This window comes from Rhipicephalus microplus, chromosome 7, assembly GCF_043290135.1.
Source record: "Rhipicephalus microplus isolate Deutch F79 chromosome 7, USDA_Rmic, whole genome shotgun sequence".
Classification (NCBI taxonomy): domain Eukaryota; kingdom Metazoa; phylum Arthropoda; class Arachnida; order Ixodida; family Ixodidae; genus Rhipicephalus; species Rhipicephalus microplus.
In genome coordinates, this window is record NC_134706.1 from 8,310,022 (window position 1) to 8,444,944 (window position 134,923).

A 134,923-nucleotide genomic window follows, 5' to 3' on the forward strand; every position below is an offset into this window, starting at 1 on the left:
TCATTCAACAAGCAACCTTTTAATAATGCAAGGCATCCTCTGAAGTTAGTAGCAAACGCCAAAGTTGCCGATCTCAAAGGTCAAGTACAAAGACTTTTACTCCTACGTAGGCAGCGCTGCTATAGATGACCGGCGTTTCGCGCTCATCCGGCAGGCACGAGAAATCTAGGAGGCGTTGACTCTATGCTGGCTGCGAGCCATGCGACCCCTCCGATCATGGTCCGATAAAGACATAGAGGCGACTGGCAACGCTGTAATAGCCCGTCCCCCTTCCCAGGGTTCTGCTGTAGAACGGCCGATGTATGTGTAGCGCAGGGAAGTTTACTTCGTGGCGACACTTGTGCCCTAATGTAGGTCCGTGGTTTTGTTGATTCTCCTGCCTTTGGGCATCCCTTCACCTTTTAAGACCAACACTATCGTTTCTGAGCAGTGCTGTGTTGACCGCAAAGGTGATTTCGCGTCGAGTTTGGCTAATCGCATCAGCTGTGTTGGTAGTCGTGTTTATATGTCTTATGACCGCTGTTTTCATGTTGTTGCGCTTGATTTTACGTTCTCTGATGCCGCTAGAAAGGTGCTCTGCAAGCTATTCCATCACTGGTAATAGCGCGATCGCTGCTATGCCCTGTAAAGTGCGTTAAACAAGGTTTCGTCACCGATGGTGTGCATTTTCGTGTGCAGCCTTACGTAAACATGGTTTTACAGCGTTATATTATGGGTGTTTTCGATTTGGCTGTCTCTACGTGCTGATCTCACGTACGTACTTATATGCAAGTAGTTTAATTTGCCATTAGGAAACGTCGCTGTGCCTCGGGAAAATACCAGGCCAGCACACTGTCTGTGAGATCATGGCAGCGGAAGTTGACTGCTTCGCGTTGTTCTTGATTCCTTGCGACGTGAAACCGACACGATTACTAAAATATGCGCCGATTTCTTTAGTGCTGCGTTCATTTTTGGCGGTGGTCGTGTCTTGTGGGGATATGCGAGTTAGCCACGACTGTCGACGAATTGCGTTTCCATATTAGTGCGGAAAGTGTTCGTGAATTGCAAACGCAAACAACCTTCGTCGTGCGTGATCGACGCGTTTCCTCTTTATTTCTGTTTCATTGAATGTTTCAAAGGAGAATTGCCAATCTCACTAGCCCATCACGCCGTATGAGATTTGTAACTACTGGTTCGGAAGGACTTCGCTAGAATGTTACCGGAGTGTGCTTTGCTATTGTCTGACTGTTTTATTGCTAATTCAAGAATACGGCATTGTGCACGGGCTCGAGGTTGTTGTATCCATAGGTGTGCGCAATGGGGGGGGGGGGGGGGAGTTAGCCTTATATAATGTCTTTTATGGAGGGGGGCGCTGCGATGGCCCTTAATCTTCCCCCTCCTATGGGAAACCCTACACATACCTATGGTGTTACCTTATTTTCACTGTGGTCAATACATTGGTTATCATCAAGTTTTCATTTCCAAGAACCTTAGCAAGTGTTATTTGGTGAGAAGGTATTGCTCTTAAAATAGATTATGGATTACGTTTACATGCACGTAGGGTTGTCATCTGTGCCATGATGGAAATCGGACAATATGGTGTGTTTGGCGGAGGCTGAATGAGTGCAGCAACCAGATGGACTTGTTCAAAATGCTCTTTTTCATCCTAACACAACACGATTACAATATGCAGCAAACTTCGTGAATTCTAGTGGCTCTGGACAGTTAGACACTAGGTAGTCAAGATGTAACATTACTTAGAAAACTAGAGAATTTTACTTTTTCTGCACATTTCTTAGTGTTTACGTTTTTACGGGTTACTGGAGAAATGTATGTCATGGGTAATACTGGTAGCAATTTTGCGACTTCTTTTCCCCCTTTCTGGCAGAACGGCACAGACAACGGGATGGAGAACATACAGAACACTTGTTCGTCCCATTGTTTATGCTGTTTTGCCAGAAATTCAGATGTTCATGAGTCAACTAGCCCATCTAAAAACTCTTGACCGACTTTCCTTTGCAAAGATATTCGACTGCATCAATGTTCATGTCAAAACAATAAAATGTCCCGCCGCGGTGGTCTAGTGACTAAGGTACTCGGCTGCTGGCTCGCAGGTTGCGGGATCGAATCCCGGCTGCGGCGGCTGGATTTTCGATGGAGGGGGAAATGTTGTAGGCCCATGTGCTCAGATTTGGGTGCACGTTAAAGAACCCCAGGTGGTCGAAATTTCCCGAGCCCTCCACTGCGGCATCTCTCATAACCATATGGTAGTTTTAAAACGTTAAACCCCACATATCAACCATCAATCAAAACAATATAATGTAAGTACTGTAAGTTAATGATTTCCTGACTGGCGATCCTTTACATCAGTATGCAATTAAGTAAAACCTGTTAGAGATTGCAATATTGTGTGCATCTGGTTAGGTTCTGCATCATCAGGTGCTGCTACCCATTGATTTTCTTAAAGTTGATTAGAGGGGACTCTGGCACTGCAATCGTTCAGGGACTATGGGAATGATGGGGTAGTGCTTGCGGGCGGTGAACACACTTGTGGCTTCATTTATTGCAGTGTTTTGGTTTTGTTTCGAATGAAAGAACAAATCGTTCTGAAATTCGTGACCTGGTTTGTACTGGTGAGCCTAAAAAGTTAATCTGGTGAAGTGAAACTGCTGAACAAATTGTTGTTTCGTGACGAAGCAGCTTCAAGCTAGGCAAAACGAAACCGAGCCAAAAGTACGAAAATTAGGCAAATCCATGTGCTAGCTATCATTCCCATGCTCACTAAAGCGCCATGCATTGTAGCTCCCATAGACACTAGCACCAGAGTTTCCTCTAGTGTATTTATAGGAAACTCTATGCTGCTACCAGCATTGCCCATCACAGGTACTTCTCCAGTGACCCGCAAAAACATTAGTGGTGTCAAGTCTATGGGCGAACTATACTTCTTTGCTGTATGAAGCATGCTTTGCAGGAAGTGGTTATTCTGCCTTTGCAGGAACCAGTGGAAGAATCCAAATTTCTGCACGTACTCGGTGGATAAAGTAATGCCAAGTTGTTGACACTACTGTTGCAGTGTTCCCATGAGTTGGTTCGACACGGTGGGTATAGCCAACCTTGCCAAGTCTGCCCTCAACTCGGCCCAGAAGCGGATTGACCGGGCACTTGACATCCAGCCCGATGAGGCATCTGGCTTCAGCCTTCCTAATGGTACGTTTTCCAGGTGCACGCTAACTCATCTAGTACAGACATCTTAGTCAAAATAGATGAGCAGGACATGTAGTGAAAAAGCCAGAAAAATTCTGCTTAGCAAAAGTTGGGTTAAAAATAGAGTAGAAAAATTGAGAATAGCTGGGCCGTGTGAGGTGTCTAGAAGGAAAAATTTACAGCCATTGTATTTTTCCAGTTCTAACATATGGGGCAAAAACCTTAATAGTTACAAGGACACTTGAGAAGAAGCCAAAGACCACTCGGTGTGGGATGGAAGCAAGGGTGATAGACAAAATGTTTTCAGAAAGGAAGGTAGGGGACTGTGTCGGAGAAGAAACAGGAGTAGCCTACATCTGTACTAGATAAGGTCATGTCGCGAAAAGGACAAATAATAGATTGTCAATGAAAACATTATTAACAGTATCAAAGGTCTTTCATACCAATTTGTCATCGGCACTGTCTTTGTGAAGCTATTTACTTGAAATTAGGTTTAAAAGTACTGAAATTTAGGGGAGTTCGTGCTTGAACGTAGTGCTAATAAAAGCATGCAAGCTGACAAGAAATGAGAGACAGAGTTACACAGATGAGCACTCACTTTAAACTGTGTAACTCTGTCTGTTGTTTCTTGCCTGTTTATGCACTCTTATTACCAATATTTACTGGGCTGGCTGCGTAAGAATTGGAATGAGGCTTAAGATGGCTTAATAAGGCCCTGTTCACTGAGCCGTCTATTTAGCTATTCATGGCCAGTTTTGGAGCACACTCATAATGGTATTCGCTTGTAAAAATGTAAGTACTGAAACACTGCATATTCTATGCCTCTGCAGACACGGACTCCTTCTTCCTGTCATTTGGTCTGGCCGATGACCACTCGAAGCCCAAGCAGCCGACATCCAAACAGCCAACACCGTCTCGACCCGAGCCTAGGCCCAAAAGTCGGCGAGATGACACTGAGTCGAAGCTGGTGTCGGGCTGGGAGTCCTTCCTGGAAGCCACCTCATCAGCTGTGGCCAAGCCATTCGCAGATGCTTCAGCTGTCCTGTTGCAGCCAACCAGATCTGTGTCAGCGGGTGACATAGGTGAATGAATCATTTATATATTGAAAATTACCTTACAGTCCTCTAGAGGAACTGTGTTAAAGATGAGGGGGGAGAGGTCTATGCAATAAAAGAAATGTTTAGAACTGAAACGTGAAAGCGAAGAGAAGAAATGTGAACAGGGAGCATCAATGGCCATGTGTGAACAGGGAGCATCAATGTGTGCACACACACACACTCACTCGAACACACACTCACTCACACACACACGCATGCACACACACACACTCAGAGAGAGAGAGAGAAAAAAGATAATACTGTAATATGTAGGTGTGGGAATGTATATTAACATTACATTAGATCATATACAACAAAAAGAGGCAAGAGCAGATACACCTTAGATAGTGATAGCACATTATGCAATAAAATGTAATAGTACAACAAGATATGAAAAATATAAGTACAAAACAAAGGTGATATAACTTGGCTATTGCAAAAAATTATGTTACGTAAAATTGCACCTATTAACAATAAAGGCAAAAATAACGTTATAATATGTAGCGTGCGTAGAAATATTTTAACATTTGCGTTGTAATATTATTGGTCACTCTTGAAAGTTGTGATGTTGGAAAGGCCGTCTAATATGTACTAGTGTAGTGTTCGTGTAGGCTACTAGTATAGTGTGCAGGTGTGCCATGGACACCTTAGTCAAAACTGAGAGGGAGAACGGGAACGAAGTGAGAAGGCAAGATAATCGCTTGTAATTTAGTGTAACAAACTGTGTGCTAAGAGCAGGTAAGGATGCAAGGGCGAGACAGGAAGTTAGTTGGGCAGATGAGATTAAGATGTTTGCAGTACGTTGTTTCTAATTGTATATCCATAAATTCCACAGATATCTTTCCATAAAGAAGTCTACTCAGTGGTGTACTGAATTTACTAAAGTATTAATTACTTGTTAGACATACTAAATGTGTGCAGTTTGTGTGCATTGTGTTAAAGAACATGTGTCGGTTCATTTCTTGCAGCAATATCTCCAAGCACATCGTCCGAGACAGTGGCGGCTGTTTCTAGTGGAGGGAGCGAAAGCCCGCTCAACATCGACCTGCCAACATACCCATCCTTGGAACAGTCTGCAGAGTCCGACGGGTCAACCGAAACGCTTCTGGGGTCGTCGTCGCTTCCCGAAAGCTCATCGCCACTGAGTCAGAGCAGAGAGTCGTTCTCGGACTGGCAAAGTACCAACAAAGAGCCGAAGGAGGGTGGTGGTGTTATTGTTCGCGAGCCGGAACATGTAGCCAGCTCCGGCTACCCTGCCGTATCGCCTGCTGTCGGTATCAGCGCTGCACCCACAGAGGGCAACTTGACATCTACTTCGGAAACGAATACATCAGCAGCTGCCAGCGAACCATCATCGAAAGATGATTTGTCTTTAAGTCCAAAGGGCGATTCCAAAGTGCCAGATTTGCCAAAGGTCGATCTGTCGGATAGCTTTGTTGGGCAACAGTGTGACTCTCAACAGCATTCGACTGAAGCCACACAATTGTGTGAATCGGTTTCAGGGCTGGATGGCTTTTCGTCCCAGGACTTGTGGGTGGCCATTGATGCTCCTGAAAGCGGTGCTGAGAAAAAGGAAGAGAAGGTTGAAACGCACGGTGCCTGCGGCGATGTCGCGGTTGCAGCTGCGATTGTTGAAGCGTCTAGCGATGTCGCCCACCCTCCCGAAGAAAAAGAGAAGTCGGGAGACCGGGCGGACGGCGACGCTGGTGATGCGACAGCAGTGAAAGCGGATGCTTCCGTAGCTGTGAAGGAAGAGTGCGAAACCCAGTCAGTGGCTGGGAGCGCACACTCCGCGGAGACGAGCTCGTCCGCTTCGTTTGTGAGGATTTCGACGGAAGAGACGGAAGACTCGCGGAAGTCTAGCAGTCCATCCGGTGACGAAGAAGGGGAAACAGTCTCCTCGTCAGATATCGAGATAATCTCGTCCGTTAACGGTGGCTCAAGCATTGACCAATTCAGTGCGGTGTCACCAGCAAGGCACCTTTGGACCATACAGTCAGACAGTCACGATGAGAAACCCTTTGAAGCGGCTGAAGCAGCTGGGACGTCTGAGGACCCGCTGGGGCTTCCTCTAGGTAAGACTGGTGGCATGGTTTTAACTTTTATGTTACAATATGCTTTCAGTGCTGTGCATGCACTCTGAAGGGGCCCTGCAATACATACCATTGTAACTGTTGTATGGCCTCTCTATTGGAATTAAGTGCGCTGCAAATCAATTGCGGCAAAAGTTAGTGATTTGTCACGCTCTCTAAGCACTGTCTCTCTTCTTTCTAATGAGCATGCTGAAAGATATGTAGAGGTAAGGGGAGATTGGGAAGCTAGACTTGTAGCAATACTTGCAGAGGGAACTTGGCTGGTTTCCATGTCAGCTTCTGTGAAGTAGCATTAGACTTCCTTTATTGTCTCATACATAAATGGGATTAATTAAACATGCCGCATTCCAGTGATGACTGGTGGTAGTTCAAGAGATTTTGGTGACAAGTAACTGGAAGTTTGTGCAAGAATATGTATGCCCAGGTTAATTGCAAACAGCAGAGCCTAGCTGTGAGAAGATAATTCATTGAAGAATAACAATGGGCTGGAGCACAAACAGCAGGCACTTGTGATTACAGATGAAGCAGCGCACGACGACAGGCACAAAAGGAACGATGGGGGGACACCGCTGCACTCTGGCCTAGTTTATTTCACAGAAAAACATAGTTATTATACAACAAGACCTTGTGCCACATGCTACAATGGCGTTCAGGCTACAGCATATTTTCTAAAAAGCACACTTGGCAATCGCTCAGTTATCGATGCTTGGCTTGGCTAAGAAATTATGAAACGTCATTGTAGAAACGTCATTGTAGCATGTGGTACAAGGTCGTGTTGTGTAATAACCATGTTTTTTTTTTTTTGCGAAATAAACTAGTTGAGAGTGCAATAGTGTCCCTATCGTTCCTTTTGTGCCTGTCGTCGTGCGCTGTTTCATATGTAATCATGAACTGCGACCAAACATTATTGAGCAGGCACTTGTAAATAATGACAGTCAATTCGCTTCTGTCCCTAAAGGAAAAAGTGTACACCTACTGTATGTTGTCAGTTGTAACTTATGGGGCTTAAACTGGGAGGATAATTAAAAAAAAAAAACAGAAAACCTAAGGACCACACAGGGTAAAATGGGATGGAAAATAGTGAGTGATACATTAATAGACTGGAAGACAGCAGAATGTGTCAGGGAACAAATAGGGGTAGCGAATATTCCAGTTGCAATTAAGAAAAAGAAATGGATTTGACCTAGCAATATAGTGCGCAGGACAGACAGTGAGTGATTAGTTAAAACAATGAAATGGTTACTAAGGAATTGGAAATGCAGTCAAGGAAGCCAGAATATTGTATGGAGGGACGAAATTAAGGAAGTTTGCAGGCGTAAAATGGTACCAACTTCCACAGGGTATGGTAAATTGAGAGAAACTTTGTTGAGCAGTGGGCATAAAATAGGCTGATAATCAGTATGATGATGATAGTTATGAAAAATATTCTATGAAATATCCTGATGCACAGCTTAACACACATTCCTTCACTTAACAATGTCTTCTGACACTCTCTATAAAGGCAGAAAAACTACGGAGTAAAAATGAATGAAAAAAAAAAAAGTGTAGTAAGTGTGTGCCATACGAAAAATAATGTAGGCAGACCATTTCAGGTGAAGTTGTCATATCATTAGGTTGTGGGAAAAATCAAGGAGCTAGAATGTGGCAGAAAAGTATTGCTTGCTATCATTAGTGTTGTTTTAAGTGTATGCACTGGTGATGGCTTTTATTTGTATATCATGGTTGCTCTTTACCACTGGAAAAGCACATGTAAGCAGCACATAAGTAAGCAACAAATGTGCACCTTTGCTTCCCTTGGCAGGATGTGGATTAACATTGGCCTCGATGAATTGGTGGTGCCTGTTTGTACTGCTGTGCATGAAAGTACACCACTGCTTCACTATCAGTCGAGGGCATGATCTAACTACTCACACCTGATTATCTAGCTTTGACGTGTTGCTGTCAAATGCTTGCATTGTTTTGTTTGTATTGTTTATATGGTATTGCTTGTTTTGGCAAATGCATGTATTGTTTAAAAACATTGCTTGAAACTAATTATATTGTAGCGCCCTCGTTCGGGCGGCGCGCAAACCGGAGAGCGCGCGATGGCGCCAGAAGAAAATAAAGAAGGCGCTAGGCCGTGGCACATGAAGCCACGGCTCGCGTTCCTGGCTGGCATCGGTTATCGTTCAGGCGTGTCTTTCTTTCGCTCCTGTGGCATAAGCCTACAAGTGGTGACCTCGGACGAAGACAATGACTGACTCGAATGCACCCTCAACCGAACAAGCCTCACGTCCGCAGGACGTCTCGGCCGTGCAACTGCGTCTCCCATCTTTCTGGCCACAGGACCCGCAAGTTTGGTTTCATCAGGTCGAGGCGCAATTCTCCCTGTACCGCATCGCCTCGGAAACGACACGCTACTACCACGTAGCCTCCGTCCTTCCTCCTGACGTTGCCAGCGAGCTCTCCGACGTCCTCTCCAACCCCCCGGACACTACGCCATATCAGCACCTTAAAACCAAGGTGCTGGAACGATTTATGCCTTCGGAACGCGTCCGCCTACAGCAGCTCCTTGCAGAGGGGGACCTTGGCGACAGGCGCCCCTCCCAACTACTGCGCCGAATGCGACAGCTTCTTGGGAAACACGACGTCTCTGCCCACTCAACGTTGCTTCGCGAGCTCTTCCTCCAACGCCTTTCTCAGCCAATCCGCCTCGTCCTCGCGGCGGCCGGCGACGTCAATCTCGACCGCCTGGCGGAGCTCGCCGATCAGGTTCATGAAGCGACCTCCCCATCTGTCAACGCTGTCTTACCACCAGCAGACACAGCGATTTCGCGCCTTGAGGCCCGCATCGACGAACTCGCCGCCTCCATTGCCGCACTCCGGAGCCCCCTGCAGGAGACTCGTTCGCCTCGTTCCGGTCGTCGAGCTCTTCCACGCACACGAGATGCTCGGAGTCCCAGCCCTCCACCCCTCTGCTGGTACCATCGGCGTTTCCGACACCGAGCCACGAAGTGTACACCCCCATGTTCGTGGCAGGGAAACGCCTGCCGGGATCACTGACGGCGGCGTGTGATCTCCCTTCTCGTTCCAGCCGCCTTTTCATGGTCACGGACCAGCTATCGGGCGCCAGGTTCCTTATAGATACGGGCGCGGAAATTAGCGTTGTGCCCCCGACTAAGGCTGATCGTTCAAAGTCACAGGGGCAAGTGCTTCGTGCTGCCAACGCCTCGTCTATAGCAACGTATGGGCTCCGATCTCTCACCCTCGACTTCGGCCTTCGCTGCATTTTCCGGTGGGTTTTCGTCATCGCAGACGTGGTTCAACCGATCATCGGCTCGGACTTCCTCTCATACTTCGATTTGGACGTCAGCGTGCGGCGGCGCCGCCTCATAGATGGTAAGACTCGTCTATCCATCTCGGGAGTCCTGTCCGACATCGCTCCAATGGCCATCCGCATGCTGATACCTTCCTCACCGTTCAAAAAAATCTTGGCGAGTTTCCCGGAGTTAACTAAACCGTGCAACCTCACTCAGCCGCCTAAACATACGGTGACACACCACATCGTCACCCGGGGTCCACCGGCAGCCGCTCGACCGCGCCGCCTGTGCGGAGACCGCCTAGCTATTGCTAAACGGGAGTTTGACCACATGCTGCAGCTCGGCATTATTCGCCCGTCGTCAAGCGCTTGGGCTTCCCCGCTGCATTTGGTGCCAAAGCGTGATCCTGGTGACTGGCGTCCTTGTGGGGACTATCGAGCGTTGAACGCCAAGACTGTCCACGACAGCTATCCTCTACCTCACATCCAGGATTTTACATCGCGCCTCGACGGCTGCATAATTTTCAGCAAAGTGGACCTTGTTAAGGCGTACCACCAGATTCCTGTCGAGCCCGCCGACATACCTAAGACCGCCATCACGACGCCCTTTGGGTTGTTTGAATACGTGCGGATGCCTTTTGGACTCCGCAATTCGGCTCAAACTTTCCAGCGGTTCATTTCTGAGGTCACACGGGGTCTTCCTACTGTGTTTGCGTACCTTGACGATGTCCTCATCGCCAGCCGCACACCTGAAGATCATGAGCACCATCTACGCGCTCTGTTCCAACGTCTTCAGCAGTACGGCCTCGTTGTGAACGCCTCTAAGTGTACTTTCGGCGCATCTGAGCTCGAGTTCTTGGGCCATCGCATATCATCCAAAGGAATACGCCCTCTCCGGTCCCACGTTAAAGCAATTCAGGATTATCCTCAGCCTACAACACTGCGCCAATTACGCCAATTCCTGGGGCTTGTGAATTTTTCCAGGCGCTTCATACCACACTGTGCCGAACTGCTACGACCGCTCACCGACCTCCTTCGGTCGAGCGCCGGCCCGTCCTCCGCCATTCCTTGGTCGTCAGAGGCCCAGGCCGCCTTTGCTGCTGCTAAGCAAGCGGTCGCTAACGCCGTGCTTCTCATTCATCCACGCAGCAACGCCCCTACTCGGTTGATCGTGGACGCATCCAGCGTGGCTGTCGGAGCCGTCTTACAGCAGTGCATTAACTCCGAGTGGAGACCCTTGTCGTTTTACTCTCGGAAGCTACTTCCTGCTGAGACCAGCTACAGCGTCTTTGGCCGGGAATTACTAGCCATCTACGCTGCAATACAGCACTTTCAGCATTTCCTGGAAGGATGCTCGTTTTACGTGCTGACTGACCATAAGCCACTGGCGTATGTTTTCCGCACTAACTCATCCAAATACGTGCCCCGTGAACTCCGCCATCTGGCTTATATATCGGAGTTCACGACTGACATCCGCCACGTGAAAGGAGCTGACAACACCGCCGCAGATGCCCTTTCTCGTATAGCCGCGGTTGTCTCTCCACCGCCAACCATCGACTGGGCCTCATTCTCCTCGGCACAGCAGGATGATAGAGAGCTTGCCGCTTTTCGGGAGAACACCCGTTCTCTCCGACTACGCCTGGTGCCTCATCCATTATCATCTGAGCGCTTGTGGTGCGATGTCTCAGCTGACCTTCCCCGCCCTTTCGTTCCCGCTTCATTACGACGCACCATTTTCCACTCCTTACACGACATCTGTCACCCTGGCATTCGGGCTACTCAGCGTCTTTTCACCCAGCGCTATGTCTGGCCCGGAATCAACGGTGATGTGCGCGCTTGGACGCGCATGTGCCTGCCCTGCCAGATGACAAAGGTTTCCCGTCATACTAAGACGCCGCCCTAACCTTTCCTTCCACCCGGCCGTCGTTTCGACCATGTTCATCTAGACATTGTGGGCCCTCTACCAGTGTCTCAGGGGTACCGTTATATATTGACCATGGTCGATCGCTTCACACGCTGGCCAGAGGCTGTTCCAATTCAAGATATCACAGCCGAGACAGTTGCCCGCGTTTTCATATCTACGTGGGTATCCCGTTTTGGCTGTCCTGGCACCGTGACAACAGACCGTGGACGTCAGTTTGAGTCCTCGCTGTTTACTTGCCTTAATCGCATCCTCGGAGCCAGACATTGCCGTACCACGGCTTATCATCCCTGCGCCAACGGCATGGTGGAACGCCTTCACCGACAACTGAAGACCGCCTTGACTACCCGCCTCAATAGAGCCACCTGGGTTGATGCCTTGCCACTGGTGCTCTTAGGTTTACGAGCTGTCATCCGGGCAGACCTGCAGTGCTCAACAGCAGAGCTGGTGTATGGCACTTCTCTACGGCTTCCGGGAGACTTCTTCACGTCAACGAAGCTACCAGACCAGCCACAGCAATTCCTACAACGCCTCCTCGACTGCGTTCAAGACCTCCAACCCACTCCACCCAGACCTTCCGAACACAAGACCATATTCGTCCACCCTGATCTGGCTACTGCAACACATGTTTTCGTGCGCCACGACGCGGTCAGACCACCTTTGACACCAGCCTACGACGGACCATTCCGCGTACTTCACCGCACCCCCAAAACTGCCACTCTACTTCAGAACGGCCGTGAAGAGACAGTCAGCTTGGACCGACTCAAGCCGGCGTACCTGGAGACCACCCTAGAAAGCCTCTCATCTACGACTGATCTTCCGTTGGAACACCACAAACCGCATGTCACATTCCGACTTCCAGTCTACACGGGGGGCCCTGTAGCGCCCTCGTTCGGGTGGCGCGCAAACCGGAGAGCGCGCGATGGCGCCAGAAGAAAATAAAGAAGGCGCTAGGCCGTGGCACGTGAAGCCACGGCTCGCGTTCCTGGCTGGCATCGGTTATCGTTCAGGCGTGTCTTTCTTTCGCTCCTGTGGCATAAGCCTACAATATAATAGACCTAGTATGTAAGTTTGCTGAACTTGTGCTGACACTTGCTGTGGTAGCCTAGCAGGTATACGCAGTGATGGAAGTGCTACTCCAATTGCTCCAAACTGCTCCAAAAGAGAAATGCTGCTCCATGCTGCTCCAAAGTGCAATATTTGCTAGTAACTGCTCCAAACCTGCTCTGAAAGGATGTTGGAAAACTAAAAAAGAATGAAGTTAAACCATGGGACCATACCGTGAGCCTAAGCGAAACCAAAAGAAAGCTGTGTACACTAACATTCTAGTATGCTACTCAGAAGCGTTAATTGAGAAAAATCTCAAGGGGTAACACATATTAGGTCATTGTGTGCAATTCATATTTTTAATATGGGTTGCATTTTTATTCGTATAGAAATTAAATCATGCTTTCAAATAGAATGTACAAAAACAAGCATGAGGCCCGAGCTCGAATAATTGCATTGTCCTATTCAGTTTCTTTTTTTTTTTACCTTTTTGCGTTTTCCATAGTTCACACAGCTGAGGGGAATTTAGCATAGATATGCAGCAACAGATAAAAAGCATTCAAAAAGTTTGTTGCATTATACTTAACTGTTAACTCAATTACATCACATGCTAAAGCTAAATCTCAAGAGCTGCCATTCGCTGCCTGAACACAAGAAAAGTTTGGACTCCCTGACCCTCCCCCCTCCAAATATTTACGTCAATGATACTACTATACGGTTCGTTATACTAGCTGCATACTGGAATACGGAGTGTTTAGTAATAAATATAAATATATATTAGATACGTAAGTGATGTTTTAGACTTCAAGGGTCGTTAGAAACGTGCATCTGCTCCGAAAACACCAATAGCAGCCCTAAGCTATAGCATTTCTTTCTGCTCTGAAGACACTTAAGCCTGCTCAAAAGCACCATTTTTCCTGCTCCAAAATCTACTCCAAAAAAGCGAAATGTTACTTCCATCACTGGGTATACGTGTCATACTGCTAAGTTTGAGGACGATTCCCAGCCAGTTTTTTTTTTTTAAATTTTAATACAGGCAAAATGCAACTATATCTGTGTACTATGTTTGCGGTGCACCTTGAAGAACCCCAGAGAATTGAAGATAGTATAGAGTGCCCCACTTTTTCGTGCCTGACAGCCGTATCGCAGTTCTCAAAGCGTTACCCAGGAACTTTTTTTCGGGGGGGTGTTCATGTGCAGAATGGCTAAATTTTCAACTGGGAGTCCATCTGAAGGCATATAAATACTTTAGTATCTCCTTAAAAGCTAAAGCATGGAAAACTTCTGGGGTGTGTCAGAAGCCTCTAGACTCCCCCGCTAGTTATTGCCTCGATAGTTTTACCACATAAAATCCCAGCAATTATTATATTTATTATTATTTATTTAAGACATACTGCAGTCCGAAGACCAAGCAGGTGGGCAGGGATTAGAAAGCACAATTCTGAAAACAGTCCAACAAGTGTGAAGAAATAAAAAAAGAAAAAAAGATAGCAGTACACAAAAAAACATAGCGGTACAGTAAACGTTTAAAATATTGCAGAAAGTACACGCTTTTCAAAATCCGACACATCACGCGCCGAAAACACATCAACCGGCAATCTATTCCACTGCTCGATTGTGCGGGGAAGGAAGGAGTGCTTAAAAAGATTAGTGCGTGCAAAAATTAGAGTTAGATTGTGCTCATGGGTGCTTCGAGTTGAACGAGATAAGCGGGGCTGAATATAAAGTCCTGGATTAATATTGAATTGTTGGGAATTAAGCAAAAACAGAAATCTTAGACGCGCAACCTGCCTCCTGTGTTCCAGGGTCATTATATTGTTGTTTTCCATGAGAAGCGATGGAGAAGCTCGGCTATGATAGCTGTTAAAGATGAACCGGACTGCCTTCCTTTGCACCATTTCTAATTTGTGAATGTCTTTTTTAAGGAATGGGTCCCATGCTGCGCTTGCGTACTCGAGTTGCGGCCTAACAATGGAATTATAAGCTAGCAATTTAACACGTGGAGGAGCGGCTTTTAGTTTGTGTCTGAGGAATCCGAGTTTTCTGGAGGCCGATGTGCAAATTTTGTTAATGTGACTGGACCAAGTTAGTTGGCTTGTTATAGTAACTCCTAAATATTTATATTCGTCTACTTGTTTCAGCGTGTGGTTATTGAGCCTGTAGGAGGACGTGAATGCATTTTTTTTGTTAGTTACCTGGAGCAATACAGATTTGTCACAGTTCAGTTCCATGGACCATTTTTCACACCATTCAGAGACAGCATCAAGGTTACATTGCAGGTTACTTTGGTCACTTGAGGATGAAATTCGTTTAAAGAGTACACAGTCGTCCGCAAACAACTTTAAACCAATCGACGATGCGTCGATAACGTCAGACATATCATTGATATAAATTAAAAAGAGTACGGGTCCCAGCACGCTGCCCTGAGGAACACCAGAAGTTACAGGGAGAGTATCGGAAAAACAGCTACTGATTTTAACAAACTGCTTGCGGTTAGACAGATAGCACTGGATCCATTTTATGAGTGTTATTGGTAAGCCAATTTTTTGAAGCTTTAGGATTAGTTTACTGTGAGGAACGTGGTCGAATGCTTTGCTGAAATCTAAAAAAATGACGTCGATTTGTTCAGCCTTATCGAGTGAAGACGCAAGTTCATGAATAGTGGTTACTAACTGGGTAAGCGTAGATAAGCGTCTTCTGAACCCGTGCTGACAAGGCGTTAGAATATTGTTGGCATCTAAAAACGAGACAATAAAATCTGATACTACATGTTCGAAGAGTTTACAGATGCTAGAAGTCAGGGAGATAGGGCGGTAATTGTTTGCAAAGAGGCGGTCCCCTTTTTTGAAGATTGGTACGACACAGGCCATGCGCCAGTCGTCAGGAATTTCGGTACAGTCAAATGATAACCTAAAAAGGTGAGTAAGAATATGCCCTAGCGGCTCAGCGTATCGGTGCAAGAAGGCATTGGGTATGTTGTCGGGGCCAACGGAAGATCTAATTTTTAGGTTGAGTAACATGTTAATAACACCCTCAATGATTATAAATTCTGAGGACAGATTTGGGAGAGGCATGTTGTACGGTGTACTATCTTGGATTGGAGAGAAAACGGAGTGAAAATATTGGTTAAAATGGTTAGCGATAGCAACCGAGTCACCGGTAACAGAACCGCTAATTGATATCTGTTGGACGTCTTTAGGACGATCACCTAAGTAACGCCAGAACTTTTCTGGACAGCTTTTTATAAAACTTGGAAGGGTTTGCGAGAAATATTTAGCCTTTGCATCAGAAAGCTTGGAGGCAAGAAGAGTTTTCAATGCGGTTAACTTGCTGGGAGGGGAGTGGCGCCGTTTGGCACGCTTAAGCCTGCGATGAAGGTGAATGATTTCTCTTGATATCCATGGGTTTTTTTGGTTAGTACGGACACTCCTGGTAGGAATATATCTGTCAATGCAAAAGTGAACGGTAGACTTCAGGGTATTCCACAATGTTTCAACGGAACTAAGCAGGCTGTCACAAAGATTCCAAAGTGTGTCTGAGATTGATTGATCATCGGCATTAGAATAATTTTTCACTACCTTATTGACTTGTTTTCGGTGTTTCTTAACGCCCCCTAAACAAAAAGACAACAAGACACTCATGTGGTCAGAGATACCACTATTGATAGAGACACTATATTCAGGTGTGCTTGAATTAACAAAAACAAGGTCTAATATTGAACGGGCATTTCCGGCAACTCTTGTGTACTCGAGAACTGTCTGAACTAAGTCACACATGAGCATAACATCAAGAAGAGGGTTAGTAACAGCATCAAACACTGATTTCGTGTTAAGCCAATTAATTTGGGGAAGATTAAAGTCACCGGATAGAATGAGCCGGTTGTCTTTATACATACATAATTCATCGTGAAGTACTTGCAAATAGCTGGACGGAGCATTTGGAGGCCTATACACCGCACATATTGTGAATTTATGACCCCAACAGTTTACATTCAAAAATAGGCTCTCGTGGTCTGGTATCTCCGGTAAGATAACATGCGGAATGGAATTTTTTAAGACAATAGCTACACCGCCCCCACGAGAAGGGCGGTCGCGGCGTATGATTTGATAGGATGCAGGAACTACAATAGAATCGGGGATGTCATTATGCAACCATGTTTCTGTTATAACTGTTATGTGTGGGTTATGTTCTAAAAGCAAATATTCAAGTTTATCAGTTTTGTTGACAAGGCTTTGAGCGTTGAGGTTTAATATTCTTAGTTCTTTGTCGGCGCTCCTTAATTCCCGTCAATCTGCCGTGGTGCTGTTTGACGCATTTTGTGCCGCTGCTGCAGTTTCTGGTGAACGCTGGCTTTTCTGTGCTGATGAGGCAGGCTGTGAGGGCAGCAGAACTCTACGATTCCTTTCGTTGTCCCAGATGTACACTTCTCCATCGATTTTAAGCTTATCGTGAACTAGCAGGACGCGTTTTTTACTATCACGCTCGGGTTTAAGCTGTAACAGTGCCGTTCTTTGTTTCTTACGCTGTTTGCAGGTGGGGCTACTACAGAAAGTCTAGAAGATATGTCTGAAGTGGAAGGCCTTAGAGCGGTGTGTGAATATATTTTATTTATTTTTTTCGTTCATATTATCGCCTACCATGTATTAATGAGTACTTCAGCAAGTAAAGGATAGCCAACGTACCTTAGTTTTACATATTGGTGGAAGCCATTAATCAATATATTGCCACACAAAAGATTTTCTTTGCTTACTCTTGGCCAGTGATTGCTTCCAGTGAACTTAATTGAACTTACTGCTGTTATGCTCTTGGAAATATGCTCCTGGCAATATCGACTTGTAGTACCGGGACGTTGAGTGCTGTGCTATTATCATGTAGAATGTGAGGCAACCTAACCATGTTGCATGTACTGCTGAAAGCAGAAGTCTATAGACCATGGCCACCTACCATAAATTGTATTTGTAATTTTTTTTCTATTGACCACACTGGAATTTTCTTTGGGTTGTCAGTACACTCAAACCTCGATTTAACGAACCTGAATATAACTAACTATCAGTTTTAATGAAGTAAATAAAAATAGCACTGTTCTTGATGTAAGGCTACAACTATGTGTTCGTGATGAATTTTTGGTGATAACGAAGTAGTTACGGGGCAGGTGTGACATTGTTATAATGAGGATTGAGTGTTTATGTAGTAGGCAGGCTGAAGCTTTGCAGTTCAAAGTGTTCGACTTACGATTGTTATTGCAGCAGCACTATGGTCACTTAAAACTTGATTCCTTCTTGGTGATTCCTTCATAAATATGTGCATTCATATTTTGCATAATATCAAGTTTTCCGTGTACTACAAAAAGTCACAAGTGCCTCCTGATCTTGGAGGCCTTGTCTAGGAGCCCACTTTGAATAAGTTGTGCTACTTTCAGTGAGCGGTGATTATTACCTTTAATTCTTTTCAATTTCAAGAATCCCTGTTCTTGCAAGCTTTTACTGACAGTCTTATTCATATTCTGAAACCTTATACATTTTTACAGAAAAGTATCGATCGATTGATTAGTATGTGGGGTTTAAAGTCCTAAAACCACCATATGATTATGGGAGAAGCCGTAATGGAGGGCTCCGGAAATTTCAACCACCTGGGGTGCTTTAATGCGCGCCCAAATCTGAGCACACGGGCATACAGCATTTTCACCTCCATTGAAAATGCAGCCGAGTACTTAGCCACTAGACCTTCATGGCGGGTCAGAAAAGTATCGGGTAAAGCTTGCTTTTGAGCAAGTCTGTTCGTACCAAATACATCACAGCACATACACACGCATGTGTAGACCTATAAGCATATGTAAAATGAGTGCATTACTGATAAAGTACTTTGTTGCGGTTTTCATTCTTTTATGTGAGCTTATAGGGTGGCATTTGCAAGTTTTCACGCCTCATTTGATACATTCGGCTCCTGTATATATGCACTTTTGTAATGTTGGCTTTTAAGGGGACATCACAATAAACCACTTACTTAATCAGTTGAGATTAAGGAGTTTATATTGCTTTCACAACATGGTTGTGATCAATATTTCCTTCATACGCTCATTACTAGAATTGAAGATGAGTTGTAGTTTCATTTTTTAATTCTGTGTGAGAATTCGAACGCAATATGTCATTGTGACAGCGTGCATTTTAAAGCATGTTTTCATATGTCGGTCCCATTGACTCAATAAAATGTTCTGTAACTTGCTATATTATGGCTTTTGTTTTAATAGCACACAGTTTGCCTTGTTTTTAATTGATTAAATATTCTGCGGGCTGTAGCAGAGATTCTCAAAGTCTACGACATCACAGTGCATTTGTGTGGGATCTTGATATCAAGGCAGTATTCCCATCTGTTTTGAACTGTCAATTAGTTGACTGAACGATGAGCTAAGGCAGTGAACTAGCAACTACCGAACGAACCACCAACTTGCCTGCGAGTTATTTTAGTGTAGGTGTACCATTTATGCACTTGACTAATTTTATACTAAGATATCCACCTGTATTGTCTTTTCGCACATCTGGCCTCTCTTGTCAAGTGTGTTTTTATGGCAAGGACTTGGCTGGGGCCATTCGAGGAGAACTTGCCACTGCATGCTTGACAGCTCAGTAATCCGAGCCATATTCTCTGCCCTTTCCAACGATTATGCCTTGTCTTTTTCTCCCTAGTTGCTGCAGTAGCGTGCTCTTTTCTGTATTTCAGCGAGTGAACAAGTTGCAAAGTGTCCTGGATGCCCGAGAGCGCAAAGTGTTTTTGCTCAGCAAGGAGATGGCTGAAATGGCAGACAGCAACGCTGCGCTACAGAGGTATGCATTGTCATCTGCCATGTCAAGTCTGTCGAACATGGCATGGCGTTCAAAATTCTAAAGGGGCTCTTTAAAGGCCAGTCTAGCAAGATAAAAATGTAGTCAGGAAACGGGAAATGTAGGCATGCACTTTTGCAGGTATGTTGGGGTGAACAACTGGGCCTCTTGGTAATGCATGATCTGAGGTAAAAAGCGCAAGATTGCGACAGACACAGGGACGCACGCACACACACGTGCACATACATGTATTGCCTACATGTATTTACATGTAGGCAATACATGTATGGTAAAAGGTAAAAACAGTCCAAACCACAAGAGACGAACGAAGAAGTAACAGACAGGATGAGCCCAATAAAACACAATTCTGGATTACATGCATTGCCCATATGTGACAGATAGAAAGGCACTAAAAGTGTTGGAGGAATCTGTCTACCCTAGGGGAGGTGCTACTTGAAGACACTTTATTTAATATTCATCCTAGAGCAATGAAACTTGAGCTGTTTATGGAACTTTTTATGCTGATTTCAAATATGCAACTAGTTTTCTTGCAAGTTGCTTACTTATAGCTCTGCAAAATGACAAAGTGAATACCTTAACCCTCCCCCCCCCCCCCCTCTTTTCATCCCTGAACTTCCGTAATTTTTTACTATTCCTAGTTCATGATGTTTGAAATAAAGTGTAGAATGCAAAAAACTTATTAGGAAGCACATACAAAATATAAAAGAGGTGTGGAGGATAATAGACGTAAAAAGTCCATATTTCACCTACCCTAGTAAAGGTTTACATAAAAAATTTTTATTATACAATAAAATATTGAAATTTAAACTAGATAATTGCATTCGCCATACTTTGGAAAAAAATTGTGGGCAAAATTTTATGCAGATTCGAGCACTAGAAGTGCCCGAAAAAGGAGGGGCACACTGAAAAAAAAAAGTAAAATTTGTGTTTTGAGAAAAACGAGTTTTTAAGTTGAAATTGAGTTTTTATTTATGAAAGATATCATTACATCTGACAAAATTTGTACACCAAAAAGAACAACCTTTCTTGTAGTGGCCACTGTGACTAAAATACGCCAGCCCCATGAGTCTGTCCCTCTCGGCTTTTTCAAGTCGACTCCTCACAGACATTTCGCTCACAGACAGGGCGATGAAACGCTTGCCAAACTTCCGCTCCATCTGGCAGAGCCTTGTGCCAACTGCAAGCTAGGAAGAAGTTCGACAGGACCGCGAAATTCAAACTAAGTCCTCTGTCATGCCATTTTGCAGCCATTTTGTGCCACACACCGTCGTACATAATGGCGATGTCGTCCCTGCTAAGTTCTCTCACCGCGAGCTCTTTCGACCTCTAAAGGTTGGCACTGACATCATCCATTGCCGCATCACGAACTTTCCCGCTGACGGGTGTGAATGACTTTTGATGCATTAGGTTTCGCAAGCCAACAACTGCCGCAAATCGGACCAGCTGCTCCTAGCCTATTCCTACAGAGCGCGCCGCACAACGGCTTTCACTTGCGAGCAATGCTTTTTTCATTCATAACGGAGATAATTACATGAGAAAAGCATTGTTCAGCTGCGCTGCTCGACAAGACATGGACCCTGCAAATAGGCTTCACAGCACATACAGGCGCGCAGCGGCCAATAGCGGTCCTCAATCCGTACCACGTGATAAGCCAGTCGCGGCGCTCGAGAAACGCGCAGAAGCGTGCTTCTTTTTATTATTTCTTGTACCGCATCAGCAAGAGAAACTGTTGTTGCTTGAAGAGTGAGGCTCGACTCTTCGGCTAATGCGATCAACAATGGCGAGCGGTGACGCATTATCGGTGGCAAGGTGCTCGAAGACTGCACACTTTCGACCTTTTAACAGGCACCTTGTGTTCTTTAGATGCAATTTTAAAGCATTTCCAGTTAAGTCTCGACCTTTATATTATTTTATAACAGTAGAGGTACTAATCTTATCAAAACAGGCAAAAGTAAAAAAATCGGTAATTTTGAAAAACTCGCATTTTTTTTACCCGCATCTTCCCTTAAAACAGGTTGCAACAGTGGAGCTGAGCCATGAGACTGTAGCAACTCGAAGAATAAAAATGGGGTTGAGCACCTTTTGCCAACCTTTGTAAAACATGAATGGTAGTTTACCAATGTCTCCCAAGAGAAAGGTATCTGTATTTTAGTGGTACTTACCTAAATATTGGAAAGCTGTAGGCTTACAAAGGGGGTTCAATCTAAATTGATGACACAGTCTGCTAGGAAAAGAAAAATTATAGGTGTAACCTTAAAAGCAGGAAAAGAGCAGAGTCGGTCGTGGAACAAACTGTTGTTTAGGACAGTTTAGTCGAATCATTGAAGAAGAAAGGGCCAGGGCAAGGCATGTAGTGGGTAGAAGGACTGAAAGCTGGGCTAGTTGGTGACGGTACTTGAACATATTTTAACACAGCGCACGGTTACGCAGACACAAGAGAAGAAAGGGGGACAAGCCATAGTGCTTTTAAAATATATGCTAAAATATGTAGTGCTAGGCAAGATAACTGCTAGTCATTGAGGGTAACTGACCGCTGGATTCAAAGACAAAACAAATGCACGACGGGGACTTGAAAAGTTAGGTGGGCAGATGAGACTAAGAAGTTTGCAAGTACTACGTGGCAGCAGCTAGCACAAAGCCAGCCCTGCACATTAACATCAAAGGAAGGGAAAAGGCGAGAGGGGGGTCGCAAAGTGAGCACCATACTGTGATTGCATGGTAGGGGGTGGGGGGCTGTGATGAACCTTCACCCCTCCCCTGAAGGTGAATCCTACTCACACTTATGAGGATAGTGCAACAGCTTTATTGTGAATTTTCTTTTTCTGCACTTGTGTCACTCCACGGGAGTTGCAGTGTGCCATCTAAACCACCAGAACTGTTCAATACGCAGTGCATTGCAGAAATCCGAGCAGCAGCGGATAAAGGACAATCAGGACACATCACGACTGACGCAGGAATTCACCCACCGCCTCGCTCGCCTGGAAACTAAGCTTCTCGACACATGCAAGGTAAGACGCCTTTGACTTGTTACTCATACGGGAGGTAGTACAAATTCCAGTCCTGGAATATGTTCAAATTTCAGGAGGAATGGAAGTTTGTTCCAATGACACAGAGTTTGAACTGATGAGAGTCCCGGCGAATGAAGTGCTCAGTGACTTGAGTGACACCCTGTGCTAGTGTAGGCCTTACCGTGTGAAAAGAGGGGGCCCCTCACACTTATCCCCCCCCCCCCTTAGTAAGCACCTGTGAAAATAACTATTGGTTAACATTGCAAGACAGTAGCAGCGTTGGGGTCGCGCCCATGTTTATTAGGCTGAATCGCCTGATCAATGCTTCGAACGAAGACGACGTTCTTCGTGATGATGATTATATACAGATGAAGAAGATGAAGGTCAAATACTGTGAATATTGTGCTTACACTGATTTCTCCCTCGTGCCGAAGCGGCCAACCTGGCCGCTGTTTATGACCACGATGTACGTCGCACGAATGGTTTTAAGCGCGACACATAAACAACCTTCGTACCACAAAAACAGCCGTCGAAAGGCATGACAACAGGGGTTACTCGGTAGTTAACAGGAGACGTCTGCTCGGACTATAGCGTAGGGGCCGATGAAGCTTGAGTGAAACTTATCATACAGGCCAGGAACCGGCATTGGGGTCCACAGCAGTACTTGGTCTCCAATTTTGAAGTGAATTACGCGGTGGGCGTCATCGTAGTGAGCATTTCGCTCTTGTTGGCTTGCCTCTGTATTGAGGCAGGCGCGTCGGCGACAATTGGCCAGGCGAGAGATTAAGTGCTCACTCGATAAAGACGACGAGTTCACAGGGATGTTAAAAAAGGAGACGTTCAGCAGAGATGTCGGTCGACGACTTCAGATGATAAAGAATGGAGAATAGCCCGTGGTGCGCTGCGTAGCGGTATTGTACGCAAAAGTCGTTCATGGCAGGATGGTATCCCAGTTGGTGTGGTAGGCGTTGATATACATGATATCATATCCGTCAAAGTTCAATGGAAGCACTCTGTGAGGCTGTTAGTCTGGGGATGGTAGCTGGAAGTCCTCTTATGAATTGTATTACATGCGTGGAGAATGTGTTCAAGTAGATGCATGTCGCACCATGTCCCAAAAAGATTGCCTCCTGGAAAAATGTGGCAATGTCCTCGGCTGATTTTGAAAGAAATGCAGCTGTTTCGGCATACATTGTCAAGTGGTCAACTGCCTTGACAATCCAGCGCTTGCCCCTTGCTGATATTGGTAGTTGTCGGTAGAGGTCTATCCCGGTGACTTCGAAGAGAGCGTCAGGGCACGGGAGAGGTTGTAAGAAACCGGCCGGGGAGGAAGTGGGTTGCGTGCGGCGTTGGCAGAACGAGCATGACGCAACATACCGCGCTACGCAGGTGGAAAGCCGAGGCCAGGCAAGACAACTGCGGATGCGTTCATAGGTTTTCTGAGAACCGAGATGACCAGCCTAGGGGTCGTCATGAAACGCCTCCCAAATTTGCGCCCTTATGGAACGAGAAGCAACAGGACCCCGCGCTGTCCTTCGGGGTGGAAAACAAAGCGGTAAAGGATTGAGTTTTCAGTCCTGAAGTTCCGCAGCTGTCGATAGGAACGGCCGTTGGGAGGACGTGACGAGCCTTGAAGACGCCGCATTATAGAGCGACAGTAAGTGTCGCTGCAGTGGTGGGATGCAAACGTCTCAATGCCAAAGGCAGAAAGAAAATCGACAGCGGTGAGTGAATGAACTGACGGTGACGCTTTGATGGGTTCACTCACAGTAGGCGACAGGCCAGGAGTGTCTGATGAGGATGGTAAAGGACAGTGGCTAAGGGCATCGGCATTGTTGTGTTTCTTGCCGAATTTGTAGCTAACGTCGAACTCATATTCTTGGAGACGAAGTATCCAGCGACCTAGACGTACAGGCTTCTTCAACGTCGACAACCAGCACAAAGCGTGGTGATCAGTGATGACGGTAAAGTGGCGGCCGTGAAGATAAGGTCGATACTTCTGCATGGCCCAGACAATTGCGAGACACTCCTGCTCTGTGATGGTGTAATTTTTCTCTGCTGCTGTGAGGGTGCGACTAGCGTATGCGATCACATGTTTGCCATAACACCCTGTTCGTTGCAAAAGCACAGCACCGAGTCCGTGTCCGCTGGCATCAGTGTGGAGGAGAGTGGGTGCGGCGTTATCAAAATGAGAAAGCACTGGCTCAGACATGAGGGCATGTTTCAAGATGCCAAAAGTCATTTGGCATTCGTCCGACCATACGTGTGACGTCTCGAAGAAAGGAGTTGGTGCAGTGGTGCAGCAATGGTGGCGAAGTCTCGTATAAAGCGCCGGAAGTACGACGCAAGGCCAAGAAAGCTTCGGGGCTTTTTGGCGTGTTGGGGCACCAGGAAGTGAAGAACGACGGTAATCTTGTCGGGATCAGGCCGGATGCCATCCTTGCTGACGAGATGTCCGAGTACTGTAATACTTTAATACTTTGCTTGCAAAGTGGCGCTTTTTGATGTTGAGCTGAAGACCAGCAGCTGTGAGACACGTCAGAACTTTATCTAGGCGCTGCAAGTGTTGTTTGAATGTTAAAGGTAATATGGTGATGTCGTCAAGGTAACATGAGCAAGTTTTCCACTTAAGGCCCTGCAATACAGTGTCTATCATTTGTTCAAACGTTGCTGGCACATTGCAGAGGCCAAAAGGCTTGACGTTAAATTCATAAAGTCCGTCAGGTGAGGCATAGACAGCTTTTTCTTTGTCATCCTTGTGCATTAGAGTTTGACAATAACCGGAACGCAGGTGAAGACTTGAAAAATATTCCACTCCTTGTAGGCAATCTAAAGCATCACAATGCGAGGCAAGGGATATACGTCTTTCCTGGTTACTTTGTTCAATGCGCGGTAGTCAACACAGCATCGCACCAAGCCGTCTTTTTTTCGCATGAGAATGACTTGTGATGACCGAGGGCTTGCGGAGGGGCGGATGATATTTTGCCCGAGCATATCAGCAACGTGTTTGTCGATGATCTCCTGTTTGCTGGAAGAAACACGGTATGGTGGACGACGGACAATAGAAGTTCGATCGCTGTGTATGGGATGAGCCACCGCAGAAGTCTGGCTTAGAGCAGTGGAATGTACGTCAAAAGAAGATTTATGCTTGGACAACATCGCTAGTAGTTCATCTGCTTGCGGTGGAGTGAGATCCGTGCCAATGGTATTGACGAGAGCCCTAGTAGGTGGAGCACCTGTTGGTACGGAGCGTGATTCCACCAGACTGGTATCTCAAGCCACTACAGAAATAGGTTGTGTGTCCATGCTGGAAACTACAAAAGTGCCCTTGGTAAGCAGAATCGGCTCATTCGTGCTATTTAGTACAGCGAGAAAGGTGGTGCCGTTGAAAAAGAGGACAAGACTCGATGAAAGTGCTATCCCTCTGGATAGACAACGGGTTGATGGAGTGACTAGGACGTCACCGTGGTCAATGGAGTCGGACATAACAGTGATAACGTGCTCGTCGTTAGGTGGCACAAGGAAGTCGTTGGCTGATTGTAGCCGGTTACGTGATGATTTCGGGGAGATATCATCCGTCTCTCGCATATGTATGAGTCGTTGTCGACAAGAGATAGAAGCAGCAGCATCAGAAAGAAAGTACCATTCTAAATTAAGCTTAAAAGCACAAGAAGTGAACAGGGCGAACTGAATATGGTGCCGAATCCCATCAAAAAAACTCTTAACGGTGCACTGTGCTGATGGCCGTATCTGCGAGCCATTTGCGTTACGTAAGAGTGTGCCAGTATAAGGTGTAGTAACCTTACGTAGACAACAACACAAATTCGCATGAACAACAGAAATAGCAGCCCTCGTGTCCACCAATGCTTGAACTGGCACTCTTTCAGCATACACTAATAACAAATTGGCTGGGCCCTCTGGAGGTCTTGGTGCGGCGACCCGAACCAAGCTCCAGGTGAACGTGACGTCAGAGAGGACTTGGGGATCGAAGCAGCCTCCACCACTCTGCAAGACAGTAGCAGCGTTGGGGTCACGACCGCATTTATTAGGCTGAATCGCCTGATCAATGCTTCGAACGAAGACGACGTTTCTCATGATGATGAATATATACAGATGAAAAAGATGAAAGTTAAAAACTGTGAATATTGTGTTTACAACATTAGAAAATAATCATAGTTGTGCTCAACAGTTAACAGCAACTGCCTCTGACACAAGAGCTCCCTTTTGTAAAGCATCGAACTTTCGATTGAACCATTATCGTCATTTAACTATTTATGATTAACATGTTTTGAGCACGAATGCGTCAAACTTGCTCAGTTATCAATATTGAGGCACCTACAGCACTGCTAAGTTCATGTGTAAACCTTATGCTTTTGAGACACTGTCTCTTTCTTTAAAAGAATGGTGTGCTTTTTATGTCTTTCGATTGGGGCTGACTGCTGGACTATTTGGTATGGGTGAATACAGCAAAACATTTTACTAGTTAACAAAGACGTGGGCACCATATGGGGACACACAGCGCCAGACAGACACAGTTTATTAAAGCTTTTCGTGATAGCCTCATCCGCTTTCTTATGGTTGCCCGCGTTTCGCGATACAACGAAACCACTCTCTTTGTCTTCAACTAACTTTTTTAAATTGTCGGAGTGTGGTGTGTCTCCCTCTCCTGTCCCTATCATTGTTAGCCACAAGAATGTTGCACAGTATCGATGTATTTTCTTATTTTTTTTTCATCCTTTAGGAAAGAGATTCTCTAAAAGCCAAACTCGAGGCTGTCCAACAGGAGGCTGTGTCCAAGTGAGTTCGTTTGGTCATAGTGCCGTTTTTCTACAAAGCATGATGAACATGTAAAAGATAACCTTTGTGGAACGGTGGAAGTTTTTCAAGATATTCTTGTAGTGCAAGGAAATACTATAAGAGGATGCTGAACTGGGCTGATCAGGCAGCATTCACCTTGAAATTGCTTCCAGGTTCAGTACACTTACTTGATCATAAAATCAAAGCTCATTAATTCAAACTGGGTTAATTTGAAATTAACAGCTAGATGAACTGATGCCCTGGCACAACCCTGCATATTTCTATAAGAAAAACTTCCAATAATTCGAACGCGTTAATATCCAGTAGTTAATTTGAACCAGGGACGTGTCGTTCTTATCGACCCTCGCAGAAGTTGGTCCATAGTGGTCACAATTTGTTACAAAAGCCAAACAAATTTACTAGAGATGCAAAACACTGAAAGAGCAGTATTTTTTACAAGATGAGAATTGAGACACGCTGGAGCTCTTGGGCAAGCTGCACATGATGTTCGTGGAGTGATTACAAAAGGAGTGCGAGCATGTGCAAGTTACTCATTACCCTTGATTTTGATTGCATTAACTCTTGTGATGTAAATAAACCTGTACAAGAGCATGGCATATATTTCACATTAAAGCTAGTTGTTCACATGAATGCATGTCAGTGCTTGCTTCTGGCGTATCACTGACTAACAGATTAATGCGGTTCGTGATTAGAGCTCTCTGAACCTAATTTACAAAATCGCCTGCCACAAATGTTTAGTAGTGTCTTGTTCGCTTCAACGAGTCCAGAGCTGCCACTTCTTTGAATTGTGCCCGTGCAGTGTGGCATGCTGCCCATTAATTGTTGTGCCTGCCTGCTAATTCAAACTCCGCTACCGAAAAACTTAATAGTCCTTTTGAGTTCAAATTAGCAAGCTTTTATTGTATGTACTATGCTTGTCATTATGAACGTCATTACAATACTGTGCGTGAGGTTCTCAGCTGCAGGTTGGAAAACGAGCTGGCAGCCAAGAATATTGAATTTAAAAGTTTAGTTTATACGTAAACTATGACATTTTCTGAAGCAGCGTGTGTTAGTCACTCATTGTTAGCATTGGTAGAAAGCAATCGATCGATAGTGCTACAGAACACTCGAACGATGCTGCTTGACGCTCGGCTATCTTATCACACTGCCGCCGACGATCATTCGTTTCCGCACTCAGCTGGCAGCAACGAATCTTTGCGTTGGAGCTTGCTGTTGCAAATATTTTCTGTTGAGAAACTCGTAGGTTGGTTTCATCTGTGCACACTTTTCTCATTTATCCTGATAATGGTTTTGCTCCAACACTTCGCCACATCCAACGAGAAACGCAGGGGCATAGTACACAAACACACCTGCCGCTCACAGTAGATATCAGGCTTTGGCAAACTCTCTTGGTCGTAAATTCACTCAGGTGCAAAGACAACACCACGAAACAAACACGCACGATGTTTGTTTGCATCGGTATGTCGCCGCGGGATCCTGTTTCCAGACGAAGCGCAGCACAGCGTCCTCGATGTTCGCTGCAATCTCTTTTCGCCGGCTCACGGCTCAACAAACACACATGACACAAATTGTGTATCGTAAGCTCACAATAACATTTCTGGCATGACAGACCATCACACATAATTCGAATTCACCCTGACGAAGGGAGACGCACACAGCCAACGGGTCCCAGCCCAGTTCGAAGCGAGGGCGGCCATGTTAGGCATGTTCTCCGTCGGCTGTGTCGACGATAGAGTGTAGTCCGGCACATGACGTCACCTGAAGTGCGCATCTATTGGTGGAGGCTCGTGTACATCCGCTTTTGAGGGGAAAATGCCGCTGCCTTCTAAAGTTGTACCCGACTATAGTTACCATTCGCAGTTTACCGGTTCGCTGGAGTTGTGGATGGCAGAAACAATGTTGGTAATGACATCTTGTGACATCTTGTGGCAGTTTGTCGCTCCGTAGCGTACTTAAAAAATAATCGTGTTGTGTCAGTGCTGTGATTGATGGAAAGCCATGTAAGTACACAGACCTCGTGATTATATAATCACGATTATACAATTAATATTAACACTTTATTTTATTAGATAGAACATGTACATTGCTCATGATAAACATGCATGCTCCTACTTAGACTCTGTTGCCGCTTTGTACCTCTCTGATAATCTAAATAAACCGCAACTGGTAAGAAAATTGCAAGCAAACCAGAGCTGTCTATTGTATCTGTATGATGCATAGAAAAGACCCTCTTTTTTCGACCTTGTATTTTTTTATCTCTTATCATTATTATTTTTCAGAGTGAGCATCTCCCAGATGGATGTTCTGCTCAAGGAGAAGGATGAACAGATTGCAGAGCTCATGTCAGAAGGTGAGTGGCATTTTTCTTTTTTCCCTCTCGTTTCGAACGCGATCTCTTGCCTTAACTGTTGATGAGCTGGTCGGAAGTTGCATTGCTTGTGGGCTTGCTAGGATGATCCCATGCATCCCTCTGACGCACGAGCACTTCTTGGCATTCCCAGGAGAGAAGTTGTCCAAGCAGCACCTGCAACAATCGACAATCATCAAGAAACTGCGCACCAAGGAAAAGGATATGGAGAACCTGATCAAGACTCACAAGTGGGTGGCATTGTCATTATTATTCTACAACGATGTGAAAGTGACATAGTGTCCCTGCATCACATTGTGATTGTTAGTCTTGCTAAACGAAGTACAAGTTTATTGCCAAAGTAACATCTACAAGTATGGCTGTTTCTAATAGAAAAAAAAAAGCACAGAGATACTGATGTGCACGACTTCATTTCTCTTACCTTCTTGTCTTTATCTGTTATTGGAAATGCATTGATAAGAAAGGTGTGTCATGAAAACTCACAAATGCCTTGTTGCAGCGAAAGCTGTTGCGAGATCACAACAACAGTGCCGTAGTTCTCGGCAGCCGCCATTGTGCAAAATAAGAAAAAGTGAAAAGAGAAAAAAATGACCTAAGATAAGATTTTTTTGGCCCTCTACATGGCAGTCGAGTATTCACACAGCCACACTCGTGCATCAAACTCTTTTCCAAAAAGACTCCATACAGTCGTCATGCCAAGCAAGGAAACACATTATCTTATGTAAAATATAGCATGGACGAGGAGTAAAATAACAATGAGGCACCACACAATGCTAATTGCACAATGCCTGTGTGGTTTAATGCTACATGCTCACTGCTAACTGCTAAGCCATAATTTTTCGCCGTCAGCCACATACAGCAGGGAAGAGTGCACATAATATCTTAGAGATGTGTGGCAGTTACCTCGTTTATCCACAAAGAGACGGTTAATGGCATAATGAACACTTCCCTAGTTCACAATGATTATGACTTATGGCATAGGGGGTGCCATGCAAGTTGTGGGGTCTCGGCGAGGCGAACGCGCGCACCGCCACGCCACGCTCTCGGAGTGAACGGACACAGTTGACACGATCGGTACCAAGCACACCACATACATACATTTATTAACTAATTTAGACGACGATATCGTCCGCCGAATGTTACATCAATTTTAATCAACACGCTACCATACAAACAACATAACGCAGGGACACACTAAACACACAATAACATGATTAAGACACACTAACACACCCAACACACTAGCACATACCCAAGGCGGCGTCGCCAACGCCTGACCTTCCACGTGGGACCCCGGCGCGAAGCCCGCGGTGCCGAGCACCGGGGACCCACGCTACAGACAACCGTTCGCGGCAGCCGCCACCCGCAGAAGAGGCTCGCTCCACTCTCGCCCACCACCATGGCCTGCCTTCCGCCAGGGGCCACCACCGGCGCTACCACTCTACCAACAATGGTACTCAAAGCGAACACAACGCCATCTATCGCCCGGCGGTGGTCACCACCGAAATGAAGCCTTGGGGCGAGGCACGTGCGCCACGCGGCGCAGACAACTTTACAGGGGGGGGGGGGGGGGGTCAGCACCCTCACAAAGTGTACCTGTATTTGTTGCCCCAAGACGGTTTTAGAACGGGCGCTACAAAGGCCACCACTTCGTCTTTGCAGTGACTGTGTTGCCAGTTCTGCGCAGCCTGGTGGTTTTTATTGGCCATTTTTTTTCATTCTGTTTTGTTTTTTGCCGCGCTGTATTGTCCGATTTAACGCCCATGCAGGAAAGAGGAAGCTTGTAGTCTATGGTTAAAAATTTGGAATGAAACATTTTCTTTGGAATTCTCTTGAAAAAAGGGAGAGAGCTTGAAATGCCGTGGTTGGTGATTGTGTTCCCTTTATGTGCCTGCCCCAGGGAACGCCTGGAAGAGCAGAGCAAGGAGCTAGACCGGCTACGGAGATCTCTGAGTGCAAAAGACGAACAGGAGAAGAAGCATATTGGTAAGCGCTCTCTTTTTTTGGGAAAGTGGGGCAAGTTTGGGAAAGTGGGGCAATTTCTGCTTAGATTGATTAACAATTTCAACTCCCTCGCCTTTTTTGCTTGTCACTTGCCAGACACAATACGGCACCTCACCTCATCGACACAAAAGCTGGAACGAGAAGCAACAGCCCTTCAGGTGAGACAATGTAATGTTTGAGTGCGGCAGAAGCCCACAAATTAAAGGCGCACACAAACACTCGCAACGCCTCTCAGATGAGTTGTGAAACTCCCTCTGTGTTTCATGTATCGAAATTTTGATGCACCATTGGCCAGAATTGCATAGGTTCGCCTATTGTGGCTCCACCTGTAGGCAGAAAAACAAGGTAACTAATGGCATTTTTACGTGGCAGTGTGTTTGCATCTGGGGCTTACAATTTTGTAATTGATTCTGCAGCCATAGCACTCCTTGATTTTATTTTTAGTGTAGTTATAATTCGCACTTTTGCTACTTGTGCAATGATTGTGATGAGTACTGCAATGTAGCGTTTTCCGTTATCATTCCCAAGTCATGCATAAATTCGCTATTCTTCACAAATTTTTCCATGGGCATAGGTAGGTTTCGGAATAGTGCTTCCCAACTGGCTACAGTTTAAAAACTTTGAACACCACTTTTAATAGATTGTGAAGACATATACAGCTTCCAATTTTTTGGCCTTTTAACATTGTTTCTGACAGTTTGATCTTCTACAGCAGAAGCTCGTTAATTTTATCCCCATTAATTTGAAAAATGACATTATTTCAATGCACTAACTTGTGTCGGCAAGCACATGTATTGTTTGGTGGCATCAAAGTCTCATTAATTTGGGCCTTTTTGGTTTCAACCTGGTTAATATGGATTATATTGATGGATATAACGTGGATCAATGCACGTGTGCAACTCAAAAGAGCAGAAACAGTGTTCACAGAAAAACGAACCAAGGTGGCACCGTCTGCAACATTGTCATCAGCGTCAACTTCATCATAACGATGGTAACAATATCCCAAGTTAGCATGTTTTAGGTTAGCCAAGATACAAAGGTGTGGAGGTGTGGTCACATTGTACGAAAATAACTGGTGGTAAGAATTGCGGCTTTTACAACGCTCTTAGGCAAAGTAAGCACGGGAATTATGTATTTATCAAGAAAATGATAGCCGAGTTTTTTTGTTTTTTTAAACATTTTTATTTGTTTGACAATACACAACTGTCGTGGTGTGGGAGATGAAAGGTGACATTGAGTCACCTGACTAGGCCTCTGTACTGTTCATTTTAATGAAACCCAAACATTGGCAACACTTTGCAATTGTATAGCACGTGCCATCCACTAATCACCATGGCTGCTGGGCAGGATGCGCACGCCGGTCAGTGGCAATAGCTGGACGGTGCGCATTACACCATTGCAAAGGCTTGCCGCTGTTCGGGTTTAATTTGACGCGGATAGTACATTCTTCACACTGAGCATTGACGTAACAGACATTTGTTTATGATTTTCTTGTTACTTGCGGCAATGCAGAATTCAATTTGATAATTTTATTGGCCCCATGACATCTAAATTAGTGAGCTTCCCTGTTGTACTGATGCTGTCACTCCCATGCTTGGAACACTAACTACAGCTTTACCCTTTTTCTATGAAATGCATTTTTGTATTTGTTCCTTAAGACAATTGCAAATTATAAAACTCAGTCTATCTCGATTGTTTACCTAACTACTGATTATTGTGTTTTGAATATGTTTGCTTACTACAGCTGTTACCATTGTGTTTTGACTAGGTATGTTAGAGGACTTTTGGGATATGAATGAGGTCAGAATCGGCACATTGGGGTTTCTGTTTGTGAAAACTGGCATGAACACAGAGGGTATACACTTTATGTGCTGCTAACAACAGTGCTTTTTAGAGAATCATCGATTTCAGGTGGAATGCCGAGTTTTCATAAAGTGTTAAAGCCATTGTTGCTTGGTTTATTTTGATGATGACAGCCAGTCCTTGTGAGGAAAACAAATCTTATCTCAGCACTTCGGGTGCCCAACTTCATTGTGCTTAAAAGATTGGGGTGTAGTGTTGATCTTGTCTTTTCTTTGCTGTTGTTGCATCTTCGAGGCTTAACATTCGCTTTTCAAATTAGGAATCCCTGAACGAATCAACAAGCAACTTGGAAGAAGCCACGAGTAAGCTTGACATTGCATACAGGTGAGCAGTGCAAACTTAGATACTGCATGCATAGACACATTCTTGTGGCAGGAAAAGGTTTTTTTTGTGCTTTTCAAGCAAATTTAGTTTGGCCACTCCTACGAGGTTTACTGATGGCATCATATTTTTACCATAATAGTTTCTAGCATGTTTGATTGGCCCACATGAGTTGCATTTGGCCCAATTGATTTGCCAGCTGATGTCATGTGCAACGCGACGTTACCTAGTTTTATCACTTGGCATAGTTGAAGGAGCTATGCTAGGAGAACGGCTGGCACATTATTCCGATCGTGACATTCTGCTGATGGGAGCAATCTGTGCTGGGAACTTTTTAATTTTCTGTAGTTTGGAAACAGTGCTAAAATCAGACAAAAGAGTTCCAGGCTGACGTGCAGCTGCTTTGTGATAAGCACAACTTGTGTTTGAAGCCATAAATTCTGATAATCAGTGCAGCAATTGAGCAAGCAGGTCAACTAGGTTGCAATGACGTGCATGTTTGCCATGAGACTCTTGGCCACAGGCATTGGGCTGTCAGATAGTCTGCAAACTTACACTGGCATAAGCTCGCGTGGTCTGCGATTGCAATGCGCATTGTCGGTAATGGCATGGTCTTTTAGAAAGAGTTGAAAGTGTAACAGCCTGTTTGAAACCAATGAGATAAAAACAAATAGTTCATGCTACTTAGCTATTTGTTTGGCTCATAGATGATAGTTGCTAATTTTCATTGTATTACATTGATATCTCTTTTCTTGTAGTAAAAGTACATTTTAGCTTTGTCTTCAAACTTTCGTTTCAGTGTAATACTGACCTTTACTGATGTATCACACCATGTTCATCAGTCATATGTTCACTGCCCATTTCATTTGTCCTAAGTTCAGCTCATTCGTGGGGCATTGTTTGGTAGAGATTGTCCACTTACAGTTCTGTCACCCATTTTTCAATCTTGCAGTCAGATAGCAGAGTTGCAGCATGCCAACACTGAGTTTGAGAGGCAAGCAGAGGAGGCATCTTTGAGTGCCAAAATGGCAGCTGGTGAAGAGATTCGCAGGTAGGCTATGTTTGTTGCTATTTTGAACAAAGTATGTAACTGAGTTAATTAATTGATAATTAGTTAACTAAAGTTTTATTTATTATTGGGCAGTGAAGGAGGATGAAGAATGGAATAAAAGATATGGAATAAAAAAAGTCACAGCTTTGCCACAAACATGAAGCAATGGACACAATAGCAACCAAATGGCAAGCAAATCGAAACGTACCCGCGTTTCTCACGGACAAATAGTGCATGAAACGTACTCACAGGTACAAATGAACACAAATAAGCGTCTCTGTTGTTACTTCGCTGTGTCTGAAAAGCGCGCCCTTTTCACAAACGGAGACTGTGCAACGATTGCAGTGACGTTTGTGCGCCTGCTAAATACAACAGAACCGTTCCAGTCAAAGCCCAAGGCCAGGCAAAACATACGGTCCTCCCAACCGCGAGATAAGGGCGCGCGAGTGAGCATCCACCCCCTTCCTCTCCACGGGGCAAATTCCGGAGCCCTCCACTACGGCGTCTCTCATAATCATATAGTGGTTTTGGGACGTTAAACCCCACATATCAATCAATCTCCACGGGGCAAAGTATATGTGGGAGATGAAAGCGCGTGCCACCGCATCGTGACTATGTGGTGACGCGTGCTCATTGCACCATCTTGCTGGTAATGCTGAAAACACGATAGTTCCCTCCGAAATACCCGTCACCAGCGGTAAGTGGTAGATATAAATAGCTTGCCGTTGGAACGTTGAAGGGCGTGCTCCTTTGTGGCTCAGTGGTTAACACCTCGCACTCATGTTTCAGAGCTCCCACGTTAGATTCCGTGCACCAGAGTCTTTTTCTGGATTATTTTTTCTTTCTTGCAATTTCATATATATAAGTATGTATATGGTGAGTGACGGCAACTTCGATGCCGGCGGCAAAATCCACCCGAGAGTGTCCATATCATTTCTGTCGCAATAATAATAACAAAGGGCTATTAGTGAAAATAGCAGGCAATAAAGGCTTAAATCTGATGCATCGTGTAAGCACATATAGTAAAAACCACTGACATATTTACTTTGACGTGTGCGTGACGTGTGGTACAAAATTTGTCAGCAAGAAACAAGCAGAAAAGAGTATGTCAAAACAGAAATACCTTAACAAAAGCATTTAAAACATTTTGCATAAGAAACGACAAGGAACATGATGACTATTGCAGATAAATCATAATATTTAAATTGTGAAATATCTCTGCCCAATGTGCAAACTTATGTTTAGTAACCATGGCAAATTGTTTAATTATTGCTCACTGATCTCACTAAATATTAGGCTGGGCAGGCAGCTGTGTGTGTGTTCAGTATTCACCACATGTGGCTGTATAGACAGCCATTGGGACAGTGACCATTTTTAGAGTCATTCCATTTCTGTAGCCCACAAACTAGACAGCTTTGCAAGGACAATACAAAAGACAGAAAACTGCACGATCTTTAATGCATTTATCTGAGACGACTGGAAGGTGAAAGCCACATTCTTCTTTGTCATCTGAGTCTTCTGTACTGATCTTATCACAATTTTAGCTTGGAAAAGGTTATCTTTTGTTTTGTTTACCTGAAAATTGGCTGAAAAACTGTGTCCAAAACACTGGTGTACTTTGTACTGAAGACTCCACATTAAAAAAGTTTACTGGAACAAACGTCCAGGGCCATGGACCAGGCACGTTCCGAAGCATTGGCCGAGAAGACGTCACTGCTACAGCGCATCGAAGAACTGCAGCTTGCACTCGCCATGGCAGACCAACGTAGCGAGCGAAGGGAAGAACATCTGCACGCCAGCATTCGAGAGTTGCAGCAGGTACTCATGTCGGCTGGTTGGGTCATTCTTGTGTCTGCTTCAATCCACCAATCAATTTTATGATTACACAACATGATAATTATAATGCATAAAGTGTATGTTTGTGGGTCCCAAAGTACTAGAATTCTACAGTACCTGTACTTTGGTTCTTCTTTGTACTGCAATACACTCAAACCTCGATGTAACGAACCCAGATATAACAAAGTATTATCTGTAACGAAGTAAATCAAAAATAGCCTTGCAATAGATACACTGTTAGAAATAAACCTTTATAACGAATTTTCGCATACAACAAACTTACCTTCATGTAAAATGCAACTTTGTTATAACGAGGTTTGTGGGTAGCACAATGAAACTCTTCTGGTGGTATTCACACTGATATGATTTTGATAGACACAATACAGATTGTCACACCATTTTTTTTGTTAAGAAGAGGCAAGTGTGTTGTCATTGTAACAATATAACTTAAAAGTAAGATTCCTGTTGTAATGTCTATGTTTTTGTTATCCTTGGATAAGCCACCACAGCAACTTGTGCCACAGACACAAGACCTTATTTGACATATAAACTATACGAGTATCAGTGTATTGTAAATGGGAACTGTTGCATCTTTGGTTCACCCATGTCCTCCTTAGCACAAGTTTGCTATTTATAAAAGCATACAGTACAGAAGGAAATGCAATGTTCTGTTCGTGTGATTTCTGCTTTCTTCATTGTTTTAATTATACACCATGAATCAATTACAACTTCACCACTCTTTTATTTTGCTTTTGAAGTTGTAGTTGAAATTTATTTGCATCATCATAATGTGGGAATGCTCAGGCAGAAAGTTAAAATCACTTCATTCGAGAAGCGCTCGAGCCCCCATCTACAAGGCATACAAAAAAGGCTACAGTATACACTAGTATACTTGAAATGTACTTGAAACCTAATTTGCTTATTTTTCTGGCATATTTTTATCAGCCACAAATATTCTAATCTTGTGTTCTCTACCCTAGCAACTCCAAGAGGCTGAAGCACGGAATCAGGAAATAACACAAAACCTGTCATCTGGTAAGGCGATACAATTGTGTTGTTCTGTTTATCCTTCCTATTTTGAAATGTCATACAACCATCGCACATAGCATGCAAACAGATCAGGATGGCTGGACACTCTGAACTCATTTCGCAAGAATATTACCGCGGCCTTCTTTTAGTGGGATGAAAAACTGCGCCAGTTAGTACAAATGCATGTTTAATGGCCACTGCAAAAAAAAAAGAGAAAGAATAGAAAAGAAGAATGCGGTGCAGCACTCCACTCTCATTTTTTTTGTTGTCCTTTTTTTTTTTTCATGCTGTTCATGAAGTATGTGTTCTCTCCTTAATGTTTTACTTCTTTTACGTGCTGCTTGCCGTAAAGCTGTACCAGACTTTTTTTCTGGGCTTTGGCACCAAACAGAATGTAATGAAAGCTGACATGCTTTGGCCGCAAATAACACACACAAACAGCGGCCAAAGCATGTCAGTAAGCAAGTACCAACTAGGCCAACAATTAGTATTGTAATGAAGAGTTGACTAGTTAGTTCTACATTGTGTTGATGCTTTGGTGTTACTGTTAGGCTTTGCATTAGTAACAACTTGATGAGGGCTAATTGATTCATAATCGGAGCAAAGAAAGAAACAGTATGAAAAAGACGAGGGTGACAAAGACCAAGGGAGAAGCACTGACTGTGAGGTTAATGTCTATACAAGGAAACCATCCTTTTATACTTTCTCTTAAAGAAACATGTGCATTTATTTCAAGAAGTCTATTTCTGCAACAGTAGAAGAGAGGGTAAACTAACACAGTTGTCGCATGCGATATCGATCGGGACGAAACTTATAGGAAAAGGAGAATCTAAGATGAATAGCAGAGGTATTTTGGACCCGATACGAAACTGACAGTTCTGTTAGCTCGTGATCTCTTCTACTATCACTGAAAGAAATGGGCTTCTTGAAAAAAGAAAGTGTTATTTCTGAATGTCTGACATACACATGTTTATCTTGAGAATGCATAAAAGGCTGGTTTTCTCGTTATAAACTATTCATTTTGAAGTCATCGTTTGACCTGTGGTCTTCGTTTTTTTTTGTCCTTGTCTCTTTTATGCTGTTATTTTCTTTACCGTTGGGCTAGTTGGTTGTATATGATCTTGAGCACAGTAGCACGAAATAATTCAATTAATGTAGGGCTGGCTGTTTGTGCATTGAGTATATATAATGAGATATTTTTATCCTTCTGTTAATAAACCACAGATGTGACTGTCAGAGTAGGCACCCCTGCTAGATGCATTCTATTCTGTACTGCAGCCACAAGGCCCCTTCTTCGTCAGATCGAGAATCTCCAGTCAACATTCAGCGTGCAATCTGCTTCCTGGGAAAGGGTCGAGCGAAGTCTCACAGACCGCCTGAGTGAGTTTAATTTTTCATTTTCTTTTTCTGGTCTTTCGCTGTCGAGAATCAATGGCACAGAAGGTGGTGCGAACTGCAGCATGGTATTCACAGCTCTGTCAACATGCCGACATTTCACTAACCACCGCCTTTATTATGTCAAACATATGTACTGTTTTTTTAACAACTGTGTTTTCCCAGTGGTATGTGTACTTGTGTCACTGATTGTGATTGACTAATTAGTGGCTGTGATTGAATTGTTGTGTGGCTGGCACTGCGTCGTTTTTCTTGTCTCTCCTTCATTGGATAATCAAATCGGTTAGCTCACATAATTAATGTTTTGTCTAACAAACAAAAATAATCCCTTCAGATTCCCCTTTTTTGTTTATTTCAACAATTACCACATGATCTTCCTTTGTGTTATGTAATTTTTTTTGGTTGTGAAAAAACACATATAAACATGTAAGTATCTACTATTATTTTCTGCTGCTTGTTTTGTTTTCAAAGGTGATGGGGCTTGTCAGGTTGCCTATATGCAGCTTTTTTTTTTTCTTCAGCATTCAGCATTCCCTACTACAAATGGGCATTCTAGTTGTACTTTGTTGTTACATGAACCCAGCTCAACTCATCAACCTCACGTTGTCACGAATGCTGGGTTCAAGCACTTGCACTTTGATTCGGTCGTCCTCGTGTCTTGCCTGTAGATGAGTGTCGGACGCACGCGACGCTGTTGGCGGAGAGAGAGCGCACCCTGAGTGACAAGTATGCCGACCTCCAGCTACGACAGACAACACTCGAGGTACAGAACGCAGCTTTGCAGCGGGAGAAACAGGAACTGGCTTCGGAGTGCGACAAGCTGAGGGAACGGCAGAGCAGTATGGAGGAGTACGAGCACAGGTGAGGAGAATTTAAACTCTCCAAGACACTTTACTTTGCTCACTTTGGTTTTCTTTTGGCATGCTGAAACTGGCTTCTCTTGCAACGCTTATCTCTTAAAACAAAGTGAAAAAAAAAAAAGAAAAAGGATTGAGTTTGATGAAGTTTGAGGAGTTTGTGTATATTTGTGTGCAGATTTATGCGATGGTATCACTTTTCTAGTGCATAATGTGGTTTTTAGTATATCAAACATTTTGAGAGCTTTATGGGAGGAGAATTTTCTCCTAGAGGAAAAAACGTGCAAAGCGTATTGGCATATTAGAATAATATGAAATCAGATATTTATGGAGTAGAATGAAGCAGATGTTGTTAGCGCATTTGAACAAAAGTTGTAATAACACAAGCATCGGCGAGTGAGCTGACGTCCAGCTAGAATTCCAGTCAGTCATGAATGTTTATTGTGCCTTAAATTTTTTTGAAATGGGCTTAAAATGTCCATTCATATTTTATTGCATTCAGTTCTTGTACCAGTTTATTATGATATGCTGCTGTACTTTGAGACTCTCTCCGTTTCGGAAATAATCTTGGTCTCCAAAACCATATGAAATGTTTGATATCATAATTTACACTGGAAAATAATTGCATATTGAAATCAGTTCATAAACAATTAAAATCTCAGCAAGTTTCACCAAGAGTACTAAAAATTTTTAAGAAATTTTAATGGGTTGTGCTCCTCTCAGATGTGCTTTATCTCGTAGCCAACTTTGCTTTTTACATGAAAGTGCTGAGGCTATGAAGGGAGGACTCTTTTTTAGAAGCATTATGTACTTCAGCGAACTTTTATGAAAATTTCACGGCTTATATATATTTATGTGCTGATTTCAAGTAAGCAATCATTTTTCTGGCACTGCGTGATGTTTTTAAAATATTGATAATTTCATGTACCTTGTTTTAATAGTAAAAAAACACAGCATAATAGCAATAAGAAAGAAAACAAGGAGACAAGTCCACTCTTTCTTCTGTCTCCTCCGTTTCTTTCTTGTAGTTTTTGCTCTCTGTTTTTTTACAATGTATGTATATATGTATGTATGTATATATATATCACCGTTATCTAAATTGTAAGCTGTATTTAGAAAAATAAGAACGGGTGTTCTAATGCCACTTCGACAAAAGATGGGATATGTTGAGCGTAATCCAAGCTTGACATTGACTTGACTCGCCAACGGTTGTTTTTGTCACTTCTTCTGATACTGCGAAATGCAGCAACATTGTAGCGCAGGTAGAAATGCTAAATACATTGTACACTAACACCTCAATGTAACGAATTCAGATATAACGAATTGTTATAATGAAGTAATAGACCAGTAGCTTTACCATAGATCATCATCATCATCAGCCTGACTACGTCCACTGCAGGACAAAGACTCTCCCATGTTCCACCAGTTAACCCGGTCCTGTGCTTGCTACTGCCAATTTATACCCGCAAACGTCTTAATCTCATCTGCCCATCTAACCTTCTGTCTCCCCCTAACCCGCTTGCCTTCTCTGGGAATCCAGTTAGTTACCCTTAATGACCAGCGGTTATCCTGTCTACGCGCTACATGCCCGGCCCATGTCTATTTCCTCTTCTTGATTTCAACTATGATATCCTTAACCCCCGTTTGTTTTCTAGTCCACTCTGCTATCTTCTTGTCTCTTAAGGTTACACCTACCATTTTCCTTTCCATTGCTCGCTGCGTCGTCCTCAATTTAAGCTGAACCCTCTTTGTAAGTCTCCAGGTTTCTGCTCCGTAGCTAAGTACCGGCAAGATGCAGCTGTTATATACCTTCCTCTTGAGGGATGGTGGCAATCTACTCGTCATAATTTGAGAGTGCTTGCCAAATGTGCTGCACACCATTCTTATTCTTCTAGTTACTTCAATCTCGTGGTTAGGCTCTGCGGTTATTACCTGCCATAAGTAGACATAGTCTTTTACAACTTCAAGTGCACTATTACCTGTCTCGAAGCGCTGCTCCTTTCCGAGGTTGTTGTACATTACTTTCGTTTTCTGCAGATTAATTTTAAGACCCACCTTTCTGCTCTCCTTGTCTAACTCCGTAATCATGAGTTGCAATTCGTCCCCTGAGTTACTCAGCAATGCAATGTCATCGGCGAAGCGCAGGTTACTATGGTACTCTTCATTAACTCTTATCCCTAACTGTTCCCATTCTAGGCTTCTGAAAACCTCCTGTAAGCAAGCGGTAAATAGCATTGGGGAGATTGTGTCCCCCTGCCGTACACCCTTCTTGATTGGTATTCTGTTGGTTTCTTTGTGAAGCACTATGGTGGCAGTTGATCCCCTGTAGATTTCTTTCAGGATGTTTATATATACTTCATCGACGCCCTGATTACAAAGTGTCTGCATGACGGCTGATATTAATACTAAATCAAACGCCTTCTCGTAATCTATGATGGCTATGTATAGTGGTTGGTTATATTCGGAGCATTTCTCTATTACCTGATTGATAGTATGAATGTGGTTTTACCATAGATCCAGTGTCACAAATAATTGTTTATAACGAATTTTCAGATATAACGAAGTAAGCTCATGGCATATGTGACTTTGGGAGAGTGTAGTTATAATTTTGTTTGAACAGAAAGTTGACCTGCGTTTACTGAAGGGATACACAACGGTGATTTTTGGCATCAGATGTGATGTTTGGTCACGTGACAGTGATGCTAGTTGCATTGCATTGTGATTGGCTTGATAGGCCAATTAGCAGGTAAAGTGTGCACGGTCGCAGATAAGCCCCACTAGTATGCACTAAAGGAGGTGAAAACGTTGGTTGTACATTACCCGATGCAGAAGGCCTTTTTTTTTAAATACCATATATAGAAAACATTTGCAGCATAGCGTTGACCTGCTGAATATTGGTCACCATAAAGTGATACTTGCTGTACATGTCTGTGAGGACTGAGGTGACTTGAAGCAGCCAGTGACGTCATACACAGATTATAATGAGAAGCAATACTTTTTTGCAGACTAGTTGGTTCATACTTTAAAAATTGAATTTCTGCACAAACTTGAAAAAAAAACAAGGGAGACAGGAAAGAGCGCAGACTACCAACTGTTTATTGTCGTTTTTTGAAGCCAATATATACGCATGCTATGCTGCGCTTCCACGATGCGCACAAAACCAAAGACGCCGCAAACAAAGCCGACCGAAAACAAATCAAAATCAAAATTGAGAAACATTTTGATCTTATTGTATATTTTTCGAACTTTTGAAGAATGGTACCTTCAGTTCTTGTGCGTAAATTTTTATGTATGGCTGCGTTTTTCTTTGTGTTCAACACCACGTGCACTCCAGTACTCCACTGCTTCACCACACGCAGTCCAGTGCCAACGAACATTGCACAGCCCCTTCAAGGGTGTTTGAAGCATTGTTCAAGTCAACTTGAGGGCTTTCTTGACATCATGTTGTTCATTGTTGGGGAGCATGCTTTCTCATGCGCCTGTGCTGTAATGCATTCGCTTGGTGGTATGATTTTAACAGTGGTGCTGGGTTAGCACATTCAGCTCTGTCAAGCTAGTATATTCTTGTTGTTTGCAGGGAAAGCAACCTCAGGGCAACGAAGGCAAGGCTAGAGCAATCACTGAAGACCCTCAGGGCAGAGAAGGTGAGCTTATGCACATTCGTGTGCACATTCACATTTACCAATCTATAGTGTTTGTCATACTGAGACATGTAGCATGGGGTCCATATTAGTAAAATAAAAAATCTAAATGGTCGTATGATGTGGAATATATACATAGTCTTAAAGTGACGATGAAATATAGTATAAGAGGAGAGTACGAAAGGGTTATGAGATTGAGAAGATATTTCTGGCTGTTCCATAACACTGCACATTTTTGTGCACATTGCGCATGCATTCATGCACTCTGTAATGACGATTACTAGTAGGATTGATGCCTTCTGAAAATGTTGCTATCATTTTGAGCCGTCGATTGCGTCTCTGTGGCCCGAGTGAATGGTAATAAATACTAAAAAATGTAAAAACATACGCCAGCTTTTTTTGTCACCCTCCCACCTCTTAATGAATCTTCCAAGCTCTGAGGTCCCCAGGTTGGCAGGTATGTGCATGGAACCACTACATTTGCCATTGGAAGGATATTTGCGTCATACAAGAAACAACTGACGTGCCATAGCAAGTAAGCCATAGTCAGCATGTTAATCACAATACGTTGCTTCCAGCACTTCTCTTCCTGAAACATTTCCTCTGCGGTAATAAGCGCTGTCTGTGCACAATTATATAAAATTTGGCAAGCAATTGCCTCATTCAGTAAATATAATTGGGTCTGAGGTTGGGAGTTCGATTCCGGCTGTAGCATTCGCATGGTACAGGCTCATGTGATGTGCATAATAAAGAACACCGGGTTGTCAAAATTTCCGATGCCCCTCATTACGACATTCCTCATAAGCATAGCGTGGGCTGGCCTCGTGAAACCCATTATATTATTTAAATATGATTAGATTAGGTGACCTCAGCCGTGAAAAATCAAGACACCGGAAGTATTGCACAGTCGAATGGACTCAATCCTTGTTGTACGTTTAAGCTTGTGGACACGAGGTTTCACTTCCCTAAATGCAAGTCGTCAGGACGGCAGTAAGGGGAAACTCAGAATGGTTAACTTGCAGTATGTACACAATAGTTTCGAAATTTGAAGACCGTTGATCGTCCCTGGATGCATTGTAATGCCATAAGCACATCAGGTAGGAGCTGTCAGCAACCCCTACACTTGATTTTTATCCAAATTGCCACTTCCTTGCACTTTGTGGAGCAGCCTAAAGTTCCTAGTTGTATTTTTATTTTTGTTTTGGACACCTCATGTACCAAAGTTCTTCAGGATTAAAATCCTTGTATTCCTGGACATTTTCTCTCTATTCCTCGATATTGATATGATCATACCTGGCTTGTTGATCCAGGACGCCTTGTCAGCGCAGCTGAGTGCCTTGCAAGAGGAACTCTCCAGCGAACACAACAAGAATGCCTTGCTTCAGGAACAACTCCGAGCTGAGGTCAGGAGTCGCTAGTCTCGGAACTTCCATGCGCAATTCATGCCTGTCTCATGATGTTTAATGTTCATTTACGTGGGGCCCTGCTCTGCGAGCTGTTCGTACTATTCTAATTGCTATGCGATGATATTCTCGGCTGTCGCCTGCCGATTTTGGTGAGAGGAGGGGTTGTTGCGGTACAGTGACGTGTGCTCGTGGGCACCATGGGAGATTGTCGAATAATTGGGTAAATTACTCTAGTTTGTGATATAACATAATGAGATATAACTGACAATCATGCAAAGGAAAGTATAAGGGATGTCATATGTGTAAAGTAATTCTAATGTAAATGTGAAGAAAGAAAAGTGGATGAAAAGATAACTTGCCGTGGGCAGGAACCAAACCTGCGACCTTCGAATAACGCATCTGATGCTCTACCAACTGAGTTACCACATAGGAATATAAGTTTAGTAGTGCTACTCAATAAGTGCTATTGAGACAAGAAATTACCGTATTTACTCGCGTAATGAACGCACCTTTTTTCTCGAAAAATCACCGCAAACTTAAGGGAGTGCTTATTATGCGGGGCAAATTTTATGAAGACTTTTTTTGGGATGAGCAAAGAATGCGGTTGAAGACGCCGTCTTTTTCTAACTGTAGCTGCACCCGCCCGCGCACTCCACAAAAGCGTTTTGCCGCTGTCTTTTCTCGTAATCATTTAAACGCAACAGTGCTATCTGCTGTGATCTCTAGGGGCACCCAGAAGCGTGCGCTACGACGCTAGACTCACTTTGCCGACATCGTGGCAACCTCGCGCGACAACTACTCCGTCGCCATTAACATTCGCAAGCTACCACTGAAGCATCAAAACGAATTACCGGTAACAAGATTAATGACAAAATATGGCTGCATATCTTGCTGTTCACATGAGAAGTTACTGTAGAAAAGGTAGCCTATATCTTGCGTTCCTTGAAGTACGGGTGGATAACAAGCATGAAAAGCAAATTGCGACCGAAGCGAGAATCGGAGGCGGGGCGCTACCACGGAAATCGTTACGATCTTTTCTGGCCCCGCCGCGGTGGTCTAGTGGCTAAGGTACTCGGCTGCTGACCCGCAGGTTGCGGGTTCGATTCTCGGCTGCGGCGGCTGCATTTCCGATGGAGGCGGAAATGTTGTAGGCCCGTGTACTCAGATTTGGGTGCACGTTAAAGAACCCCAGGTGGTCAAAATTTCCGGAGCCCTCCACTACGGCGTCTCTCATAATCAAATGGTGGTTTTGGGACGTTAAACCCCACAAATCAATAAATCAATCAAACGATCTTTTCTGGGCGACAAGCGATTTTTGCTTGTTTTCCAGAAACCTGTGGAGCGATAGCAACAAATGGCCCTTAGCGACAGCATGGTGACTGCAAATCCTGTCATCATCTCTCGAAAATCACGGGCATGTGGTTGGGCCTTAAAGTTCTGTATTTTCACGAAGCGGCTGTTAATTGACGCGGGCAGTTTCGTGCTCGCTGTGTTATCAGCTGCGATGCGTCTACACTCACACCGTACGTGAACCCCGCTGTGGCGCACAGATATTAAAAAATGACAGGGGACGTGCCGCCCACTGATAAAAAGAATAACAATATGGCACGCGGCAGCGGGCAAAGAGGTAGAGGCAACGAGCTGCAAAAAACAAGAGATCCAATGGACAAGGAGGCACCAAGTGTCTGTTAGCGGGATTGCAGCAGACAAATGTATGGTGTGCGTTTATTATGCGAGTGCATTCATCAAGCGAGTAAGTATGGTATGTGTTAGGTAGAATCAGTAATGTTAATATATGAATGGTTGTGCAAGAAGATTCTGTTTGTGATTCGTAATTAGTCATGCTTTAGTAAACTACATGGCCATCCTCCCATTTAATTCAGTGACGCTATCATCCCTTTGTGGTCTTTGGTTGGGCCCTTCCCGTCAACTCAATACGACTGCAGCAGCACTCTGTCAGCCACCACTAGCTGGGCACATAATGCTAAAATATTTAGGCACTATATCATCGGCAAAAGTAATATTCTATGAGTTTTTCTTGGTCGGTGCTTGCTTTCTTTTAGTGCTGCAGAAACCTGGGGAAATATTTTCGGGCCATAATGACCGAAAAGTAGGTAAAAGTTGTGGTTGGCTATGGTTGATAGTGGAGACAACTTACCAATGTGCGAAGAAGTGTACTATAAGTGCCAACATTCATTTATGAAAAAAGGACCACCGTACTGATTCTAAAAGGCAAATTGTCTCGCAGTGTCGTAAGCGTATTCTAGAGGGAGGCATAGATGAAAAATGAAGCGCAAGTATTCTTGCAGTAGAGCAGTGGGCGAGTTAGAAATGATGCATGCCTATAACAATCAACGGCAATGAGACAGAGAAACAAGCCGAGCACTGTGAACTGTGGTGTTCTTCTCGTCTTGTGTCTCAGTCTTGTTCGTGCTGATTTTCACGAGCATTTTCACTCTTATGCGTGTTCAGCATAGTATTGCTAGGACGAATTAAATCAATTTCCACTTTTCGTTGTCTTAGGAGAGATTGCCTGATGTTCGTGCTGATTTTCACGAGCATTTTCGCTCTTATGCGTGTTCAGCATAGTATTGCTAGGACGAATTAAATCAATTTCCACTTTTCGTTGTCTTAGGAGAGATTGCCTGAGATATACAGAATATGCAAATAAGCTCTAGGTGCTCAAGTTTTTGCTTTAGAGTTAACAATACTATACATATTTATTTACTTTGCAATGCCCCTTGAATTCGACATATATTTGTTCGGCTGTAAATTATAATGCAATGTACAACTTAAAAGCCTCAATATAGTATTACAAAGAGCTAACCTGTCTATCATGTCACTGGGAAATCCAGCACACTTGCTGTGAATATTCGCCAAAATGCGGGTGAGCCTTTATAAATATCAAAACTTACTGGCTTATTTTATGGGTGTTCTCAGCTTGTCTATTTTTTCACGTTCATTATGACAACATAGTTTAAACAATGGCAGAAGTGAATGAACAGGATAAAGCACTCTGTTTTATTTAATTTTTTTTTTTCGCCTGACCAATTTCTCAAACTGGTTTGTCGTAAACAGGTTACCTTACCTTACTTATTGCTCTATCGATGAAAAAAGTTGAAGCCCTAGTTTACGACTCCGTCAACAAGTAAGTACATGTTGACGCGTAAAGGTTCCCACAGTTTAAAATAAATGCACCTTTCATTAGTGATATGTTGTGATGTTTCTTGAAGCTTGTAACGATTGTTGGTGCTTGGTTTCTTGTTTCCAGCGAGAGAAGAGTCTTGACCATTCCAACACTCCATCACCTACGGCATCGCACTACAGTTCCGTCAGCGACACCTTCAACTGCAACGCAGTGAGTCACAATCTTGCCCTCTTATCTCATCCCCTTATTCAAACTTCACATGCGTGAAAATTCATGCAGCGGCGACAAGCAGCGCGATGACGCGTGCTGTCGCTTACAAATCTTTAATGTTGCTGGCATGAAGGCACCTATGCTGGGACGAAACCGGCATGGCGGCTGCAGTGTAAAATGCAAAGGAATATGTTTTGTTGCACAAATCAACACAAAACATCTCTGATGTTCTTGCATTGAACTTGCCGCTTCTGACATGCATCAAAATTAATACTAGGGACAAGCAGCACATCAGTGATGTACAGAGTTGCCGGAATTTTAAATGAGCTCTTCATCAGTATTCAAGGCCTTGTAGGAGCTCGGGTTTAATACACAGTTTGCAAAGTTACTTTTTTTTTTATTGACACCATTCTTAGTTGTCATATAATCAGAATGCCTTTGTTATGTGCATTAAATGTTCTAGCTTTACTGACTCGTCATATAACAAACATTTCCACCGTTATGTGCAATAAATGTTCTAGTTTTACTAACTTCAATACTAATGAGATGTTCACCTAAGATGTGGATGACCCTATATGTCCTGTTACTGGTTTTGCTGCAGGTTGCACATAATACTTCCAGCTCATGGTTGGCATATTCTAGAATCGCAAAACAAAGAAATTATTTGATGTAACCAAGCAACAATGGCCTTTTCATCACTGTTGCGTGGATTTTTGTGCATATGAAACTAGGGCTTTAATTTTTCACAAATAACACTGCTGTAAACCATGCAGGTCCCCGACGATGCGAGTCTGGCGAACAGCGCATATAGCGTTGCACCTGCAAGTCGTCATAATTCCCTGTACGAGAGTCTCCGTGGCATCGCCGGCAGTTCACTCATTGAGTCACTGCAAGCGCAACTCAAGATGCGTGAGGGTGAAGTTGGTCAGCTACAGGTAAGGATGCCACCATTCAAACCTGATTATGACAGAATTGCATGTAACACAAATGGCTTTGTTATATCTGAATATTTTGTTATATAAACATATACCTGTAACACTATTAATGGCAAGACCATTCTTTGTTTGCTGTGTTGCTAATTAAAATTCATTATATCAAAATCTGCAGAAAAGTTGATAAGCAGGCTTGGTGGTATAAATTCATGGTGTAAACTTGGCAGAGTAAACCAGTGGTACATAGAAATAGTGGGACACAAACAATTACAAGAACTGAAACTGATTTATTCACAGATGAGTTAAATAATACGTTGCATTTTCTTGATCTTGAGTTATCTTTTCTGGGAGTCACTTAGGCAGGTCTTATTCTCGCCATTAAAAAGTAATAAAACCAGATATTGTAGTGAATCTTCTGAATTCAGCTGTCACGAAGTCTTGTTCCAAAAAATTGGCATCTGTTTTTCTCGAAACAAATAACTGGGTGGCAAAGTGCCAGCTCTCTGACTAATGTTCTGCTGTTTTGTAGTTCAAAAGTTTTTGAGAATGGGAAAAAAAAAAGGTTGCTCTACTGATGGTACTGCGAAACGAGAAAGGTTTGAGACCTTTTCATATGTGCATGGGCTTTCACATAGGGTAAAGTAATGTACAGTAAAACTTAATTTTAGCTTCTTTTTTTGGCCATCAAAATATTGTGGCAGATGTGTTGAAAGATTCACATGAAAAGCAAAATGAAGGCAGACTCCACAGAAGGGGTTTGTGGTGTAAAATGTCAGTCGTCTACTCATTGTCGAATTAATGTGGGTGACTGGGTATATACCAGACAAGACTGGGCGCTTCCTGTATGTGTAGCTGCGTCGAGAACTGCAATGCGATAATGTACGCACCAGGTTTACACTTGTCCGCACATTCCAAAAAATGTGGTTGCGTACCGGAACTTTCGCACATCTCTGTCCTGTATTCTAAATCAGGATGCGTAAACTAGGAAGATTGCTGAAGCCTCCAAACTGAAAGAACAACACTGATAGATGTGTCAATTCACTTTTAGGTGGTGGCGTCTCATTTTTGAATGACACTTGATTTCAGTTAATCCTGCCTTTTTGTATTTCTCTCTCCCTCGTGTTTTCTTGTATATCTTTCTTCTACAATTTGTGGTGTACACGTATCCCGAAGGAGTACGGCCACCAGCGTGGGTCCGGTATTAGCGAGCCGCAGGGCACGCGTTGACCGTCGCCGTGGCGAGAACACGATACTGCTCAAAGTCGCAACACTTTATTGTGGCAACACCAAACGCAGTACAGCCCGTTGCAAAGGCGCGGCAGGAAAGCAAATAGGCTTATCCACGCCACGGGCATAAAAGTACTACACAGGGTGCCATGAGCACGTCTCTGCGGTAAAAATGATCCACGGAGACACCGGGACCAAGGCCCGGTTGCTCGAGCGAGGGCAAAGGCGCTTGCGTTGGCTTCGGAAAGAAACGGGTCGGCGTAGATTGGCCACGCACTAGGACACCGTACCATTCCTCGGCTGAGCGTACGCAAAGGGGCAACAAAATGTGAGCGTTCGCCTCGGGCGCGAAGCGCCGTCGGCGAAGTCCGACGAGCCCCGAGTGACGGGAGTCGACGGACCGAAAAGATTGCGTGGCTCACCGTTTGCAGTCCCGGAGAGTATCTGTCCGCTCCTGATGCAGCGGCGAAAACCTCTCAGGAGACTCCGCGCGCGGTGCTACAGTCAACATCCGCTACCGGGTGAGGGAGTTAAACGTCACTCCGCTCTCCCACCGCAGCAGACAGCAAAGGAGGGCAGACATGTCGGGACATGAGAACGGCAGAAAAGGCGGCAAAGCCCGCGCAAAGGCAGCGGGCTAGCCTCAATTCCCAAAAATTAAACCAAAGGTTCTGTCTGCACTTGTTTTACTGTTGCAGTGTGCTGTTCGTTGTTGCTGCCAAGTTTTCATAATGATCTCAGGGTCTGACTAAACGATGGCGTGGTGTGGAAGGGAAGAAATGAAGTATGTTTGGCGTTTCTGTTATGAGCTAACTGTAATGAAATATTTATAACTCCACAGAGGGCAGAGTTTCATGTAAGGGATAGGCGTAGAGCAACCCTCATGGAAAATTTTACGGTTGAGTTTTGCAAGAATGTGGCTTTGTGAAGTGTCCATGTAGATAGACATTTTACGTTGGAGCTGTTCAGCTTTTCGTTTCACCGTGACCCAGCCTTGGGCTTCTAGTGCAAGCTGTGCAAATTTTATCTTGCCAAAACAGAGATAAGGGCTTTCGTTACCACTCAGTAGGTAGATATGCTGCAGAACACAGAAGCTCTGCAGGGGGGACCTCATAGATTGGTGCCACAGTGTAAAGAATGTTAGTGGTGACTCACAGGGTTTGGTTCATATTCTCACTTAGCACTTGGGGGCATGGGTCATTAGCTTGGACTGTATATGCTTCCCATAGGAGGAGCAGAGTTGCACATAAGTCCGGCTAGCTACCGCATCTATTTGGTGAAGCTGCTAACTGTTTTTGTGGGTGACGAGCTTAATTAAGCATCTCGGTGATCGATGTGCCTGGCGTGTCAACGTCCGTCAATGAAAGAAGAAACACCTCGTTTCGGTAAAGTGCCACAAGAATACAAAGGCTTAGTTCACAGCTTAATTCTTTTGAGGAGTCATGCATATTCAGGTAATGGCATTACTGAGGGCAATAATGGCATTCTTGTTAACCTGTTCACTGCAGAGGCGGCGGGGATGCAGTGCATGGTAGCTAGGAGTGTTTGGAAAACAGATGTACAACTATGCTGCCTAAAGCTAGCATATGCAGTAACTAGCTTAGATAAAACTTAGCGACTGCTGCATTCAGCATTATTTGTACGGAGTTTCAATTTTTTTTTATGGCCAGACATGGAGATATGGGCAAGGGTGACTGTTTTTTGGACGAGGAGATCCACTTATTTGTATTTGCTTTTGAGAAGGCTTGCTTTCTTTCCCAAGTCGTTGAGCTGACCACGATTGTTCTTCTAGGCTCAAATTGGCCAGCTGGAACGATGCAGGGAATCCTTGTCACGGGAACTAACCTTGCTGTCAGCCAAGCAAGAGCTTTGGGACCAGGAGCACGAGGAGCTGCTTGAGCTCAGGGTTCGCTTCGAGGCAAGTGGTGACATGACTCGATGTGGGTTTTCTTTTACTCGGCAGGAGGCGAGACAGAAACTCGCAAATGTCCCCTTCTGCATTCGTCTAGGACATCTGGGCGGTGAAAACCATCTTTGTCTCAGCCAGTGCATTGATCATCCCCTGTAATTCTCTAAAATCTTTCAGCACTTCACCTTCTTTTGCATTTCTTCCGTGATTGGCTCACTTTGACCTGGTGACAATGTCATGTGACATCATAGCGATGTTACGATAAAATTGCAAATTTTGCTGAGGATCTGTGGCATCATTGTATGTGGGACGACATAACGTGCAGACATTTCAGGATGCTGCCAAAGCCAACAGTCTTTTTTTTTTTTGCTTGATGGGGCATCTACGGCTATCACCTTAAAAGCTATTATAACGGTTTGAAAGAGCGGCTGCCCTGTATGACACTACAGCATTAGCCTAGCCAGGCATGTAAGCAGACAATGTTCTCGCAGGGAAGGGGGGTTTGCACTTACTGAAGGCCTGGACTGCTTGAGAACAACACCTATATTAATTATTTTTCTTCAGTAAAACACCCCGTCTACCAAAATTCCTAGGAGTAAAGTGGAGGACTCCTTACTCTCCTTCCTCCCCTATGAAATTTTGAAAGGGGGTGTAAGCATTTGTCTAAATATAAGCATTTGTCTAAATATAAGCTCTATCTAAATATAGAGCATAAATATAAATACATTTAGTATGTAAATGCACATAATGAAAGTTTTTGTACAATTAAATACAAGTATTTAATGAAATGCACACACGTAATATATACATACATAACGAATTTTTGTTTGTCGGTATGATTCAAGTGGCAAATTCAAGTTATAACGTTTTAAGTGATCGCTTTCTTGTTGAATCTCAAACAAAAAGCTTAGCACCTCTCTGGGGTTTTAAAGTCTGTAGTTAGATGTGTTTAAGTTTGTAAATATCTTCAAGAAGAATGTGTACTCTTTTTCTCCTTTGCATACCAAGTGCTTCACTGCTGTACTTCAAATAAAGATTAACTTCAAAACGTTATATGTGCCAGGGACTGAAGCATAGGATGTTGAGAAATGTTTTAGAGTTGTTAGAAAGAAACTCTTGGTGTTGTTGCTTGCAGGATGTGAATCAAAAATATAATACGCTGCTCCAGATGTATGGAGAAAAGGTTGAAGAAACTGAGGAGCTGCGGCTCGATCTCGAAGATGTCAAGTCCATGTACAAGGCTCAGGTATTGCATTCACTTAATGTATGTACAGTCAGTCTCAAAAATTTAAGCAGCAGGAGGAGCAAGACATTGTGGAACATTCGCGTTGCTTCGGGAGGCAGCATTTAATTTAGGTATTCGACCTGTTCTAAAACATACTAACAGCATGTACTGTGAAGTTCGACCGAATGCAGTAATTAATTCCTGAGAAGTCCAGAGTTTTTTCCAGAGTGGTCTCCGCTATTGGCGCCGACTGCACAAAGTGCGTACCACGTTACTATAGCGGTAGTCCACTTGCGCCAGGCTGCTGCAATTCCACTTGTTTGTGTGTTGCTGCACCCGTGCAAATGCAACTTGTGCCAGCATGCCAATGCCCATCATATTCATCCGTTTACACAAAAAAAAGAATGGTGTGTGTTTGGCCAAAAATGTCCTCTATCTAGCTGTAAAAGCACATAATATGCTTTCCATATTGCCTCATATCCTTCTCTCCTTCCACAGTAAACTTAACTGTGCATGAATGAAATTTGCAAAACAGTTTGTATTAGAGAAATGAAAGAGAAAAAAAAGTATTGCTATTAGTCTAAGGCAAATACACAACCTCTGTACCAGTACTGTGTGTTTTATCAATTCAGCTGCAGGTATTCTCGCACATATATGTATTTTTTTTTGGTGGGGGGGGGGGTACTTATACTCCACATGTTAGCCTCCGTCAACTGATGACAGAAGTAGCGATTTTTTTATATCTTTCATTTAGATTTTTCGTCGTCACGAGTGAAAAACTTGCCGCAGGTTTTACCCTCATATTCAATTTATTTAATTGTATGTTTCCTGATTTTATACTGTCAGTAACAGAGCAGACATTATTAAATGTGGTGAATAGGGAATCTAACATTTCATTGGGTAGACCTGAACAGGGAAAGCAAAATAGCACTTACATGACGATATTGGTGCGAACACCTTGTAGTGAACAAGCCTGAATGCATACTCCTTGTGTGCAATGTAGGCATTGTAGCTTCCAGAGCAATCACCACCTTTAGTCTTTCATGTTGTCTATAGCTTTGCCTAACTTAAATTGAGCATTCACAACCATAGTCTGTAGCTCACCAAATTTTGTGCTTTCATTGCTCTTCAATTTTATAACATAAGTTTGTTGGACATATGAAAATGTTGGGAATTCCAGAATTTTAAATAAAGCTCACGCTTTGAGAAGTTTCCAAAAAAAAAAGTGTGATCATTTTGATGGTCTCATTTCAGATAAACGAGCTCATCAATGCCAAACAGTGAGTTGTCTCTGTTGTCGCGGCTTGCCACATGAGGGCCGCAGCAGACACTCACCATCGCAGGCGAGGGCAGTCAGTGTCTCGATGCATTCAGTCGTCCACTCGGGAGTATTAAAGACAGGAGAGGCTATGTGCAAAACGTGTATATAAACAAGATGTGGATACCAGCGTTGTGTTTGTATAGGGCCGTGAAAGTACTGTTGGGTATCAAAGAAACTTGGCGAGTCTTTTTTTTTTTTTTTTTTTGCTGAAAAATAAAAGACGTTTTAACTCCGGTTATTACAGGCGGTGTTCTTATTCTTTGTCTTTAGGGGAAAAGCCCCCTATAGGTGCAGCTTGTCCGATATTGTGCCCCGCATTCGCCGAACTGAACACCTATGCAACAAAAAAGCAAAACAGTTGTGTAAGAAAACTGAGACTGCACACTACATGATCATCTACACTATCCATGCATCTGTCTGTCGATGTATCCATGCGTTTGTCCACGTGTCTGTGTGTTTATACTTAGTTGTTGACTGCAACGTAGACAACATTGATTTTAGGATCTAGCTTTGCCAACTTGTCATCATTCACTTCGTGGAGATGCGTGGGTCCTTTTTTACATTGAAGTCATGACTGTTGAGAAGTACACTTACGTTAAATTGTAATGGCAGAGTCTGAGCAAGTTTTACTGCTCCTTTTGGAGCAAGTGTATTCTAATGGCGGAGTGAGGGCAGAGGTGCAGTGTTCCAATGAGAGAGTCGGAGTGGATTCAGAGCGGAAGTGACTCTGAGGAGCAGGAAAAGTTGCTTTGCCAAAATCGGCGGAGCGGACCAGACCTCTGTGTGACATGTTTGCACACTTGGTGGTGCCGCCGCTGTCGCGTGGTTTGAGACAGCCTTGAATCGGAAAGTTCGAATTCCTGCATGAGTGGTTCATCGGATCGTGTCACCTGCACTGAAACTATGTACGAGCGATAATTCCACAGCAATTGACAGTGGAATTCACGAAATGGAATACCTACACAAAAGGTATTCTGGGCAACTTGAGGACTTCCGCGTCTCACGTGCTTTCATTCTTGCACGGGCAGTGCGGATTGGGCACCAATCGTGGATTCGGAGGTGGTGCTCTACGCCAGAGTAGTGCTCACTCACAGAGGCCATCGGCTGCACCGACTCTGCCATTGGAATTCAACATTAGTCAGTCAATATTGATGGCACTAAAGAAAAGTTAACTTTTCTCATTGTTCTATCTTATTTGCAAACTACCAGCTCATGTAACTGTAAAATGAATGCAGTTAGACAAAGAGGCATCTGGAACTTTTGCCAAATGATATTATAATAAATGATGTTGCTGAATATTCAACGCTCCCTGTTGCAGTTGGGAATTGAACATTGATATGTTGAATACTAATACAATGAATTCTCAGTTATAACTAAGTGAGGAATTGTGCGGCCATTTGCGCTGTGTTATGAATACACATTTGTAATGATTTTTGTATATAGCAAGCCACTTTAATGTCAGACGAAACCGTTATGTTTAGGTTATGCTGCACATAGAATGAACCTCCTTTGCATATTTTTCCTTTGCTTATTGTTCAAGCTTGCGTGGTGTGAAATGTATTCTGAAGTTCTGTGTATTTGTGATTGGCCTGTCGTTGCTGTTGTCTCTCCCGCATACCATATAACCTTGTCACAACGGATCTGCTTACAACAGATAGTCGGACACTACATGCTAATTGGCGGCGTTGTGCCGACCTCCCTACTTGTTTCATTGATTGAGCTTAGTTTACTATGAATTCTGATACAAGGGAAATTCGGATATAAAGTCATCAAGGTGGTCAGGACTCCCTCACAGAGGACTTTTCTACCACGTGCATCCCAAATTATGTAACTTCAAACATCCCTTATATAGCATGCTTTCGGGACGGCAATGGTGCCGCGAATATCGGTGTACCGATTTAAGAACGAAGACCGCCGATCTCCGGTCCTTTATAGATTAATTACGCCAAGCTGCGATGACAAAATCGACACGCAACGCTCATGGTTTTGCGTGTTGGGACGCTGACGCGTGGAATCGCTGGCCGCTGCCACCGCTGTTCCGAGCCACAGTGTGTAGCGAGCTTGGCCGGGGTCCGCTACCGATGCGCAAGATGTCTATTTGTGGTTCTAAGGGGCCAGTAGACGATGTGATTCGTTGCTTGCGCCGAATCACATTACGACTAGTACACATCTGGCCGACTGGGTTAGACCTACGCCACATCCTGCCGCAGGTCCCCTGCGACGACGACAGCGCAGCTCTGGCCGACTGGATTAGCCCTACGCCATCTCCTGTCGCCGACAAGAGCTCTCGCAAGTGGTACCCCGTCCTCGGACTTCTGTGACCGCGTTTCCATCTTTCCTATCTCTCTAATGTTGTCGCTCGCTGTCCTAGCGGATCTCTCTCTCTCTCTACCTGTAATCCTATAGCGCTCTGAAACGTGTTTCCGAAAACACAGCGCGGTTTATTAATGCATCTCCGCCATTGTTCCAACTACCTCTTCTTTTTCTCCTCAGCAGACTACCCACTACTAGCTTATGTCCCAAGTGTGTCGTGCCAGAAGAAGAAAAGTATGCCACAATCCTATCCTTTTAATGCCTCTTCACCCCCATCCCTTTTGAGCTACTGTTGAGGTGTCGCACCAGATGCATACAGCTACGGAGCTCACTTTTCTCCCTCTTTTTCCCCTTTTATAACCACAATAGTCTTCGCTTTCGCATATCCGATGGCGTGCCGGTCTTGCCCGCCAAGTTCGGGGCGGAGTTAGGCCTAGCCGCAACTTGAGCAGAAAGCGCTACTGCGACGTGCATGGCCGCGGTGCCCGACGTTTCAAACTACGATATGCTCGATCGCGAGTTCACAGATTTCTCCCGCGGTGGTCTTCATGACAAGGTCCGAAGCGCTGATAAGCAGAAACCTTCCCACCAACATGCCCGGTTCTAGACGTGCGCGTGCGATGTTCGCGATGAGTGCAGCGCGCGATCGTAATCTGATGAGTGGGCTCCCGTTTTATCTTCGACACGTGCTGATTTATCTTCGAGCCGTGAACACAGAACGAGTGCGAAAACGTCACTAACCCCCTTATTCTAGAACGTCCCTTCACTCAATGCTTCGCCTTCGCTTAAGAAAGCCGATGGCAGCGCCTTCTCTTATATGCGCACGGCAAGTCACTGCATATAAGCGATAATCTGCTGCGATTCTTGAGTAGCGCAGCGTCATTTCTGAGCCGAGCTGTGGCGCAGTGCTCCACTCTGTCAAGTGAAGGGTGAAAGCCGAGTCGAGGAGCGTTTGTGAATACGGGGGTAGTGGTGCGATTTTAGACCGCCGCGACCTCGCGACGCACAAGAACGTAGTGACTTTGAAAAGAGGAAAGGAAAAAAATAAGCGCACTTCCGTTACTGCCTCTCTCAATGGTGGGCACCTCCACAGTTCTGCGCAGGGAAAGGGGGAATTAAAACGCACAAGAACGAGCAACGGACCAGCTAGGCGAGAAGCAGCCAGCCAATCGGAAGCCTCGAAATGAATTTCGAACGTCTGCATACTTTTTGAAGATCTTTACGAAATAAGTTTACGACGAGCCCAAATGGTGGTGGGCAGTAGTGCCGTTGTAAATCTGTAAATTTTCTATAAATGACTTTTTTCTTTTGCTACATTCACAACGACTTTCACCACATCGGCAGGTGCAAAAAACGTTTTACAGCACTTCTACGTAGTTTTCAATGAACACATTTTGAAATAATAGAAAAACGGCTACATAAACTGAAGATGTGGTTTTTAAAAACTCACTTTTTTTTATACACCATTGACAATAAATCCGTATATGACTTGTAGTTCTCGAGAGAAAAGAGGGCGAATTACGAAGAAGTATACGTGCAAGTCCGCTCGCGCGACTTTTGGGGCGGTCGATTTGTGAGGCAATTAACTCTTTTAAATAAGCCTATAAATGTTGGAAAACTTTTTCCAGGGCCCCTTTTAGCATTGCTCCTTGACGCGTGAGCGAAAATGATTGCCATCATGAACCAACACACGATCTCTTCGTCCTGAACGTGAAACAGTGCGCCTATACGGGCAATAAGTTTCAAGAAGCACACATAAAAACAACGAAAAAAAAGGAACCAGTCTAGGGCGCTGTTTCACGTTCAGTATGTTGGTTGGTTGGTTGGTTGTTCCTTAGCGGCCTGGAGCAAAAACTCGCCGCGGGGGGTAGGCCATGAAACGGACGGTACCTATAATTGTTCTAGAGGTAATACTGTTTTCAATTTGAATATGTTTTGCAATGAATGCTTCAAGAAGATGCACTGGTACAACCAATGTTTTAAAAATGATAAGTAAACAAAAATCAACAAAAAAAAACAAACCAGTAGGCTGTAACTGTGACATTGTACACAAACTTAACATTCAGTATGTGCCATGACCCGCCAGCAGTGTCCCTTTGTTCTCCTATTGTTTGTTCCCATTACACTCGTGCCGATATGACCAATTCGTGGAATGCAATAACCCTGATGCGCAAGAAAAGAATAGTGAGAGAGAAAGAAAAAGAGAAATATTCTCGGCTAAAATAAAAAAAAAATCGGTGAGGTGGAATTCGCACCCGTGTGCCCACGATCCGAAGACAGAATTTCTTGGTTCTTCTCAGTATCGCTGATCGTGTTGTGAAGCCCAAATTGAAGCAACAGGTGCGTGCTGGTGGACTCGGGTAGACCACGTGCTATCTCGTTGCGCACCCTGCGCATAAGGTGCCGTTGTCATAAGGCCATTGATCGTGGCTTCGCCTGCCTTTACCGACTTCGCCCCTCGATGCTCACCGCTCTAGAAGAAAAAAAAAATCTGACCCACTATATTATTTGGCACACAGTGCTTAGCACGCCTCGTTAAAGAACCACAGATGGTCGAAATTTCCGCAACCCTCCACTACGGCGTTCCTCATAATCATGTGGTAGTTTTGGTATGTTAAACCCCAGATATCATTATTACGTGTTACCGCTCTTATTTATTGCATGCCCTGCAAAATATAATATTATGGTCGCCCGGCCCTGGAATTTCCCGGGAACAATTTGCGAGGATGGCTTAATGACAGGACCATATCCCCCTAAGATACTGGCTGTCCAGGACGCCCATGACTGGTCTAGGGAGCTTCACCTCCCGGTGCCACCATGGGATAAGCCAGGTACGTGGGAAAACCTAGTACAGGATGTCAATATTATTCTTTTCATCCATTGACCACACAAAAAGCGACTAGGGTCAATTGCCTTCGCGTTGAAACAACTGCTATCAACTAAAACTCATCGACTTATTGCATCGACCTGAGGCTTCGGTAGCTTGTCACACTCATAAAGCCACTTTCAAGTCTGCCATGTTCAAAAATTAGTTTCAAGCGCACCGACAACCCAGATATTGAAAGTGGGCAGGACATGGCTTACACTCGAACACGATTCTCTATTAGACAGCGAAAAAAATGACCCCGTATCTGCATGTTAATCTGCAAATGTCGTCGAAAGACGATAGTCTTGCGTGTGGAGAGAGTGAACAAAACATTTATTTAATGTTCTGCGCAAGAAAATCGGTGAATGGTATTCTGGAGGCGCTGCGTTAGAGTGCTTCGAGCGTGCAGCGGAGGCGAACAAGCGCATCACGTCACGTCACACGCGAGACGTGAGCGCCATCTGGCAGTTTTCTTGGAAAACGAAGCGCGTGGCTCTGAGACTGGTGTGCGCACCCGTCTCAGAGGTGATAAAATGTAGAACGCAAGGTGACGGGTAGGCGACACCACCGTCTCGTCTTAGCAAAGCGTTGGAAACACGTCTTTTCGTGTTAGCGTTGCATGGTCATCGCAGCGTGATAAGCGCTACATTCCTTAAGATGACTTATGTATACCTTTTCTGGTAACAGACGCACATGTAGAATATATACGTGTTGTTATGGTGCCCCAGACAAGTGCAACAATTCCTTTTTAATTGACAATTGCACAAGTATGAACGCTAAACCTTGAGCAACATTGGTGGGTGCTGCGGATAGGGTCGGCCGTTTCAAGTACCCGGTGCCGTTAAAAGTAGACAAACAGACAAATCTACAGGCAGACAGACAGACCAAAATTTTTGCGTCGAAGGTCCCCAAGAAAGACTATCGTCTTTAACTATCGTCTTTAAAAAAAACGTATCTAAAGCCGATTCATGAAACTACGCACATGTGCAACAGAGCAGGACGCAACAAACGTGCGTTCGTGCCAAAATTATATTTTTTCGTATTAGTTATAGCAATCATGTTTCAAGGAACGCCTACTTTTTAACGCACAAGGCAATCGCGACTTACTAACTTAAACTCGTGTTCCGTTTTACTGGCATAATACAATTCCACTATCTCGCGAGTAATTACATCTTGATGCCGAATAAAAAGTTCCGTTTCATGAAACATGGGATAGAGAGAGAGAGTGGGAAACGTTTATTAGGTGGCCAATGAGTGATGAGTGAATTTGGGAAAGTCCCTTATTCCAGGAACCCTCTGGCCTGGCCCTCCTGCCGGGCCTGCGCGCCGAGTTGGCGCTGGTCGACCAGGTCCGCCATGGAGATCGCAACCTCCCACGTTTCGCTGAGGTTTGGGTCTGCACATAGTGCTGCTGCTTGTGTGGCTTAGTTGCTGCCATTGCATATTTCTTTAACAGTGAGTTGCTAGGTGAGTGTTGCTGGATTCCTTTAATAAGCCCATCTTGACGCTTCTTACATATTGGCTGACGTACGCAATTAGCGCAGGAAAAGTAGTCATGTAAAACACCCTCGTTACGCATTTCATTGCGATATTTATCTTCGGTTTTGCAAGTCCCGCCCCTTCACGTTACACACACAACTGAACGAATTCGAAAGTGTGATCATCGCTTTTTCTATGCGCTCTTCTCTATACACATAGTGTGCTCGTCCAAGTGTATGCTGTAAACGCAAAAGGATACACCGACCAAAAAAAAACCCAAAATTATGTTCTTTTCGGGTTGCTGCATCTTTTCGCATTCACAGTATGCATTTCCCTAGCCAGACGGGTTGCCATCAAACTTTGGATTTCAATCGGAGTCGAGTCGAGAAAAACTTTATTGCAAAGGAATTCAGGACCTCCCAGGCCCCCGCGTCCCCGCGCGACACCGCCACAGTCAAACATTAATAGACAGTTACAGTTTACCGTTAGCCGGGGTAAAGTGGCCCTGAAACACTTTTTACCATGGAATTAATCCACTGGAAGCGCTTATTGCCTCATGAATTCAACGCCGCAAACATTTTTAAAATCCGTCCAGTGCGAGTGGAGTGTCACATGCTGCAATCGCATTCTCTCGTCCCGACGAAAACGCTGGAAGCTAAGCAAGGAGGCATGGCAGGGGCACAGAAAGACGTCACGCGCGCTTTGTGACCTTGAGTACTTTTTTTTCTTTTCTTTAAAATGGGCGGTTTTTTTTTTTTCAGTGTGATCACGTGCGCACGCATCGACAAGTCGCGGCCTTCCGCGGCGATCTTTGTGACAACCGAGCGCGCCATGTTCAACAGCCAGTGGCTGATTTGTGGGGTTTAACGTCCCAAAACCACCATATGATTATGAGAGACGCCGTAGTGGAGGGCTCCGGAAACTTCGACCACCTGGGGTTCTTTAACGTGAGCCCAAATCTGAGCACACGGACCAACAGCCTTTTCGCCTCCATCGGAAATGCAGCCGCCACAGCCGGGATTTGATTCCGCGACCTGCGGGTCAGCAGCCGAGTACCTTAGCCACTAGACCACCGTGGGGGGGGGGGGGGCAACAGCCAATGGCTGATCGATGGCCTGTTCACGAGTGATTTTCGAGCGTCTTGCGCGATTTCTCAAGAGAAGAGAACGCAATTTTCAGCTGACTGATAATTTATTGTGAATTCCAGGCCACGTGCTGTGCTATAATATTTGGCTCGCGTGTTGGCGGGAGCCTCTACTACCGATCGGCAGCGTTTTCCGACCATGCTCAAAAAGTGTTGCAAGGCTCTTTTAAAAGAATGGCGTTACCGTGCACCGAACGTTTGTTGCCGACAGCGTCTTATAGTTTTTAACGTATAATTTACTTGCTTTGGCTAGGATGGTGGCGCCACCTTCCGGTGGGTTGCTAAGTTGAAAAACAGTGAAAAGGAAAAGAAAACGAGATTGTTTACCTGTGTCACAGCGTGAAGCATTGTTACAAGTTTATTTTAGTTATAATATAAGTAAATAAATATGAACCATGCACCAAACGCGAAAACATTTATATTGTCGATTGAGAGACGTTTGAAATTGAAAGTTATCTCGAAAATTACGCTAGCTTATCCGTAATACTCGGTCATCGAAGCTAACTGAAGGCAAAGCGAGACCATTTTAAACAGACGCTAGCTACGAACGAAGCGAATCTTTCAACAACTACGCCAAAATCACTTCGAAGCGGGCGTGTCATGAGAAAGCGACGCTTTGTTTACGAACCCTACGCGTACACCACACTAACACGGTATCGTTAAATATACAAAATAGCGCGCGTAATGTAAGCGGTACGGGTAACGCACGTATCTGTGCATGCGAACTTCGATCCCGCTATCACGGTAAGCCCGCTATCCCGCTGAATGTATGTTCATGACGCTGGCAGCCCGGATGGCGGCGATTTGCTGCATTGCCGAGTCCGAGGAGGGGAAGTGTTTATGTTTAGAAGAAGGAAAAGAAAAGAAAAGTGAGCCCCCGCAACTGTCTGCATCAGGGTGCGACACCTCAGCAGTAGCTCACAAGGGATGGGGGTGAGGAGCATAGGAAGGTCCCACGGTCCTCCCAGGTTTGCAGTGGCACCTTCAGCCGGGCGGAGGAGAAGACAGCCAGGCCAGGATGGGTTGGTAGTGGGAGAGGAGAAAGGGTGTTAGTACTGACTGCGTGTGCAACTATTCGGCACAAACTAGCCCAGCAACAAGTTTTTCTGGAATGCTTCAAACGCTCGCAACGTCGGAAACCTTGAGGAAGGAGCGGATGTGTCGCCAGCAGTCCTCGTTGATGTCCGTAATTTGGACACCGACGGGACGGTCGCCTTCAACGCTCACTACGTACTTCTTGACGACGCCGGTCAGTCTCATGTACTCGTCAATGCTGTCGTTTCGCAGTCGTTTCAAGGAGCGCTCGATCTTGTGCTTCGCCTCGCGGACGTCGACCTCCGCTAGGCGGCGCACCTTTTGCACCAGCCAGGGATGATCGTGCACGTCTTCGATGACTCTCGCCCCGCTGTCGCAAGGAAGCTTGCCCAGCACGTAGCGCGCCGCCGCATAGACGTCGTTCCTGTTGCGTGCAGTGATCTCCTGGAAGGGCCAGCGGACAACGTGAAGGTGCGAAAATATTACTGTTTACTTAACAACAATGTTAGCTTTCTTATATTATTGCAAGGAAGGTGAAAAAAAAAACTGTTTGTTTACACAAAATCAAACTAGGTCAACACTTCATCATTCATGGTTAAAACTATCAAAAAGCTATAGCGCAATAAACGGACACAAGATACAAAATAAGAACAAGATAAGCGCCGAGTTTCAACTAAGGATTTATTGCAGATTCTGAGCCTATATATCACGCGTATAAAGAAGCTGCAAGCTGAAATAACTGACAGGAAGAAAGGAACTAAGCACCCACGCGTGTGTGCCTGAAATAGCTATAAAGTAGGAAATAGATGTGTCAGCATGCCGGTTGCTGTGTAATCCAAGAACGAGCTTGATTTCATAGTAGCAGTAGATAGTGGTCTTCAGCAAGATCAATAGGCTTTAGGTTTCGGCACTCTGCCGCTTGCCACTGTGACCGGAGTTCCGTTTTTGTGCTTTTTGATAATATGGAAGCACATTGCACTATGCTATCGCAAGCAGAGGGGCGTACACGCAAGAGTGGCGGCTTGGGCTTGTCGAAGATTCGTGACATATACTATCGCGAGGACTCACGGACAAAAAAAAAGGCGACACACTGCGCTGTCTCGCAACATATTTTCATTGCTGCAACTGTTTCATATGTGTTATGTTTTCTGCGTTGCACCCCCTTGTATGTAGGCGTATGTAGCGGCTGCACCAATCAAACTATGTGGCGAGACAGCACTGTGTCGTCCTCTTCCATGAACCATCGTGCTAGTGGTATTGTCACACGCCCTCCTTTCTTTCTATTTTTTCGTTAACACCCATTTACACATGTGTCCGCTGCCTTGCACAAACCGCGCCCGAATGACTAGGAACCATTCATATTATCTTTGATACGTTCGATGAAATCGCGCACACAACACGAACATCAGTTTCTTCCGCAACGTACGTGGCCGACTGAGGCAACGCTGGAATCTTCCGATGGAACGTGCAAAAAGGCCGGTGTGCTTCACCGCTTGTCACTTTTATTGACGGTCGACGCTCTGTTCGGTCAGTGCCAGTGTATTTGACTTAGCCGGACACAATTACGGCCATATAAACAGTTCTATCTTGGACATACCAACTGGCGCCTTCGTCAACGCCACGACAACGTGACAGTAGCTGACTGGGACGTAGATAAAATGTTCCCGGGAAGTTCCCGACAAGCCTCCCCCGTCTATATGCGATCAGGCGTACGGTTCTATGGGCGAGATATTTAACACTTTGCTAGGCACACGCACGCGCAGGCATATCAGCACACGTACGAAGCACACGTAAAAATCGAACAATATTAACTGTAAATAATACAACAGATATTAACTGTAAATCGCCTTCAGCGTATTGCTCTTGGATACAGTTGATCTTAACCCGAGGTGAAGGCTGCATCATAGCAGAACATATGTGATATCTATAAAACTGGATCTGCTCCATAAATACATCCCCAATTGACGCTTCACAAACATTACGGTCTATTCGAAAAGCAGTTTCGAGACCTCGCGTGACTCTGTGGTAGTATACATGCTTGCTACGCAGAAGGGTGGGGTTAGATTCCTGCTGGGATCCTGACATTTTTTCTTTACATTTGTTGGGTCGGCGAAGCCGATGTCAGCTTCTTCTTAACGTTCACTCTTTAAAATCAGCTATATGTGTTCTTGCCGTTCCTCGGTGGACAGGAAGTGTCAATCACATGTGGCACATACCCACCCGCGGGTATGTGCCGCTGTTTGGCGAAAGTGTTTGACGAGCTACGCGACGAGATGGTGACATTATTCATGTCATGACCAGCGAGTCGTATTCGTCAGACCATCTTACCCTCCCATACTGATTTTGATTCACGCCAAGTCAAGGGAGTGGCCACTAGAGCACCAGGACGTAGGCGACTAGATAGATAGATACGTAGACTGACTCCAAAAGTGCTTGCGGCACGGCACGCGCAGAAATGCTTCGAATTTGAAAATATATAATTACAAAATGATATCAACCACCTTCACCTTTGTTAGCCGTGACTTTTGGAGAAATAAAGGTTTATGAAAAACTAGTAGGTAACATGCGCGTATCCTTCAATACAATTTTGTGCCAACAAAAAGCCGCTCTAAAGATATAAGCGCAGATGTCTTACGCAATTCACCACAACTGCAAGACACGAACAAAGTCAAGCTCCTAGTCAAGCAGGGAGCAAATCGAAAAACAATATGGCCGATGATATCACCAAGGTTGGTATGACGTTGGATATAGTGTGAACTAGATCATAGGCTTTAGTTGGGTATATATGACGGAGCAAGGACCACTCCGGTCGAAAAGCTGGACGGCGGCAGCTATTTCGGGTATTCATCACTTTGATCACCGACACACGTGCAATCACGCCGTCAACACCGGCGATCCATACAACTACGAAAACAAAACACCACCCAGAGCACAATGGCAACGTAGTCGACGTCCAGCTATATGGTGGATAGAGTAGTCCAGCCACTGTAATTGAGAGTATACCTTTTTGACGAACTATTGCGCGTACACTTATGTCAATAAACCAGTAATGAATTAATTGATTAAGAGTAAGTTATTTACGAATGACAAGAGTTTATTACACAAATCGATAGCTAAATGTCCTGTAGAGTTAAGACTACCTATTCCTTCCGAAATTGAACGGAAATGTGTTTTGTAAACTCATTCGACAGGAAATGTCGTTGTCATCGTATGGCACTACCTTCCCCGTATGACGGCAAACAAAATGACATTACGATCGAATGGTGTTGACTGTGAGTGACATTAGATTTGCTGTGTGGCAGGGGCTTTCGCCTTTTAAAATGTCCCAAGTCCACGTTCTATACGTTATAACAACATACTAGTTTCGCCCAGGAGTTGACACACACTTACCCGTACAGCGTCGGCTTCGCTTACGAAGCTGCAGTCTTCTTTGCAGATTATTTGCCGCGATGGTCTCGCCAACTCTTGCGGGGTATAGAGGTTCGTAAACACTGAACTCGACCTGCTGGCCCGTGTCATCTGCACGCGCGTGAGCCGACGGCGCTTGGCTGCCGCCGCACCTGCGAAAGCTGCGCAGAGCTTGTAGTACTGTAGGACTCCCGTGCAGTTCACCTCGACCAGTCGAGGTATCGAGGCGACGGCTTCGACGAGCCGTCTCTCGATGTCGAGGTGCTGCTCATCCGTAATCTCCAACGGGACAGTGGTGATTCGGACCTCGATCTTCTCGAGTGTCTTCGTTGCGCCCAAGTAGGTGATGAGAGACTCAAACAGGCTCGCACTGAAGTCCCAGCAGTGCACGCTAAGTGACGTCACGTGAGAGCACTGAGAGAGAGTTTTAAACAGAGGGCTCAATAGGTCCACGTCGGCGGCGGCAAAGTGTCTGCTGCTGACGATGACGCCGGTGATTTCCGGACATTCGGCCAGCGCTGAGACGTCCACAGGGCTCACGTGGTGGTTCTTGATGAGGACCCGGTTGGCGATCTTGCGTTTACGTATCGTCTCGCAGATGCCATCCACCGGGCATCTGGAGGGCAGGCGCCGGACCAGGACCGAGTGTAGGGCGCTGTTGTCGGCGACCGCTTCGAAGAATTCCCGACACTCTGGCTCCCCAAAGCCCCCCAAGTCTATCTCGAGCTCGCGGAGCGTCTTGTTCTTCCGCACGGCTGCGAGCCACGGCAGCATCTTGTCGGCGGAGTCGGGATCCGGTGGGTCCAGGAGCGCCCGATTCATCGAGGAGTGTGCGCAAAGACACTTGACCGACGGGAGCCGCAGCCGACGAAGTACGGTGTTCTCGGCGACCACTTGAGCAAACAGGGACACCCGCGCCGCGCTGCGACAGAAAGAGGACTTTGCTTACTCGTGCGGCATGTCATTGTACGCTGGACACTTTCAAACATGATCCCCGGGACTTAAGGAGCACTGCCGTAAGAGCCCCCTCTCTACCCAATGTAAAATGACATACCCCAGAATGGATGACAAACAAAATGAAATCGAATTGCGTGCTTCTGACGATGGCCTGTCTTAGGTCCCTGGCTTTCTGGGAGCGCCGAGATGTCCCCAGGAAGAAAACATTTCTGGCAATACAACGTCAGGGCCCTTAGGCCACCATTATTGTTGGCCCAGCAGCACATTTCTAAGTATACCCATGGAATGGCTTCACTAAAGGAGCTCATTGCCTCACGAATAGACCTCTGCGAAAATCTCCAGAAGCCCCTCCATTATGAGCGGAGTTACAAAAATCTATTCTCTCGAACTGACGAAAGCGCTGGAAGATCAGGGAGGGGTGGCAGAGCAGTTTCCCGCTAGACTCGTGAGACCTTGAGCGCTTCTAAGGGTGAAACTCCTCAGGACACAGCCATGTCAGTGTCCGCGTCCATCGCGAGGAGATTCTTGTAATGTGCTGAGAGAGACAAAAAAGTTAAACGATATAATAATATCAATCATAAACGTGACAGAATACAAAACACCTAAAAGCACAAACCCTTTATACTATAGTCGGTCACTTCAACGTAGACATTACGGTATTTTATATCTGTCAGTTTACATTACATGCTTTTTTTTATTTTTGCCAGTATTCCTCTAAACAACTACGGCACAAGTCTGGTTGCAAAAAATTGTAAGGCAGATTACACCGTCTCCCCCACCCCTTCATAGGTGACTAGGAGGGAAGGGGGGGGGGGCATGTCCGTGCTTTCTATGTGACTCCATACTTCATTTAACAAACCAGTTACGCAAAAAATGCCTACACCTCCCCGAAGTGAATTACGAGAAAATGCGAATGCATTGCGTAGCGTCCCTAACGGCGTTTCGCATGCAAGAACCCAGCGTAAGAAGAATAATGTTTTCTTCTTTATTTTTTCTCACACCGCACGTGGCGTTTTTCTGTCGCGAGAAACGCGGTATGGGTTTTCGGCTAAAGTACCTAGCGTGCATGGTTAAAAATACTATGAAGCGTGCTGCACGGGTTGTTCGCGGTTTGAGCCGATGCGAGCCACCACCGACGCCTTTGCCGCCATGTTGAATCTGCGACCGGCCGGGGAGGTCAAGAAGTTTGATCTAGCGCAACCAAGGCCGTGAAGCGGAAACCGGATTTGGTTTCGCGTTGCGGAAAAATTGGTATCGGACAGATTCTTGCGCGCCAGCCACGCGGCGCGATTTTGCGGCTGCTTGGGCGGCGAAACAAGCCAGCTTCCGAAGAGTTTCGCCGCTTTCGCTCTCTTCGAAGCGAAGTGTGAACGCGCCCTAACGATCGCCAATAACTCGGGAATTAGACGGTGCGGCAGCAACGAGTTGGCAAGCCCAAACGAGTCTCGCGTTTGCGTACAGCCAGCCGAGTCTGCCGCTGCGTTCGCTCGTGTCGTTTCTGCTGGTGTATCTCCCGAAACAACGTTTGAAAAGATGCGAGCTGTTTCTTTTAGTATACTTTGCGTGAATAACTAGAATTCGATACGAACTTTATTTCCTTGAAAGCAGGCAAAATCGAAATAATTGTAAAGGTATACCGACGGCAGCGGTGGCGGGATGGGGCGAAACGAGTGTGAACATCTTGGACACGCGCGGTCGTGATTTTCCGGCCACTGCAGCAGTTTTGTTCTCACTTCTCAGGTGTGAACGTGCCGAGGACACCACAACAGGTCGGCACAGGGATGGGGCACAGATAGCGAAAAATAAAAGATAGGATAACAACAACAACAACAGCAACAACAGCAACAACAACAACAACGACAAAAAAAAAAGGCCATCAGCTGCCCGCTGGCCCGAAATCACCGCGCGTACCGCTCAGCCATCCGGGAACCCCGAGTTGGAAGAAACGGGTCTTGGAGGGGCGTTAAATGTTGAGCGTGCCACGCGCTCGCCTATAGTGAACTAGAATATATATGGTATTCTAGTTCAATATACGCTCGCCGGAGGACGTAGCATCGCGCGGAAAAAAATGGAGGCCCCGTCGAACTCACGGGAGAAACTCTGCCGAACCTCGGTGTGGTAGCTCAGGTGTTCCCGAAGTCAGAGGCCCTCGAAGAACACGATGAGCGTCCCGAGCACACGCTTGACCACGGTTGCGTGTGCCCTGGGAAACAGGAACTCCTCGGCGGTGGCTGTGGCGAGCACCCGACGACGGTATGCCTCGACGAGTTCACGGCGGCCGTCGGCCCTGCCTGCACTGCAGCAGAACATGCTCCAGTCTCCGGCTGTGGGCAACGCGTGCACGAAGGGTTGCCCCCATCCGCGAGTCCTCCAGTGCCTCGCACCGTTTGCACAAAGCTCGCCTGCTAGCGCTAGCATTCCCTGAACTGGACAAGCTGTGTAGTCTTTTTCTTTCCTGTGCTCAACTTTGCAAGGCTGCCTTTACGTAAACTACACTGTGTTCCAACTATAGCCCCCGCTCAAGCTTTTCTGAATGCACTCTCACTTGTGGTTTCCCTAGTCTGCTTAGCCATCGCCCTTCTGGTCATTGAGAAACGTCACTGCATCATTGCGCGTGGCGCACCTGCTTCCTTCACTTTCCTTCAAAATGTTTCGTTCTCCGATTGCTTTCTTTTTTAACTCGGAGCGCGTTCATCCTCTACACATTCCAGTGAGAGTGCGGGGTTGGTCAACACCAAGGCTTTTCAAAACATACTGCAGGAATTTAACTCCTCATTGTATGTTTCCTCTCGCACTGAGGCGAAGGGGGAAAGGAAAGATGATAATAGGTGGTGAATGAATTTAAAAAATGAGGCTGGACTGGGAGACCTTTTCGTGGGAAACAAACTTGCTCGCACGTGTGCAGTAACTATTGTGGAAGCTGTTGATTGGCGATTTTCGGAATGAAAGAATCTTCAGTACCATCCACGCGAATTTAATCAGACTCTGACAAGCACGCCGCGAATGACCTACATTTCTATCCCACTAATACTTGCAATGCTTTTTATATATTTGTCTAAAACAATGCGAACGCGAAATTCTAGCTGTACAAAACCTTGTTGCACCTCAAGAGGTTTGACAGTTCCTCCGTGACCTGCCTATATTTGACCGAGTGACGATGTCAGGTGCTGATGTAATGATGATGTGACAAATTTCTGCGGCGTCATTGGGGGATGTCACCTAATGATCTTGTGCCCATATAGATAGGTTGGATTTCACCGAGTAAGTGCCCTTACAAATTTCCATATTCGATAGTTTTCAACGGACGCTATTCGCATCTCTCTTACAAATTCACAAATTCCCCAAAAGCCGGGTGAGTTCATGAATTAAAAATGTGTAATCCGACTTAACACCAGAAAATGTAACAAAAAAAAAACTACAGACGTTTCGTCACCTATGCGGGTGGCATCCTCAGTATGTAGTGGCGCTGTTGTCAGATATATCAAGGAGACGCGGTGCCGAGGCGCTTTGCCACCAAATGAGCGAAAGTCACCCAGTCTAGTTCCAGCCTCATATGTCTCTGAACATATCCGGTATAGGGAGCCGCGGTTGCCGTTGCACGCCGAATTGTCGCGATGGAGGAACCACAAGTCGAGAAGCTGTCTCTCGCCCCACTAGCAATGTTTCCTTTCCAAGTAAGGCTAGCGGCAAATAATCGTGTCCGCGATAAATGTCGCGGCGCTCTTCGCTTGATGGTCACCGCACTAACGTTGCACCGGACGGCTGTTGTTTTCAGTGGAGGGTATGCCGTGGGCACGGTGCAAGAATACTTTAGGTGAGCGAACGCCGGGACCAAGGCCGGGAGTATCCAGTGCCCGATAATGTTCTGCTTCGCGATGAGCCCGAGAGATGGCGCTACAAACTTTATCCCGATGAAGGTTGTGGTTAAGGCAGTTGAGAGCTGCCTGCCCGTTACAAAGGGCAGGACCACAATCCATCATCGGCTCTCCTCCTCCCTCTTATTGTAGCAAAGCCCCGTACGTGGGAAAGTAGCGGCGCCCATTTATCGTCGCCACAACACCCTCGCCGCACTGTCAACCTCCTCCCTTATCACCCCCTCTTTCGCGGCGTCGCTTTATGCGTGTCACTTGGTTGTTATCGCGCGATAACCCTGTTTTCTCAGATTTGGAAACCGTCGTCCACGTGCCGGGTCTGCTTTGCGGAATTTGCCAGCAGCCCGCCACGGTCCCAAGTCCAGCAAGCCATCTATCGGCCTGCCGCAAACGAGAACATAATCTGTCCCTACCCGCCAAGCGCTCGCCAAGGGACGTAAAGTATTCTTGCACCGTGGCCGTGGGTAAGTTATACTACCGGCATATAATTATTCCCGCTGCCGGCTATCGTTGCTTCGCGGCCGCTATCGAAAAAAAAAAAAAAACTGGGCAAATGTCTGCCGGCAAAGTGCTTTTAGCCACAGGATGCTGGCATTCATCACGTGACTACAGCCGGCTAATGAGGAGAGACTACCAGCCGAGTTCCGCTGGCGCTATTTAGCCGGATGCCGGGTGAATATCCACTCCCAATGTGGTTTTAGCGTGAACAGAGGCAAAGTCATTCCGTTGAGCAGGCATATAAAACAACATTTTTGGTGCACTGAAAGGTCTAGAAAAGGGGTTTTGTGTAGAGATAGCCCGAAAATTGCGGGAAGGAACTTTCTGGGGAGCGTCTGAATATGGGAACATGATCAAGCGGCAAGTGTGTGACACCCACACTACATTAGCGAAACGAAAAAAAAAAAGGCGAGATTATTATCCGCTAGCAGAAAACAGACAAAATCAGCTTCCACGTGACGTCCCAGGCAGGTTTTCTACACTGGGTATCTGAAGTACAGTACATTCTACCTGAAGATAGCAGCCACCATGACTTTATCTTATGGCGAATTCCGTTGGTAGAGCATGCGCACTCGGAAGCACGGTGAAAGTGCTCTGTTCAGAACCGGCGTGTTTAACAGGTATAACAGGAGTAAAAGCACTGCCATTCATTTGTAGAGCACTTTTGCTGCGCCGGGACCAGCCAGGAGCACTTTGCAGTGATCTGGCCTGAAAACCGGAGTAAACGCTGTACGACGACTCACGTGACCTCTGAACGTCATTGTACTTTTCCTTCAGACGGCGAGTGAGGCCGAAATGGTAGCAATGGTAACCACGCGTACTTTTTCTTCTCTTCTAACCACTACCAACACCACCCCCACCACACCACTGTTTTTGTACGGGTGGCGACGGATGACAGCTGGACGCCTTCCGAATGCGTCGCTGCACAAACACACCACTATTAAAATAACAAAGACGATGTGACTGGCCGATTTCACGCATACTTCGCTGCTGCCCCACAGAGAATGCTGGGGCTTGGAATGTTTCGATCACATGGTTTCCCCCACTCGCCACCCTCTCACCCGCTCTTGGGGAGCGTGCCGCGTTCCAGTGCACATCATGTGACTCTCCTCACAGTGCTCTGCCTCCCACTCCTCACTGCGCTATCCCTCTCCAGTTATTTCAATGGAATTCGTCATTCTCTGAGAGTACCAGTACAAGCAGTGCAAGTGATGACAGGGTCGTTCACCCCTCGCGGTTTTGTTTTTTTGTGCTCTCCCCACTTTCTTGTGTTCCCTAGCCACGATTAACTTCGGACTGCGAATGTGTTTCGGAAATTCATTCGAGAGAAATTGTCATTTTATCAAATGACATAAGTTTTCTCGCGTGACAGAAAACAAATGGCATTAGAAATGAATGACACTCGCTGTAAATGACATTTTCCATATGACGGGTATTAGTGGAGTGGTCTGGTTATTGTCCCTAGAATATACATAACTTGCACGCGAAGGCACAGACAGTTTCTCTGCGCTTGGTTATCGTCTGAAGGTGGCAGCCCCCAATACTTTCTGTTGCATTCGGGAGTGCCACTGCAAGGGGTGACAGGGAGTCGTTCACCCCTCGGGTTATTTTGTACTGGCCCCGGTTTGCTCCGTTCGGCAGCCTGGGCAAGGGGGAACACGAAAAATCGGAAGGTGCACCGGCACTAATCTGACGTGACTGTTTCTTGCTCCGAGCGGTCTCGCGAGAGTTCACGCAGAATCTCAACTATAGAAAAAAATAGCTGGTACCGGAAGATGGCGACCACAGTGACGTCATGGCAAGTCATGTTATTATGGTGTGTCACAAAACATAGAATTGTTACTGCAGAAACCTAGCGCATGCTACTTGGCTGTTGTCGTAAATTCTCGGCAGTGGCCTCATACAGGATAAGTTACCTTTACAGACATTTTTACATTTGCAAGTTATAGCCAATGCCATCGTGCGGTAACTTGGTATTCCGTCAGCTGGACACATCTAACCACATCACGTTACTGACGTTATCATAGCTACTGAGTGATGCGACCGGCTGGAACATTTCCTGACCGCTAACGTGAAATGGTAGTAATATTGCAAGACGAGCTAGTTGGTAGGAGTGCATCGTAACTTATTTTTAGCGCACACTGACACACGGACTAAGAGAGGGAACAGCACCAGCGCCTACTCTCACATGACATGGCAACACCGCACCATTTACGTTACTGTATTACTGGCACAGTCAAAGGAAAACATGCTCTGGAAGCACGGACTAAAGAAGAGAAGGGCATATCGAGTTACTCACAATCCAACCATCTTGAGGTTCAGGTCGGCTTTCACTTCCACCAGCCTTTTCGCCTGGCAGAGAGCGATGACGAGTGACCTGATGGCGTTTTCGTTGGTGAAATTGGGCCTCGAGGTGAACCTCAGTTTTCGCAGGGTATCCGTGTTGACCAGGTAGCTTGCGAAGCTCCTGCCCGATCGTTGTTTGCCGTTGGTGATCACGTTTTCTCCGACGACGAGATGTTTCACCGTGTTTCTTCTCCTCAGCGCACCGATGAGCCGCTTGACCTGTTTAGGGCTCATTTCCGCCGCGGCCACGTCTAGGGTTCTGAGCTGTCTCGTGGCTCCCCTGAGTAGTTGGCCGTACAGTCGCATGTGCGCGTATTGTGGAGGACAGCGGGAAGTGTCCAAGGCCAACCTTTTCAACAGTGATATACTCTTGACCGCCTTGAAGGCTGCCACGTCCTGTGGGGTGCGCTTGGCGTCCATTCCGCAGATGACCACACTTTCCACAGTCCTGTTTAGCCGGAGTGCCTTGAGTAACGATTCACGGTGCCTCATGATGCGGTTCACTTCTACGGCGGTAATACACCCGTGCTCCGTGAGCAGGAACTGCACGACGTTGAGCGCCTTTATATGGAAAGGGTACATGACGTCGAACACGTAGCCGCGACCACGCTCCTGGACAATGGCGATCCGGATTCCACCGTCGCACGATGCGTCTTCGCAGATCTCGAGTCCGATGTCCAGCAGCACATCGTTGATTTGTCGCCGATGCTGCAGAAGCTGACAGCGAGTGTCATCGCTCTCGGTGCACTCAATATTCACGTGCTTAGGAATGCTATAAGGGTCCTCGTTTGCCTCCGTCGAGGCCTGACTAGGTGTGGGTCCCTCCATTTTTTTTGTGTGTCCACGAGTTCCTCCACGCTAGTGCGCACTGTCGTTAATGCTCCAGAGAGGACAAGTACAACCCGAGCAGTCCACTCACAACCCAAAAAAAAAAAAACTTGTTTTTCCACACGGAGGCAGGTGGGGTGGGGGGTGGGCGTACAATAGCTTTCCGATCGAGGGGCAACTGTCCAGGTCTAACAAAGGGCGCACCTTAGTTCGGTTAAGGAATGCAACAAATTAGCGTTTCCTTCTGCGAAGGCACGTTGCCGGGCTAGTCCGTCGGGGTTAATCGGACAGAGAGACCCACACACAAACACAACGCTAGCTTGCAACTAATCTTTTATTTGCGATCACACATGCTATTTATAGAATAACAGTAGCCCGATAAAACCTGGAAATTATCATGTTAAGATACAGCACAGCTCATGCACGCGTCGTCACCGACTGCGACAAATTGCACTCGCGAACGTCAAAGTGAAGATTCTAGATGCTTCTTTTCTTTAGCTGACAAAGCTATGGAAGCCACACTCGCACATTTTTCTTTCATTGTATGGGTTTCATAGGCTTCAACGATTATCACGCGTGGTTCTGTCACGTGCCCTATAGAGAATACGGGTGTTTTGAAACGCAGAGACGCAACCGCACCTCTCGCAGTGAAGGGCCAAATGACCAGGTGCAGCTTTTTCTACGTTGTACTTGTGTTCCCTAAGTCTTTCGTTTTCACACCTTTCGGAATGGCCTATGCACACGCAATCGCAAGTCAAAGGAGTGCAATAGACAAAAATTCATGATTTTTTCCCGGTGCTTGATTATACAATCCCGTTTCCCGCTACTGTCTGCATTAACTTGTTGGCACATTAGACCTCTACCGGGGTACATCACAGTGTGACGTCACCGGTGCACGTGCAAGGCGGTGGTTGGCAAAACACTCCCACCGGTGGCTGAGTGGGGTGCAGTTGCTTGGTGCTTGGGGCAAGTTTTTTTTTCTTTCTGAAAGCTTAATCGCGCTATTATTATCATCATGCCATACCAACTAGCCCAAGCTGCCACACTTAATGTTCATCTCACAGTGGCAAGATTAGCTGTGGTATGTGTAAGAAAACTTCTAGGTGTGTGGTGAAGGGCGTGATAAAATATTTGCCACGCTGGCTGGCTGTTAACCTCGGAGAAGTTAACACACGTGGCGGCCTGTGCGAGGAACAGCGGCATCGTCTTCGGAAATGTGGAGTGTTGACTGTGGCGTGTACTGTGCGTTGAAAGGCATCGGCAATATTGGTTCATCCTTACGGACGGTGAAACTGGTAATATTGTGCGTGGTGTGTGCAGTGTGAATAACGCGATGCGTCTTGTTTTCGAAAACACTGGTATTCGTTCTGGGCCGGTTGTAGTAACTGGTTGATGGAACTCACCGTATGCGCAGCGTGCAGAAAAATAAAAGTGCATAATCTCCAGGTGATATATACGACTACGCATGAGCTATGAGCGTGTTGTAGCGTTGCCGATTCTGCATATACGTCTATAACTCGTATTATTGGATACCTGATACGTGTTAGTGAGAACAGTTGAGATTTTCGTTTCTTGTCTACTTTGTTGGCTAAATCCTTATGAAGTGACAGTGCGCATTAGAAGATTGTGTATCAGGCCTAAAAGATAAATATAGGTACAAAAACACGTTATAGTGTCGAATGCAGCAAAGTAACTGTGCCAGATAATATTATATATGATTAAGTTCTCGTTCTCGCATTTCACGTTACCTGAACTTGCACTGGGTTATTGAGAAATGCAGCGGCAGAATTTCCCTTTAATTTTCACGAGGATATGTTAACCTCAGCCTAACGCATGGCAAGAAGTGTTTCTTTTTTTTTCAACTCCAATTAGACTTTTGCGCGATGAGATAAATCGTATCCGTGACGTCGCGCACAGCAGCTCAAAACAATGCTGCCGCCAACGCTATACCTCGTTTAAAACTGCATTGCACGTGCCACGATGGAAATCGAATAAGTTTACATTCTTGCCATGCAAATATTTCTCGAATTACCAGTCACCATGTACATTCAAAACGTTGGCGTTCGAAAAAGATCATTTTTTTTTTTATGGCTGCCATCTACGTGGTTGACGCCCACTTCGTGCTAGTCGAGTCTTTCAGTACTGTAAATAAAGTTTCTCCATCCTTCGAACTACGACGAGCGAATTTCCACACTTCCGCGACCCCCTTCTTTCAAAAGCTGTGACTTTAGAACGTATCAATGTAGATATTTCTGTCGAAGGAATGCAGACGCGCAGCTCTGCTATGCAGAAAAATGCCGCCGGCTAAGCCCTTCAGCCAACCAGCACTCGCTCCGAGGGAGGGTACGGGGGGGGGGGGGGCGCAGTGACGTCACACTGTTTACAAACAGGGAGAAGTCTATTGTTCGGGAGCAGAAGACACTACATCCACACCAGCCTTTCTCGCTATCCTTCGCAAGTTATGCGCAATGACATGCATGTAGGGCACTACATTAACCTTGGCTGCCTTAGTGCCGCCTGCCTGGTCTCGGACGTTTACCCTTCCTTTCCTGCTGATATTTTTGGCGACGGCGGTTAACAGGCGCAAGGAATAACCAGATTCCAACGTTTATTGGACTCTGGTTGCGAATCACATGAGTCCTCCTCCCCTAGTTGAGGAGAACCTCACTCGTTGAGGAGAACCTGGCTCTTCTTTTTTTTTTCTCGGTTCGTTATCGTGGCACTTTTTATAGCAGACTTTGTGCAATGTTTATCTCGATGATGTCGACCAAGAAACCAGTTAGGTGGAGTGAAAATTCAATGTTATCCGTGCCATGGTACTTAAAGGTACGCTAAAGTCAAGTAACAACTTACGTCAGAGTGAAAGCTCAATGTATGACGCCCTCTAAAACGACAATATTATCCAACAGCAGCGTCTTACCTTCCGAGAAATCGACCATTTGCGCGAATTTCCAAGCTGGCTTTCCTGCAGGGTCGTTTTCCAACCAAAAGGTCTCGTTCGGAGGGTTACCAGATGGCGTGAGCCTCAAACCGCCAAACTGGACTTCGAGATAGCCCAAACATAGCCCAACGCGTAAATTTGAAGTAGCCCAAAAATAGCCCAAGTCAGTTGTTTTTTTTTTCAACATTTTTTCACGCTTATATAATTATATTTCCCGCAAAACTGTATGCCGATTAGGTTAGGGGGTGATTTAGACTTCAATGAAAAGTTTCGAAGGACTTTTAGTTGGAGTCTAAATCAGTTCCCAGTTTCATAATCAGACAGACAGACTTCTGTCGAACGTTGACATTCAAGCCTATTAGGTGAACAATTATCAAGCAAAATTTTATTACTCTCATAAAGAAGATTATATCAATACAACCCCGTCACTCCCATAGGACTTGTGAAAAGGGAACCGTTACATTTTGTTACACAAACACAGAGCACGTAAGAAAAAAAAAAGAACTGACAAGACTCCCGGCGTCGTTTACGAAATTCCGTGCGCTGACCAAAACTATCGGAACGACTTTGACAACACGCCAAGGATGTTCTGAAGCTGAACAAAGAGCACAGAGCTATCGCCAAATATTGTGAACGTTCGACAAGATAAATATACCATCCTGGAAAGCGAGACTAACTGGAGGAGAAGGCTACTACTGAGTCGTGGCATGTACAGCGAACAGCCCAGAACAATTATTGTTCTCTCGGAACCCTTCCCTCAGTGTATGCATACGACCTCCGCTCCCCGGCAAAACGTCGGGTCATTAACTGCCGTGCAAGTGCTTTGAAGACGCCGCTGCAAAGTCGCCATGGTCCCCCTGACAGAGGAACTAAGTCGGTTCCTATATGCGTCGGGTTTTTTCATGTTTTCACGTACTTTACATTGGTCGAAGTTGAAATAGTTTTTCTCAGTTCACCTGCCTTCTGTCTAATACCTACATTTAAAGGCTCCCTTTGCTCAGTCCCAGAATAATCAAGGGGAGCCGAAGGGTGAGAGGGGGCAGGTGCTCACTTGCCCTCAAAACACGTTTGTGTCCTTCGAAGTGGGGCAGCTTGTGCTAGTTGGTATGGCATGACGATAGTTATAGCGCGAGAACAAAACGACGACACAGAGACCAGTGTCCTTCGTGTCCTTCTTGTCTCTGTGTCGTCGCTTTGTTCTCGCGCTATAACTATCGTTGTGTCCTTAGCTCGTGTCCTTCTTGTCTCTGTGTCGAAGTGATGACACGTCAAGCGTTTCTTGGACTATGCCTCCAAGTGCAGGGATCGTTGAACACATGTGAGTATTTTGGCTGCGGGATTCCTTCTTGGGGCCACGTGTTCTGTGGGGCCACGTGTTCTTGGGGCCACGTGTTCTTTGTATATCCATAGGGGAGGCTGAGATTACTAAGGAACGCGTGCGTGCTTAAGCCGTTTGGGGTCCCCCGTTCAAAAAATTTTTACCATTGTAACTTCTTGCCTAGTCGATAACAATGTAGCCCAAAAATAGTCACTAGCCAACGAGGAAATTTTGATGCCAACTCGTACGAAAAGTAACCCGATTTGTCTATTAATAGCCCAATCTGGTTACACTGCTCGTTCCCAGACTGCTTTTTTCACTCATTGTGTTTTTCCATTCCACCTCTCCCTTCTTTAGAACCACAGGTGTCTCGTCCGCCATGCGATCTCAGGATTCATTGAGGTGGGACAACCACACAGTCATTGTTGGGGGCAAAGTCCCACTCGCGTGCCTTAACTGGAAAAGGAGTGGTGAACGCCAAAGTATTTAGAACTGGGTTCTATAAACGTTGGTAAAAGCACAGCGAGCTAGAGAACCACTCTGGGCACGAGAGTTTTTTTTTTCCCCCTTTCGGTTGGAAAACAACTTTGCAGGAAAGCCGCCTTGAAGATTTCCGCAAATGGTCAATTAAGGTGAATGCACAAGAACACATGCGCTACGAGAGGACATTCGCAAAATGATCCCAATTTTGTCAGGGGTGCCGTCCACAAGGAATCACTATAGTAATCGAACTAGCTGCACCAAATAAAGAACCTTCCGTGCATCAAGAGACGTAACGCTTGTTCGTTTCTGTTTGATTCATGGAAAAAAAATCACAGCTTTGTCACAAAGGCGAAGCAATGGCCCCGCCGCGGTGGTCTAGTGGCTAAGGTACTCGGCTGCTGACCCGCAGGTCGCGGGTTCAAATCCCGGCTGCGGCGGCTGCATTTCCGATGGAGGCGGAAATGTTGTAGGCCCGTGTACTCAGATTTGGGTGCACGTTAAAGAACCCCAGGTGGTCGAAATTTCCGGAGCCCTCCACTACGGCGTCTCTCATAATCATATGGTGGTTTTGGGACGTTAAACCCCACAAATCTAAAGGCGAAGCAATGAACGAGATAGCAACGAATTGGAAGGTCACGCGCAGAATGACCAGCAGATTGAAACGTGCCCTGCGTTTTTCACGCACAAATGACGCATGAAACGTACTCACAGATTCAAATGAACGAGAATAAGCGCCTCGGTTCAACTTCGCTGTGTCTCAAAAAAGCGCGCTCTTTTCGCAAACGGAGACTGTGCAACGATTGCAGTGACCTTTGTGCGTCCCGTAACTAAAAGAGAATCGTTCCGGTAAAAGCCGAAGGCGAGCCAAGATGTATGATCCTCCCCACCGCGATATAAGGGTGCGCTAGTGAGCGTTGACCTCCAGTTATTCGCGGGGCAATGTGCGCGTGAAAGATGAGATCGCGCGCCGCCACATCGTGGCGATGTTGCTACGCGCGCTCGTTGCGCCATCTTGCTGGTAATGCTAAAAACACGATAGCCCCCCCCCCCCCCCCCCCTTGAGATGCCCGTCAGCAGCGGTAAGTGGTAGATATAGGCACCCGGCAATGCAGTTTACGAGATCTGATTGTAGCGCCAGAACACACAGCCTAGCGAGTAGGCGCAGCAAAACCGAGTATTCCAATGCGTAGCCTAGCGAGTAGACGCAGCAAAATCGGACTTGCACGTGTATATCATTTTCTTTTTTAGTTGTGAGCAGGAAGGTCGTAGCTGATGATGTAAGCGCCCAGAAAGCGTTCCTTGAAAACGTGCCAAAAAGGGCACTGACACTTCAGCCTGTCACTGTGTTCTGCGAGCGTTTCATTTTCTCAGTATCCCTGGCGGTCGGTACCAACAATGCTGAGGCAGCCCAAAAAGCTTCGTCGCGCCCTCTGGTCCACTGTCGAGTGCCTATAGCGGTGGGTCACTGGTTAACGCCTCGCACTCACGATTCGGAGAACTCAAATTTGATTCCGCGCGCCGGAGTCTTTTTCTGGCTTTTGTTTTTCTTTCTTGCATTTTTATATATATATACGTATGCATATACGGTGAGTAACGCCGGCGGCAAAATTCAGCCGAGAGTGTCCGTTACTCATTTCTTAATTCTGCCGTCTAGCAAACACATGGCAATCGATTCGCCTGCCTGTTACAGGTAAACTGGATCAGAAAAAAACTTGTTCAGTGCTCCTAATAACGTATAAAGGCAGTGCTGGATTCAAATAAACGTTATTTGAAGGTACTTTCATGCTCATTGTAATTAAGCGAACACAGGTTGGTGGCAGTGCCAGCGGCGGTGTTTGGCGAGGACTACATATTCTGGCTGACCATCAAACCAGTGCCAAAACTCTGCTAGAAGAGGCTAAGATTGAGGCCGAGGAAAGCTCGTTTGTCGAAGCGCCTTTCGCGTCCTATAGAAGCGAGCTTTCACAACAGTACTTGTGAACGGCAAAAGGTCAACTTACATGGGAGAAATCAACGGTGCCCCGCGAACCTCAACGAATCTGCCCACAATGTTGCACGAGGACTTGTCAACCATGCAACCACAAGGCAAGAAGATGCTTAGGTTTCGGAGTGCGAGGATCACCTCCTTTCGTACAACGAGCTAACGAAACATTTCTATCTAGGACGCAGAGTATCCCCCCCCCCCTCCACACAGTAAGCTAAACAGAGCTCAGGCCATTTCACTCAGGTGATTACAAAATAAGAACCTTCTGAACCAGCTGTTAATTAACATGATTTATTCGGAGTTATGTGTTCCTACAACATGTGATAAATGCCACGACACCATATATCTTGCTCATACGCTCTCGCTTTTCTACGCTTTACGCAGCGACAAGGAAAATACTAAAGAACAATGGGACGCAGCTTTGCGCAGTACTACATTAGAGGGACAATTATAGGCAGTCCAATGGGCCCGCGAAGTGGCTGAAAGGCTATAGGTCTTTCGATCTCTACGTGGGAGCGGCCCGCTTTGGGCTAGGACTATAGCTCGACCTATTGAACGTTAATAAAGTTCTTTCATCCATCATCCATTGAGTCTTTGACACCTTTTACTCACACAATGTGTGAATAAAAAGTGTTAAAAGTCGGCATTAGAGTAACAATTGATACAACTCTGAAAGCGAGGGAAGGAACAGTGACAGTTCAGAGGGGAACATCAGTGATAGTTGATGTAGAAGCGCTTCTATGCGTATGGAAGCAATTGTTTATATTGCTCAGCAGTCTAAACGAGCAAGAGCCAGCTTTTTACGACATACGTATTCAGAAAAGCTCAGTTAAGTAATTGTAACACAGCCTTTAATGAAGAGAGAAAGGGACAAACACAACAGATGGAGTATGCTCTATCAAACAAACCATCTAATAGGCGGGTTCAGCTAGGTCTACAACTGGGCGAGATCGCGATAAACTTCACGTGAATTACTGCACAGAACACGAATTCATGCGGACAAAAAACACTGAAGCGTGAGAGTGTATAATGTCTCGTGTTTCCCCCGCTTTGTCGTGCAATTGCAAGGCCATCAAACCGAGTAATCTGCGCCTTACTTCGCCCGTTTTCTATCTCCCCATAAATTCGACTAACTTGATCTAAATGCCGATTTGAAACAGCACATCACTAATGTAGCTTGCTGTGCGAGTTGCCTCAGAATATTCAGAAGGGGAAACCGGTGAAAGACGCGAATATAGCAAAGCAGAACAACCACACATGACAAGCGCTGGACTTCAAACACAATGTTTATTGCAGAAAGCCCACCCACACATAACACAGCAACGCGTGCATAAATAGGCTATTTGAGTCATTTCACAGTGGCACGCCGAACAGTGCACAGGTGTTAAGGTGTTTCAAACAGCACATTTTCATGAAACACTAGAGTTCGACGCTACCGTACAATCACTATGTAGCAACGCGTATTCTTTATCTGTCAGGAAAACTGATGGATGATTTACAGATGACGCTTTGCCATGTTTTGTTTTATTTTGAAGGCTTTAAATACTTTACGTTTAAGGTTATATTTTTTTTTTATTCCTTTGCCAATGACACTTGTTGATTTGAAATCAGGGACACTAAGCCATTGCAGTACAGAGCTGAGTTGTCACCGGTACCAGTAGGGAGTATAATGCGGTGTTCACGCAGTCTGTCATTGAAGAAGAATGGCTATTTGGGCTAGTTGGTTTGAATTCATGGTAATAAAGGCTGCAGCGCGAGCACGAAGGTGCTAGAAGAAACAGACGAAAGGCGAGGTACGGAAGGCAAAGAGGACAACACGAGCGCTGTGTTGTCCTCTTTGCCTTCCGTGCCTCGCCTTTCGTCTGTTTCTTTTAGCACCTTCGTGCTCGCACTGCAGCCCTTATTACCTGTCATTGAAGCTGATCGGCTCTTCTGACCGTTGCAGACACGGCCGCACGACAAGTAGATTTCGAAACTCACGTGCGACTGCGCTGCAAAGGCTGTAGCTGCGCCCCTGATTTCAAATCACGGTGTCATCAAAAAAAAAAAGGAATTGAGAAATAAGATTAAACATGAGACTTGCGAAGCCTTTCGAAATAATAAAAAATGCAAAGTGACGTGTGTGGTGAGATCCCTCAGTTTTTTAGTCAATGGATGCGCGTGGCGTTGATATTTTGGTGTTTTCGTGAAAATGCGCTGTTTGCAACACCTTGACATGCTTAATTCTTGGCTTTGAACTGTTAAATTTGCAACGTTACTGTAGGCTCAGATAGCCTGTTTACGCATGCGCTGATGGCTCATGCGTCTGGGGACTTTCTTTAATAAATATTTAGTTGTTAGTCCAGCACTTGTCCTCTCTGGTCCCCTCGCTGTTTTCGTGTTTTTGGTTGATTTCTCATAAAGTATAGTTTGCTGAAGCAATACCTTTTTGCAGACTAGTTGGTTCATACCTGAAAAATTAATTTGCTGCACAAGCTTGAAGGAAAACAAGGGAGACAGGAAAGAGCGCAGCGCAAGCCACTGCGCTCTTTCCTCTCTCCCTTGTTTTCCTTCAAGTTTGTGCAGCAAATCAATTTTTCTGGTTTGCTAAAGATCACGCTTATCGTCATGCTAGTGACGTAACAGCCATGCTCACACCCTTCCTTTTCTCCCGATAATTTCCCATCATGCATATACACGAAATGACTTCATCAACGCAAGACGTGATCTATTGAACCATTCTATTGAACCAAGATCTAATTTACCATTTATTCATAAACTATACAGACAGATCAACCTCCTTTCAGCATGTTGTACGAGATATTCACAAAGATAATCTGAATTGTACGTAGTGTTTTACCTTCATCGTCATGCGAGTGATATCATCGTCATGCGAGTAATCGAATAATCAATAAAACTGCTAAATGAAAAAAAAAGAAGCCTCTATATGACAGACTACGAAACGGCATTCAACTCTGTGAAGATAAACCAGTGACCTATTCTTCTCCGTGCATTGGCCCAGATTTACCAAACCACAAATAGTATTTGTTCAATCGTTACTTGAGCCCCTAAATGTACACGTTCGTGATCTGATTCCTTTAACTGAGCAACAAAATTCTCCAGAAATTGTTTACCATGATATCTTCCCAACTCACGCAAAGCTATTACCTACAGGCATTTTAAATGGTTTATTGCAGGACCATTTAAGTACTCTGCCAACAAATGTCATTATAGCAACGGACGCATCTCAATCACATGAAAAATCAGGCGTTGGAATATATTGCCCCGTACTTGATTGGTCATTTTCACTTCGCTTACCGGACTTTCTTCCTGTCTTTCTGGCTGAATTCATGGCAATAATGTTAGCTTTGCGAAAGGTAAATATTTCCATTCCAGTTGTAGCAGTCATAACTGATTCATTATCAGTGTGCTCTTCTCTGTCCGCATCTGGTCACTCACCTATAGTGAAACTTTTTAAATCGTTAATCCCCTGTCATCTCCGAAGTATTCATTTAATCTGGACACCAGGGCACAAAGGTTTGTTGTTAAACGAAATAGCTGATTCTCTTGCGAAGGCATCCCTTTCGACACCAATTATTCCTATTTTCCCCCATACAGTATACATTACGGTGGCGCGATTTCGCACACTTAAAATCAGGCAAAATTTATCTGACCCTGCACTGACGGCTTCTCCAGAGTACAAACACTTGTTATTTCCCTGGCGCAGTGAACTGACTAAATCAAGGATGATGGAAGTTGTCATCACGAAATTTCGTTGCCGCGTTACCTCCCTCAATTTTTACTTGCATAGATCAGGCATATTGAATTCCCCTATGTGCATTTACTGTAATCAAGAGGAAACGATCAGTCATTTGTTATTACATTGTCGCCGTTTCGATTCATTCAGGCAAAGCATACTAGCACCACCTCTTCAAAGACTGGGCTTGCAACTATCACAGCCTGATCTTCTTTCATTTGGAGCCTCTACACTGGGTTTCAGCCACAGGGATGTTTTATTCGCCGTTCAAGAATACATCACTGCGACTAAACGATTTTCATGCTAAATTGCTGTCTCAAAATTTGTCTTATTTTTTTTCTGCAAACTTGATATCGGTATTTCAAATCAAAATTAAGTTACAAAAAAAATTGTAGGAATGACACAATGCTGAAAGTTTAGGGCAAATTCACCTTAAAATCGGCCAATCCCCTTCTTTGGGTACGAGCCATTTCTACAGGGAAACAACAACAACAACAACATACCAGTGGTTCTAGAGGTTGCTGAAATGTCCTGTGTGGTCGTTATGGCACAGGAGATTCGGACAGATTGTGTCGAGGCAGCTTAAAGGTACTGAAGGAAACTTGACGTTTATTTAGAATAATTACAGAACAAGCATTCTGCTACGTGACGAACATATCGTGAATCCAGACGAAGATTTCATCTCCACTGAGCCCACGCCCACCCAGGTCGACGTCTTTCAATAGGCATTGCCACCGGATGGATGGATGGATGGATGGATGGATGGATGGATGTGGCTGTACCCTTTAGATCGGGCGGCGGCTAACGCCACCTAGCCGTAATATTTAGTGAACTAACCATTAGATTTATCTGCACCACACTTTACCTATGGCGCCAGCGTGTCTCTTTCTTGGTGTCAGAAGGTGGCTGGATCATAAATCTCGCGCTCGTACTACCGTAGCAACAAAGGAACGCCGCTCGCCACGCTCAATTAGCGGGACTGGTTGTTGTCCGCCGTGATTGCAGTAGTTTTCGTCGAACGCCTTGCCTTGTCGGGCTGCGTAGCTCCTCACTTCCCGTGTCGGGAAAACGATACACATATTTGGACGGCCATCAGCAGGCCCACAGCCCTCCGGCGACCTGTGCCTTGTTAATCCTTGTGGTGTAGTAGCAGGAAGAATGGGAAAGGGGAGAACGCTTCCTCGGTGAGTCAGCTCTGATTCCAACAAGGTGTTCCATCGACAAGTACAGCCACGGCCACGTCTGGGTAGAGCACGCGAGGAGGCAGTTTCGGGCTCTGAAGTGCTGCATCGGAAGCACGTGTGGCCTAGCTGTCAGGCTGACCAGATCAAAGCCCTGAACTGCCTCGAGTTTTCGTCCCGCAGAGCGAAAACCGGCTCCTCCGCTTAAAAAGAGGAAGTGAAACGGCTGGCGAATTCCCTCTGACACTGACAAAGTACTGTTCAGTAACCCTTCCCCCTTATTTCACATGGAAGGACCCTTCGTAGAAAGAAGGTGCATTTTTGTGGGGTCGCGCATATCTACAACATCACGGAAGGCATTAGGCGGCACTTGGAGAGCGTTCGTTGAAAGGCTGCATGAGTCACCCAGAAGTGTGTGGCAGTTTGGGCTAGTGGGTACGACATGACGCGGAACGACGACAGGTGTCCTTCTTGTCTCTTTGTCGTCGTTCTGTTCTCGCGCTATAACTATCGTCAATAGTCACCCTTTGAAAAGCCGCAGGGTTCAGTTGAAACGATGTGGAAGCTAAAAAAGAAACAGACGGAAGTTCAGGTACGCGAGAAAGGGGGTACAGTAGGCTAGTGGTAGTACACGATTGCTAACAGCGTGAAAAAAAAAATGTTGCCAAATTTTCGGCGTCATTCAATGCTTTCGCGATTTTGTGAGATCATCAAGAACCGATAGATTGATTTATATGTGGGGTTTGACGCCCCCAAACCACCATATGATTATGAGAGACGCCGTAGTGGAGGACTCCGGAACTTTGGAATAAAAAACCGGAAATCAAGGCGCATGACCAGCAGTTCACTACTGGTCATGTAATAGATTAACCGAACGACTCACAAATGTCAGGAAAGAAGTGTCAATTTAAGGGCTCATTATTTTGTTAGATGTCATACGTATCACATACCGTTTCCTTGTGTTGTATTATGGTGTAATCGATTGGCAGATTTGGAGGGACCAACGAACTCTGCGCCGGAGCACTCCACTCTGGTGTAGGGCGACAGAAGGGAATCTACCAATGGAACACGCTCACCCCCTCTGGAGCAAATGATGATGATGAACCTTCAGCTTCGCTGGCACTCGCCCACAAAAAGGGATCGGCCAAGAACCGGGCGGCAGGATCATCAAGTGTGCTAAGTCAGGCATTCAGGTAGTCTCGTAGCCGTAAATAATAAGAATAGACTAACAAGGTGACCTTTTTGTTGCCATTATGTATACTCGCACACAGCAGAGAAAACCTCCCTGTGGCTATAACCTAATGTAATTCCTCCGAAGGATAAAATTAGTTCCACGTTTATTTTTAAACCTAGCTTCTCAATTGGTTCGACCAGGTATCTTTTCCTTTGATAAGCATATCGTTGTCAGGATAAAAAGAAATGATCTATTGATTCCGATTCCTTGCAAAAGAGACACAACGGAGATTCTGTTAGTCCAGCTTTATGTAGGTAGTAATTCAGATGCGGAATTCTGCATCGTAATCTGGTGATTGTAATTTCTAACTGCCGAGATTCACACCACTGTTTGTTCCAGCAAAATCTTAGATGTACGAAGTCTCTGACTTTATGCAATGATAATTTTTCTATTTCTTTGTGCAAACAAGCATTTCTATATCTGAGTGCTGTTACGTAGGCGAAATCAGGTAAAATAGGTAAGAGTGATCCGCTTAAAGATGCTTTGGCTAACGAGTCTGCCATCTCATTTGGATAAATCCCGCAGTGGTCAGATATCCATAGCAAGTGAAGTTTTTTCAGGTTTGCTGGTAATAAACTGCTAATCATGCTCAATAATGGCAAATTTTTTGCTTTAGATAGTGCAGTGCATACTGAGAGAGAATCGGTAAGTATGACCGCTTCTGATTCGCTTGCAGGAAGTTTACGAAGCGCCAGAATTATAGTAAATAGTTCAGCGATCAATATAGGCGTGTAATCTGGTAATCGAACGGAGAAAGACCAGTCGAGAGAAGTACAGAAGATGCCTACTCCAGCATTTTCGTTCAATACGGATGCATCCGTCGCAATAATGTTGTTTATGGACAGATGAGTCAAGTAATCTTTTAACCGAATATTTAAATATTGAAGGGGCAGTTGTTTCGCATTAGAGGGGAAAATATCGTCAAATTTAATTTCAAGTTTTGAATTAGGCGTCTTCGTTATGCCAATCTGATAAATATTTACATTGAGAGGCTCTAGCAACACTTGGACGAACCTAGTCTGAGGGGAGTGTAGTCTAGACCATTGTGTTCCAAAGAATGCGGTTGGTTCTTGAATAAAAACGTAAGAAGCTTGTCGCAGAGGCCAATTGTATATTTTTAAGAAAGTTTGAACTGTAAGTATTCTAAACCGAGTTAACAAAGGTGGAAGGCGCGCTTCCACATAAAAAACATTATTTGCCACAAATTTGGGGAGTCCAAGAGACAAGCGCAAAGCTTCTCTTTCTAATAATATTAATTGTCTCATCTTGTAAGCCGCGACGCCTGAAAATAATACGCACCCGGATTCCATAATAAGCCGCACATACATCTTGTATATCATTTTCAATGAACTCCTACGCAATCTTATTTTTCTGTTTTCCAATTTGCGTAACCACCCCAAGGCACGTGACGCTTTACAGCCAACCTCGTCTATATGGCTTTTCCAATTTAGCGTCCTATTATATACGGTGCCTAGGTATTTCAGGAAATCGACCTGAGGAATGAGCTCGGTACGATACATCAGGGTAATGTTGACATGATCCTTAAAAGAAAATGGCAGAAGCGCACTTTTTTTTGACGTTCAATGACATGCATATTGTCAAGCCATCCTTCTAGCATGTTCATGTAATTCTGTATTGCCTGATACAATGAGTGCAGATCACTGTTTGTTGCGAAGAAAGCAATATCATCTGCATATACATAAATTTGGACATCCTGATGAGTTGGAATAAAACTTAGTAATATGTTGAATAACACCGGGGATAATACTGAGCCCTGAGGTACACCTCGTGTTTGCTTATATCTTTCAGAAGAGCATCCATCCAAGAAGCAATAAAATTCTCTGTCTTTCACAAACTTTGTAATCCATGCTGTTATATATTTTGGAAAGCGATAGTCTTGCATCTGCTGGATTAGGATAGGATACTCCACTTTGTCGTACGCTTTAGCTAAGTCTAGAGTGACTAGTGCACAGTATTCGCGGCGATGCCGAGCCAGCTGTATGCGACTTTCCAAATCCACATGTGCACACCTAATTGAGTATGGCAGGGTCACAATGGTACGGGATGCGCGCGTCTTTCTTCTTGCTTGAGTGAAGTGGATCTCGCGACGAAGCTGCTGCAAATCTGCCAATGTAACATGCAGGGAGCACTCTGAATCCGCCAACGAAATAGACTTGTTCCGCATGGAGCAGAAGAAAGTATTACCGGAAGTGCTCTGAATCTGCCAAAGGATGACATCGTTAGTGTGTGCATAGGACAAGCGGGACGCTCGAAGTACATGAAACGTCCCTCACATCAGCTGGAGAAGACTTGTCAGCTTGACTGCAGAGTGTGCTGATACTCACTATATTTCAATTATACGCAGCGATGAAATAAAGGCGAGAAGGAACTGATGAAAGCACAATTGTCGAGAGCGAGCTGATGGAAGCATATAAAATTCAAAGAAAAAAAAACATGGTCTTGATTATGTACCTTCCGTAGCCTTATCGCTAAAAAAAAGGCTGATCATCTTTTTGGAGAAATGTAATTTAGACTGTAAGAAATGTAGTTTAGAGACCGCGCATGGGCGCGTGTTAATTATTATCGGATTGTCTACAAATCTACATTCGTATTCGAGATTTTCAGCTCTGCCAATCCTGCGAAAGAACGTTTTGTGTATGCGGTGCCTAACTTTAACACGTGAATAGATGTTTCTATACTTATATCTAATGCTAGCATCATTTTGAATTCAATGAATAAATCGATATGATCCTCGCACAGGCCGACACAGCCAGCCAACATTGCAAATATTTTGTCACGCGCGTAGATGTTCAAAATGATAAGAAAAAAAAGAGACACACGTGTGTAAGCCGCCCCTCTACTGCTTTGATTTATGAGGAAGAAGTGGCTTTCCTGAAACGTAGGTGCACAGTTGTGTTAGTCTATGCATGAGTTTTATTTTTCTTTTCTGTTGCTTATCTATGGCCAGAGGGAGGGGGGTGGGGCTCTTTTTTACTTATTTATATCTAGGATGTTTCTTTTTTTTTAATAAACATTCATTTGTTAGACAGTGCCTGGGTCGTCGTTTCTTCTCGTCCGTGTTCCGTTTGCGCTGGCCGTCCACAATATATGACTGTAGCTGCAGATATATCTGCAAAGCTGGCAACTTCATCAGGAGGCATTTAAAGGAACATCAAAGGCACATGGACAACAGCAAGAAAGCGTCGAACGCACTGGCCGGGCATTGACAATCATGGTCATTTGATCGATTGGGATAACACCGCTGAACTGGGCAAGGACGAGAATAGGACATCGAGGCAACTTTTAGAATCCGCTTTTATTCAGACGACTGAGGACACACTGGACATATGGCAATCTACCGGCAAGCTACACCAGTATATTACGTGACTTACGGCTGTGGCCTGTCCGTATAGGCCCCCAAATGTATCGGTCTTTGATCAGCATCCCTAGTTAAGCTCTCACTACGTCGGAAACCTTGAGGTAGGATCGGATATGCAGCCAACAGTACAGGTTGATGTCTGCAATGTGGACGTCCACGCGACCCTCGCCCTGACCGCTCTCTACGCGTCTTTTGACAACGCCGGCCAGCCTCATGTACTCGTCGATGCTGCAGCTTCGCACACGCTTCAAGGCGCGCGCGATCTTCAGTTTCGCTTCGCCGACGTCGACCTCCGCCTGGCGGCGCACCCTGCGCACCAGCCACGGATGATCGTGCAGGTCTTCGATGACTCTCGCTCCGTCGTCGCTGTCGGGCTGGTCCAGCACGTAGCGAGCCGCTGCCGAGACGTTGTTGCTGTTGCGTGCCGTGACCTCCTGGAAGGGACAGCCGACAAAAAAAGAAAAGTCAAGGTGCGCAAAAGTGCCAACCAGACACGAGGGGAAATACAAACGAACGATAATATCGCACGACGTTCTCTATCACGAAAGTGTGCCAGGTTTATTATGCCTCACTACCTTGTTTCCGCGACTTCCTCCATGCACACCACACCACGTGTGAAATGTCCGCTATAGTTGTCACGATTTGGAAGTACAGAACAACAGGTAAGAGGCTAGATCTTTCCCACATATAACGGCACACATATGCCACATGTAAAGTTAACGGGGGATGACCGCCGCCTTAGCTCAGTGTGTCAAGAGCGGTATTCGAAATTTGCAGGATTGCTCCATGCCGGCGTAGAATTATCTTTTCGTCCACTATTCTTGAGATTTACATTACAATTAATGACGCCCCCATACTTTCATTAACATAATTGTCCGTCAGTTGTCATCAGTATTGCGTCTAACAAAGATAAACGAACCCTCAAATTTACTCTTATTTCCTTCAGGTCTTTCGCATGTCGCATGTATGGGTGATTTCCGAAGGGTATTTGGGGTGAGAGGATTCGAACATATCGATAACGATCTGTAGAGTTTCTAAAATCTGGACATCGATCTACGCTGCCATGCCAAAAGTTGAATTACCTCCCTGTTCTCGCCTGGAAGAGTTTATGCTCGGGCATCTTGATCCGTGTCTCACTTTTTAGCAGACAAAATGACAAGGGCGAAAAGAGACGTGGACCGAGTGCCGCCTTCCAACAAGTGGTTTGTTTTCCACAGTGGTGCATACAGGGTGTTTCAAGAAATGTGTCCAATATTCCTTAAAAATTGCAGAAAAAAGGTATCTGCATGCTACTTGCGGTGCTGCCTTCCCTGTGGCAGAAGGCATCTTTAGATGCGTACAAACATTAATTGCAGCGGTAAATATAGAACTTAGCACAATTGTCTTTTTAACCAGTGGTGTTAGCCGGTCTAGTCAAATGGGTGAACTCGAGTCCTTCCTACGAATAGTACATAGCCACTTTGAAATTTCGGAAATGCGGCCACTGGTAATCACGGCGGAGCGATGCAATGATCATAATTTAGGTGGAGAAACCGAAACCGACGCACCAAACAGCGCACATAACATTCACTTCGACAGTGCGCTAAGTGACCACACTGTTTCCCTCGCCGTTCTATTGTTCTCCTTTTCCCCACCCCAAGTGTAGGGTAGCCAACCGAGCCAAGCTTGGTTAACCTCCCAGCCTTTCTTCTATATTTATCTCTCTCTCTCTCTCTTTCCCTCGCCGTTATCAACAGTCAATTTAGACGCTTCGTTTCGAGGCCGCTTATCGACGTTCGCTTATTATTCTGCCCCACTGCGAGAGAAAAAGTGTCCTCATTGAGAGTGTTGTCGAAGTGAATGGTAGATGCACTGTCTGGTGCGTCGGTTTCAGTTTCGCCAGCTAAATTTGGCCAGATTGCATCGCTCCGCGGTGATCACCAGTGACCACTTTTCCGAAATTTCACAGTGGCTATTCGTAGGAAAGGCTTGCATTCTCCCATTTGACTTGACTGGCTATAACCACTTGTTAACAAAATTTAATTGTGTTAATTTCTATAACTATTGTCGTAATTATAGTTTGTACCTATCTGAAGATGTCTTCTGCCACAGGAAGACAACACCGCAAGTAGCATGCAGATACATCCTTTCTCCAATTTTTAAGCAATATTCGACACGTCTCTTGAAACACCCTGCATAGTAAATATACGACAGATAGCAACGTACACAGGAAGGTTGCATGAAAAAAAAAAAACACTGATGCATACGTGCATGAAAGTCACGATACGAGTCAAACATGCCCATACATAATTTTTTTTCCTTTCTACGACATCATGAGGTACTTCCAGAGTCTCATTTCTGTCGAGCGATTCTGTTAGCCGGGCTTATTAAAATCGTTTCTAGGCAGATCTATTGAAAGTGCACTAATGCACTTGTCTGCCAGACTTGCGACCTTCGCCGCTTCAATGATTTCGCACGTTGTTTGCGCCGACCGAGTCAAGCGTCTTCTCGTAATCCATGAAGGCTCTGTAGGGGTCGGTTGTATTCCGCGTATTTCTCTATCACCTGATTGAAAGTATGAATATGGTTTATTGTGGAGTAGCCTGTACGAAATTCTGTTTGGTCCTTTGGTTGATTGAACTTTAATGCTGCCCTAATTATAACATTTTTGTATGTAGCCGTAAACAAGTCTACGGACGAACTAAAATCCACTAGTAAGAATACCTGCGTGTTACCTCTTAGCGATGATATCTGTCCATACAATACTCCTCTTTGATAGCTTGTGGTCGTGTTTGCGTGTAACATACGTGTAATGTAAAACACCACAATGGCAACCAGATGACTAAAACTCACGAGCACACGTTGAATCATGCTATTTTATTTCGCTGTCCTTTTATAGGTGGTTTGTGTCTTGTAATTTCACGAAATTATTCGAAGCGGTGCGACAAAGATCAGACATAAAGAGTGAGTGTGTTCCATGGCTTCGGCGCCATGATAAGAACACTCTGATCATAGACGTCATCGCTACTAGTGCACTCAGGATAGTATCTATCACCGGTGGTCGACGTTTTGTATCGTCAATATCGGCATGTTGAATACGTGTCTCACGCACCCAGTACTTTCTAGTATAGTTAGTCAAGTCACTCCACTTTCAGAATCAATTTGAATTTGCCCGTTTAGGCAACGCAGTGATTTTTAACAGACCTTTGCATGAACCAATGTGTATGTGTTATCGGAAAATGCACTTGGCAGGCAAACTTGACAGAAGTCTGTGCCCGTCGTGATTATGCTACAATAACATGAAAGTACTGTAATAAAGGAAAACCTTTGCAAGTCCTATATCAAATTAATGTGTCAGTTTCGCAACCTGACAATGTTGAGCAGTAATAATTGCCATAAATTTATGCCAGCTATTCAATTGAGATCTGTTCCTAGAATTCAGGGAAAATTCATTCTACTAAAAATATTTCCGAAGGTCCACCGTGTGTCTAAAATGTTGAGTTGGCCTTGTCAGCCGGTTTCCAGCTGCTTTGGTTTCGCTTGTGTTGTTATATCAGACATAGGGCCGCAACTGGTGTCCATAGTCGCTCCTATGGCGTCGTCGTCACGCGTGAATAGGTGCGCACCTGCGCTGCAAAATTGTCTTGCAACCGCACCTGAATTGAATGAAAGACAAGCTTAGAGTCCGAGGAAGTCATCACCTCAGCTTCAAGTTTGATGGCGACGATGTTTTGCGTCAGTCTGAAACATCCGCAGCCGTTCATGAATTCGGTTTGTTTACCTTCAAGTTGTCTCCTCCGCCGCAAGTGTACAGGTGCTGATGTTTGTGCACGATATTATAGCTACTCTGGTTACCTGCGGGGTCCACACGTCATTGCGGCGTGGTGTGCTCTCGCCGACTGCAGAGCTTTTTCTCACGACAAGAAGGCCACCGCAGCACATCTTGGCCCTGACTACGAAGCAGCGCGAAACGTATTATAACTGCAGGCGATATTGTTTTTATGTACACAAATGCAAAGAAATATGCCTGGATGCACAAATTGAATCACCAACTTATGCAGAGTGAGGTGGCTCATAGAAAGAGGTGACGCTAGACGAAATAGCGAAGTTCATTGGACATTTGATTTACAGAGAGATCATTCACATAAGCATCCATTTATATTGTAATAGCTGCTGTCTCCTATCGCAAAAAAAAAATACTGAGAAAAGTGTTGATTGATTTGTGAGTTTTAACGTCCCAAAACCACCATATGATTATGAGAGACGCCGTAGTGGAGGGCTCCGGAAATGTCCACCACCTGGGGTTCTTCAACGTGCACCCAAATCTGAGCACACGGGCCTACAACATTTCCGCCTCCATCGGAAATGCAGCCGCCGCAGCCGGGATTTGAACCCGCGACCTGCGGGTCAGCAGCCGAGTACCTTAGCCACTAGACCACCGCGGCGGGGCACTGAGAAAAGTGTACCAGTTCACTTGTGTCAGACGAAGAACCAAGCACTGCTTCACCGCATGGCACGAGCAATGATGCAGCACCTGCGTTCCGATTTTATTCGTCTATGTGAATAGAAACATTTTCTGCATGTAAAAATTTTTATGATGTTTCTGGGTGATTTATCTTCAAAATATATATTTTGAATTTTCTGTTTTGAATATTTTTGCATATATAGTGTTTTTCACGTCACTGTTTACCAGCTGGTTACCGAAAATTACACACTTTTCAGTTTTATTCCTTTCAATATATTTTTGTTGCCCTACAGCATATATTTTTCTCCGAAATTTGGTATGGTGCAAACCGTGCTGAAATACTTTTCAAACTGGCAAAGACTACCTTCCCGAGACATATAAAAATAGCGCTTGTCCTCTCTTCCTTTCTGTTTATTCGTGCGCTTTAACTGACAGTTATACCATATAAAAAATAGTCATTTTCGCGTGGTAACGAAGGAGTTAAACACACACTTACCTGTACAGCTGCTAGTTCGCTCTTGTAGTTGGTGCCTTCTTTGCACTTTATGATCGATGAGTGTGCCAACTCTTGCGGTGTGTAGAGTTTGGCGAACGCCGGGTTCGACTGGTAAGCCAGTGTGATCTGCAGGCGCGTCAGCCGTCCGCGTTTGGCGGCCACAGCACCGGCGAAGGGCGCGCAGTTCTGGCTGTACTTGAGGATTCCCTTGAAGTTCGCATCGACCAGGCTGGGTATGGAGGCGGCGGCTTCGATGAGCTGTGTGTCGAGGTCCACTTGCTCCTCGTCCGTTAGCTCGTCCACGATGTCGACCATGCGGACCTCGATCTGCTCGAGTGTCTTCGTTGCGCGGAGGCAGGCGATGAGCGAATCGTACATGCCCTTCGCGAAACCCCAGCAGTGCACGCTAAGTGACGTCACGTGAGAGCACTGAGCGAGCGTTTTAAACGCAGCGCACAACTGGTCCGTGTTGCCGGCAAAGTGTCTACCGCTGACGACGAGGCCGGTGACTTCCGGACATTCGGACAGCGCCGAGAGGTCCACGGGGTTCACGTGGTGGTTCCTGATGAGGACCCGGTCGGCGATCCCGCGTTTGCGTATGGTCTCGCAGATGCCGGCCATCGGGCAATCGGTGGGCAGGCGCCGCACGACGACCGAGTGGAGGGCGCTGTTGTCGGCGACCGCTTCGAAGAAGTCCCGGCACTCCGGCTCCCCGAAGCCTCCCAAGTCTATCTCGAGCTCGCGAAGCGTGGTGTTCTTGCGCACGGCTCCGAGCCACGGCACCATCTTGTCGGCGGAGTCGGGATCCGGTGGGTCCAGGGCCACCCGATTCAACCAGGAGTGCGCGCAGGAACACCTTACCGACGGGAGCCGCAGCCGACGAAGTACGGTGTTCTCGGCCACCACTTGGGCAAACAGGGACACCCGCGCCGCACTGCGACATAAAGTGGAATCTGCTTACTCGTCCGCCATTTCATTGTGCTCTGGACACTTTCAGAGTCATTCTAAAGGGCGATGCTTTTATCACTGATCATTTTCATAGGACTGTAGTTTTGGTACAAGCTTTCCAACATTAATGCGATTTGCGGGACTACTGTCGGAAAGGTTGAAAATTTGAAAGTGCCTTACAACATTTTACGAATTAACGATCGAATGGCTTCATTAACGGAATTGGTTGTCTCTGTAATCAACAGCAGCCATTTTTTTTTTAATCTGCGTAGTACGAGCGAAGTGGCAGATATTTCTCCCATGCTCTGATTTTTCTGAGGATAGCAGAGTCCACACTATTGCCAACATTCAGGACCTGTCTGTTATTACGGAATAGTCACCAGTCATCAACCGAACGGTGGTTATCAAACTAACATGGCATTGGGTGATTATGTGTCACTTGATAAATTAGGCGCATTATTGTCGGTGTATACAAATAGCACAAAGATCATTCATTTTAATGCACAAGTGGCACGTAACAAGGAAGATTAAATACGCGCTCTCTTGACAACTCTTTGTTCTGAACCTGAGTATCTAATGATAACTGAGACATGGTACCGAAATGAAACGGAAGTTTTGATGGTACCAGGCTATGCAACTCATTTTTTGAACCGCGCAACGAAAATGAGGGGGGGGGTGTTTTTGTTGATGACTAAGAATTCCATAAAGATTTCGTTGATTCAAAAATTTTCCCGCATAAATGATGGTTATGAAGTTCTGATTGTACAAAATGATCATTCCGTTATTGGTGTTTTGTATCGCCCTCCCAGTGGCAATAAGACAAATTTCCTAGAATTCCTTGATTCATATTTGGGTTGGGCTGGTGGAACTGGTTGTAAGCTAGTCCTTGCAGGCGATTTAAATATCGACCTTGCTAAATCATGACAGTCGCAGTTTGAGCTGTGCCATAAATTGAATCGAATGGCTTCGCTAACGTTATCGCCACTCCGACTCGTATTGAACAAAATAAGGCTACATTACTCGACGTGTTCATTACTAACATAGAAGCTACAAACTTTTTATCTGGCGTACTGAATGCACCCATTAGTGACCACCTTTCTATATTTATGGTTATAAACGAAACAGCGTGTCATTCACAGTCGCAACAAAAACAATCACTAGTTGAACATACCAATGGGCACACAGTGGCTGCATTTCGCAGACAGATATCGTTGACCGATTTGTCAGACGTTATTTGTAAGCAGGAACCTGACCTTGCCTACAACTGCTTCCACGAAAAATCAACAAAAATTTATAAGCAATGTTTTCCGTACAAAGAGCCCTGCGCGCAGAGCTAAGAAACCTTGGGTTACTAAATCTTGCACCAAGGAAATAAAACGTGAAAATGAACTATTCGAGCACTTTTTTTGAAAAATAAGAGTAAAGACACGCTAAAACGTGTCAAAGACCAAAGAAAAAGTTAACAGTATTCTGCGTGACGAAGAGCGAAAGTACCTAAACAGTACCTTCAACAATGAAGCAATGAACGAATATGAGCTCACTTAGGAAGGACAGCGCAAAAACACGGGTAAAAGAAAGACAGTAGAGACAAACAGCTTTGACTAACAACTGAAAATTTTATTGCCGTCACCTGTGCATATATATGTGCCTGAAAATGCGATTGAAAGGAGCGTAAAAGCATGAAATCAAAGCTGGTTTTAACGAGCGATTGAAAAAAAAAACTGAAAATGCTAAAATCTTCAAAGGAACTCGCGCATGCGTGATGAGTGAAAAGCACCAGGCCGTGACAAAACAAGAGCACGAATGACAAGAAAAATAAAAAAAAAATCTCTAAGATCTCTCATTTTTCCGTCAGACAAAGATATAGAAGGCCTGCTCACGCGCTTGTCACCTGCTTCATGAATGAAACAAGCTGCTTCAACAATCTCGCGCTCAATCTCATCCCTCCCCAATAAAAAAACAAAAAAAAACACTAAGTACTGCGAAAGTCAGGAGAGCAGCCGCAAAGCCTGCAATTGTCAGTCAGAAAAGCACTAGTAATACGTACATTACAGTCATGTTCCTTCGCTTTTTCATTAGAGCACCTGCCAGTTTGTCCAATGTACTCAAGTCTACAACTTAAAATAAACCTATAAACTACGCTAGTTATAGCGCGAGAAGAGAACGACGACACAGAGACGAGAAAGATGTCTGTGTCGTCGTTCTGCTCTCGCGCTATAACTATCGTCATGTCATACCAACTAGCCCAAGCTGCACACTTCTATAAGCTACATTGGAAATGCACTCTGTGAACCTGTTCCTGTGTTTGGTTGAGCACCCTGGGCGTCTACCTCTATTGGCCATGCCACATAACCTCGAGAGCTTATAGGGTACGGACAGTACAACTTGCACGTAATGCTTTCATGCAATTCAAGTTGTGCAAAAATTTGTGAACGTATGGGATGACTTGCACATGCTTCGTCTTTTTTTCTACCAACTTTTTCTTCTGTTTGATCGCGTTTCATGTTCCATACTAGGGTTTTGCACACCGCAGAAATTAATTCAGGAGGGTGACCCACCTGCTGCAATCTGGTGACCTGTACATTAAAGCTAGATGAAATGTCATGTACACACGACTTATTCAGGGCTGAATGCAGACAGTTCACTGAGATGCTTCGCTTGACAAGCTTCGAATGAGGGCTGTCATGACGTAACAAGGGTTTCTTCGATCTAGGATTTTTTTTGCCCCGCCGCGGTGGTCTAGTGGCTAAGGTACTCGGCTGCTCACCCGCAGGTCGCGGGTTCGAATCCCGGCTGCGGCGGCTGCATTTCCGATGGCGGAAATGTTGTAGGCCCGTGTACTCAGACTGGGTGCACGTTAAAGAACCCCAGGTGGTCGAAATTTCCCGAGCCCTCCACTACGGTGTCTCATAATCATCAGTGGTTTTGGGACGTTAAACCCCACATATCAATCAAATCGATCAATCTAGGATTACACTTCCAATAGATGTGGTTATCGCCAAGAAGCAAGCAAATGTCAAGAAATTGCAACGTTCGCTCATCAGGATTTTCATGCGTAAATTCCAGGCCTTCACTTTCATTCTAAAACACATGCAAAACGTCATGGATGACCATGTCAAGGTCCTCAACATCATCCAAATTACTAGAAAATCATCAACACACCGAAAGATCTTGACGATTTGCGGTACTTGCAATTTAGCCTGAATACGGCAACCAACGACCGACAAGAAAAAAATCGTACAAAACTGGAGCCACAGCCAAACCAATACATATGCCCTTTCTTTGAAAATAAAATTTATCATCATAATTCGCAACTGTAGAAGTCAAATATAACTCTAATAGTCTAAAAAAGTCATCAGCAGAAACACCTGCTTCACCTCAGATTTGAACTTCACCATATTGCTGAACCCTATCTCGAAAAGCCTGCAACAGTCTTGCAACAAAACAGTCTGCAACAGGCTTGCAACAGTCTTGCAACAGTCTTGCAAAAGTCTGCAACAGTCAGTGGCACAAGTAGGTTTGAATTCTGGCTATTTTATTGGTTTCGGGTGGCGGTCCAGCCTTCGGAAGACATAAGTGAAATGAAACACCTCGTAGCAGAGGGCCGCTGAACCAGTTTGGGGGTCACACAACACACACAACACACACAACACACACAACACACACACACACACACACACACACACACACACACACAAATCTCAGAGAAAGAACTAACGAGAAAAGTGGCAGGGACTGTTGCTTTGCTGGAAGGTTCCGTCAGGGAGCACAAAAAAAAAAAAAAAAAAAAAAGACCGAAAGACGGGGAGCCGCCGGAAGCGATTGGGTTTTCAGTGCATTGTCAAAAAAGGGAAAAAGAATTTGCGCTTCTTCGCACCACGCACATGGTTTGAATCAAGTTCAGGTGGTTGGCCCGCAGCGCCGACCGTAAACACACTAGAAGATTGGAGGTGATTTAGGCTCCAACCAAAAGTTTTGAAGAAACACGTCCTTTCGGAACCGACTTGGTTCCTTCCTCAGGGGTGACTGCGGGGACTACGTAGCAGCGGTGTTTTCAAAGTAATCGCGAGGCCGATAATGACCCCCTCTCTCTCTCTCTCGTTTTGCCGTGGAGCGCAGTCCATGTGTATACACTGAGAAGATACAAGCATACGACCCGCTCCAGCCTTGAAAAAGAGTGGGTCATGGTGATACTCAAAACAAATAGGGAATCTTTAAGAGATAAACGAACAAAAGCATAAACAAAAGCATAAAAAGAAAAATATATGTATGTAGTACTGATAACATGCGCTGACTTACGCGCGTAGCATCGATTACGTTTATTTTCAAGTGCTGGATGGATCTTGTGTCTATGAATGCACGTATATATAAATAAGTAAATTAACAAATTCACTTTGCCTTTTACGAGAGGTTGCGAAGGCACGTTATTCATCCAGCGCTCTTGTTAATTTCGTTGGAGAATCATTTGAATCTGTTTAATAAGTGTGATTCGCGCGGTTCGCTCTCCATTGTGTTCTGAAAGCCGTATTGCAGGAGTATGACACTCATGCACTCAAAAGACTGATCGGCCAGGTCGGTTTGTTTTGAGGACGGAAAATCGGGGAGGCCTTTCACGTGTGCCCTGTGGTCGTTGAAGCGTAAACGGAACGCGGTTTCCGACTGTCCAATATATTCCTGTCTGCACACCGCACGGCGAATTTCGTATACCACATTGGCCGAGTCACAGTAAAGGTCGTCTTTAATTTCATACACAAAGTCTGAGCGGGAGGCTTCGGCCTTATACGAGGTTTCCCACATGGTCTACAGCCTTGATAGTGGTCAGATTGGTGTGTTTTCGCCCTGACCAGTGAGTCCCTCAGGTTTTTATTTCTTCACTAACCACCTTGGACGGAGTCTGAAAAATGGTAGAGAGTTGACTACTCTGTTGTATGAAGTATGTTGAAGTGGCGGCTTACTATGGAGTTTACCCGAGGGGGGGGGGGGGGGGGGGGTGGAGTATGTCAGGATTAAATTTACCCCGGGATGTTGTATCTATCTGTCTCTTTTTGTTACTTCGCGGTCCAAAGAGCCAGTGTGCTCAATAGAATTATCAATGACTCATTCTGAGTACTTTTGACGCAAAAAGGCTGCTCCGAATTCCTGTGCGTGGGTGTCAAATTGTGTAATTTCAGAGCGAATTCTTCTGTATCTGTTGGCTTGTAAGTAGGGAGCCCCTGTTTTGAAGTGATGGGTGTGGCTGCTGAGGAAATGCACGTACTGTTGGTGGGCACTTGTATTGTTACATAAGGAAGTAGAGATGGTGCCTTTGAGTGATACAATGACATCCAGAAAATGAACTTGCTCCTGCGAATATGTGAGTGGGAATGTTATCGAAGGATGCGGGGAGTTTTTAAATGTTTTGAAAGGAAATTTTGAAAGGTTATGCTCCCCATCAGCCCACACGAAGAAATATTTGCTTGCGAGCAAGTTAATACGCCACTGTTAAAGGTATTACCGGCAAAGGTAAAGCAGTCTACATTATGGCTGCACGAACAAAAGACATCTGATAAAGTTACTCACAATCCTACCATCTTGAGGTCCAGGTCGACCTTCACTTCCAGCAGCGTTCTCGCCTGGCAGAGAGCGACAACGAGCGTCCTGATGGCATTTTCGTTGGTGAAATCGGGCTTCGAAGTGAGCCTCAGTGTGCGGAGAGTATCCGTGTTGACCAGGTATTCTGCAAAGGTTCTGCCCGAGCCTTGTTTGCCGATGGTGAACACGTTTTCCCCGACGACAAGATGTTCCACCGTTTTACTCCGCCTCAGTGCGCCGATAAGCCGCTTGGCCTGTTTGGGGCTCATCTCCGCCGCGGCCACGTCCAGGGACCTCAGCTGTCTCGTGGCTCCCCTGAGTAGCTGGCCGTAGAGTCGCATGTTCGCGCATAGGGGAAGACACCGGGAAGTGTCCAAAGTCAACCTTTTCAATTGAGATATGCTCTTGACCACCTTGAAGGCTGCCACGTCCTCTGGGGTGCGCTTGGCGTCCATTCCGGAGATGAGCACACTTTCCACCGTCCCGTTCAGCCGGAGCGCCTTGAGTAACGATTCGTGGTGCCTCATGATGCGGTTCACTTCAACGGCGGTGATGCACCCGTGCTCCGTGAGCAGGAACTGGACGATGTTGAGCGCGGTAATGTGGCTGGCGTGTAGGCTGTTGAACGCGTAGCCGCGTCCATTGTCTTCGACAACGGCGATGCGGATTCCGTCGTCGCACGTTGTGTCTTCGCATATCTCGAGTCCGATGTCCCGCAGCACTTCGTTGAGTGATCGCCGATGCTGCAGGAGCTGGCAACACGCGCCATCGCACTTGGTACAGGCGATATTCAGGTGCACGGGGATTCTGTACGGATCCTCCTCTTTCTTTGGCTTCGTTGAAGCTGGACAAGGCGTGGGGTTCTCCATACTTTTCAGTGGACCACCGCGCTCCTCCATGTCAGCGTGATGTATGCACCCGAAAAAGCGTATGGTGTTCTGGAAGGTAGAAAAAAGTATACGAACCAAGTCAGCCGCGAGCCTGGAAACGAGTTTTTTTCCTTTGACGACGACGTGCATCGATTTTTTTCCCGAACGTCAGGGGAAACAAACAATAGCCTCCGATCGTGGACCTGCTGCGACTAGTGTGAGCGGAGACCAACAAGGCGCGCACCCTAGTGGGGAGGAGGGGGTGGAGCAAATTAGCTGTCGCTCTTCCCCTTTCGCCGAACTCCACACAGTCCCCCTCGGCTGTCACAGCACAACACTGCTCGTTGAGCAGGACACCGGCGTTTTTTTTTTCCCCTTGGTTCGTTATTGCCGCACTTCGCCTTGTAGACTTAGCACAGTGCTTTTTTTTTATTTTGACGATGTCGAGCAAAAAACCAGTTCATTGGAGTAGTATTTCAACGTTATCCACGCTACTTAACAACCTGTTTGAATCGCTTATGAATTTAACACGAAGAAAACGTGAGAGGGAGAGAAAGAATTACTTTTATGGAGAGCTGGAGATGTTTGCCGGGCTTTTCGCCTAACATGCAACTCGAGGTTCTGGGTGATGACTATGTTATATACAGTGATAAACACATAACACATATAGTCACACACGTGCACTGCACTGTTTACAATGTTTAGAACAGGCTTGTGGCCCGCAAGAATGTCAATAGAGCTTTCGTGCCGTGTAACGAACGCACTGAAGCTGCTGTGCCATGAGCCTAGATTATCTGTGAACTCCAAGTTTGAATTCCGTTGTAGCTTTAAGGCTGTCTTCGAACACCGTCTCTTTGGTGCGTATCTCGTGCACTCGCAGAGGACTTGATTGATGTCTTCTATGGCACTACACGTGAAGTAAGATTAGAAGTATATGTTAAACTTTTTTTTAAAAACGTATTAAAGTTAGATTAAGTACGATGAATTAACAGTGAGTCAAACGTGAAATCATTTAAGCTCTAGACTATTTGCTAAAGAACGCCAATATTTAATAAGAGTTCAACAAACAAGAAATAATTATTCGCTATGAAAGCGGCTGATTGTTCCCGAAATCTAAAGGCTGCAGCACTCGTTGTGTGACTGGGTGTTTTGAGCTGAGCGCTCCTCCAGTCCAAAGAGACACGGCTAAATGCAAACATTGCCTGACTGGGCCGTGCCACCCATACAGCAGCCGCAGCAGAAAAAGACATTCACAAATATAAAAGGGTACATGAAAATCTAATACTACACCTCAGATCAATATTGCACAGGCATATAACAATAAAAAAGAAAAGAACATAACCATACTTTTAACACAAAAATATGCACGCACAACTCTCGAGCAGAAAAAAAATTGCATTATACTAATCCAAAAAAAAAAACACTAACAACAACTTGTAGGGCTCACAATCCACACGTGGGAAGAGAAAAAGAAAGAAAATCAAAACAATACGTAACATTGATACAGAACCAAGTTATTCCTCGATTAACTTTTGTCATCTGAGAACAATAAATCTTTTATTGTTTTTCGATAGGCTTGCTTCCTAATTCTGGACTTGAGGAGATCTATGGTAAAGCTATAGCCATTGAAGAGATCAGGAGTTTGTACAGCAAGTTTTTGTTCTCCGTAATTTGTTCTACTATATGTGGTTTAGACACAAAACTATTCCTGAAATTATAGCCTGTCATTTTCACACTGTATTTACTATAGAAGGAATGTTTGTCAGACTTAAATTGCAGCATAATTTCAAGGAATAGTTTTTATACGTGGAGTTTGGGCACCTTTAATATTTTATTTTTAAAATAGTATGTTTGGGCACTTATCATACGTCCCAAGTTTTCTATTGCTCGTAGCGCACGGTTTTGAAGCACTTGAAGTGATCCTAGATTATACTGTGTTGTAGTCGACCAAACTAGAAGACAATAGATTAAACGGGAATGTATAAGTGCGTTATAGATATGGTGCTTCACGCTTGTTGGTTGTAAATATCGCAGCCTGTTTAATGCACCTTTACAGCACGGGCAATACTAAGTTTGAGAGAGTCTATATGTGGTGACACAGGACATGTTCTCATGATGTATAACTTCTAGGAATTTCGCCATGCTTGACTGTTGAATATTTACTTTTTGAAACTGCAGCTGAGGATGACAAGCCGCGTTCGTTCCTTTTGATTTAAAGATCAAGTATTTTGCTTTACTTACGTTTAATTGAAGTTTATTTGCATTAAGCCACAGATCTAATCTTTGTAGCCAGGTATGGGCCTGTTCAAAAATGTTGTGCAACTCCCTTCCTGAGAAGAATACGTTAGTGTCATCGGCATGTAGTATAATGTTAGAATAGCCCTGTACCTGTACAATATCATTTATATATAACAAAAAGAGAACAGGTCCTAAAATGAAACCTTGGGGTACGCCGTACTTTACGACGTACATTACTCTTGTTGAGGAGTGGGAGCTTAATTTGAGCAGCTAGTTAATTTACCTTCATCATCAGGTCTTCTCACTTTCGGGAACACCGTGTACTTCAATATTCAATCTGTGACTAAGGCATTCGAGGTTGTCAAGATCGAGTTTGATCTGAGCCAATTCATTGCTAGAATCAGTGCGTTCAATTTTATCGACTCTATTCGATAGCTGTGAGGTAGCTTTTACTTGTACCTGCGGTCTCATTTGAAATTCATCGAATTTATCAGAAATATGATGAACGGATGATTGCAGCTGCACCAGTCTGGCAAGACCAAAACGGCATCAAGCTTCTCTTCAATTGACATAGATCGAGTAGACAATTCAGTGGGTGTCGTTGGACGGGTGGATTCAGCAACCGTCCCCTGCTCCACACCCCGACATGATTCACATTTCCATGATTTCTTAGAGCTATCTCGCATTCCAGCGAAAGCTTCTGCTATACCGGAGCAAGTGCCAAAATGAAACTTGAATTTACACTCGGAACAAGACGTGTACTATCGTGAGAAATATGAGTTCGAACGCGTGAGTGCGTGGCCAAAAGCCTCAAAATACAGATAACGTGATACGAGAATAGCACTGCCAAAACTGGAAGGGAAAGCAGGGTGCTCATCCGCTGACTGTTTGCACTCTCACATCACCGTACCCGCGTGATCGCTGCTGTGAAACGGCAGTTTATCGCGTGCCTTTGACCGCTAGCAATGATAACACGAAAATGAAAAATTCACCGAAAACAAGGATGCCTATCAAAATGTTCAGTGAACATCTATCTAGATGTAATAAAAGCACGGCCTGTGCATCGCGGCCGGCTACGTCACAGCCGATGTTTTTGTAGCTTCATAGCCTGCTTGGTCAACTGGTTGTGGTTGTGCGCGCTGATGTGAATTCATATGACCGACACACGCTATAAGCTGCGTTTCGCAACAACGATATCGAGGAGGGAGTGTCAACAGACACACGCCGCCCTTTCCACTTTCTTTCCCCCAGTGGGCGCTGCAAATCAGCCGATGTAGGGTTCGAGGCAACTCTATACGCGTTCACGTGTTCGAGCTTTGTATTGCTCACGATAGTACAAGCCATTATCAGGTACAGCTGATCGGCACACACAACACCGCGACATTCAAACAGGCGATTGAGATTTTCGCACTCTAGAAGAATATTCGCAACTCTAGAAGGTCTTTTATAGCAAAACAGCCATTTGGGCTAATTGGTAGCAGTTTATTATGGAAAATAGAAGCGAGGCGTGGTACGTCACACGGACTAAAGGAGAGAACAACAACACGTTGAAACGCAGAAGGTTTCGCAGCAGCGGCAGGTTCATAAAACAAATATCAGGTAAAACACACCAACCTGTAAAACAGAGAAGCGGAGCTTACAATTTGCTGTCCGTCTGTCGCTGCAGCCACTGCCAAAATGGCCTGACACGCCTCCAAGTTTACTCGGTCCCTCTGGTGTCGCTGATGGTGCCGATGTCACACAAGATTGTAGGGCATTGATAAAGCTCGGCTGGAAAATAGAGGGCGTGGGCCAGAAGCTCGTTGTTTCACTGGATAATAGGCCCAGTGTCGCAGAAGGCTTGGTCGACGATAGCTGCAAAACGGAGGAGCTTAAAATTTTGCTGTCTGTCTGTCACTGCCACCACTCTCCAAAATATTAAAAGTGTATACAATAATAAACTCATTTAAAATGAACTAAACATGAAAATTAACAGAGTTAGGCGTCAGAGAATAAGCTTTAGCCCGGTAGTTAAAAAGACGCCCATTTTATCACAAGGTACCCAGCCGGTCTGAGAACTGACTAACCTAACTGTCTTTCCTCCTTCCTTCCTCCATTTTCTCACACGAGTTCAACAAAAAAAAAGAACTAATCATAGATCACAAGGAGACGAGGGTCCCAAAGTCTAAAGACTCCTGCTGTAATCGCAGGCCGCTGTGCACTTTCAGGTGGGCTGTCGTCACGTAGAGTGAGCAACATTAGTGAGCCATCTCAGAGGCCAGAACACTTAAGTCCAGCTTAGATAGCAAAACGCAAAAGGTAAAAACACTCAAGTGGCCAGTAGCTACGCTTATGGCTCAGTGAAAGACTCGGAAACCCACAACACTCACTCCGTTGCCGCAACAGCAACCATCACCGCCCCAGCTTGCAGCGCAGTGCCTCTGTGGCCACCAACACAAACACAAGCTGCACCACAAGAAGCGACAGCGCAAGAGACACTGATGCACGTGGAACACATGTCTGCGTTACAGCAAGGACACATTCAACAATGATTTCAACAAATGAACGAGCAACTGCAAACGCAAATGCAGCAGATGTTTGCGGAATTTCACGACTTCAAATGATACGTGGATGGTTCAGTTCAGAAGCTCCCACGACCGCGTAACATGACATAACGTCACTTCGGAAAAGACGAGCGCAGAGATCGTGCTGAACACGGACACCGATGATACCGCATCCTCAGAAACCCCTCATCATGGCTAGCACCGGCAGACAACAAGAGAATCTTGCCACATGGCAATGGAACTGCCGTTCACTGCACCACAAACACGCGACACTAACACAATCTATCAAGACGGCGCTGGTTCTCCCCTCCCCCGACGTAATCTGCTTGCAAGAGGTGGGAAAGCAAGCGAGATCCCATTAAGGATTACCGCATATACATGGACACAGACTACCCAATGCTGGCAACCCTGGTTTGGAAAGACCTTGCCGTAACGAGTGCAGCGGCACTTGGAGTACTAATTAGCCACCAATTCTTAACTATTTGGTCGGTAAAAAAGGGACGACCTAAGTGCGTCTTGGTTAACGTAGCTCACCCGGAGACCGAAAAGCTGACTTCACCGTTACTTCACCATATATCAACCCTACTTGCGCGGCAAGACAAACTAATTCTCCTCGGTGATTTCAACGCTTGAAGAGACACAGCAAATGGCAGCAATCTTTTGAGCAGAACACAGAATCACGACCTCTCGTTGATAACACAGCCGGGCTTCCCAACTAGAGTAGGCCACTGTGGCTCACGATACCACATCTGGCCTAACCTTTGTCAACGACGTAAGAGGAGCCACCTGGAGCAACCTGAAGGAGACGCTAGGAAGCGACCGTATTATGTTAGTAATGTAACTTGCAACACGGCAAAAATACGCCGATTCCTGGGGATGGCCTAGCTCACTGACTGGCAAAAGTACAGGAAAAAAAAAGAGACAGCATGTTCAACACCAGCATTGGCCTGAAAATAGAGCGTTTTGCCTAAAGACACATACAACGCCACTACCAAAGCGTATCACACCCAAGGAGGTTATACTAAATAACCTCCTTGATCACACCACACTATAGACTCCGGTGGTAGATAGCGACCTGACAAAGCTTTTGGAGGCCCTCAGATGTTTGACAAAGCGTTGGAAGCACCAAAACCACAACCAAAAACTACGTCACCGGATTTCTCAATTGGCAGAAGAAGCAAACGCCTATGTCAGAGAGCTCAAAACAACAACTGGCGAAATTTTCGCGACTACCTACGACGCACCCTAGCACAAAGAAGACCTAGAGATGTATAGTGGCATGAATGACGGCACGCGCCCGGTTTCCCGGCGTCGCTTTACGTTAGAAGTGTGGCAGCTTGGGCTAGTTGGTATGGCATGACGATAGCTATAGCGCGAGAACAAAACGACGACACAGAGACAAGGAAGACACGTGTCCTTCGTGTCCTTCTTGTCCCTGTGTCGTTTTGTTCTCGTGCTATAACTATCGTCCCTTTACGATCTGGATGGCAGGGTAGGGGCACTGCTGCTCCTTTTCATGCAGAGAGCCTGGGATGCCTCAACGGATGCTACTCGCACATACAAGCGCTGACTAACTGAATTTTCTTTTATTTTGAAGCAACATGCAGCTATAGATATGTAGAATTGCCCTTGTGCATCGAATATCGTGCATAACATGTGTGCATCAGATATTGCATGCACCATTTAAAGAAAAAAGGCGAGAAATCAAAGGTGACGGTTCTTCCGCTCCCAATTATCTGTCGAAGCTATGCAAGCGAACTCGTCCCGATAATGTGGATGAAGGCTGCAATATTAAGCAAAGTACTGCGGTGGCAAAATCGGGCATTACCTGTTGGGCACACGCTATAGACGGATAATAAAAGCGGGTCGCACACAGATGCACGCGCTCAATTGTAACTACCGCAAGCGCGCCACGCTTGCGATTTTGTGGGCGCTCGCGAAAATCCCCCCCCCCCCCCCCCGATGGCACCGCAGCGGTGGTTCGGGAACTAGACTACAGCCACTGTAACTAGACCTATCACGCCGGTTTCGGAGCACGCGGTGGGCCGTACCCGTGAGCTCTTTCATCCAGTCGCCGTCGTAGTACATACCTCTCGCCACTCCTTTGAGGGGGGCGCTGCGACCATGCCCTCTTCATCTGGATGGGAGCAAAGACCAAAGAGGAAAATCAGGCAACGGTCGAGTGTATATCAAAGGACGTTGAGGAATTAGGAGGGGAGTGCGAGATAATTATTCTAGGAGATATGAATGCGCACATAGAAGATATAGATGGGTATACATACTGACTCAAGAGGCAAAATGATCATAGATATGTGTGAAAGGCATGATTTGATCATTTGCAACAGTACTGAGAAGTGTGAAGGGCAAATAGCATGGGAGGTAGGAAGGCTGCAGTCGACGATAGATTACGCACTGGCGTCACATAGGATGTATGATAAGCTCAGGGGAATGCACATAGATGAAGGTGGCTCCAGAAGTCTGGGTAGTGATCACAAACGTATCAAGCTAAGTTTTTGAAGATGAATGAAAGTGAGAAGGAGACAAGGTGAGCAAATCAGAAAAATTTTCATTCAGAAAAGCAAATAGCAATTGCTACTAAACAAATTGAGAAAGTAATCACTGAGGATAATAAAACAGTGTGGACATACACAAATCTAACTAGACTGAGTTAGAGCTTGCTAAGGCACGTGACAAGTCACCCCGGAAAAGGAGACACAAGTCGAAGAGTTGGTGGGGTGAGGGAGTTAAGAGAGCCATAGCAAAACGTCCGGAAGCCTATTGGGAACACAGACATGCTAAACAGCGGAGTGAACCGACAGATGATGTTCAAAGAAAATGGGACATCTTTCTAAGCTCTAGAAGGCAAGCATCCCTCCTGATCAATGAAAAGATTAGAAGAAAGGGTTCTCGTGGCTGGCAGAAGTACATAAAAAGGACAGATAGGCAGCTGCAAAATGTTTGAACCATCTAAACTCCATAAAAATGAAACAAGCCTAGAGCAGAGGTTTATAACTATACAGCTCAATGTGCTAGGCTTGAAAGAGACGAAGCTATTGAATATATAAGAACAAGGGTGACAGAAAAATTTCAACAAAAAAGTGCCTTATTCACCAGAATAGACAAGGATGGATCAAGTGGTGCAATGGCTCCATTTTCACAACGAGAGTGGGAAAGGGCCGAGAAGAGGGTTCCAAGTAGTGCATTGACAGGCCAAGATGGCATTCCAATTATGCTGGTAAAGACATTGGGTCCGAAGTCTAAACAGACTTTGAGAGAGGCAGTAAGCAGAACATTAATCGATGGTAAAGTCCCCGATGGATGGAAGCTTAGCAGGATGAGCATGATCTATAAAGGAAAGGGGGACAAAGCTGACATTAACAACTACCGTCCTATAACAGTGACATCAGTGGTCTACAGGTTGGCGATGCAGATTATAAAGGAAAGACTGCAGGCATCGATAGAGGATGAGGGGATGCTCGATGACGTGCGCACCTTTCTTTTTTAGGGGCAAAGCTGTCCTTGGAAATGATATCACTAGATGCAACTAGATGTTTTCGTATATCTGTCAAGAAATTTACAGCATATCCACCGAGTGGTGTGTGAGGCCCAGGATTGCCTCGTTAACAGCAAAGCATATAAGAAAGTTGAGCGAACAGATTCACTGATGGTGGCAATGAACGGTGGACACTGTTGCTTTGTCACGGAAGGTGTCCGTGAACTCTTCAATTGAACGAACTATTTTGGAAAGTGCATCTCAAAACATCGCTACTATGTCGAGACATTACACCCACCTTGTTTCATATTATCGGTGCAGCCGGCCGAATGGCATTGTAGACGATTCTAGATGTTCTTTAAGGACTGCTGTCCTTATAACTTCCTAAACTCCTAACCCACAAGCAATTCCTAATCTCATCTACCCACCTAACTTTCAATCTCCTCATCCGCTTGTCCTCTCGGGAACCCTTAATGACAAGCGGTTATCCTGCCTAAGCCTATGTCCATTTCTTCTTCTTGATTTCAACTATGATAGCCCTGACACCGGTTTGTTGCCTCGCCCTACTCTACTCTTTTCATGTCTCTTAAAGTTACCCCTATCATTTTAATTTCCATCGCTCGCTGCGTTGTCCTCAATTTAACCTGAACCCCCTTCGTTAAGCCACCATGCAGGATACCAGCAAGATGCAGCTGTTATGCCTTACTCTTCAGGGATAGATGATCTACCATTCATGATTAGCAGAATGCTAGCTGAATGTGCTCCACCCCATTCTTATTCTTCTAGTTATTTCGATCTCGTGGTTCGTCTCTCTCTGTATGCCATGCTGTAAATTTTCGGGGGGGGGGGGGGGGGGGGCGCCGGCTGGGTGTGCGATTTCTCGACCATGCCACTGGCTTAGGATGAATGCTCAAGCGTGAGCTATACCTATCTTGTACTTATATTTATCTATACATAGCCGTTAGGGCTTTTTAGACAGGTGCAAGGGTGGAAATTGGTTTCACTCTTTTTCCATTCTTAACCCTTCCGCCACTTTGGTAGTCTCCGCACAGCATTTGCATTAGAATTAGCAATGCCCGCTCTCGCCATTCCTGGATGAATATAAACTGTAAATCACGTGCGACGAATAGCCGAATAGCTGTGCCACATACCCCCCCCCCCCCCCCCCGTTGTATATGGCTGTACCCAAATACAACGGGTGGGTATGTGCCACATCTATCCGGGCATGCATCGCAGATGATCGACAGTTTGTATGTGCCACTTACGCGTTTCTGGCGGGTATAGGGTTTGAGGACGTACGCGACGGGATCGCCACATTAGGGAGGTGCCATATAGGTTTAGAATAGCGTTGCAGAGATATGTCGCTCGAAGTTCTTTCTCTCTTATCTACCTCTTATCTATCTAGTAGATGACCAGTAGATAGATGGCTACTGGTCGGCTGTCTCGCGGGTTGTGGAGGCTGTGACAGCCGTGATTCTCAAAAGACTGCACCGCTTGCGTTGCCTGGCATGTGCAACTACCGGATAATGTTCTTTGACGCACTTATTGGACGCCACTAAAACAGGCACGAATGGAATCAGTGGTGACGTCTGCTGCAGCTGCAGTCATCTATAGTGCTGCACGGACTCCGCACTACCTCACCGCCAGTTGCAGAAAATTTGTGAACTAGTCTTGAACGACAGCTGCACTTTTTCGAATCGAATACCGCGGTGCCGCCGCCGCTATGTTGAACTCGTGAAACGGATGCATGGATGGATGGATGTGGATGTACCCTTTAGATCGGGCGGCGGCTAGCGCCACCTAGCCGTAACGTGTGCCGAAGTGCAGCGCCCCCGTGAACCGGTTCACGAAGTGCAGGTGAAACGAATGGACCTTAACACATGGCGCGAGTGGTTGCAGAGTGAAAGGAGAAGGAAAGGAAAAGACTGTTTTTTGCAACCCTGAATTGGAACTTAGAAGTGTGGTAGCTTGGGCTAGTTGGTATGACATGACAATAGTTATAGCGCGAGATTAGAACGATGACAAAGAGACATTGAAGCTCTTCTCAACAGCGTATATGCAGTCAGAGGCGTAGCCAAGGGGTAGCACACCAGGCACCCCCCCCCCCCCCTAAAATTTTTTTCGCCATGCATGGAGAGCGAAAAACGGCAATTTTCAGGGTGCCCCTCCCTAAATCAAAGTAATGCCCCCCCCCCCCCACCTCCGAAAAAACTTTTTGGCTGCACGGACCTGTACGCAGTGGGTGGTTGTGGTTAAAGGTAGGAAGAGACGCCTAATCTCTGAATTTCTGCAGCCCTTAAGGGAGCACAGGGCAGCGCTTTGGAATGGGGAGAAGAAAATAAAGGTGCCAAGAGAGGAGGGGAATAAGTGGAGAATGGCATCCATAGCTGAGGACGTGGCGGGAGCCAGGTTTTTTTTTTTTTTTGGCCAGTGTTCGCAAGCGTGTCCTTGGTAGAGGTTCTTAAAAGGGGAAAGTGAAGGGAAAAGCGCAGAGATGTTATTGTCTTTTAGTGGATGGCTGGGAACCGGAAGTGACTCTGTGCAGCCGCAGGAAGATGGAGAACGAATGCGAAACCGTGGAATGTCATCAGGGGAAGTAGAAAAGCAGAGTGTAGGTTAAAAAAAAATTCAGATGTGCACGTGGCCTTTCTTTTGTTTGTAATTTAAGTCTTAAAGGCGGACTTGCACTACATGGCATCCCATTTCCAAAGCTGTCTCAACAAATCTTGTGGTTCTGTGTTACGACGCCTCCTTGCTATGCAGACTGCCTGGGTTCGACTCTCACTCGGACCCGGAAATATTCATAAGTTTATTTGCATTCTTTCCTATTTTTCGGTCACGGACAAGACGATTTTTTATTGCAACCAACGACACCTCTGCCGGAATTTCCGCGAAACAATCCGTTTAACGCTATCGACTTAGTAATCATAGGCTTGCGCTTGGAGGGGCGCAAACTTGGCCTCAGAGGCGCACTGCGCTGAGCCTTCGTCCCCATAAGGAAAAGCCTTCGTGCACACTTATGGCAACAATTGTGGGAAGCAAGTTGGAAGAGTCAGGGCAATGTAAAAAAAAATCATTAGTAAAAAAAACGTGCACCTTTGCAGCCTGTAATTTGGCATAAATGACGGAAACGTAGAAAGGAATGCACCCATTGAAGTTTATTGAGACTTCGCAAGTTCGCCGGAGTGGCTGGCCCCTTCATGCTTTAAAAGGACAAACTCCCGCAACGTCGGAAACCTTGAGGAAGGAGCGAATGTGTAGCCAGCAGTACTCGTTGAGGTCCGTAATTCCGACACCAACTGGACGATCGCCTTCGACGCTCTCTACGCACCCCTTAACGACGCCGGTCAGTCTCATGAACTCGTTGACGTCGCACATTCGCACACGCCTCAGGGAGCGCGCGATCTCCTCCTTCGCTTCGCGCACACCGATGTCCGCTAGGCGGCGCACCTTGAGCACCAGCCACGGGTGATCGTGCACATCCTCGATGACTTTCACCCCGCCGTCGCTGGCACGACGACCATCTTCGATTACTTTCGCCCCGCCGTCGCTGGCACGACGACCATCTTCGATGACTTTCGCCCCGCCGTCGCTGGCACGACGATCATCCTCGATGACTTTCACCCCACCGTCGCTGGCACGACGATCATCCTCGATGACTTTCACCCCACCGTCGCTGGCACGACGCTCATCCTCGATGACTTTCACACCGCCGTCCCTGGCACGACGACCATCTTCGATGACTTTCGCCCCGCCGTCGCTGGCACGACGATCGTCCTCGATGACTTTCACCCCACCGTCGCTGGCATGACGATCATCTTCGAAGACTGTCACCCCGCCGTCGCTGGCACGGCGTTCATCCTCGATGACTTTCACCCCATCGTCGCTGGCATGACGATCATCCTCGATGACTTTCACCCCACCATCGCTGGCATGACGATCATCTTCGAAGACTGTCACCCCGCCGTCGCTGGCACGACGTTCATCCTCGATGACTTTCACCCCACCGTCGCTGGCACGACGATCATCCTCGATGACTTTCACCCCGCCGTCGCTGGCACGATGACCATCTTCGATTACTTTCGCCCCGCCGTCGCTGGCACGACGACCATCTTCGATGACTTTCGCCCCGCCGTCGCTGGCACGACGATCATCCTCGATGACTTTCACCCCACCGTCGCTGGCACGACGATCATCCTCGATGACTTTCACCCCACCGTCGCTGGCATGACGATCATCTTCGAAGACTGTCACCCCGCCGTCGCTGGCACGACGTTCATCCTCGATGACTTTCACCCCATCGTCGCTGGCATGACGATCATCCTCGATGACTTTCACCCCACCGTCGCTGGCAGGACGATCATCTTCGAAGACTGTCACCCCGCCGTCGCTGGCACGACGTTCATCCTCGATGACTTTCACCCCACCGTCGCTGGCATGACGATCATCTTCGAAGACTGTCACCCCGCCGTCGCTGGCACGATGATCATCTTCGAAGACTGTCACCCCGCCGTCGCTGGCACGACGATCATCTTCGATGACTTTCACCCCACCATTGTTGGCACGCTCGTGCAGCACGTAGCGCGCCGCCGCAGATACGTAGTTCCTGTTTCGTGCAATAATCTCCTGGAAGGACAAAGAAGTCAAGGTGCGGAAACGTGCTCCAAGAAACGCGGCAAAACGAAAACGAGCGATAAAAAAAAAGAACTCCCGGGATATGTTATCTCGAAAGTGAATGCCGTCCGTTGTGACTATTTTGCATGCACTTTATAAGAACGTCCAACGATCACTCGTAAACTTTCTCCAATTTAACTTGTATTTGTCCAACCACATGCAGTATCTTTCGAAAAAAAACGTTGATATCCGCAATAGGCGATAAAATAATGCGTGTGAAATTTATAGCAGAGCTACGAACGTTCAGCTACCAAGTCACGAAAAAAAAATGACCGCCCATGGCGAAAGCTAAGGTGTTCGGTTCCAGTGTTTAGCAGTGAGTTCAACCCGATGCTGTACACAATTATGGGTTGAATGCTCGTGCTTCTTAATGATGTTATACCAAGGAGGTTTTACAAAATCCCCGCTAAAGAACCCCAGGTGGTCGAAATTTCCGGAGCCCTCCACTACGGCGTCTCTCATAATCATATAGTGGTTTTGGGACGTTAAACCACACAAAGCAAAGCAAAAAAAAAATCTTCGCGTTGTGCTTCTTAAACCACGGGCGGTCACAGTCGTCGCAGCCGAAGTCCAAGCGCCGCTGGAGAAACTCCTGCCGCAAGTGGGCGTTCGCGTCGGCAAACGCACTCCCGCCGCAACGCCGCGTTTGACAACGTACTCTTGCACCGTGCGTTTGACATAGCGACTCGCAACGCAGCCAATGGCGCGCGTGCTTGGGTATGACGCTGCGAACGACGTAGCTGACAACACAGCCAATAGAAACCGCTTATGACGCCGCTGCCGGACAGTTTTTCGTTTCTCCTAGCCATGCACCTTTCGCTGTAAAACTATCCGACGAACACAGTCACATGCAGGCATGGGTGGCTACAAGAATGTCAGCTGACTACTTGCCTGAGACCAGCTGTTCTAGAAAACTGCTGGCGGTGTTTTGTTTTTCTTTTTTTCGTGAGCGAAAGATGCGCGTGAGGAACGCCTGCATTGCCACAATTTTTTTTAACAGCTTTACATTTGTGTTCAAACCAGTGAAGTACGCCAAAAAAAAAAAACGCAGCTTCGCTACTGCGAAACTTGAGTAAGTGCGTATATCCAAGGTCATGCAGCGATTATCGTTCGTAAGATGCTAATCAAATCTGCAGTTTTACGTGTCTAAACCATGATATGATTATGAGAAACACCGTAGTGGAAGGCTTCGGAAATTTTCACCATCTGGTATTCTTTGACGTGCGCTGGCATCGCACAAACCACGGTCCTCCAGTATTTTCACCTCAATGGAAATGCGACCGCCGCCCCGTTCGTAGAGTGAACTGCCCTGTTTACGGAACTGCTGATGACGTTTATGTTTGAGGTAAGCATGGAGGCTTTCGCGCTTAAGAGTAGAATCTTGTTGGGACACTCACACACAACATGCGCGCTATTTTTTGATGCGCTTTATTGACTTTTTTCTTCATCATCATCATCCGCCTGAACACACCCCCTGCAGTATAAAGGCCTCTCCAATGTTCCGTCAGTCAACTTGATGCTGTGCTTGCTGCTGCCACTTTACACCTGCAAATTTCATAATCTCATCCGCCCACCTAAATTTGTCTACCCTACACCCACTTACCTTCTCTTGGAAACCAGTCCGGAAACCTTAATGACCAGCGGTTGTCTGACCTTCGCGCTACGTCCCTTGCCCATGACCATTTCTTCTTCTTGAGTTCGACAGTGATGCCCATAACACCCATTTGTTCTCTGATATACTCTGCTCTCTTCGTGTCCCTTAGGCTTATCATTTTCCTTTCCATTGCTCGCTGCGTCGTCCTCAACCTCCGAAGTTGCAAATTGGGCTAGTTGGAACATACTCATCACGATCGTCGCACAAAAAGCAGCGCTTTAATCGTGCACTTTCTCGTGTTTTTTGTGCGATTATCGTGATGATGAACCTGATCCCTCTTTCTAATCCTCCAGGTTTTTGCTCCGTATGAAAGTACCGCTAAGATGAAGCTGTTATGCACCTCCATTTTAGTGGATAGTGGGAATCTATCCATTCAGGATTGGAGAATGCTCGCCGAAATGTGCTCCACCGTATTCTTATTCGTCCAGTTACGTGTTCTGCTTGTTGCTGCACTTCAAATACGTGTCGTCTCTAACGAGGACGGTCAGGTTCTTCCCTTTCAAATGTAGCGACAAAGCGCCGGCGCAGTGCACGCGGGCGTAGCAAGAATCAACCACATGTATCCGAAGCATTTACACCGCTTTCAAGTTTATTATATTGTAGACATCTAGGCTAATGCTGATCGTTATACTATTTTAGCCAATAAAACTATTAGACTATTTTAGACACTTTAACCAGGTGCTGAACATTGTGAGACGAGTTTTAGGCCGGTAATGAGCGCCTAATGGCAGGGGATGCGACAGGATTTCAACCCGGGGGGGGGGGGGGAGGTGGGGAACTTAGCCATGGCGAAGACTACGTTCCGTCTTGGGAAGGCAACGGCGAGGGGGGAGGTAAAAATTTTGGGGAGCGCTGCGCCCCCCCCCCCACCTGTGCCCACTCCTGGCACTGCTCCTGCCTTAATGGTAAGCTTCACCATGCCATATGATATCTATCGATATACAACAAGCGTGTGCCTTAAGGTGTTACCCTCTCAAAACGAGGCAAATGATTCGCTACAGCAACTCGGGGAATCCACCGCAGAGCATTTTCGAACGCAATATAGCTACGCTCTGCTGGTTTTACGTGATAGGTTCACACACCTGTAAAGCTGCGAGCTCGCTCCTGTAGTCTGGGTTTTCTTCGGTTGTCGATGTGGGTGCCGCCGACTCCTCCGCCGACTCTTCCGACTCTTCCAGCTCATGCGGGGCTAAAAGGTTCGCGAACGCTGGGTTCCGGTGGTAAGCCAGTGTGATCTGCACCTGCGTCAGCCGTCGGCGCTCGGCTGCCACGGATCCTGCGAAAGTTGCGTAGTGGTTGCTGTATAGCCAAAGGCCCGTGAAGTTCACCTCAACCAGGCTTGGGATCGAGGCGGCCGCTTCGACGAGCCGTTTATCGAGGTACAAGATGTGCTCGTCTGTTGGCTCCTTGAATGGGAACACGCAGACCTCGATCTTCTCGAGTGTCTTGGATTCGCCCATGTAGTTGATTAGAGACTCGAACAAGCTGTCGTCGAAGTGCCAAGAGTGCACGCTAAGTGACGTCACGTGGGGGCACCCAGCGAGCGTTGTAAACGCAGTGTGCAACTGGTCAAAATCGGAGCCGAAGTGTCTGCTGTTGACGGTGACGCTGGTGATTTCCGGACATCCGGGCAGCGCCGAGACGTCCATAGGGCTCGCGTGGTGGTTCTTGATGAGGACCCGGTCAGCGATCTCGCGTTCGCGTATCGTCTTGCAGATGCCGTCCACCGGGCAATCGGTGGGCAGGTGCCGTACGACTACCATATGGAGGGCGTCGTTGTCAGCGACCGCTTCGAAGAATTGCCGGCACTCCGGCTCCCCGAAGCCTCCCAAGTCTATCTCGAGCTCGCGAAGCGTGGTGTTCTTCCGCACGGCTGCGAGCCACGGCACCATCTTGTCGGCGGAGTCGGCATCCCGTAGGTCCAGGAACAGCTCATTCAACCAGGAGTGCGCGCAGGGACACTTCAACGACGGCAGCCGCAGACGACGCAGTATGGCGTTCTCGGCCACCACTTGGGCAAACAGGGACACCTTTGCAGCGCTGCGAAAAAAAAAGTAGACTTCGCTTACTCGTGCGCAAGTTGAATGTACTCTGCAGGGGCGTAACCAGGTGGCGGCACACCGGGCACGTATCCCCATCCCAACTGCTAAATATTTTCGTCTATTTACCAATTCGCTACTGTGCCAGGCAGTGCTTAAACACTTTGACTCTTCCTTCTCCGGCCTCTGCCAGTACTGTGCGGAGGTGGCTGACACCTACCACATCGTATGGGCATGCCAGCTCAATCCTTCTTTACCCAGAGTACAAAGTTGGGCACGTTGGTAAAACATGATTAATCGACGTAGCGCGTTTAGAATCATAGTCGAGATGGTTTTAGAATCATAGGGTCGAGATGGTTTTTTGGCACTACATTGCAGCACGTGTGGCTGCAAACCACTTTGTCATGGTACGGTAATCATAGGAAAAAACAGAAATAAAGTGACAAGGGAGATTATTGAAGCAGAAACGATTAGTAGATTAGGGTTGAACTGCGTCAGCACTCCTTCTCTCGGTCTTTGTGAAAAAGAATTGTCGTTTTTGAGATCATAAGTTTTTAGCGTATGGCAATAGAGGGTTTTTTCATCTGTTTGTATGTTGTATTCGAATTTCGTGAGCATATATATGTACGCTCCTCGAAATAAAATCTTGCTGGAAGTAAGCGCTCCCTTCTGTCCCTTCTCTTGTCCTATGATTCTAAACGCGCTACGTCGATTAACCTTCTTTACCACCAAACCCAAATCCAACCAGAGAGGACTGGGAGGCGGCCCTGCTTGGTCGCCAGGACCTTCCGGCCACACAAGCTATGGTCCAGCGTGCCAGGACAGCGGCCTCGACCAATGGCGTCCCTGACTAGGGACTCCACCTAGTACTGCAGGGAAGCTGACCCACTAGGGGCTCGTTTCCCCGGTAACCTCTCTGATTTTAATAAATGTTTACCACCGCCACAACAGACGTTGCGCACTTGAATACCTAGACGCACTACCAGAGAACAACGCGGGTGCTTGAAGCTACGCAAACGAGCGCTCGTCTTCGGGTGCATTTTGTCCTTGTCTCGAGTTCGCGCATTCATCAAGCCGGGTGAATTCAACGCTTGCACACTTTTACATTCTACCCTGCCCTCGCTAAATTTTTGCTCGAGCGTGTTCCCAAACACCAACAAATTGACGAACGGCGCTACACTTGTTGGGTGAGGCGTTGTGACACCGGCGACGACAACCCAGCCGCTGGCTTCGGGCGTCCGGCCACCACCACCTAGGCAACACCTCCTAAAATTCTTCAGGCCTGCGCCTCACGTGACAATTTTTAGGAGGTGTTGACCTAGGTCGGCGCGGCGGCGCAAGTATACCTAGAGTATATAGGTTTCATCTGGAGATCATACGTCGACGGGGAGACGAACACATTCTAGCACACAACAATGAAAGTCAGTTCCCGGTGTACCAGCACATGTGATGGCTTGGCACCACGAGCATTCGCCTGCGTTCTGCCCTGGCCTTCGCTCGAGGAAACGCCTGTGATATGAAGCGCCCAGTGGGCGCTCGTATACATATGGTATATTATGGAGATAAAAGTGGGATTGAGATTTCTGCCTTTTGCAGCGCTTGGAAATGTGTTTCGTCGGTTTCAAGTGACCACGAATATTTTGTTTGTTAAAAAATAAACAATCACGTCAGTCGACGGGGTCAACGCGCATCTCTCATCGGCGAAGTTGGAGAAGAAGCCTGAGTTCGCTAATGCGACTTGCACTTCCTCTAGTATAAATCCACAGATCGTCAATTTATTGCGGCCTTGCTGGGATGTTAACAATATATTATTAGGAAATTTAAAGGTCACCGGTCGTCGTGTTTCCCACCAGCAAGGTAAATGGACCAATAGTGTAAATTACCGGCTATGAGTTAATTGTTGTCTTAACCTAAGATAGCTAGGCGTGCATAAATTGCGAGACTAACGTTACTAGCGTAACTAGCGGTATACTGATGCTATATGTATGCATTCCGCCGACGGCGAGCTTGCAGGTCGCTCAGAGCGAGCGGCCGCGGGTTATCGTCGCAGGCGCCCTACGCCTATTTCGCCGAGCAAGTCGGGCCCCGTTCGTCGATTTTCGGCGTTTCGGAACTCGGGACAAGGACAAAAGGCACACGGCTTTAACCACACCTCACAGTAGTGCGTCTAAATCTGTTCTCCGCGTGCGCATCGTGTGTTGTCAGCTGCCTCGGCGTTCATCGGTGGACTATGGCCTCCGAGATGGCTAGCGCTCCCGCGCGCCCGTCATCTCGGAGGCCGTGGGCAAACGTTCCAGTTTGCAATCGTTTTTTTTTTTTTTTAACGTGGCGCTGCTTGCATCGTCGTGCTAAAGCCCCTTGATCTCGATCAAGGGGCTTTACGTCGTGCACATAACCATTTCCGGTGCCGCCACACTCCGTATTGCATATGGCATCGTTGTTGTTCAATAAACATTCATTTCACGAGGCAAGCAAAACGTACCCGGTGTTTATAACGCCGCGGCGAGTGGTTACGTCAGCAAATTCTTAGAGACCGGCTCGACTCTATCGACTTGCCTTGACCTATCCTGACAATGGTGACCAGTATTGTGAAATGTCGGTGAGCAAAAATAGTTAAACAGCGGCTTAAAAGCTACAAACACAGCAAGGCGCTAATAAGTCGCTGGTTTATGGTGTATCATTACAGCTGCCGGCACTACACGGGCAGCCCCTACTCTGCCGGCACATGTATTGCCGGCATGACAGGGTCATCAGAAATGTACCGGCAGATAGGTCGCATGGGCATGGACAGCCAATAGAAAAAAAAAACTGCCGGCAAACTTTTCTGCTGGGATAATATGACGGTTGCCGGCACTATAGTCGCAGGCTTTTTTTTTTTTTTTGAATTGTCCCGTTTATTTCCGCATTTCGCATCACTGCGCACATGGTTGGCGTTGCGAGGACTAAACACTGGACACATGGTGCGATTCAGCATCCGATACGGCGTGCGACGATTCACTACGCATGTGGCGAACGAGATATCAGCGCTCATGCTTTGCCCTCGTTCGGCAACTCAGCTTGCACCCTCGGAAGACATCTTATCCTCTTTATCAAGTGCAAAATAAACCTCACACAGTCAATCGTCGTTTTCTAAAAACATCGCCAACAATTGATTGATATGCGGGGTTTAACGTCCCAAAACCACTATATGATTATGAGAGACGCCGTATAGTGGAGGGCTGCGGAAATTTCGACCGCCTCGGGTTCTCTATGCACCCAAATCTGAGCCCACGGGCGGGGAGTCATCGCCAACAAAGCTGGAAAGGACGATATCCACAGATACCAGGGCGATCAGGTCTATCAGAACGGCGATGAACAAACTTGCGACGGGCGCCAACCAGTGGCGCCCCTTAATTGTGACGTCCATTGGTATGGCTTTGTTTTTCCCCTTTTCGTCCATTCTTTTTAGGGGCGAAGCTCCTTATGGCGTGGCTTGTGCGTCGCCCGTTGTCGTAGTGCGTAATCTGGGGCACATACCCGCATGTTACGAAAAACGTAGCGCGGCGTCGTTATCACGCTCTCGATGTTAACAAAGCACTGACAGCAGTCCTTAGATTGTCCGATGGATGGCGGTACTTGCATATGATGACTATATGATGAAAACAAGTGAGATAGTGGACGGACGGACGCACAGACGGACGGAAGCACGGACGGATTGATGGACGCTTCGTCCCACTCATCATCATTCATTCCGTAGATATGCTGTGAATTTTTCCTTCATTTTTTCTATATCGGTGTGCTAATGTGTCATTATAACTATAAGTACACCTACCTGTTAAGAAAATCACAGTGTATCAACGGAGTGCACGATGATGAATGGGGTGAAGCGTCCATCCTTCCAACCATCCATGCATCCGTCAGTGCATCTGTCTGTGTGTCCATCCATGCATCCGCCCGTTCATCTAGTGAACACTCCAAGTATCAGCATCTCGCATATTTTCATCATATATTCATCATACGAAAGTACTGCCATCCAACCAACATTCCAAGCACTAAACAGGAGGTGACACTTGCACACTTTCTTTAAAGATGGCGCTTCTTTTCTACTTTCCACCTTTCTACACCTCTTGTTCATGGCTATGCACTAGTTCACTATACTCATGGCACTGCGGCTCCACCCTCGCTAAAGCTTGCTAAAACCAAGGAGGTTACGCCAAGCAAGTTTAACGTGGCAACACGCTCTGGTCAGATAGTGCTCAAAGTGCGTCGTTGTGATGCTAGTCTTTTTTTTTTTTTTTAGTAAGCGTCAAATTCAAGGCAACTTTTATTGCAGACTGAGTCACCAATACTCGTCTCTGTAAGTTATTTCGTCACAAACAACTATCTATTTATTTATGATTAGAGTGCACGGGTTTCCTCCTCAATTGAAAAGAGTGCGCGCGTGTCGTTTCTTTAGTCCAGCCGTAGAGGTGGCTACATACTACTACTACTACTACCACTACCACTACTACTACTACTACTACTACTACTACTACTACTACTACTACTACTACATACATCGCGGACGCACGACCCACGGCATAGTGAGCTTCGTCCCCGAAACGGAACATCAGGAAATCGTCGTCATCATCATCATCACCGCGCTGCCATTGGCTGCGGCCGCCAGACCGGTGTGGTTGCCGTGCGGCTACATTCCGCAAGGGGGATGCTCGTTCGGCAGATCCCTCACAGCATACAACTCAAAGCGCTAAAATTGCTGCGTTCTTTTTTTTTTCTTTTCTGGGTTTCTCTAAATGATTGGTTTGGAGCAAAATAAAGCTAACGCTGTGTTTGTAACTTCTCCCTTACTTTGACGTTTCGCTGTCGTCACATATTAGTGCCTATAGCGGTGGACGTTTGCGCACGGTCACTAGCAACCCCCCCCCCCTCCCCCACAAAAAAAACTGCGATTTTAACGGGTGTCATTAATTACAGAATTGATATTGCGCCGAAATATTTCGGAATCGACATGGTTCAATTCCTAAATTAAATCGGGAAATTCATAAATTAAATCAGGAAAAATTGCTACCGGGATGTCTCATTTTTGTTTCACGACCCCTTTAACGCACTTTCGGACATCAAGCTTGTGAGTTAAGTTGGAACTTCGAATAGAATTATAGCCCCAATCTTCAGACATTGTGTGATACATTGGCTCTCAGGGGCTTTTGGCCGTCCCATGAAATCGTCCAAATTTTGAAGCACTGCGTTAAATTCGGCAGCTTTAATAACCTGATAACTTACGTCTGATATCCAATTCAATATAATTTTCTTTCAGCAGCCTGCTGTCCCCCTTCGGCTTTTTTTTTCATATGACTCGTTAACAGAAGTTATTAGTTATAACAATGATATATTCATGAAACTTCAATATTGTTATATTAGTGGGATAGACTGCATACACAGGGGGGGGGGGGGGGGCGTACGTGTCAAATTTTGTCATTTCAGAGCAAATTGGGTGTGACTGCTGAGGAAACGCACGAACTGTTGTAGGTCAGTTGTATTGTTACATAAGGAAGTAGAGATGGTCGTGCCATTGAGTGATACAATGACATCCAGAAAATAAACTCACTCCTGCGAGTATGTGAGTGGGAATGTTATCGAAGGGTGCGGGGAGTTTTTAAATGTTTTGAAAGGAAATTTTGAAAGGTTAGGCTCCCCATTAGCCCACACGAAGAAATATTTGCTTGCGAGCAAGTTAATACGCCACTTTTAAAGGTATTACCGGCAAGGGTAAAGCAGTCTACATTATGGCTGCACGAAAAAAAGACATCTGATAAAGTTACTCACAATCCCACCATGTTGAAGTCCAGGTCGGCCTTCACTTCCACCAGCGTTCTCGCCTGGCAGAGAGCCATGACGAGCGTCCAGAGGGCATCTTCGTTGCTGAAATCGGGCTTCGAAGTGAGCCTCAGCGTGCGGAGAGTATCGGTGTTGATCAGGTATTCTGCAAAGGCGCTGCCCGAGCCTTGTTTGCCGATGGTGAACACGTTTTCCCCGACGACAAGATGTTCCACCGTTTTACTCCGCCTCAGCGCGCCGATAAGCTGCTTGGCCTGTTTGGGGCTCATCTCTGCCGCGGCCACGTCCAGGGTCCTCAGCTGTCTCGTGGCTCCCCTGAGTAGCTGGCCGTAGGGTCGCGTGTACGCGTAATAGGGAGGACACCGGGAAGTGTCCAAGGTCAGGCTTTTCAACTGTGCCATACTCTTGACCGCCCTGAAAGCGTCCACGTCCGTCTGGCAGAACCATGGAGATGTACCGGAGATGAGCACACTTTCCACAGTCCTGTTCAGCCGCAGTGCCTTGATTACCGATTCCCGGTGCTTCATGATGAGGTTCACTTCTACGGTGGTGATGCACCCGTGCTCCGCGAGCAGGAACTGGACGACGTTGAGCGCGGTGATTTCGGAAGGCTGCATGACGTCGAACTCGTAGCCGCGACCATTATCTTCGACAATGGCGATCCGTATTCCATCTTCGCACGTTGCGTCTTCGCATATCTGGAGTCCGATATCCCGCAGCACTTCGTTGAGAGGCCGCCGATACTGCAGGAGCTGGCAACGCGCGCCATCGCACTTGGTACACGCGATGTTCAGGTGTATAGGAATTCTATCAGAATACTCCTGTTTCTTTCGCTTCTTTGAACCTGCACGAGGCACAGGGTTCTCCATACTTTGCAGTGGACTAGCGAGACTAGTGAGTGTCTGCACCAGAGAGGAAGTACGAACCGAGCGGGGTGGTGGTGGACACTGGCGGTTAGAAGATCCACGCGCGATAAAGGCGGAGCCTAGTGACGTCAACAGGCGAGGAGAAGTCCCCCCCCCCCCCCAATGTCCTTCACTCACACGGACGAGATGAATGGGGGAAGGGGGAGAGATCAGTGTGGCCAGGCTACCCTAGTAGGGGCGGGACATCTTCTGTTTGTTAACAATATGACATCACTGCGAACACCCCGCCCACCATACCCTCTCTCGGAGCAGGTGCTGGTTGACAAGAAAGTTCCGCCGACGGCATTTTTCTGCGTAGCAGAGCTGCGTGTCTGCATTCCTTCCACAGAAATTTCTACATTGCTTTGTTCTGAATTCACAGCTTTTGAAAGAAGGGGGGGTCACGGAAGGGTCATTGCTCATGGTGTAGAAATTTGCTCGTTGTAGATGGATGGACAAAAAAACTTTATTTAGAGTACTGAGAGACGCTACTAGCACGCAGTGGGCTTTACCTACGTAGATGGCAGCCGTAAAGAAAAAAAATCTGATCTTTTTCGAAAGCGAACGTTTTGAATTTACACGGCGGCTGGCACTTAAAGAAATATTTGCATGGCATAGATGTAAACTTATTCAATTTGCATCATGGCACGTGCAATGCAGCTTTAGCGGCGGCATGGTTTGAGCTGCTGTGTGCGACATCGTGCACGGATAAGATTCTCACTCATTTCGCGAAAGTCTGATCCGAGATTAATAAAAAAAAAAGCAGCACTTCTTGCCGTGCGTTAGGCTGATGTTAACATATCCTCGTGAAAGTGAAATTCTGCCGCTGCGTTTCTCAATAACCCAGTGAACATCCATGTGATGTAAAACCCGACAACTTCATAATATATAATATTATCTGGCACAGTTCCCTTACTGCATTTGACACCTATAACGTGTTTTCGTTCCTATATTGCTCCTTTGGGCCTGATGCACAAACTTTTAAAGTGCATTGTCACTTCATAAGGAGCGAGCCGTAAAATTACAAAGTAGATAAGAAACGAAAATCTCCGCTGTTTCCATTAAAATGTAGCAGGTATCCGATATTACAAGATATAGCCATTGTGAAGCGTATATATATGCAGATTCAACAACGCTACAACGTGCTTATGGCTCATGCGTAGTTGTATATATCACTCTGTGATCATGCACTTTTATTTTTCTGCACGCAGCGAATACGCTGAGATGCACCCACTCGCAGATGATCGCGTCAAACGCATTTTTACCTTGAATAATATGCGAGATCGCGAAGTGCCGTCGACAGCCGGTCACTACAACCGGCCCACAACGAATACCAGTGTTTTCGCCAACAGGACGCATCGCGTTATTCACACTGCACACACCACGAACAATATTGCTAATTTTACCATCCGTAAAGGTGAACCAATAATGGCGATGCCTTTCAACGCACACTGCATTCCACAGTCAACGCTGCAGATTTTCGAAGACGATGCCGCTGTTCTCCGCACAGTGTGCTCAGGTTTGGGTGCTCGTTAAAGAACCCCAGGTGGTCGAAATGTCCGGAGTCCTCCGCTACGGCGTCTCTCATAATCATATGGTGGTTTTGGGGCGTTAAACCCCACGTATCAATCAATCAATGTTCCTCGCACAGGCCGTCGCGTGTGTTCACTTCTCCGAGATAAGCAGACAGCCAGCGTGGCAAATATTTAATCGCGCACTTTACCACACACCTAGATGTGCTCTGACACATACCACAGCTAACGTTGCCACTGCGATATGAAGGTTAAGCTTTCAAAAAGAAAAACAAACTTGTCCCAAGCCCCGAGCGACTGCACCCCACTGAGCCAACGGCGGGAGCGTTTTGCCAACCGCCGCCTTGCACGTGGACCGGTGACGTCACGCTGTGACATACCCCAGTAGGGTTCTATTCTTTTACCCTCCCAGTCATAGATATCGGCAGGCTTTTGTCGTGAAGGAGGGGGGGGGGGGGGAGATGTTCAAAGCCGCGTTGTGTCCTGACTGGAGAAGTAAGAAAGAGCTGGTTGAGAAAAGTGCTGGTGTGGTTTGAAAGAAGTGCCCCATGTGCACCCCTACTGCCGCTTTGTTGCTTTTAGAAACTTTCCTTTTCGTATTTTTTTTTTTTGGAATGCAGAGGCAGCGTGGCCCTTGGTTTGACTCGTCATTTTGCAAAGACGAACTCTCCCAAAGCGACATTCATCGCAGCATCATTGACAAGGGCGTTTTTTTTTTTTTTTTGTCTGTTACAAGATATCTGTCTGAGGTTGTGAGCTCACACAGCCTATCTGCTGACTGTTGTCAGTAAAGTCAGTCTATTCAGTATCGTCAGCCTATCAGTACAGTCAGCCTATCTGTGGACATATTGAGTCAGCAGATAGGAATTTCAATAAAGTATCTCGCGATGTATAGGTTGGCTTTCTGTGAACGAATGACTTAGGCTATCATACCATTTCTTTCATGAGAACAACCGAGAACGGAAGTGATTTCACTTATTAATATTTCACATTTGTACAGGTGCATTTTTAAGGGCTGGAATCTCTTGCATAAGCACCTTTACCTTGGCCTTATCTGAAATGTACTTCCTAAATCAGGCGACCGTCTATGAAACTTTGATCTGTGATGTTGTGATGTTGCTGTCTAAATCTTGGCGCTACATACGCTCGGTTGTTTTTTATATGCGTGCGCGAGACTAAATATTTTAGGCAATTTGCTCAAATAAAATCAGAATGAAGAAAGCGCTCGGTCCTGTTGTGTTGGCCGACTCAGCCGTTCCTTTTTTTTTTTTTGCCATTAATCGCTAGACCAATTCAAGCACAACAAGCCAACTAGCCCAATCTTCAACACTTGTGAGTAGAACTCTGTCTTTTTTTATTTCTCTCTCTGTAATCGCGGCACCTTTTAATTTATAAGCTTGGTACAATGAGTGATCATGAAGGGCACACGCAAGGTGAATTAAACTTGAATTAGGGTCACTTCCAGAAATCTTGAGCAATAAAAGAATTTATTATTTTTTCACTTTTTTTAATTTTGGAAAAAAAAGTAAAACAACATATTTCCTTTGGCATATGACAATACCTTATTGCCGTATGGTAATAGTTTATTGCCAAGTGCCAAAAGCGATAATGTTGGCCATGCAACTAACAAATGAAATGATTACTCTCTTTTCGCAAACGAATGCAGCATTTAACAGATCGAAGGCAGCTAGAAGCATCACTGCGAACTCATTGAGCTCTCTTTGAATGCATGCGGCTTCCTAAAATTGTTACGGCAGTTAGAACAAAGAACCCGGAAATGACTATTTCATCGGCGCTTGGACTATGAAAACATTGATCAAGATGGTAAAAAGATCAAGTTCAAACTCGGATTGAAATTTAGTATCATTGCAGCTTTATCTGCAGCTTCCTTCACCCGCTCCGCATTTTAGTCGTTGTTTTCCGACGCACTACGCTGTACTGCGCTCACCGTATTGATGTGAATTGCATTGCATTAGAAAGGTCACGTGCTCCACTTTCTATTGACAGCCGGTATTGTCACCTAATCTGAAGCGGTATTGCATGGCGATCGAAATAGTCCGAGCAAAAAAAAAACGGTGCTTTTGCTGTACAAATTGAGCCTCCGTTGCACTGTCAGTGTGGCAAAACTGTTCAACACAACCAATTTGCTGAGCCTTTTCATAAAGCATTATGCCAGGTTTCTATCAAGAGATATAACCAGTAAAGCAATTAGAAAGTGATCCAGGCTTCAATCGAAATGAGCAAAAGAGTATAAGTTTATCTGGGAATAACTTTATTTTTTTTCTGTGAAGACAAGAAAGATGAATGGGTTTTCAGATTACAATGTACTTAATGTCTACGCAAAATTGTTTGGCGTTCTGAAAAACAGTTCATGAATTATTGCTACTTGAATTCGGCAATGTATGGCTCCACTTAATCAGGCATTACCGGCGATATGAAAAAAAAAGAACTATTCAACCTGAAACTCTGGAATTTTCAAATTTTTAGCAGCACGCCTTTCTCTGTGTTTCTATGAAGAGAAAATTGTCGTAAGTTCATTAAAAAAACTGTACGACAGCAGTGAACTTAGCTAATTTTAATGCTTGCAAGGCTTGTGCAAGTTTCGTTTCATTTTTCTTTTATACAGTATTCACAACAATTATTGCACATTAAGCAGGACCATGTCATGTCTTGTAATTACGAGTGCTCACTAACTTTACGAAGCAGTGCTTGAAACAAAAGATATTCAAGAAATAATAAATCTGGCGAACATTTTTTGGTGGTGGCGCCATTTGTGAAAAAAAAAAATCGCAGCATATCTATACGGAGTGAATGATGGTGAGTAGGCCGAAGCCTCGAAGGGCTTTAACGGCGAACCGTGAATCATCTGCTGGCCGCGTCCGTCCGTCCAATGTATGTATGTATGTATGTATGTATGTATGTATGTATGTATGTATGTATGTATGTATGTATGTATGTATGTATGTATGTATGTATGTATGTATGTATGTATGTATGTATGTATGTATGTATGTATGTATGTATGTATGTATGTATGTATGTATGTATGTATGTATGTATGTATGTATGTATGTATGTATGTATGTATGTATGTATGTATGTATGTATGTATGTATGTATGTATGTATGTATGTATGTATAACAAGAGGTGGCTACACACAGGAGACGCACAACCCACGCCTTAAAGGGGCCCTCCAACAATATTGAAGCACCTATTTTTTTTTCTGTGGTTTGCGTAGATAGATAGCTGGAGATAAATGTAGCATAGGTCTAAGCGCCGATATTAAGTGATTTAGTATTTTAATCACACGATAAAGTCAATACATCGTTGCCGACCGCATTACCACGTAGTGGCGCTCTCCAGAACTTTGCGGACGGAAATGACACCGTAAGGTGACCGCCTTATCATTGGATAAATGTAACGTTATAAGCGATCGTGGTGTGGAATCAAAACTGAGGTTACCAATCTGCTTCAATTTTCTCTGTGCTTTTTCATCAAACCCTGAACAGACGCGGCCACAACAACAACAACAAAAAAAAATCACTGCGACTACAAAACGCGACAGAAGCGCTGGCACTGGATTTTTGGCTTACGCGAGTCGGATGTCCATACCAAAGACCTCTCTTTCTTTCTTCCCTCGTCTTGCTTTTGGGAGTTTTCGAACTGGCTCCTTCAACACGTGCGCGGAGTGGCTATTAAAAGAGAGAAAAGAAGAGAAAAGCGAGCCCCGTTATTGTCTGCTTCAATGAGCGACACCGCCACAGTAGCTCACGAGGGATGGGGGTGAGGAGGGATAAAAAGGATAGGAGTAAAGATGTGGGAAAGCCGAAGAAGGAGAAGAGAAGAGACGTGTGGTGGTAAGCCACAGCGAGCGAGGACAAACCGAGGGGATAAACAACACGTGCGCTGTTCAAGGGGTGCAGCGTACCATTGGTTTTCGCCATTGGTGCTCACCGAACAACGCTCGAAGAGTCAACAACAGTTCACTGTCCTGGTCGTTCCACAAGTTCCTTTCCCTGAATAAGAGGAGGGAGATACTTGGAATGTTGTGAAAAATAGCAGAAAATACCTCGCTTTGACACAGTAGCACCTGCCCACGTTTTGGCAAGCCAGGGGTCAGGTAGCACGTTTGTTACTTTGACAACAAGAGCAACATTACTTTGAAGAAAATACGGTGGGATGCACATGTTACTGTGGCAACAGCGTCAACATTAATTCGAAAGAACAAAAACAACGATGGGATTGCGATTACTTCAAACATTGCCATTACTTCAAACAGAAGCATACACTAACCCTGCCTTTCTCCACAAGCTTTATCCTGAGGTTTATTCAACTAACTCGTGTACAAAATGTGGCGGTTTAGCCACCTTACACCACATGCTCTTGGAGTGCCCTTCGGTACGCGGCACCGATTCAGCATCGTCCAACAAGTGGAACTCCGCTCTCCAGAGTCCGGACATAACATCACAACTTTGGGCTGTCCGGAGGGCCTGCGATGCGGCGCTAGGTCTCGGCCTTACTGTCCCATCGTGGGAGCAGCCCACCGTTTGCTATCGGGCTCACGCCTTCGGACTTTCAAAATAAAGTTTTCCCAAACCAAACCGAAAACGATGGGATTCGAGCTTCCCTTACGTAGGCGCTTCCAGCTCATTTCATTGGGGCAGCCTTCCGATGTCAAGGGCGAGTGAAATGTGCTCAAGTGACCGCGCGAAAATCGAGTTGAGGGTCACTGTTTTTGTTTTCTTGTATTTTGAAATTTCAAAGTCGAATAACTTCAGACTGCGTGCCGTTATCACTGCCGTTTTTGCTGCATTAGTCTGTCTGTACTTCAGTCTACACAACCCACGAATAAAACAGGGGGGGATTGAATAGTGTTGAAGGGCCCCTTTAAGGAGCTTCGCCCCTAAACACCATGAAGTTTGCCAATAGGGGCGTCGCTAAACATGACTATGTCGCCTTAATAAGTATGGGTTATTTCCCCAGAATTCAGTGTTTATCCCAGTGGCTAAATCTAGTCGCTACTTATCTAATGCACAGTAACGTATGCTGTCGGGCTAGTTGCTGTGTAGCTGCGTAAAACATCGTTGGCCCAAACTTGAAAGAAGGCTCTCTTCTTTTGTCTTCTTTCAAGTTTGCGCCTACGATGTTTTACATATCCAATGCACAATGTAACCCCAAGGAGCTGCTGAAAAGAAAAAAGCAAGAAAGAAATAAATAAAGAAAGAAAGAAAGAAAGAAAGAAAGAAAGAAAGAAAGAAAGAAAGAAAGAAAGAAAGAAAGAAAGAAAGAAAGAAAGAAAGAAAGAAAGAAATGGAAGGGAAGGAGGAAGGGAGCGACAGAAAGGGAAGAAAACATGTCACCTTGTACCGAGAAATCCAGGACCTGCTTGGGTGCTCGCCTCATAGCCAGGGGACTGTAGAAGCGTTTTTGAAGTACACAAATTGCTTGACCTTGCCTTGCCTTCTTCTATTTTTGAGACTCGTAGGACATTATCTGGTGGTCTCTTTCGCTTCCCGGGAAGGTGACGAGTGTTCGGCACTGTGTTCGGCGATTTCACGTGGCACCGCTTGAACGATGGTATAACAATGGACCTTTTTCGAGAAACTAGCCTGGGCATGCGAAGGGGTGGTCACTTTTTTCGTCATTTTTT

General features: G+C 45.7%; 3 protein-coding genes across 9 annotated transcripts; 1 reads left to right on the forward strand and 2 right to left on the reverse strand.

Moving 5' to 3' along the window:
* Positions 1-221: 221 nt before the first annotated feature.
* Positions 222-55,288, forward strand: Tmf (TATA element modulatory factor). 6 transcript variants are annotated; one of them, XM_075868596.1, is made up of 25 exons: positions 222-354; positions 2,975-3,186; positions 4,014-4,265; positions 5,249-6,355; positions 17,173-17,228; positions 19,357-19,460; positions 22,369-22,486; positions 27,228-27,283; positions 29,587-29,657; positions 29,809-29,905; positions 31,576-31,661; positions 31,776-31,837; positions 33,802-33,866; positions 34,816-34,914; positions 36,582-36,732; positions 37,731-37,785; positions 39,058-39,159; positions 39,843-40,035; positions 43,609-43,675; positions 44,983-45,075; positions 48,350-48,436; positions 49,210-49,371; positions 52,388-52,513; positions 53,640-53,750; positions 54,984-55,288. In XM_075868596.1, exons 2-25 carry the CDS (start codon positions 3,060-3,062, stop codon positions 55,011-55,013), a joined length of 3,477 nt encoding a protein of 1,158 aa, XP_075724711.1. In that variant the 5' UTR covers positions 222-354; positions 2,975-3,059; the 3' UTR covers positions 55,014-55,288. The 6 variants fall into 6 exon arrangements, with proteins under 6 accessions (XP_075724711.1, XP_075724715.1, XP_075724714.1 ...); XM_075868600.1 differs by having other exon boundaries at positions 3,053-3,186; XM_075868599.1 differs by having other exon boundaries at positions 228-350.
* Positions 55,289-63,013: 7,725 nt separating this feature from the next.
* LOC142767270 (uncharacterized) lies at positions 63,014-76,318 on the reverse strand. Its single transcript, XM_075868602.1, has 3 exons — positions 74,922-76,318; positions 67,278-68,217; positions 63,014-64,331 (listed from the first exon to the last, which is right to left on the reverse strand). The coding sequence occupies exons 1-3, from the start codon at positions 75,794-75,796 to the stop codon at positions 63,969-63,971; spliced, it is 2,178 nt and encodes a 725-aa protein (XP_075724717.1). The 5' UTR covers positions 75,797-76,318; the 3' UTR covers positions 63,014-63,968.
* Positions 76,319-91,969: 15,651 nt separating this feature from the next.
* Positions 91,970-108,407, reverse strand: LOC142767271 (uncharacterized). Of its 2 annotated transcripts, none has more exons than XM_075868604.1 (4): positions 108,259-108,407; positions 103,500-104,449; positions 96,993-97,926; positions 91,970-92,486 (listed from the first exon to the last, which is right to left on the reverse strand). In XM_075868604.1, the coding sequence occupies exons 2-4, from the start codon at positions 104,408-104,410 to the stop codon at positions 92,124-92,126; spliced, it is 2,208 nt and encodes a 735-aa protein (XP_075724719.1). In that variant the 5' UTR covers positions 104,411-104,449; positions 108,259-108,407; the 3' UTR covers positions 91,970-92,123. The 2 variants fall into 2 exon arrangements, with proteins under 2 accessions (XP_075724719.1, XP_075724718.1); XM_075868603.1 differs by having other exon boundaries at positions 108,233-108,268.
* Between the last annotated feature and the right edge of the window lie 26,516 nt (positions 108,408-134,923).

Bases quoted from the DNA above. Each gene is read 5' to 3' on its own strand.
- Tmf (XM_075868596.1), top strand. From the start codon at position 3,060: ATGAGTTGGTTCGACACGGTGGGTATAGCCAACCTTGCCAAGTCTGCC. The intron at 36,733-37,730 runs GTACTCATGTCG...TCTCTACCCTAG, and splicing joins GCATTCGAGAGTTGCAGCAG to CAACTCCAAGAGGCTGAAGC. The intron at 39,160-39,842 runs GTGAGTTTAATT...TCTTGCCTGTAG, and splicing joins AAGTCTCACAGACCGCCTGA to ATGAGTGTCGGACGCACGCG.
- LOC142767270 (XM_075868602.1), bottom strand. From the start codon at position 75,796: ATGGAGGGACCCACACCTAGTCAGGCCTCGACGGAGGCAAACGAGGAC. The intron at 68,218-74,921 runs GTGAGTAACTCG...TTTCTGTCGCAG, and splicing joins AACCTCAAGATGGTTGGATT to CGCGGCGCGGGTGTCCCTGT. The intron at 64,332-67,277 runs GTAAGTGTGTGT...TGGCCCTTCCAG, and splicing joins GCGAAGCCGACGCTGTACGG to GAGATCACTGCACGCAACAG.
- LOC142767271 (XM_075868604.1), bottom strand. From the start codon at position 104,410: ATGGAGGAGCGCGGTGGTCCACTGAAAAGTATGGAGAACCCCACGCCT. The intron at 97,927-103,499 runs GTGAGTAACTTT...TTTATGTCGCAG, and splicing joins GACCTCAAGATGGTAGGATT to TGCGGCGCGGGTGTCCCTGT. The intron at 92,487-96,992 runs GTAAGTGTGTGT...TGTCCCTTCCAG, and splicing joins GCGAACTAGCAGCTGTACAG to GAGGTCACGGCACGCAACAG.